The sequence below is a fragment of the Schistocerca serialis genome, chromosome 2, assembly GCF_023864345.2.
Source record: "Schistocerca serialis cubense isolate TAMUIC-IGC-003099 chromosome 2, iqSchSeri2.2, whole genome shotgun sequence".
Taxonomy (NCBI): Eukaryota; Metazoa; Arthropoda; class Insecta; order Orthoptera; family Acrididae; genus Schistocerca; species Schistocerca serialis.
The window spans coordinates 1,126,025,211-1,126,169,389 of record NC_064639.1 but is presented as its reverse complement, the minus strand read 5'-3'; the positions used below and the strand labels follow the sequence as shown (position 1 = coordinate 1,126,169,389).

General features: G+C 43.1%; 1 protein-coding gene across 1 annotated transcript; it reads right to left on the bottom strand.

Moving 5' to 3' along the window:
* Positions 1–32,780: 32,780 nt before the first annotated feature.
* Positions 32,781–114,862, bottom strand: LOC126458574 (protein yellow-like). Its single transcript, XM_050095706.1, has 6 exons — positions 114,793–114,862; positions 97,468–97,671; positions 90,569–90,744; positions 66,404–66,955; positions 59,686–59,945; positions 32,781–35,756 (listed from the first exon to the last, which is right to left on the bottom strand). The coding sequence occupies exons 2-6, from the start codon at positions 97,667–97,669 to the stop codon at positions 35,588–35,590; spliced, it is 1,359 nt and encodes a 452-aa protein (XP_049951663.1). The 5' UTR covers positions 97,670–97,671; positions 114,793–114,862; the 3' UTR covers positions 32,781–35,587.
* Positions 114,863–144,179: the final 29,317 nt, after the last annotated feature.

Sequence of the window (144,179 nt, the reverse complement as noted above, 5' to 3'; positions counted from 1 at the left end):
AAGTCATTCATCAGCAACCCATGCTTCCCATACCAAATACAGCCATTTGTGTTGTGTTATTAATGGCAGCCTACACATTGGACGGAAATTTCCTTGTCTGGCTACTGCTAATCCCAGACCAATGGTGTGAGATGACTCAGAATATTGCAGGGAGTCCATTACTTGTTCCTGGATGGCAGAGGCAAATGTGATGGGAATGTGATGTTCTCGGTGCCCAATACAGCGATCCTCTATTGTGGTGGTCAGACGTGACAGGCCGAAACATTGATGATGAATATACCTGCTCTCGCAGTCCCACGAAGTCTAACCTTGGGCCTATATAACATCTGAATCCAAAACAATCTGGATATGACACGTTTCGACTAGTATGCCAAATGCAGACCCACAGTGAAGTTTTCGCAAATTCTGTCAGGTGCTCAATGCTACCTCACACAAGTACACAGCATCCCTATGTCCTTGCAGTGTTCACCCAACATCTGACCCTGTGATGATGATGATGATGTTTGTTATGTGGGGCGTTCAACGACGCGGTCATCAGCGCCCCTACAAACTCCCAATTGAAACTTCCTGGCAGATTAAAACTGTGTGCCGGACCGAGACTCGAACTCGGGACCTTTGCCTTTCGCGGGCAAGTGCTCTACCGTCTCACCTACCCAAGCACGACTCACGACCCGTCCTCACAGCTTCAATTCCGCCAGTACCTCGACTCCTACCTTCCAAACTTCACAGAAGCTCTTCTGCGAACCTACGTGTTATCATTCTACACATTCAATACTACATCTGATACCCCCAACTACTATACCTTCAGCTACTGCGCTGCACCTTCGTGTGGATAAAAATGTTATCTATCTTCTTCTTCATTTAGTCATACAGCTGTGGAGTACTCTACCCAGTAACTGCGACTGATCCGAAATCACGAAACTTTCAAGATAAGGGTAAAGCTTTATCTGTTATCAACGGCTTAGGTACCCTTCGGGTTTATCACAGTTTCCTCCTTCAGACCAATAGCGTACCTGTATGTCTCTCATAGTGTCGATACTCTGGAAGCTTTTTCCATCTCTGGGCGTTACCTTTCTTTTTCTTCCACGCCTTTTCTTACTCTAATCCTATAACTTCTCACCTTTCATTCCAGACCATTTAATTTCTTCTCTAGATTTCCGGCCTTCTGTTCCGCTGCCAAACCTTCTTTTTAGTAAACACTATGTGATCAAAAGTATCCGGAGACTCCCAAAAAATACGTTTTTCATATTAGGTGCATTGTGTTGCGACCTACTGCCACACACTCCATATCAGCGACCTCAGTAGTCAGAAGAAATCGTGAAAGAGCAGAATGGGGCGCTCCGCGGAACTCACGGACTTCAAACGTGGTCAGGTGGTTGGGTGTCACTTTTGTCACACGTCTGTACGCGAGATTTCCGCACTCCTAAACATCCCTAGGTCCACTGTTTCCGATGTGATAGTGAAGTGGAAACGTGAAGGGACATGTACAGCACGAAAGCATACATGCCGACCTCATCCGTTTACTGACAGAGAAAGCCGACAGTTGAAGAGGGTCGTAATGTGTAATAGCAGACATCTATCCAGACCATCACACAGGAATTCCAAATTGCATCAGCATCCACTGCAAGTACTATGACAGTTAGGCAGGAGGTGGAAAAACTTGGATTTCACGTCGAGCGGCTGCTCATAAGCCACACATCGTGCCGGTAAAGTCCAAACTACGCCTCGCTTGGTGTAAGGATAGTAGACATGGGACGTTTGAACAGTGGGAAAACGTTGTGTGGAGTGAAGAATCACAGTACACACTGACGATCCAAGAACCTTCTTGCTTACCACTGTTGAAGAGCAATTCGGGGATGGCGATTGCATCTTTCAACACGATCGAGCAACTGTTCTTAATGCACGGCCTGTGGCGGAGTGGTTACACGACAATAAAATCCCTGCAATGGACTGACCTGCACAGAGTCCTGACTTGAGTGCTGTAGAACACCTTTCGGATGTTTTGGAACGCCGAATTCGTGCCAGGCCACACCAACCGACAGCGATACCTCTGCTCAGTGCAGCACTCCGTGAAGAATGGGCTGCCATTCCCCAATAAACCTTCCAGCACCTGATTGAACGTGTGCCTGCGAGGGTGGAAGCTGTCATCAAGGCTAAGGATGGGCCAACACCATATTGAATTCCAGCTTTACCGCTGGAGGTGCCACCAACTTGTAAGTCATTTTCAGCTAGGTGTCCGGATACTTTTGATCACATAGTGTATCACTACTCTATTTGTCGAATATATTAGTCGTATGTTGTGAGAATGTACTTAACACGTGTTAATAGAAGCGACTTCACTATAACAAATGTTCAGAATAATAATAATAACATATTAACCATTGCAATTTTAATTGCAAGCAGAATCTCTAAGGATGTTTGGTTAAATCTAATATTGTGAAAGAACATGACGGCCTTAATCTTGAAAGGTAAAATAAAAGTACATTCTAAAAAGGAGAAGGAGAAGAAGAAGAAAACAAAGAAATCAACGGCGCACCTCGAAGGAACTAGCCGAATAAGGCGGAAATCGGTAGATGCGATGTACACGTACAGACAAACAAATGATTACAATTTCAGAAAAAACTGTATTATTTATTCAAGAGAAAGAGTTTCACAAATTGAGCAAGTCAGTAACGTGTTGATACGCCTGTGGCCCTTATGCAAGCAATTATTCGGCTTGGCTTTGATCGACAAAGTTGTTGAATGTTCTCCGAGGGATGTGCGAAATTATGTTGCTCGTCCGTTGCTATGTCACGACGTTGAGGATATTATAAGAAATCTCTTATCGAGCAAGTTCATCTCCTTTTTGTCACCTGGGCTATATGGGCATATGCCCATTCACACTGAAAACCATTCACTCCTCTAGCAAAACCAAAGTGTGCTCAATATAAATTTCTGTTAATCCTTTCTTTCTTGTAATAAAGTACATTTATCTCATTTTTATGGTAAATGGCAAAATTCGCCTTAGGCCTTCAGCAGACACAGTACAACGCCTATTGAACACAGCGTTTCGGTCCTACGGAGCGCTAGGCTTCTTACTGCACAATGCAATGAGGTAGCAACTGATGTCAACAGAGTTATTTCCAAATACATGCAGGACTCATATATTTGATGTGGAGGTTCTGAGGCTTGAAATCTATTAACGATAAGTTGCATCGAAACAAGCCCTGGTGATAGAGGCTGGTAAGGGGAAGATGCTAATTGTAATCGAAGAAAAAGACTTTCGAAAAAGTGGAGCAGTTTTTTACGTTGAACAGTATTGTCAAATGCAGGTTCGTATAACAACTAAGTAGTAACTAGTTTGAATATTTTTTTAAAAGTCTATTGAACGTCTTTTCAGTGCATTTCAGAAAATGCGTCTATTTCCGATGCACCCAACTGTCCCTAGATCAAGCGCCAATCCAAACAAATCACCATCCTATCCGCCCCATCTTTAACGCTGGGGGGGGGGGGGGGGCAGCTGGATATCATGTTGAGAAGGCACTCGATAAGTACTTGGACAAATATTACAAGCACCCTAACGATTTTTACGTACATAGCTGGAGATAGGTTACTGACAAACTGCAAATTGCAGGAGTTAAATCGCACTTCCAGTGCAGGTATTTTGTCATTTGATGTCTGTAATATATATTCTAATACTCCCACAGAGCAAGCTTTGGACATCATTTCTAGCAGTCTGTCGACTTTGAGCGACAGACCAAAACAAGAAATCGATGAGCTTCTGGCAACAATGAGGACTGTATTGCATTTTAGGTATTTCAGGTTTGAGAACTACTATTACACACAAAAAAAGACGGACTGGCAATCCCTTGGATTTTCGTCTAGCAAATATTTGTATGACTAGTTTCGAGCCGGCCGGTGTGGCCGAGCGGTTCTAGGCGCTTCAATCTGGAACCGCGCGACCGCTACGGTCGCAGGTTCGAATCCTGCATCGGGCATGGATGCGTGTGATGTCCTTAGGTTAGTTGGGTTTAAGTAGGTCTAGGGGACGGATGAGCTCAGATGTTAAGTCCCATAGTGCTCAGAGCCATTTGAACCATTTTTGAACTAGTTTCTAACAAGATGTTATGGAAAATGAAGGCATTAGTGATGAGAGCGATCGGGTTTTGAACGATGTAAATAATCTCCACCCGACGATCCACTTCGTTATGCAGCAGAGTTTGCCAGGCTCACTTCCTTACCTAGATCTTATTATCAAATTGCAGGCTTCTGGCTTTATCTTTGTTTTTAACGAGAACCTACATGCACTCATTCAGTGATTCATTGTACCTCAAACCATCCTCATAAGTACAGTATGGCTGTTGTTATCGCATTCGGGAGGACGACGGTTCAATCCCGCGTCTGGCCATCCTGATTTAGGTTTTCCGTGATTTCCCTAAATCAGTTTAGGCAAATGCCAGGATGGTTCCTTTAATAGTACACGGCCGACTTCCTCTCCTAATCGGATGAGACCGATGACCTTGTTGTTTGGTTTCTTCCCCCAAATCAACAGAACGCAACGCTGCTATTAGAGCTATGGTGAGCAGAATGCATAACGCGGCCATATCCCGTGAAGCCTTTGTCAGAGAATATCAACTTACCCAGGTTATAGAGGTACACAATGGTTACGAGGCTAGCTTTGTTGGTGATATCAAGGGCATTTTAAAGAAGAGAGGTTCGAATCTGAGGCCGGGTAGTATCCATGGCATTACCTTGCAGCCTGTTCTTAAGACCCCCTTGCCCGGCCCATGTTTACCATAGGATCTCCCTTTATGGTAGGATTTTCGAGAGATGCTAGCCCTATAACAAAAAATATTTCTCCAGTATATTTTATTCCCCAGAAGATTGGCCAAAAGTACAGGAATAGGGATCGGTCTCCTGTTTGTAAGTTAAATACATCTGTTGTTTACAATGTTCGTTGTGGGGACTGCCAGAAGACATATTTTGGCCAGACTGGTAGATCTTTTAGTGTGCGTTTCCAAGGGCATGTTAAATTGGTCAGTTTGAAATCCAACATAATAATCACAGCTTCGTCAAGCGGGTCATACAGTTGGCAACCTACACTCCAGTTTATCTATTTTGATTGTCTAAAAGTGAATTTTAATTTCATATACTTCGTGATCTTATTTATTTTTACGCGTATTAATTTTTTCATCATTATATTTACCTTTTCCTCAATGAGAAATTATCTTTTTTTTTTACTATTCCATCTTTGGATACATTGTCTCACTGTTAGGGCGCTCCCCAGTCTTCCGTATTCAAAAATCTCGCTGCGTTTACTTTATGTCGTGGTCTTACCGTAGCTCACTAGCGCCTCCGATAGAATGTCATCTGTCCATGATGTTAGTACACACCCGTCTGCCCTCCACGCCGCACCATTGCAACCACGGCGGGGTGTGAACAAATTATCGGTTGATGTTCCTTCAAGTTATCTAAGTCATTTGCTGTCTCATGATATTAAATTTCTGTTGTGGTTAGGTGTCCCTTAACTTGATATATTTTGTCTGAAAATAATAATAATAATAATAACGTGTCATTAACTATTTAGTGTCCTCGGTTTCATGGATTCCATACGGATACACTTATCGGTTTGTTGTTCAACAAAATGTGTGTGAAATCTTATGGGACTTAACTGGTAAGGTCATCAGTCCCCAAGCTTACACACTACTTAACCTAAATTATCCTAAGGACGAACACACACACCCATGCCCGAGGGAGGACTCGAACCTCCGCCGGGACCGGCCGAAAGTCCAGGACTGCAGCGCCTTAGACCGCTCGGCTAATCCTGCGCGGCTGTTGTTCAACCAATCTTATGGTTTTGTCATTTTTTCACAACGGCGTGAGAGTAAGTGAAACGGGCACGGGAGGTTGATTATTTTGCTCGCTGGAGGCCCCAATTTTGATATTTCCTTATTTATGTCTTTCGATTTCACACATTTTACTTATACATGGTTTTTTATTCGTAGTGTATCACCGCTCTATTCAAACAGATTTCCTGTTTTATTCATTTTGACGACTGCACCTCTTCAGGGGTTTGATTTTTGATTACTAAAGTTAGGGGTGTCTTGCTACGCTGATGTGTTACTGCTGTAAGTACGTTTCAGTTTTGATGTTTCTGTCTGTTTGCATACTTCATATAAGATCTATAAAAATATTTAAAAAAAATGTTTTCTTAAAATTATCGATAATATTTAAATTTTTACAGAAATTTTAAAGGATTTTATAGTATTTTTTTCATATCTCTTACATTAAATCCTTTCCTTCTTATGTTCAAATGTTCAAATATGTGAATTCCTAAGGAGCCAAACTGCTTAGGTCATAGGTCCTTAGACTTACACACTACTTAAAGCAAGTTATGCTAAGAGCAACACACAAACCAATGGCCGAGAGAGGACTCGAACCTCCGGAGGGGGTTCACCTGAGATTGCTATTTAATGCAGCGAAACCGATTATGACAATGACGAAATCACCAATTAGTGCTTGCTTGGGGTTGATTTTACTTCAATTCATGATGAAATTTAACGGTCTTGGCTGTCCGCATTACAAAGTTCTCTCTGTTCAGTGACGAGCCCTTTCTCCAACTGAGCCCCAATGACCAGCCAAGACGAGTCTGGAGACTCCGCGGACAGCTTTTTGATACCAACCTGTATATCACCCGCCATAAGGCCCGGAAATCAGCAGTGATGGTATCTGGCGCCATTTCATCTCATTTCTGGTTGTCATCCGCGGCGTCCATACAGCAGAGCGGTACGTCAACAATATTCTACGCCCCGTTTTGCTGCCCCTCGTGGCACCCTCGGTTTACATTTCAGCAAGATAATGCCCACCCGCACACGGTGACAGTCTCTACTGCTTGTCTTCGTGCTCGCCAAATCCTACCTTGGCCAGCAAGATCGCCGAATCGTTTCCCAGTTGAGAATGTTTGGAGCATTGTGGGCAGGGGCCTCCAACCAGGTCGGGATTTTGACAATCTAAAGCATCAATTGGACAGAATTTCGCACGATATCCCTCGGAATGACATCCAGCAACTAAGTCAATCATTTTATGATAATGTAATCATTTGTTTGTCTGTACATGCACATCACATATACCGATTTCCTTCCCATCCGGATAATTCCTTAGAGTTGCGTAGTTTTTTGTCTTAGAGTGTACAAACAAAGACACGAACTGCGTTATGTTGGCTCTTTATTATCTTCACCTCCAGTAGGTAGCGACAGCGACCAGAGATGTTGCTCGTCGCTACGACAGATGCCGCCTCCAGCTGCCAGAGGTGGAACAGGTATGTAACGTGGGTCGCGCCTCTCGCATTGGTGAAAGGCTGTCCGAGCTGCCAGTAATTGCTTGTTCCGTGCTGTACGAAGTGCTGAGAATGTCGTAATACTAATGTGCGCACAAGAACTCTGTTTTGTTTCAGGACTCTCTGGTTTACGCTGTTGGTAAACTTGCAGCACGCAGCTTTGTTTACAGTTTACATTTTCGTACTGGAAGTGGTCACACAAGTGGTGACGAGGTGTTACTCTTATCATCAAATCTCACTATGCGCCAATACTATGGATTCGAAGTTTCTTGAACTTTGGCAACTAAAGCTGTCACCACAGCAACAGCAACAACATTAGGAACAAGAAAAACTGCGACAATAACAGTATGCTGCTATCCAATGATTCTGGTCCCAACAACTGCAGTATCAGTCGGCGGTCACAGTAACAACCCAGCACCGTTCGCCTGCTTTGACTACGCTTCGGAGAGCTGGGAGGTAAACCTTCGATTTTTTGAGCTGCTTTGTTTGCTTATAGCATTTGTGTTAGTCAAGGTAGTGTTTGGTCTTTTCTTCTAGCAGTCGTCTCTGCGAAGTGGTGCAAAACTTGCGACCACTCTCTGACCATGGCGATTTATATTTCACTAAATTATCCACTCTGGTAACAGAATACTATGGTCATTAGAAGCAGATTGTTGCAGTTAGACTACAGTTTAGTCAGTGTCCTACACAACAACACAGTCTTAAGCCAGATGGGCTCTAGCTTCTTCTACAGTTCCCTATGTTTCAGCTTTTGCACGCAAAAGGACATAACTTTTCTCTCGACCTCAATGCCCAATTCACTGCAAATATTTTACACTTTTATTTAATCTAAAAACTGTTTAAGCCTTTTACCAGCAAAGGCTGAAATTTGAAATTCGAAGTATGTCAATACTTCGGAATTCTCGAACTGTAAAGATGCCCTGTCCTACCTACCCATTGGTTCCAGTGTAGATCTCATTCGCCAGGAAATGATTTTCATTGCGCTAGATCAGAAACTTTAAGAAATGCTGGGTGAATTCTTGCTGAAAGGAAGTATGTTGCCCCATTGTTTTCCAACGAGCCGGTTCTGTGGTACGTTTTGTCAGGAGTGGAGCGATATTAACCTTGGCCACTGGCAACTGTCAATGCCGGTCAGTCATCCCCCCTCGCACTTCTGCCGTGCAGCCCACAGGCGCTCCATGCTTCACATTGAGGGATAACAACACGAATGAAGACGTCAGCACAGCGGCACATATACTGTCGCAGTAGTGACGCTGCGACTGGACTTGTATGAAACTCCCGTTGTGACAGTTCACTAAACCACATGGCCCCAGCACAACTTTTCTCTCGGTGGCAATTAGCAGACCACACACGAGAGTACACATTGATTTTTCTTTGGCATTTCAGGGAGCTATATGTCTGCTGGTGGTGAACGGTCTCTCCAACATCCCCTTTATGGCATAGATGTCGTCAAAGTCCATCCATGCTATCATATGTACCCTCTCTACCTTTTATGCCATGAGGGAGTGACATGCAGACATATGTCTAACAACAGTCCCCAGTTTACATCATCACAGTTTGAGGCCTCCTATCACCACACGACATTGAGCACCTGACCACTGCCTCCTTCTGTCCAACCTCCAACACAGAGAGCGAGTGAACTGTCAGGACATTTAGAGCTCAAATGTGTTAGGCTCTGCTGGCGACATTGAGCGAGGAAGCGTTCCACAGCTTCCTCTACGCACACTGGGACAGTCTTGCCAAAATGTTGCCTGGGTGCAGACATCGAACCATGCTAGACCTGCCTCAACTGCAGCGAGCGCAGTTTAAGTATCGGTCCGCCTACCTGCGGAGTGCTTGTTTCAGGGCGCACCCATTTGTACGGCACCTGGGGTGGACCCAGGAGGTCACTGCAAGCCACAGGGGCGTGAGCTGTTCGACGTCGCGGCCAGTTATGACGTCTTATGAGCTCCTCCACCAACACCAACTCGCACCGCAACTACGGCAGCACTGTCTCTCCGTTGCCACCTCCGACACTACGGCAGACACTCACCAAGCCACTTGCCATAACCCTGCGCCATACTCTCGCTGGTACACCCTGCATCCCTGTTACCCACTGCTAAATAGCCAAATTAATAAACCGCAGTCTGACAGCTGTTGAATGTGGACCCAGTCTTCTAGCTCCAGTTGTACTAAACAACAATATGTCTCCATCATGCTGCCAAATTCACTGACCCCGCAGTACCGGGCTATCAGAATTGGCCAATCCAGACAAAGCTATACTGCTGACCCTCTTGGTGGAGAACTCAGTCGTGCTTCCGCTTCCATGCCGGCAACAGCACAAACTTGGCCATTATCGGACCTACGTGCCGAGGGAGGAGGGATTTAGTATCCAGGCCAAACACTACGTTGACTGACACAAATGCTATAAGCAAACAAAGCAGCTCAAAAAATCGAAGGTTTACCTCCCAGCTCTCCGAAGCGGCTATCGATAGTGACTCAGAGACGCTACACCTCGCTATACACCCACTGTCTCCAGTAGCAAGAGGCGGAACTGGTGTGTCAGGTGGACTGCGTCTCCCGCACAAGTTCAGGCCGGCCCGAGGCCAATAAGGACTTGTTCCATGCTGTATGGGTGCTCAGTATCTCGTCATATCGCTATGCATTGAAACACGTATGTAACGTAGCAGCGATGGTGAGGCATGATAAAATCTTTGACCAGAGAGCCTTTTATCGTGGTTAGTCTGCGCTTGACCGCGCGAGTGTTACGAGCAGTACTCTGTCAGTAGTCGTTGCGTCTAGTAGTCGGTAGTAGTCGTGCGGTACAGTTGCGAGCAGTCTGTCAGTGGGCAGTCTGTGAGCAGTGCAGTATGTCGGTAGTAGCAGCCCAGTGCAGTTGTGTGTGAGGAGTCGGCGGGCGTCGACATGGCATTCTGGTCAAGATACAGGACGAGGTATATTATTTTTAAATGCGCTCAGCTAATAATGTAAATTAACTGTAACTAATTTGTGCAATAATCGCCCCAATAATAATTTTTGATTTCAAAGCAATTTTTACAAAAGAACCTTTTAATTGAATCAACGATCTCCTTCCATTTCGTTTAAAGAAAAGTTTCAGAAAAATTTCAAAAAAAAAAAAAATATATTATTTGCAATGCATTTCCTCCAAGCCGTGGCCAACAATAAGAGCAGAAACCTGACATGCAGTTATACTGAGGTAAGAAATTAATTCTGATTTTTGCACAGGGCCAAAGACCGATATTTCCGTTTAATTGAATTTTCATTGTCACTGAAGTTTCATCAGCATTGAATTGTCTCTCATTATTTTCGTGTGAGCTTACACCTTGAGTCAGATTGCGATTCTCATTTTCATTGTCATTGAATTCAATTGCTAGGGAGGTTACGTTTGGCTCCCATTTATTAGTTCTGTCTTTTAAATTTTTGTGGAAAGGTTACACTTAGCTCAATGATCATTAGCAGTCTTAAATAATATTCTTGTAAAATTTTTGTGTGGAGGTTACACTTGGCGACACCCAGTCCAGGATCGAATTTCGTTGAGAGTCTTTTGAAAAACAGTCAGATATCTGCTCTTATTTGCTTAAGTATAATTAGGATTTGGCGCTACGCTTTTACTAATCTTGTGACTTTCTTTCTACAGATCAACGGCAATTCTTTGCTCTGTTGTATTTGTGTTTGTTGCCTTTTGCATTTTTGCTTATTTGTTTTGTGAATAATTGTGACTATTGTAAAAATGCCGCGAAATACTGTGAATAGTGTATCGCGAGGTATTGTGAACGAAATTACCGACTTAAACAGCGTGACCGATAGTAATTGTGACACGCAGTGTAGTGATAACAATCCTGCGTTCACTGAGAATCAATGCATTCCAACCACTAGTGATGACTTTTACCTTAATAATGAACAAACGAACTCAATTGTCTCTTCTGTTAATTTGACGACAATTGATGACGCGGGGCGTTCTGTTGTAATGAGCGCTGGCCAGCTTAACACACCCGGTTTGGAAAATTCAAGTGACGAACAGACAAATTTTTCTAATGAAAATGAACAGGATACCCAAAGTAGGACGGATTTATTTAATTCCGAAATAGTGTCTGACAGTGTACATCCGACTGATAAACGTTTTTGTAAATTGCAGAATGACCAAATGGTCACACAAAGCGCGACAATTGCAGGTACACCACTAAACAGCACAGAGAATATAAACGCTAATTTTGACTTGGTACGAATTATGAGAAGTTTGCTACAACAGCAAAGTGAGAAAATGGACAACAATTACAAACAACTTAGTGTAGATATCAAACAACTAGATAACAATTCCAAACAACAGAGTGAAGATTTCAAACAACAATTTAGTGAACAGGATAAAAAATTTAATAAAATTAATGAGAAACTTGACAGTAATGACGAAAATCTCAAACAACTTAATGAACAGGTCAAACAAGATAACGAAAAACTCAAACAACACTTAAATGAAAAATTAGACGACAATTCCAGACAGCTTAGTGAACAAATTAGAGCCGTTGCCGCGCAGTGCCATGACACTAAGGAACAGTTGCGCGAGGAAATTGAGGCTTGTTCAAGGAAAAATAGCGAAGAAATTAAGTGTGTTGCGCAAGAATTAAGGGAAATGCAAACAGCCGCAACAGAAACACTTACAGCGGAAATTAGTACAGTCGCTAAACAATGCACTGAAAAAGCTACACAATTACGCGACGAGTTTAAAGCAATGACAGCAGAACTTTCGCGCACAATGGACGCAAAGATAGACGCGAAATTCGAACAGCAGAACACTCAGATTGACGAACGCTTTAATCTTCACATACAAAACAGTGATACGCGTTTCCGCAAATTTATTCAGGATCAAAACAAAGTAAAACGACAAGTCATGGAAACAATCACTGCACAAAGACAAGAAGACAAACGTAAATTGTTCGCGAAAGCGAAGACGTATGTAGACAATAATATTACTACAGTGTCCGACAAAATTAATACCATTGAACAGTTGAACGCGGAATTACGTAATGAAATTTCTGATCTTAAATCAAAAACAGATACACACACAGTAAATATTCAAACAGTGACCGACAGACTCGAACAATTAGAACTAACACAGGATTCAGATGTCGTCAAAACTGACGCTAAAAAACTGAATGAAACTACTCGTAAATTGCAAAAACAGATTAATGCCTCTGACACTAAAACCGATGAGCAGGTAAAAATACTGACTGAAAAATGTGATGAATTGGCCAGTCGTATTGACGTTATAGAAAGTAGTAGTGACAATAAGTCAGACGATACTGCACCGGTTTCATTTAATCAAACACCTGAATTTCAAAATTTACAGCAGACAATTAATGAAATCGATTCGTCCAATAACACGTTGCGTAGAAAATTGTCGAGTTTGCAACAAGAAGTAACAGAGATGAAAAGTATTTCAGTTAACAACACATCACAGCAGACGTCACTTTGCGAACATCTGTCAGACTCGCGCAACGCGTATAATTTGGGTAATCTACAGAGAGTACGGGACTTAGATTCCGAAAAACCACAGTTCAATAGATTCTCTTACAATCCTGAACCTGTTCCATCACACAGAGACGATAATTTTGATTACAAACATTTTCTGTCAGTGAGAAAGTTTAAAGTGTTTAAAAACGACAGAACACAGATTCACCCACTGGATTGGATACAACAGTTTAGCTTTGCTTTTCCACCGACTTGGCCTGTTACGCATAAACTTGAATTTATTTGCAGCTTTTTGGAAGGCGAACCGGCCACTCGTATGAGACCGATCGCGAGACAATGTTACTCGGTAGAGGAATTTCAGAATGCTTTTCTGTCAGCGTACTGGTCGAAGACGACACAGCGTGGAATTAAAGATCAGCTAATTAGTTTACCAAATTATGAGAACTCCAATTTTCCCAGTGTCACGCAATTTTTTGAGCATATGGTCCAACAGAACCAGTACCTAAGTGAACCGTACAGTGAATCCGCACTTATACAATTATGCATCTCTAAATTACCACGGTCATTACGAGTGTCACTTCTAACGGGACAGCAAAAGGAAAACATTTCAGCATTCAGAGATCTTTTACAGCTCTTGGAAGTACAACAATCTGATTATTCTTTTGTAAACAAAAATTTTTCTTATAATAACCAAGGTCAACAAAAGTACAGCAATTATGATCAGACACGTAATTTCAATAGGAAAGATAACAGACGCTTTAGAAACGACAACTACCAGAACTTTGGTAACAGACAAAATTCTAATTATCAATATCGTCAAAATTTTCAGCAACAGGAACCACACTTTAGTAACAATAGAGGTGTTTCACAACAATAACATCAAAACCAGCCGGTTAGCATACCTAACCAACAATGGAATGCACAAGGTCAACCCGGCTTTAATGTTCCACCGCGTACACGCATAGTCCCAGATCCAACAAATAATAACGCACGGCAGCAAGGAAACAACTAAGTACAAAGAAGACAGTATTTCAATTCCTATCGCAATGCACCATATAGGAATGACTTTCACGACAGACGTAAAAACGATGAGCACAATTATCAGCGTACATCTAACAACAGTCGGTCATACCAACAGCAGAATTATCCGCAAGAACCTATTCTCATGAATGAACCCGACAGTAGGTATCATCCAGAGCGTAACACGTCTGGAAGAAGTAATCGAACTGTTCAAATAGTAGAAATGCCACAGCATCCTCCTGATAATAATAACACGATAGAATCTGACTAGATACTGTACAGATCGCATCTTCCAATAACACAAGCACTACCTTTGACACGCAAAATGTTGTTCACGAAAATGTAATTACTTTTGACGATATCAGAGACACTCTTTTACAGGAAAGACCTGTCGTTCAGAAATCCATTTCACATCCTGTTATCGAAATTAAAATTGGTTCATCGAAATTCTCAGCAGTAATTGATTCCGGCTCACCGATATCAGTAATAAATGAAGAAACTTTTAACGAGTGTAACAAAGAGAATACTTATCCGACATTACCTTTAGGCAAAACCAAAGTGAAGGGAGCAGTATCGAGTAAAGGAGTAGACGTTAAATTACAGACGCATTTATCATTTTGTATCGCAGGTCACACATTTCACTCAAATTTTTGGATAGTTCCTTTATTGACGACAGACGTAATTTTAGGTACTAATTTTCTCGTACAACACGATGCAGTGGTTGATTTTCAAAATTCTTATTTAATGCTAAAGGACGAAAATGTACAATTGGCTTTAGAGTTTCAGTATCTATTGTCTGCGGAAAAACAAACAATTAACCGCACAGAGTTCATTTCCGCAACACGCAACATAGACTGTAATTCTGCATTGTTCACAGATACGTACGTACACAACTATAATACTCCAGACGAAGCTGACTACGACGTAATACAGATGATTTCTGATAAGGTTAAAGAGAGCAGTGCAAATACAGACGACGAACGCACGCAGTTACACAAAATTCTTTTACAGCAAGCTCCAGTTTTTGACAATGTTCCTGGTACTATGTCCGGCTTTATGTATGAATTTCAAGTCAAACAGCACGACACATTTAAAGCAAAGCATTATCCCATTCCATATATTCACAGAGAACAAGTTAAAAAAGAATTGCAGGATATGCTTGATCAAGGAATTATAGAACCGGCAGTTAGTCCGTACATAAACCCGCTACATATTGTTAAGAAAAAAGATGGCTCACTTCGCCTTGTACTTGATTCACGTCACATTAATGACATTATTATTAATGAAACAGATCGACCACAGACACTAGAGGAACTTTTACAGAAATTTCACGGTACAGCTATTTATTCTACACTAGATTTGAAATCGGGATTTTGGCAAATTCAACTTCATTCGAATTGTAGAAAATATACAGCTTTTCCTTGTTTTGGCGACTGCTATCAATTTTGCAAATTACCATTCGGCTTAACTATTTCTTCAGCAGCCTTTATTCGCGGTTTGAACACAATACTTCCGACAGAACTTAAGGACAGAATTACGACGTATGTAGACGACATTCTTATCGCAGAAGCTAACTGGTCTGAACACAATCTGATTCTTGAACAACTGTTACAAACTTTTCGTGCACAAGGACTTACAGTTAATCTTAGTAAATCGCACTTTGGCAAAACTTCTATAAAATTTCTTGGACACGTAATTTCAGCAGAAGGCATTGCACCTGATCCGGAAAAACTTCAAGCTCTACGTGACATTACTGTTCCTACGACAAAGAAGCAATTACGCAGTTTTTTGGGCTTAATTAACTTTTTTCGTAAATTTATTCATCACTCCGCTTTAGACACACCCAGGTTATGCCAATTAACAGGTAAAAACAGTATTTGGTCATGGGATAAGCAAGCACACTCTGAGTTCGTGAACCTGAAACATGCTTTGTTGAATGCTCCACTTTTATCGCACCCAGATCTTACTAGAAATTTTTCCACCGACAGTTCTAACACCGCTTTAGGCGTACATATTTTCCAGGAAATTGAAGAAGATGGTTCAACAGTAATTAAAAACATCGCATTTGCAAGTCGCATTCTGTCACCTGCTGAACGAAATTATTCCGTTACTGAATTGGAAACACTATGTGTTGTATGGGCTTTTACGAGATTTAGGCATTTTCTTTATGGCAGACATACCACAGTTTACACAGATCACAGAGCGATACAATTTTTACTTTCGGCTAAATTCACTCACGACAGGTTGAGTAGATGGAAACTATATTTACAGGAATTTAATTTTACAATAGTTCACATTCCCGGTACACAAAATGTTATAGCAGACGCACTATCGCGTTCTCTGAGCAACAATCAGCAAGACGTAGCAACCAACTTCTGCAAAGCAAATTTCAGCGTTATGTACATCCAACAAGTAGCATTTGAAAATTTTATTTCGTCGTCATTACAGGACATAGCACGAGAACAAAATAAAGACAACGTGTGGAAAGAAATTAAACACCTTTGGCAAGATAAGAATAATGTTACGATTAGAAACCATTACACTGTACGCAATGACATTCTGTTTCGCCGCTCTCATCCTGACAGCAACAATTGGTTATTATGCATTCCTGACGAACTGGTTAACAAACTAATCTGGTACACTCATTTAAGTTACGCACATTACGGAGCACGAAAATGTTTTCTTATACTGAGACAGAACTGTTATTTTACGAACATGGAAAAACGTATACGACGAGTTTTAGCGTCTTGTAAAATTTGCCAGAAAGCTAAATCAGACACCACTTCACATATTCCTCCTTTATATCCCATTGTACCTGTTAAATTAAAACATATTGCCGCAGTAGACATTTTTGGTCCGATTCCGAGAACTAACAGAGGTTTTTGCTACATCTTTGTCGCTGTTGAGCTCACTTCAAAATTTGTTACTTTCACTCCGTTACGCAAAGCTACTGCTAAAACTGTTTCGAAAGCATTTGTAAAACATTTTCTATTTCATGTAGGGCATGTGATGAAAGTAATTTCCGATAATGGATCTCAATTTCGTTCTGGCATATGGACACGCATGTTACGAGCTAGAAACATTTCTCCGATTTATATATCCAAGTACCATGCTTCTTCGAACCCTTGTGAACGGTTAATGAAAGAAATTGGTAAGCTGTGTCGAATATACTGCCACAAAAGACACATTAATTGGGATACACACATACTCTCATTCCAAGATGTAATTAATTCCATTCCAAATGAATCCACTATGCTATCTCCGTCTGTTATACTGAAAAACGTTGAACCACCAAACAAAATTAAAGAATTAGTAAACTTCCCTAAATGTCGTCGACTAAGACACCACGAAATAATTGACATTGCGCTGAACAACATCAAACGTGCCGCAGAGGGCCGGAGAAGACAGCAAAAACAGGTTTGTACACGCCGCGACTTTCACATTGGACAGAAAATATTAGTACGTACACACTATTTATCCAGCAAATTGAAAGGTAAGTGCAGTAAATTTGAACTTCTATACGCAGGTCCATATCGGATTCGCAGCATTCCTCATCCCAATGTTGTACACGTCGAAACTTTGAGAACCAGAAAATCGAAAGGCAACCACCATTGGTCAAATATTAAACCCTTTATTGAATGAAGACACTGTATGATTCAACACACTATGATGCCATTTACTTATGCAATTATATTCACATGACTAATTATTGATGATTATCGTATTTTTCTTAGCAAGTGCCCGACAAGGTAAGGTTAGCAGGTCGCTTTTCTTGTCGTTACACATCAGACCATGCACATTTTCCATTTTTTTGTGTATATGATTGTATTCCAGTTTTGTTTATATGCACTGTGAAATAGTTAAGATATAACACACACCAGTTGACTTTGACATTTTTGTTGCCCTATGATATCTCAACATCGTGACTGTTTTACATTTTTCTTTTTGCTGCTGCATTGTGATATTCTCTGTACATTTTGCCTCTGAACACTGTCAATGTCTTTGACATATTACGTTTTCTGTCATGTTATGCTGTATGGTTAATTATGTCACCATAAACCAGTCATTATTTAGTGGGTATATGATTTAAATGCAAGACAATCTTTGTTCATCAATTTCAGAAAGAAATGATGCGTGTAAGAAATAAATTCAACAGAAATGGGAATTTCACCTACGGAATAAACGAAAGAAGATGCAATAACTTTATGAGGAAGAGTAAATGGAGCAGGATTAACAAGCATTAACAAGAATATACTATACTCATCATAGAATAGCAGTCTTAACTAATTTTTCTTTCAGAATACAAGGCGACTGATGCACGCTGTCAGACAGAACTACACATCTTAGTTTTAGTGATGAAATATGCTAGAGATAAGGAATAGTTGTATAATGAGTAATGAAGTGATTTTTTTGCAGATGATAATGAATGCTGATGAATAATGATGAAGGATATGCTGTTATGAATAATGAAGTTTTTCTTTATAGGTGATGATAATAATGAAGTTATGATAATATGGATAATGAAGTGATTGATAATGAAGTTTTTTCTTTACAGATGAGGATAATGTTGAAGTTATGTATTTATGCTATGTAGTTATTTAAGTATTTGTTGCAGTTCGCTTTGACAGCAGGTGTTATATTGCATAGTAGGATGACGGAAAGTTTTGGAAAGGACAGCTATGGAACACATTTTTTATACACATTTCACTACCTGTTAATTCGAAGTTCACTACTTTTCAGCATAGTATGCGTTTCTTCTTTCAGCTCAATAATCCATTTTGTATTTTTTTTTCCAGGAGAAGCTTTGCATGATACTTACTAAACCTGTTACTTATTATACCTGTTCTAGTACTTGCATTTTTATTTTTTTTACCCATTTGTGTCTATCATTTATAAATGTGATCACATATACTGCCTTGTTACATAACCTTGCTACAGTTGACTCATGACAAATGACGTTACCTATCCTCATTTGCAGCAATAGATCAAAAGCAAATAGTGTTAGGCCTCAGCAAATAATTATCGATCCCAACGCAATGCATTGCTAACAAAAAAAATGTATTACCAGTCCCACATAATGTCACTAGTTTATGATAATTCTGAATAATACTGAATGAGGAACACTGTTTATTGTAATGAGACTACTTATAATGCCCGTGATTATTAGTGCTATGATTGTAATTAGCTGATTTTTAATAATGACTTCTTAATGATCTGAATAATACTGAATGAGGAACAATGTTTATTGTAATGAGACTACTTATAATGCCCGTGATTATTAATTTTATGACTGTAATTAACTGATTCTTAATAATGACTTCTTAATGATCTGAATAATACTGAATGAGGAACAATGTTTTATACTATTCGATACTTGATGGCCACTGAGTGCCAATAATTAGTGTCACTTAATGAATTATGTTATTAGTTATGCCATTAATTAGCTCTTGTTTTCAATGTTGACTTTTCATATTTTGGCAAATGGCCAATGAGTGCCAATAATTTGTATCACTCAATGTATTATGTTAATGCTAGGCCAATAATTGACTCTCCTTTTCAATTAAGACGTCTGATGAACATTATTCTGTCATACTAAATATGCTTTGTAACTGGCCAAGGACTGCCACTGTTTATTGTAATACGATTACCCATGATGCCAATAATTTAATTTTATGAACATTATTCTGTAATACTAAATACATGGTACAGAAATGTTCAATAACTAGGCTATGAATGCCGCAAACTACTACTGTAATTCTCAATATTATGTGACTTAATGTCCTTCATCTTATGAGCTAACTACCCTGAATTACTGCAATATCCATTTGTCCTGTCCATCCTCCTGATCATGGAGCACTATATTTGGTTTTTGCACCAATTCTACGTTGGTGTGCCTTGTAAGAGCGTGGTGTTGACACGACATGCTGTCCACCACCGTGAGCGATGAAGACGTTATTATGGTCGCAATGTTTGGTGTACCTAGTGTACTGCCCAAAATGAAAACATGGAACATTACTACGACAGTTCAGTGTCTTGGCTACGCTGATAAATTCTGATGGGAATAGAACTTCAAATTGTGTTACTTGGTGTTGTACTTCTGTGGAAAGATATGGACTTTCAGAACAGCTGTGTGCAATCTAAATTGCTACAACCATGATGCAATCCTTCCCTTTCCTATCCTAATTCTTGTCACATAGTGAAAATCATTTTTTGCTAACATCATTTATGTTCATGGGTTATACATTTTTTTGATTCGCTGAACGACATGATTTTTTGCCATTATGTTTATTTATTGCGAAAATGCTAAAGACATTTTTTCGATTTGTTCTGAAGTACAGTATATGTGCACTCTTGTCTTTTATATTGTATATACATTTTTATTTTGATGATATGTTCTGAACTACAGTGCATGTGCACTTATGTGTTAATATGTTTTCTACTGAACTTCAGTGCCTGTGCACTTTTCTCATTTTTCAATATGATTTGTACTCATTCTGTATACCTTTTATGATTGCCTGATATGTTCATTACTTCAGTGCATATGCACTTATGTCATTTGTTACTCATTGTATATACATTTCGTCATTTGCTGATATGCCCTCAACTGCAGTGCATGTGCACTCATATCACTTGTCAACATGATTTTTTGCCATTCTGTTTATTTGTTCCGAAAATGCTAAAGAAGTTTTTCAGTGCGTGTGCACTTTGTTATCTGTCAAATAATTTGTATATACATTTTTCTGATTTGCTACTATGTTTTGTACTCATATCTTGTCTTTGTCTGAAATGTTTTGTACTCAGTGCGTGTGCACCACATTTAACTTATGTACTACATTAGAATATTCTGTAAATTGTAAAAATTTCTTGCGATGGCAAGTCCAAATGACTCACCATCGCTGCCAAATTTTTGCCCCCCCCAGTGGAGGGTTATGAAACACGTATGTAACGTAGCAGCGATGGTGAGGCATGATAAACTCTTTGACCAGAGAGCCTTTTATCGTGGTTAGTCTGCGCTTGACCGCGCGAGTGTTACGAGCAGTACTCTGTCAGTAGTCGTTGCGTCTAGTAGTCGGTAGTAGTCGTGTGGTACAGTTGCGAGCAGTCTGTCAGTGGGCAGTCTGTGAGCAGTGCAGTATGTCAGTAGTAGCAGCCCAGTGCAGTTGTGTGTGAGGAGTCGGCGGGCGTCGACATGGCATTCTGGTCAAGATACAGGACGAGGTATATTATTTTTAAATGCGCTCAGCTAATAATGTAAATTAACTGTAACTAATTTGTGCAATAATCGCCCCAATAATAATTTTTGATTTCAAAGCAATTTTTACAAAAGAACCTTTTAATTGAATCAACGATCTCCTTCCATTTCGTTTAAAGAAAAGTTTCAGAAAAATTTCAAAAAAAAAAAATATATTATTTGCAATGCATTTCCTCCAAGCCGTGGCCAACAATAAGAGCAGAAACCTGACATGCAGTTATACTGAGGTAAGAAATTAATTCTGATTTTTGCACAGGGCCAAAGACCGATATTTCCGTTTAATTGAATTTTCATTGTCACTGAAGTTTCATCAGCATTGAATTGTCTCTCATTATTTTCGTGTGAGTTTACACCTTGAGTCAGATTGCGATTCTCATTTTCATTGTCATTGAATTCAATTGCTAGGGATGTTACGTTTGGCTCCCATTTATTATTTCTGTCTTTTAAATTTTTGTGGAAAGGTTACACTTAGCTCAATGATCATTAGCAGTCTTAAATAATATTCTTGTAAAATTTTTGTGGGGAGGTTACAGCATACAACGACTCTGCTGTGTTTCTGGACTCTCTAGTTTTCACCATTGATATATAATAACTGGAAGCTTACAACAACTCTTTCCCTGTTTACGATTTAGATTTCAATAACGGGGTTGGACAGAAAAGGATCAGATTTGGAAGTGACCAGAAAAAAATGATTGTATTTAATACAAAAAAATGACGTATGTCAGGTTGTTCTAAGTTACTTTTGCAGTTTCTATGGCATCTTTACTTGTTTAATTGTGTAAGTTACTGAGCCACGCCATCTCTTACCTATTGCGCGTTGCCCAGCAACTGCTTCGCGTGAGACTCCCGATAGGACTTGTGGGCGACTTCCGAGCCTTTTACAGGTACACCGGGCTCGCCGAAAGGGGTCTCTGTCTGGCAGTCAAGAAGGAAGGTTCCAGCTGGCAACAGGTGTGTAGAGTCCATTCCAAGCAGACAAGCTGAGTGGGCTCCTCCAGGGCAGTGCAGGGCACACCGTCGGGTCGCAGTGCGTGAAGCATTCACCGCCTGGAGCAGCCCCTGTTCGGAAACTTCCAAGAATGATTGCCTCTCGAAGTCGCGGGGTCCAAACGATACATATCGAACGTGCGATCCTCAATCGATCACGCGACTCTGGTGGCGGGCGTTATGATAAATTATTTGTGATCGTCATTTTTATCTGTTTTCCGTCGTTCCCTTAGTTGCTCTGAGTTACTCACCTCCGCGAATCAATGGCAAAAAGGGAACTGTTCCCATAGCGTACACACCACATGGACTTTCACATGATAACAACACCGACAACGAGTAAGGTAAGTCGTCTGCTTCGTAGTTACAAGTATTTTGGTAGCGCTCTTCTTTTGTCGTTGCTATAATGACCACCGTAAAGATACTCATAACGCCCGCCACCAGAATCGCTTGATAGATTTAGGATCGCATGGTCAATATGTGTCCTAGTTCATGAACCACGGGCAACGTATGAGTGGCCAAGTAAGTGGTCCCGACAGTCGGGATACCAGTTACTTAGGAATAAGGCTGGGCATCTCGGACATATTCTGAGTCGTGGTCACCTTTGTGCTCATACGGCAAGGACTACCAAATCCACCGGTTAGTCCCTCAGCCGTTAGGGGGAAAACTCAATGGATCTCGGGGCAAGTAAGGCTAGCAACCTGCTTCCCTAGTACTTTAAATATGATGCTGGCAACAATCAGAGCAAAATGCCTTGGACCTTTGGAGGTGACAGAATCCCACCTCTAACTGACAAACCAGGGACTCCTAAGATACGACTCGGCAAACAAATGGTAATGAGATGGGGAGCTGTTAATATCAATGGGGGCTACTCTGGGAAGAAGGTAGAGCTGGCAGAGGCTGCAAGTAAGATGGGGCTGGACGTTTTAGCTGTTAGTGACTTTCGGGTAAGGGGCGAGAAAGAAAAGGAAGTGGGAGAATACAAGGTCTACCTGTCAGGAGCCAAAGCAGGAATAGCACAATGGGGTGTAGGGCTTTACATCAGGAAAGAAATGGAACCCAGCGTAGTTGCAATAAGGTATGTAAACGAACGACTGATGTGGATAGATTTGACAGTGTCTAGCAAGAAAATTAGGATTGTGTCAGTATATTCGCATTGTGAAGGGACAGATCAAGATAAGATGGACAGTTTTTATGAGGCACTCAGTGATGTAGTTGTTAAAGGACAAGGACAGTGTTCTGCTCATGGGTGATTTTAACGACAAGATTGGAAATCGAACAGAAGGGTATGAATAGGTTATGGGTAAATTTGGAGAGGATATGGAGGCCAACAGGAACGGGAAACAACTCTTGGATTTCTGTGCCAGTATGGGCTTAGTAATCACAAACTCCTTTTTTAAACATAAGAACATTCACCGGTATACTTGGGAAGGCAGCGGAACCAGATCTGTCATTGACTATATAATAACAGATCAGGAATTCAGGAAGGCTGTGAGGGACACACGTTTATTCAGGGGATTCTTTGATGACACTGATCATTATTTAATCTGCAGTGAAATTGGGATTGTGAGGCCGAAAGTGCAGGAGGTCAGGTCCATATGTAGGAGGATAAGAGTGGAGAAACTTCAGGATAAGGAAATCAGGCGCAAGTACATAACAGCGATCTCAGAAAGGTACCAGTTAGTTGAATGTAGTCAATTACAGTCATTGGAAAAGGAATGGACAAGGTACAGGGACACAGTACTAGAAGTGGCTAAAGAATGTCTTGGAACAGTAGTGTGTAAAAGTAGAATGAAGCAAACAGCTTGGTGGAATGATACAGTCAAGGCAGCCTGTAAAAGGAAAAAGAAGGCGTATCAAAAATGGCTACATACCAGAACCCAGGTAGACAGAGAAAGTTATGTTGAAGAAAGAAACAAAGACAAACAGATAATTGCAGCATCCAAGACGAAATCGTGGGAAGACTTTGGAAACAGGTTGGAGACTATGGGTCAAGCTGCTGGAAAACCATTCTGGAGTGTAATTATCAGTCTTTGAAAGGGAGGTAAGAAGGAAATGACAAGTATTTTGGACAGGTCAGGAAAACTGCTGGTGAATCCTGTGGATGCCTTGGGCAGATGGAGGGAATATTTTGAAGAGTTGCTCAATGTAGGTGAAAATGCGATCAGTAATGTTTCAGATTTCGAGGTAGAATGGGATAGGAATGATGATGGAAATAGGATAACATTTGAGGAAGTGGAAAAAATGGTCAATAGATTGCAGTGCAATAAAGCGGCTGGGGTGGATGAAATTAAGTCGGAACTCATCAAATACAGTGGAATGTCAGGTCTTAAATGGCTACACATTAATTGAAATGGCCTGGGAGTTGGGACAGGTTCCATCAGACTGGACAAAAGCAGTAATCACACCAATCTTTAAACATGGAAACAGAAAAGATTGTAATAACTACAGAGGTATCTCTTTAATCAGCGTTGTGGGTAAAATCTTCTCACGTATTGTTGAAAGGAAAGTGCGAGTATTAGTTGAGGACCAATTGGATGAAAATCAGTGTGGGTTTAGGCCTCTTAGAGGTTGTCAGGACCAGATCTTTAGCTTACGGCAAATAATGGAGAAGTGTTATGAGTGGAACAGGGAATTGTATCTATGCTTTATAGATCTAGAAAAGGCAATTGACCGGGTTCCTAGGAGGAAGTTATTGTCTGTTCTACAAGATTATGGAATAGGAGGTAAACTTTTGCAAGCAATTAAAGGTCTTTACATGGATAGTCAGGCAGCAGTTAGAGTTGACGGTAAATTGAGTTCATGGTTCAGAGTAGTTTCAGCGGTAAGACAAGGCTGCAACCTGTCTCCACTGTTGTTCATATTATTTATGGATCATATGTTGAAAACAATAGACTGGCTGGGTGAGATTAAGATATGTGAACACAAAATAAGCAGTCTTGCATATGCGGATGACTTAGTTGTGACGGCAGATTCGATTGAAAGTTTGCAAAGTAATATTTCATAGCTAGATCAGAAATGTACCGACTATGGTATGAAGATTAGCATCTCCAAAACGAAAGTAATGTCAGTGGGAAAGAAATATAAACGGATTGAGTGCCAAATAGGAGGAACAAAGTTAGAACAGGTGGACGGTTTCAAGTACTTAGGATGCATATTCTCACAGGATGGCAACATAGTGAAAGAACTGGAAGCGAGGTGTAGCAAAGCTAATGCAGTGAGCGCTCAGCTACGATCTACTCTCTTCTGCAAGAAGGAAGTCAGTACCAAGACTAAGTTATCTGTGCACCGTTCAATCTTTCGACCAACTTTGTTGTATGGGAGCGAAAGCTGGGTGGATTCAGGTTACCTTATCAACAAGGTTGAGGTTACGGACATGAAAGTAGCTAGGATGATTGCAGGTACTAGTAGATGGGAACAATGGCAGGAGGGTGTCCACAATGAGGAAATCAAAGAAAAACTGGGAATGATGTAGCAGTCAGGGCGAACAGGCTTAGATGGTGGGGTCATGTTACACGCATGGGAGAAGCAAGGTTACCCAAGAGACTCATGGATTAGGCAGTAGAGGGTAGGAGGAGTCGGGGCAGACCGAGGAGAAGGTACCTGGATTCGGTTAAGAATGATTTTGAAGGAATAGGTTTAACATCAGAAGAGGCACCAATGTTAGCACTGAATAGGGGATCATGGAGGAACTGTATAAGGGGGGCTATGCTCCAGATTGAACGCTGAAAGGCATAATCAGTCTTAAATGATGATGATGATGATGATGGTCAATATGTATAGTTTGGACTCCGCGACTTCGAGAGGCAATCATTCTTGGAAGTTTCCCCCCGTTCAATCAAAAGGAACTGAACATGGTGAGCAGTTTACAGAAAATTTGCTGTTGCCATGCGCCGTGCGCTGCGGAGTCGAATTTATCGTGTAGTCTAGTGTGGTTTAGTGTTGCTTGTTAGAACTTCAGTCCTTATTGGTCTCCAGTCTGTTTCTTACTTGTTGTCTGTTATTGGCGCCGGCAGACTTGAAAGAGTTGATTATTTAATTGTTTGGTGTTAAACTGCATCCGCCAATTAATTTGTTCTTGTTATCGTGGGTCACAAATATTATTGTCGCTATACTTAAAATGGCCATTTATTTGAATACCGGGCTCTGTGGGCAGAACAGATCTGAGTGGCACAGCTGGTGTGAACTTGCTCGTTACGTGCGTCTACTTTTAAGATTTTTGTTAAGTGAGTATTGTAACGTATCCTAGTAGACGCTGCACCCTTTGCTTGATTCTATTCGATTATGGTTCCGTCATCAGCACCGTTTCTTGTAAGTTTCAACCTAGCTATATTACCCTTGAACCAGGTTTTAAAGGACTTACTGTTGTTTGTTTGTTATTCAAGGGTTAATAACTATTAACGTCGAATAAAGGCATTATTGCTTAGTTTATTTTTATTTTTGGGTTGAAGTTATTTGATGGTATTGTGAATGTTTATTGCCAAAATGTTTCTGGGCGTGGACAAACGCAATGTGTAATCCTGTGAAATTCTGTAGAGACGCCCGCTTCTGTGGACTGGTTATTGTGCGTTTGTTAAATGTGTTCTATTTATATGTTTTATAAGTACCAGTAACTGCGCTATTTGGCCAGCATCCTGTAGAACGGAGCGTCCAGTACTGTGAAATGGTGCCGGGTTGGAGTCCTGCCTACACATGATTGAAAGAGGACGTTATTAGGACACCTGCTGGAATTTATGGTTGCATTGTAAACTGTTGGGCAATCATTTGTATCCTGTTACTTAATGAGTGAAGTGGTGGTTTATTTTAATGAATTTGTTATTGTTCCAATGATGATTAGTTGACCGTCTAGCCATATCACTCCCCAAGCTCCTAGCGCTGGCCATTGCAGTTACTTACTTGATATTAGTATGTGTTAACGCGTTATACTGTTGAAGGTTCAACTTCTTGGCAGTCGAGTTAAAAATGGACGAGCAAGGGTGAAGACTATCAGTTCATTGTTTTCGTAACTGGCCCAGTGCACTACCTGTAGTAATAACTTTCTGTATTATCTACATTTACACTTACATCTACATCCATACTCCATAAGCCACCTGACGGTGTGTGGCGGAGGGTACCTTGAGTACCTCTATCGTTTCTCCCTTCTATTCCAGTCTCTTACTGATAGTGGAAAGAACGATTGTCGATATGCCTCTGTGTGGGCTCTAATCTCTCTGATTTTATCCTCATGGCCTCTTCGCGAGATATACGTACGAGGGAGCAATGTACTGCTTGACTTCTCGGTGAAGGTATGTTCTCGAAACTTCAACAAAAGCCCGTACCGAGATACTGAGCGTTTCTCCTGCAGAGTCTTCCACTGGAGTTTATCTATCATCTCCGAAATGCTTTCGCGATTACTAAATGATTCTGTAACGAAGCGCGCTGCTCTCCGTTGGATCTTCTCTATCTCTTCTGTCAACCCTATCTGGTACGGATCCCACACCGGTGAGCAGTATTCAAGCAGTGGGCGAATAAGTGTACCGTAACCTATTACCTTTGTTTTCGGACTGCATTTTCTTAGGATTTTTCCAATGAATCTTAGTCTGGCATCTGCTTTACCGACGAATAATTTTGTATGGTCATTCCATTTTAGATCACTCCTAATGCCTACTCACAGATAATTTATGGAATTAACTGCTGCCAGTTATATGGTTATTATGGTTATTGTAATGGTGCTGTGTGGATCTCAAATCTATTTTATTCAATTATTCTTTAATTATAAAACTGGTATGCAAAGAACAGCTTATTTTAGATAACAATGTGGCGGATGAATTTGTAAGGATAACAGTTTTAATACCTATTATCTCACCGGGAGAGACTTAAGACATCGTTAATGACGAATCGCCTGTGGCATCGGGACGTTATTTCATTAGGTGCATCTACATCCTCTGTGATCCGTTCCCTACATTTAGTAGAAAGTGTCTTCCAGAAGAGTACTAAACATGGTACCTTCGAGACTACGCTGAGCGAGGTGGATAACCATCGTTCCGAACTAGAAGCATATTTCAGAATGTTCGAATTTCTGACGGATGGGAAAGGATTCGTCTTCTTGACTGTTGACTGAATATTACAGATCATCTTATTAATGAAAGCGTTGTTTTAATGTCTGCATAATGCCAAAAATGTGAAGATAATCACAAATTGCTACCGACCTGGAACCTGGGTAGAGTGCAAGTAATCCCTAAAACGGAATTTCGAACAGTAAAAAGATATACTTCGCAAATCTTTATTCTGACACAGTACCTTGAAGGCCGTTTCCAAAATGTAAAATTACAGGTGTCATCGCCACCAGCTTGACTGCTGCGTATCATTCAGTCACCGTGCTCAGTGTGTGATCGATGACGAAGCAATTCAAGCTGATTAAATTTCTTCGATGTCGCCTTGGGAACACAATATTTTTCATAGAATTTCAAGATCAGCGTCTGACATAGAAACCATCAGAATGACCTAACCTGAGGCAGTCCACTTGCACTGCCTGATCAAAAGTATACGGACAGCACTTTGTGGACATTAAATTGGGATCTATCCACCCTTCGCTTTTATGATGGCGTGAACTTTGCTGGGGACGCTTTCAACGAGGTGTCTGAATGTCTGTGGAGGGGTGGCAGCCCATTCTTGCTCAATAGCGTTCTTCGCCAGGAGTTCGCCAAACCCAAACCCTTCTATCGGAGTGCCACGGGGTATGGCGTGATTCACCACCCACCGGAATGCTCGACGATTCCTGTTCGTCAGGACATAAGGTTTGCCAGGTCTTTTTGTTTAGTTGTGGCTGTTCCTTCGCTCTTCCACTTCACATTCAAATCATCTGAATTTGACTGATGGATTAGATACTGAGATGACATCAAATGACCAGTCCACTTTAGAAGGCACTGTTACTACTTCTCTACTAACAACACAACACTCCTCGCCTCCTTTTATATTGGTGTGCCCACCTCTGCTTACTTCTTGTGATCAGTTCCTCATGACGTAATTTTGCATTACACAGGGGTGTTCCGATAATATTAATCAAATAGTGTTCACAAACAACCAGACTTTCAAGGAATTTTATCTGAAATGAGGACTGCACAGAGTATTTTTAAACACTAGAATAATTTCTGTCTGCTGCCCAAGAGGAACTGAGCAGTTATGCACCACTGGCCGCTAAAATTGCTACACCACGAATATGACGCGAAATTTAACCGACCGAAGACGATGCTGTGACATGCAAATGATTAGCTATTCAGAGCATTCACACAAGGTTGGCGCCGGTGGCGACACCCACAATGTGCTGACATGAGGAACGTTTCCAACCGATTTCTCATACACAAACAGTAGCTGACGGGCGTTGCCTGGTGAAACGTTGTTGTGATGCCTTGTGCAAGGAGGGGGAAATGCGTACCATCACGTTTCCGACTTTAATAAAGGTCGGATTGTAGGCTATCGCGATTGCGGTTTATCGTATCGCGACACTGCTGCTCGCGTTGGTCGAGATCCAATGACTGTTAGCAGAATATGGAATCTATGGGTTCAGGAGGGTAATATGGAACGTCGTGCTGGATCCCAACGGCCTCGTATCACTAGCAGTCGAGATGACAGGCATCTTATCCGCATGACTGTAACGGATCGTGTAGCCACGTCTCGATCCCTGAGTCAACAGATGGGGACGTTAGCAAGACAACAACCATCCGCACGAACAGTTTGACGACGTTTGCAGCAGCATGCACTATCAGCTCGGAGACCATGGCTGCGGTTACCCTTGACGCTGCATCACAGACAGGAGCGCCTGCGATGGTGTACTCAACGACGAACCTGGGTGCACGAATGGCAAAACGTAATTTTTTCGGATGAATCCAGGTTCTGTTTGCAGCATCATGATGGTCGCATCCGTGTTTGGTGACATCGCGGTGAACGCACATTGGAAGCGTGTATTCGTCATCGCCATACTGGCGTATCACCCGGCGTGCCGTTGGTTGCACGTCTCGGTAACCTCTTGTTTGCATTGACGGCACTTTGAACAGCGGACGTTACATTTCAGATGTGTTACGACCCGTGGCTCTACCCTTCATTCGATCCCTGCGAAACCCTACATTTCAGCAGGATAACGCACGACCGCATGTTGCAGGTCCTGTACGGGCCTTTCTGGATACAGAAAATGTTCGACTGCTGCCCTGGCCAGTACATTCTCCAGATCTCTCAGTGGTGGCCGAGCAACTGGCTCGTCACAATACGCCAGTCACTACTCTTGATGAACTGTGGTATCGTGTTGAACCTGCATGGGCAGCAGTACCTGTACACGCCATCCAAGCTCTGTGTGACTCAATGCCAAGGCGTATCAAGGCCGTTATTACGGCCAGAGGTGGTTGTTCTGGGTACTGATTTCTCCGGATCTATGCACCCAAATTGCGTGAAAATATGATCACATGTCAGTTCTAGTATAATATATTTGTCCAATGAATACCCGTTTATCATCTGCATTTCTTCTTGGTGTAGCAATTTTGACGGCCAGTAGTGTAAACTGAATTCTGCTACTATCAGTGTCTGTGTGCCTTCCACGTAAAGAATAACAGTGTGTCTAAAAACGTTCATGTTGTCGGGGGAAAGCGTGTTTTTGGATCACTGTCTCACAAAGAATTAATGAAGTGTAACTCTGGACCGGATTATTACGAAGCAGAAGGAATGTACGAACGCTAAGTTTAATGTTTGTGCTAGTGTCAATATTCTTCGCAAACTTTCAGATAACAACCAGGAAATAAAAATGTGGAAATGGCGGTACAAAACCAAAGTGTTTCATGCTAACGCTGCGGAATATACGTGTGCTTTCCACTTCAAATAGGGCCATGACGAACAGACAGGGGTACTGAACGTGCCGTGTCCGCTTATTACAGGACGCTTCTCACCAACCAAGTCACTTCAACGCACATGTGACTGGTATGGAGGGGAGAGGCAGGATGCCTACTGAGATTTTTACCGGTTATGCGGGTAACACACTGCCGAGCAGCGGTTGACATTCTGGAGAACTTCCCTGTATTCTACAGAAGATGCGCTCGTCCGAAAGACAATATTCAGCTCTGTGCACTCAGGGGAGTTTCCACCTCATTCACTCACTGCAGATATCCAGATTCTTCGAAACCTTCAATAAAGAGGCCACGAGGAATATTAGTCCTCACGGAAATCGTTCAGAAGCTTGCGCTCTGTATTTAGATGACACAATAAAAACATAAAAAGTGGGGAATCTTCCGGAAATTTACTCGTTCCGAAGATGGGGACTGACAGAAGCAGACGTCGGATCAGCCGACGAGTTGTCCAGAATGTCCTATTAAGCATATACTGGAGGTCTTGGTAGGTCGCCTATAAACCAACGTCGATACGACGTCACGAAGAAACTAACGAGGAATGCCAAGGATATCCCAAAACTCGTTAGTATTTGTATAGCACACACCTGGTGAACAAGTTTTATGAAACAGGGTTGGTACGGAACAGATCTTTTAGAAGACCACTAAGAGGTGTTTGGGATGAAAACCCTAACTCTCTGTTTCGTAGGTTCGTCGTCAGTATTGAAAGCTCACCACAACGCCACTCAGACGAGAATGACTCTAATAATAGTATGCACCAGATCAAAGTGTTAATAACCAGCATCCACACTAACTTCTGTTGCGTATTTTAAGTGATCAACTAGATTCACCAAACAAGCATTTTTTCATGGAAGTAATTTGTTCATTGACTAACCATCATATTTTCGGGGATGCCGACTGTCTCAACACACATCACTGGCTGCCAGACAGTCCTCATTCACTTATTAGTTCATGTGAAGCCAACATGTCATGTCTATTTCTTTTCTCTCACAACGGAAAAATGCAGGATGCCACTTGCCTTAACGTACTGCAAGAGGGTTAATTTTCATGCTTCCTGACTGGGAAGGCACCTTTCCTACATGGTTTCTGTACGGACATCTCCTTCCGGTTAAAGCGCTGATGCGAGGCAGCACATAAGTAAAAGGTTTCCCGAACATTTGATTGAACAGCGAGTCTCAGCAGAGTGGCCTATGAGGAGCACTCAACAACCTCCACTCAAATGTTATTAAATGATTAGCAGTGTATGCATTATGCATATATGAAGGTGGCTTGTACTTTTTGATTTAGTGCTTAAATGTTGCATGAGAAACACACAAAATGTAACCCAAGGACTAAACTGTGGACCTTAAAAATTTGTCACGTTTTGCCAGTAAACTTATGTCACTACAATATTTTTGAGGGTGCAATGGCAATGAATGCCCAGTCAACGGCGAGAATCACTCTTGTCCTTTTTCAAGGGAAGTAGTCTGGTTTTTGGCTTTAGAGATTTAAGGAAACCAAGGAAATACTAAAACTTGTTGACCAACCGCGGATCGGAAAAGCCATCCTCCAGAATACGAATCCACTGTGGTCACTGCACCCGTTCTTTCGGTTTAAATGCTTTTGTAAGGCTGTAAAACATGTCATGAACTGTGTTTGTAAATGTCGACGAACAATTTGTTCCTCCGTTTTGTCTCTTTCGTCATCTACGGTTACGGGGTAACCTGCGTTACTATCTTATTATTTCCTTGTGTTAGACTTGGCTAATACCCTAGAAAGCGTACTTAAAAGGCGACTTCCTCTTATAGCCCTGGTGGGTAATGTGTCGCTGTACATGTTGTCAATAACTATTTCTTCTTATGCACAAAAATGGATTTTCATACACATGGACTGTAGGTATTTTTTCGAATATTAGATATTTATTGGTGATGACAACCAGACACATTATTATAAAATAAATAAATACTCAAATATTATTAAATGATTAGCAGTGTATGCATTATGCATATATAAAGGTGGCTTGTACTTTTTGATTTAGTGCTTAAATGTTGCATGAGAAACACAAAAAATGTAATGATACATAAATGGTAATTGATACATAAATATTACATTGATAAATTAATTCACTGTAAAAGGTATGAGAAAAATGTTAGTCTGACGAAATATTGAAGATGATGCACTTTGGTACTTGTCATGTCCTCCAACACACAGTTTTGTTACCCTGAGTACTGTTTTCATCAGAGGTACTAAGATCTGTTAACCAGTGAGGATGGTATGAATTGTATTATGAAGCAAAACTGCCTTTAAGTGTCGATATATAAAAATTCATGGTACACGAGATGTAAAAAATGAAAAAAACCTCATATCTGCAATGAGGAGTATTGGAAGGAATGGACAGAATCTGGGTCTATAGATGAGGTAAAGTACGTAATTTTTGGCTTCACACAAATCTCTCTACCCATTTAGAATAACTACTACGTTTTGGATATCTCGGATTGGTTTATTTTTAAACCCAATCACTGCTGTTGAAAAAGCTTATATACAAACTGGAAGATATATAAACCACTTTGGTGCTGATTATGGTTGCATGAAACCTACTGCAGCTTGACACCAACCCTCCAAGAAAAAAGTTTGACTACTTATTGATTAGTTACAGAAACAATATAAGGATATTCTCCAATAGTAGGGTTTATGATCTACCGTGCATCCACGGAAGTTTGTTAGACAGTGGGGATTTCTTTGAACATTCCCTTTTAACTTTCGGTGTATAGTACACCAGTGACATATGTTGTGGAAACAACTTACAGTACTGTTTCCGTACGTAAACTACATGTTATATTTTTTCGAAGGACTTTGAATCTTATAGTGTTACATTTTGTAACAGGTAGAGAAACACTGGATTGGATCACTGGTAGCTTATACACGTATCAATTATTATGCGATGGAACAGTGGACAACACTTTCTTCCATATCAGTAGCAAAATTATCGACAGAATGACAGCACATATACTGAACGGCATTCTAAGAGAAGTGTGGGCGCCATATTTAGCACCTTTTGCAACTGTTGCGTAATTTCTATTTTGTGAGGGTTGGTTATCGGTATGTAGGTCCATGAAGTTTGTGTTGTCAGAACTTAAATGAACGGTTGATTTATGTTTTGATGTCGAACTCCAGCTGTCGCAGTCATAAAGATATTATTTACCCAACGCCTAATGATGAAACCACTCGGCAAAATGTAAAGTCGTGTGATATTATTCCGGCAAACAGATCCTGACGGACAGTCTTACTCATCTGCTCGAGAAAGGTTTGCTTCTTCGAGTGAATGGCACTTGTTCTTCGTTAAAGTCTGGAGTGGTATGTCCTATGAATAGCCGTTTGAGTACTGATGAATGTTACAGGTGCATCTTCTAGCACTGTCAATGGCGATGATGAAGAGAAGAAGGAGGGGGAGGGGGAACGCAGAAGCGGAATATAGATACTGATCACACAAGGTGCGACATAGGCCTGAATAGAGCCAGTGATAGAGAAAGTACAGAATTCTTTTCATTCCACTCGACGTTCACAAAAATTTGTCATCTGACTATGGACTTCGGTCCATAATGACCGCCTTCAGATCTGATTAAAACAGAGAAGCTTTGTAATATCCTAAGGGGATAGTGCCGTTCACATTATGATTCTTCCGGCAGTGTAGTGTGGTTTATACTACACTATTGTATTTTCAATGGCGCCAAGCTAATTTTGCTTGTATCTTTTGACCGTGCCACTTCGGCTTAATCGTATTAGAATAATATGGTGATGTGGTAATCTGCTAGTCTCATCAGGTCTGAAGATGGTCATTCTGGACCAAAACCGATAATCTGACGACTATTTTTTGTGATCGTCGACTGGAATTAAAAAAAAATAAATATATAGCCTACTGCTCTGGAATTGGACTGTGGTGGTAGCGTAGCTTAACATCCTAATTCTGTGACGTTACACCATCAGTAGCGTGATGTGCTCTCAGTTCATGAGACACCGAGAAGATGTTCAGGAGTTACCATGGGGAGTGATGCATATTGTGGCGATGAGATACTGCACATCACCGACTCTTCACCGTGTGGCATATAGATACATGATATGAGAAGTTCTTCTGTCCGTCGTGCCGCTGGACTGAATACTGTCGTACAAATACCCTCGGAAAGAAAGAGGGTAAAGTAACATTAGAAAAGCCAGACTTCTCGTATCAAAACATTCAGCATACAGCCCTGAAAACACCACTCAAAGCTTGTCGGTAGACATTCCTTCCAAGTTGGGTACTGAGTAAACAGTGTGCTATAAACCGATGTAGTGATCTGTAGTGAAATTCTAGGGACGCTTTCGTCTTTTACGCTCTGTGTTAGGGAAATCTCTTTCTGAATGTTGCCCTGTTTTTAAAAGAAGGCAGACATTCGAGTTAATAACGCCGGTCCTTCTCGAACATACACGCTGAAAATGTAGTGGTTTTGTGTAAACGAAGCGATGAAATGAGAAGGTGGAGCTTCGAACTTTCACGGAAAGTCCTTGCGTCAGCTTCAACTGTGCGGGGCTGAGGCTGGTTTCTGTGAGTGAAATCACCGGGTAGCGCCTGTGGCTGACACTGTGGGCGCAGCGAGTACGGGTGTCGCGCCGCAGCCAGAGGGGATGGCGGTCAGTGTTTGTATGAGTAGCCAGCTGGCGCGCTGCCCGCTACTGGAAGAGCAGGCCTCCACTACCGTAGTAGCCGCCGCTGGGCCCGCCGTACGACGGCCGCTGCTGCGACTGCTGCTGCTGCTGCTGCTGGGGCCGCGGCGCCTGCTGGCGCTCCACCGCGCAGCTCGTCCCGCGCACCAGGTCGTCGACCGGCGACGCCAGGATCCTGCGGGCAGCCAACCGAGGTGACTCTCACACACCGCACACACACATCTTACAATTACATTTTCCTCGAGCCATTTGAGTCTCATCTTCATCTATCATACTGATAGAATCTGAAGAAATGGATTAAAATTTGTGCCACGGCCGGGACCTGAACCCAGGTCTCCTTGCTCACTAAGCAGGAATGTTAATTACACTACTGGCCATTAAAATTGCTACACAAAGAAGAAATGCAGATGATAAACGGGTATTCATTGGACAAAAATATTATACTAGAACTGACGTGTGATTACATTTTCACGCAACTTGGGTGCATAGATCCTGAGAAATCAGTACCCAGAACAACCACGTCTCGTCGTAATAACGGCCTCGATACGCCTGGGCATTGAGGCAAACAGAGCTTGGATGGCGTGTACAGGTACAGCTGCCCATGCGGCTTCAACACGATACCAATAGTTCATCAAGAGTAGTGACTGGCGTATTGTGACGAGCCAGTTGCTCGGCTACCATTGACCAGACGTTTTCAACTGGTGAGAGATCTGGAGAATGTGCTGGCCAAGGCAGCAGTCGAAGACTTTCTGTATCCAGAAAGGCCCGTACAGGACCTGCAACATGCGGTCGTGCATTATCCTGCTGAAATGTAGGGTTTCGCAGGGATCGAATGAAGGGTAGAGCCACGGGTCGTAACACCTCTGAAATGTAACGTCCACTGTTCAAAGTGTCGTCAATGCGAACAAGAAGTGACCGAGAAGTGTAGCCAATGGCACCCCATACCAGCACGCCGGGTGATTCGCCAGTATGGCGATGACGAATACACGCTTCCAATGTGCGGTCACCACGATGTCGCCAAACACGGATGTGACCATCGTGATGCTGTAAATAGAACCTCGATTCATCCGGAAAAATGACGTCTTGCCAATCGTGAACCCAGCTTCGTCGTTGAGCACACCATCGCTGGCGCTCCTGTCTGTGATGCAGCGTCAAGGGTAACCTCAGCCGTGGTCTCCGACCTGATAGTCCATGCTGCTGCAAACGTCGTCGAAATGTTCGTGCAGATGGTTGTTGTCTTGCAAACTTCCCCATCTGTTGACTGAGGGATCGAGACGTGGCTGCACGATCCGTTACAGCCATGCGGATAAGATGCCTGTCATCGCGAATGCTAGTGATACGAGGTCGTTGGGATCCAGCACGGCTTTCCGTATTACCCTCCTGAACCCACCGATTCCATATTCTGCTAACAGTCATTGGATCTCGACCAACGCGAGCAGCAATGTCGTGATACGACAAACCGCAATCGCGATACCTTACAATCCGACTTTTATCAAAGCCGGAAACGTGATGGTACGCATTTCTCCTCCTTACACGAGGCATCACAACAACGTTTCACCAGGCAACGCCGGTCTGCTGTTTGTGTATGACAAATCGGTAGGAAACTTTCCTATGTCAGCACGTTGTAGGTGTCGCCACCGGCGCCAACCTTGTGTGAATGCTCTCATAACCTAATCATTTGCATATCACAGCATCTTCTTCCTATCGGTTAAATTTCGCGTCTGTAGCACGTCATCTTTGTGGTGTAGCAATTTTAATGGCCATTAGTGTATTATTAGCAACACTGTGGCTAATATCGCTGCGCGAACTACACAAGTCCAGCGCCCTCTGCAACACAAACTTCTGTTCATATCTTCAGCTCATTTTCTCCTTCTTGGATCGTCACTTGATAACAGCGACGATCTAAGAAGGGGGAAATAAGCTGAAAACACCAATTGAAGTTTGTGCTGGGGAGGGGGCTGGACTTTTGTAATCCATGCAGCAATGTTAGCGATAGTTCTGTCGTGGTGTAAAGGCTAGCGTTCATGCCTAGTAACCTATGGTGACATCCACATTTGTCACATATGACACTACTTTTACAGTAAAGTGTAAAACACTGACTGACATTTAAACTGCAATAAAGTAAGAACTAGTGGGTAATTATCTTCCGATGAACTGAGCAGTTAACTTCTGGATGGCAGGCGGACATAAATATGAGAATGTAAACACCACACACAAATTCACTGAACTTAAGGTTTGCATTGCAGAAGACATGGAATGAATGAAAAATAAAAAGCACGATATTTTTTTAGCGACAATCTTAAAGAGACGCTAACAGAAAATTATGAGAATCACTGTCACGTATCCAAAATTAATGGGAGGACGTAAACACAGAGATGCAAGAACCCCATACACAATCACTGAACTCAGAAGACAAGAAACAAATGAAAACGGAAAAAGTGCGATTTTTTTAACAACAATATTAAGCCGAATCTTTCTGGAAGTTACGAAAAGCACTGTAATGCAAATAAATCAATATTCCATAGCATTCCTTATAGCTGGTACTGATGTCAGAACATGCCGATACTCTGATATGTCTCAAGTAACGGTGTTTCGGAAAGAATGACCTGATTTCAAAACTCCTTATTTATTGATAAAAGCATACTATAAACATGGGGTGGATTGCAAAATACCCACAAAATCTTAAAGTTTTATCTATTCTATTACAAATGCTTCATGTGCCCACCACCAGCAACATAAATAACATCTAGAGAATAGCTGAATTCGTCATAAACTTTACACTATGTATCTGCTTTTACAGCAGTTATGGTCGTTTTTATTCTGTTCTTCATCTCTTCTACCTCACGAGGTAAAAGAGGAGATGAACATACTTTCGTTCACATATTACCACAAGAAAAATTTGCATGGGGTCCTGCCTGGCGATGTTGGAGGCCAAGAATGAAGGGCAGAATCTCGGGATCCCAAGCGGGCTATCCAGCGTCGAGGCAAAGTGTCATTGAGAGCCTGACGTACGTTGTTGGAAAATGAAGTCATAGCAGTCCTCCTGAAGTGAAAAAAGCCAGTTCTTCAGCATTCGAAGGAAGGTCATTCCAGCCACTGTGTTTTCCTGTGCGAGGTCGATCTTCGCACAAGCACACTATCTCTTCAGATTGGCTATATCAACGACGAATGTTTTTGCGCGCTGGCGGATCAGTGGCAAAACACCGACGAAAAGCGCGCTGGACCGATCTCACTGACTCGCTTTTTGCAAACTGCAGCACACAAAACGTCTGCTGTTGAGCGGACGCCATCGTACTCTTGACTTACTGCAAAGTGAGAAGACGCATTGATTGACATCTAACGGCGATTTTCTGAAACTTTAGGCCACACCCATTCAAACAATACACATTTCCTTACCAGAACGTCCCGTGTTTCGTAATTCTTACTGTACAAATTCAGGTAATTCTTTTTGAAACACACTGTACTACGAAATTATCAAACCTTGGTGTCGATATCGATACTGTAGGTGTCGATAATCATTTGTGTCAATCATATCGGAACCTCTCTGCATCTCGATCTCATGATACTTCTGCCTTTCTGAGCTATGTTAGAGAACAGCTTACATTTTGCACCGCTCGCCAAGCGTTACGTTACATTAAACTTCCTCTTCAGTTCCGAAATTGATTCCTTGTACAGCATAAGTTTAACAATTTTAAGATTTAATATACCGGGTGATCAAAAAGTCATTATAAATTTGAAAACTTAATAAACAACGGAATAATGTAGACAGAGAGGTAAAAATGACACAAATGCTTGGAATGACATGGGGTTTTATTAGAACAAAAAAAAAAGTGTTGCTAGACGCGTGAAAGATCTCTTGCGCGCGTCGTTTGGTGATGATCGTGTGCTCTGCTACCACTTTCGTCATGCTTGGCCTCCCAGGTCCCCAGACCTCAATCCGTGCGATTATTGGCTTTGGGGTTACCTGAAAGTCGCAAGTGTATCGTGATCGACCGACATCTGTAGGGATGCTGAAAGACAACATCCGACGCCAATGCCTCACCATAACTCCGGACATGCTTTACAGTGCTGTTCACAACATTATTCCTCGACTACAGCTATTGTTGAGGAATGATGGTGGACATATTGAGCATTTGCTGTAAAGAACATCATCTTTGCTTTGTCTTACTTTGTTATGCTAATTATTGCTATTCTGATCAGATGAAGCGCCATCTGTAGGACGTTTTTTGAGCTTTTGTATTTTTTTGGTTCTAATAAAACCCCATGTCATTCCAAGCATGTTTGTCAATTTGTTCCTCTCTATCTACATTATTCCGTGATTTATTCAGTTTTCAAATTTACACTGACTTTTTGATCACCCGGTACTTTACGATTGATTCACACCAGCCGAAATTTTTCCGCCCGAATTTTTCGCCTTGCCACGACTGGTGTCGGACAGTGAATTGCGCAGCCGACAGGCTCGCGTCAGCCACGCAGGACAGAGGGTGACGTCACGACAGGAACGTCAGAGGTGCGCGCGTGCTGGAGAGATGCGCACGCACGCTGCCAGCTTTCGCCGCGGGCTGCCCTGAAGCAACGGCGGAATTCCCTCGCCCGCCGTCGCCCTTGGCGTGGCTCCTGCGAGGACGACGGACTCGTCCTCGGGGTCACCCAGGCCCATCTCTGCCCTCCCCCTCTCCACCCCCCCTCTCCGCGACTTACCGCCACATAATTGCGCGTTTTGTTGTTTTTGTCGACGAAACTGCTACTCGGACCTGAGATCAGTCACGCTGATTGCGTTTGCGTGCTAATCTCGAATCGTTACGGCATGTTTTTCCAGAAGAGGGCGTGCAGAAGCGTTAACACCCTCTCGGTGGAGAGATCACGAGAGCTGATTTAACTGAGCTTCGCGCAACAGAAGGTTTCATTTGGGTTTTAAAAATCGGCCTTCTGCACAGTACGACACTGGGTGAATCCCGATCCCACGGAGAATGTTAAAAAATATATCGGCTCAACCACTTATTTATAGTGTAAAACACTAAGACTGACGCGTTTCGGAAGTCAAGCTTCCATCATCAGAATAATAAAAAGTAAAAGAACCTGTTAAAACTCGCTAAAATGGAACATGCACCAGGCACAATAAAATTAAAACATCGTGGCTACTTCCCTTGTTGGAGCCGTGTCTTCCAAGGTGCATCTCCACATAGTCGTCAAAATATAAAAGCTCTAAGGTGGTGTCGCCTATGTTCAACATCTAACCAAATGGCTTTCTCCTTTATCGTGGTAAACCACCCGTGCATCTTCGTTGATACCACACACCACGTAGCCAAACACGACACTGAAACGCGAGTGAGCTCACGTGCAAGTAAACAAGGAAGTCACAGAGATATCTATACAAACAGAAAACGTATACATGTTCCAAGGACCTCATGAAATGATGGTATCCTCAAATTGCTAAATATGTGGTTACTAAAAGAAACCAGTGAAATGTTTGAAAAAGTTATTTGTATCACCAGTTAGCTGTTCATTCAGTGTGTTCTCATTATCCATGCTATGTATCGTAATTTCCAGCTGTTCTAGTAGATCCAGCTTTTTGCCTTTGTCCTGTCTATGTAAAATAACGAGATACTGATCTATTCCCAACATGGGGTGTCCCGTTTCCCAAGTATGCGTGGCTACAGCTGACTTTTCGAAATTATTAAGCCGGAAAGCATCGCTATGTACTTTGTAACGTACTTCAAAGGACTTACCAGTTTGGCCATTGCACGTGTTACACTGAATTTGATAGACCCTAGCTCTCTAATATTTACCGCTTTCCTGCTGCAAATTAGTTCTAAGTTTAAACCGCAGCGTATTATTGGTCCGAAAAGCGGTATCAACTTTAAAAGGTTTGAAAATGTTAGCCACTTTTTGCGAAATAACACCGAAGTATGGAATTGTGACTCTCGTAATGTTATTTGCGGTATTCTTCCTTGCATTCGCGCGCTGTTTCTGTCGTATTAATTTATTGACAACGTTTTGGTGATATCCGTTAGCTCTGGCTAGTTGTTTCACGATGTTCAGCTCAGTCATTCTGTCTTCTTCATTCATATGGACTCTAAAGGCTCTACCTATCAAAGATGTAAAAGCAGAAAGTTTCTGGCTATTAGGATGGCAGGAATTATTTTGTATCAACACATCGGTTGTGGTTGGTTTCCTAAATATTTTAAAAACATGCCTACCATTTTGTTTCCTAAGGTCGAGAAATTGCAGTTCACCATTTTTCTCTTCTTCCACTGTGAATTCATTTTACCGTGTAACTCGTTAAATTTATTTACTATTTCTGCGACTTTTTTATTATTCTGATGATGGAAGCTTGACTTCCGAAACGCGTCAATCTTAGTGTTTTACACAATAATCAAGTGGTTGAGCCGATATATTTTTTAACATTGACATTCACAACCATGATCTCCCATCCAGTATGGATGAAATCAAAGCCCACGGAGAATATTTCGGACGTTATTCAGGGGCGGGAACGAAGTCTTTCGCGACGGCACTTATCTGTAAAACATTCTCGGTTTTCTTGCCAGGCCAATTCGGGATAAAATCTCAAGCTTTCGACGATTACGTCCATCGTCATCGTTAGGAGCAACTGACTGTCTTCACTGTTGCTGTGGTAGCCTTTTTTATAGCCCATGGACGGCTTCTTATTGATCGGCGTGAGAACTGGAGAAATCGGCAATTGCAGAGCACAGCCTCACGAACAAACATAAAATATTGTTCGACGAAACAAAAATTCTGTCCCATGCCTCCACGCGCTGGAATTCTGTTAGTAAGGAGGCTGTTGAAATAAGAATGAGCGAAAAGAACTTTAACCGCGATAGCGGATACCATCTGAGCTGTGCATGGAAACGAGCGCTTGATGCAGAGAAGCAGCAGAGACGTTCCTTCCAAGGTTTACGTTCCAACGGAAGCGGTCACAAGCCTTCTACGGGCTATAAAAAAGGCTACATCAGCAGTGAAGACAGTCAGTTGCTCCTGACGATGACGATAAGGTAATCGTCGAAAGCTTGAGATTTTATCCCGAACTGACGCGACAAGAAAACCGAGAATGTTTTACATATGTTATGCAGGGGTATTTTACGAGTATTTTGCTGTAAGGCACCCGTTGACTCATGTGGCTCGTTACAGAGAAGTGACATACTTATCATACATTCGGTTTGTTACTATATTTAGCCTTGTATCTTATGAAAATACCTGCACGACGTTGTAAGACTCTGTAATATGCAATCACAAAACATACAATACGCAACACAGAGTAATGCAACAACCTTATGACAGATGCAAAAGTATTTCTACGTTGTTGCCGTTGCTGTAGGTATAGCTTCGTTGTACTGCTATTCTCTTGCATTCAGTGAATCTATCCATATACGAGGTGCATAAGGGCCAGCTCATCAATAATAAACTTAACCGTATTGATGTGTATGACTATTGACCCACGACGAAAACTGCCCGAAAAACAAACCTGAGGCAGAAATGAGCAGTATTGAACGCAAGCTTGATGGCAAAGAGTATAGTAGGCATTATTGTCGACAATAACTGCCCTAAGAGACTATAACAAGTTTGTTTCCAAAGACGATACGCAGAACATACAGTAGACATTTGCACTGCTGTGCAGATATTTTTAGTGTAGTATAGATAAATAGATAAATGGGGCAAGATATTAAACGAAACATACCGGAACATTCGGGAAATAACCCTCGAAACTTTATTCACGGAGATCTGGTTCTCCCTGAACATAATATCCGTATTTCGTTAGGTCGTACAGACAATGTTCATTGCCTCCATCCCTAACGGGAATTTATACATTTATTTCTGAAATTGTATTACAAATTTTACATGAATCAAACATTGTAATTTTAAGCCATAAACTAATACAAGTCATTTACTCGTATAATGATCATCATTTATACCTTAAGTTTACAGGGTGGAATTCATTTAACAGCACAGCACGAAAGCATTTAATCTACAAAGCAGTCGGACTTTTTTTTAACAAGTAAGTATTTTTAGCGAAATCTTTGCAAAAACATCGGCGCAGCCTAGGCTATAAGTTGGATTTGCCACATTTTCTCCTCATGCGTTGTGTACAGTTCTTTTGTGACCAGTTTTGTGTATCTTTTTCCCCTTCATTGTGAGGTAGATATCCGTGAATTTCCATTGTGAAATGACCGAAACAAATTGCGCAACGGAGTGAAACAGCACTGTTTTGCTGCTGCTACTGATTCTCAGCTGTTGAGTCACGTGGTTTATACTCGATCTGTGGCCATTTTTAAGTAATGGAATTGAGTGTGAAAAGCAGGATATCTCGTGCAACATTGTTAACTCTGTCTCATAATTATATTGATGATATACGCATCGACGTTGACACTCCATGTTTTCTATCGTCGTCGACTCGATCTGTTATTCTTTCTTGGGATAAAATCTGCCTGTTCGACCAAACAATGTCCACTTGGTTTTTATTGCAGTCATATTTTACCTCATCATTCCACTTTGCTCCCTATCCACTTATTTGTTCTCCTGTCTCCTCTAGCGGTTCCCAAGATGCACCACTCCATTTTGCGTTGAACAACCCTGACTCTTTAAATAGTTTCCGCGGAAATGGATAGGTTAAAGCTAGATATAGTGGGAACTAGTGAAGTTCAGTGGCAGGAGGAACAAGAGTTTTGGTCAGGTGAATACAGGGTTATAAATACAAAATCAAATAGGGGTAATGCACGAGTATGTTTAATAATGAATAAAAAAACAGGAGTGCAGGTAAGCTACTACAAAGCATAGTGAACGCATTATTGTGGCCAAGATAGACACGAAGCCCACGCCTACTACAGTAGTACAAGTTTATATGCCAACTAGCTCTGCAGATGATGAAGGAATTGATGAAATGTATGATGAGATAAAAGAAATTATTCAGGTAGTGAAGGGAGAAGAAAATTTAATACTTATGGGTGACTGGAATTCGACAGTAGGAAAAGGAAGAGAAGGAAACGTAGTAGGTGAATATGGATTGGGGGGAAGAAATGAAAGAGCAAGCCGCCTGGTAGAATTTTGCACAGAGCACAACTTAATCATAGCTAACACTTGGTTTAAGATACATGAAAGAAGGTTGTATATATGGAAGAACCCTGGAGATACTAAAAGGTTTAAGATAGATTATGTAATGGTAAGACCGAGATTTAGGAATCAGATTTTAAATTGTAAGAACTTTCCAGGGGCAGATGTGGACTCTGACCAAAATCTATTGGTTATGAACTATAGATTAAAACTGAAGAAACTGCAAAAAGGTGGGGATTTAAGGAGATGGGACCTGGATAAACTGAAAGAACCAGAGGTTGTACAGAGTTTCAGGGAGAGCATAAGGGAACAATTGACAGGAATTGGGGAAAGAAATACAGTAGAAGAAGAATGGGTAGCTTTGAAGGGTGAAATAGTGAAGGCAGCAGAGGATCAAGTAGATAAAAAGACGAGGGCTAGTAGAAATCCTTGGGTAAAAGAAGAGATGCTGAATTTAATTGGTGAAAGGAGAAAGTACATAACTGCAGTAAGTGAAGCAGGCAAAAAGGAATACAAGCGTCTCAAAAATGAGATCGACAGGAAGTGCAAAATGGCTAAGCAGGGATGGCTAGAGGGCAAATGTAAGGATGTAGAGGCTTATCTCAGTAGGGATAAGATAGATACTGCCTACAGGAAAATTAAAGAGACCTTTGGAGAAAAGAGAGCCACTTGTATGAATATCAAGATCTCAGATGGAAACCCAGTTCTAAGCAAAGAAGGGAAAGCAGAAAGGTGGAGGGAGTATATAGAGGGTCTACACAGGGGCGATGTTCTTGAGGTCAATATTATGGAAATGGAAGAGAAGGTAGATGAAGATGAAATGGGAGATATGATACTGCGTGAAGAGTTTGACAGAGCACTGAAAGACCTGAGTCGAAACAAGGCCCTGGGAGTAGACAACATTCCATTAGAACTACTGATGGCCTTGGGAGAGCCAGTCCTGACAAAACTCTAACATCTGGTGAACAAGATGTATGAGACAGGGAAAATTCCCTCAGACTTCAAGAAGAATATAATAATTCCAATCCCAAAGAAAGCAGGTGTTGGCAGATGTGAAAAATTACCGAACTATCAGTTTAATAAGTCACAGCTGCGACATACTAACGCGAATTCTTTACAGACTAATGGAAAAACTGGTAGAAGCCGACCTCGGGGAAGATCAGTTTGGATTCCGTAGAAATACTGGAACACGCGAGGCAATACTGACCTTACGACTTATCTTAGAAAAAAGATTAAGGAAAGGCAAACCTATGTTCCTAGCATTTGTAGACTTAGAGAAATCTTTTGACAATGTCGACTGGAATACTCTCTTTCAAATTCTAAAGGTGGCAGGGGTAAAATACAGGGAGCGAAAGGCTATTTACAATTTCTACAGAAAGCACATGGCAGTTATAAGAGTCGAGGCACATGAAAGGGAAGCAGTGGTTGGGAAAGGAGTGAGACAGGTTTGTAGCCTCTCCCCCATGCTATTCAATCTGTATATTGAGCAAGCAGTAAAAGAAACAACAGAAAAGTTTGGAGTAGGCATTAAAATCCAGGGAGAAGAAATAAAAACTTTGAGGTTCGCCGATGACATTGTAATTCTGTCAGAGACAGCAAAGGACTTGGAAAAGCAGTTGAACGGAATGGACAGTGTCTTGAAGGGAGGATATAAGATGAACATCAACAAAAGTAAAACGAGGATAATGGAATGTAGTTGAATTAAGTCGGGTGATGCTGAGGGATTTAGATTAGGAAATGAGACACTTAAATTGGTAGATGAGTTTTGCTATTTGGGGAGCAGAATAACTGATGATGGTCGAAGTAGAGAGGATATAAAATTTAGACTTTCAATGGCACGAATAGCGTTTCTGAAAAAGAGAAATTTGTTAACATCGAGTATATATTTAAGTGCCAGGAAGTCGTTTCTGAAAGTATTTGTATGGAGTGTAGCCATGTATGGAAGTGAAACATGGACGATAGATAGTTTGAACAAGAAGAGAATAGAAGCTTTCGAAATGTGGTGCTACGGAAGAATGCTGAAGATTAGATGGGTAGATCACATAACTAATGAGGAGGTATTGATGAGAATTGGGGAGAAGAGGAGTTTGTGGCACAACTTGACTAAAAGAAGGGATCGGTTGGTAGGACATGTTCTGAGGCATCAAGGGATCACCAATTTAGTACTGGAGGGCAGCGTGGAGGATAAAAATCGTAGAGGGAGACCAAGAGATGAATACACTAAGCAGATTCAGAAGGATGTAGGCTGCAGCAGGTACTGGGAGATGAAGAGGCTTGCACAGGATAGAGTAGCATGGAGAGCTGCATCAAACCAGTCTCAGGACTGAAGACCACAACAAGAACTGAAATTCTGTGGATTACTGGAGAAAGCCAGAAAGGTTAATTCACATTCACAGTAAACTTTCCTTTTGAGACACGTTCAGATCGAACAACGTTGAGGCAGGAAATCTCCCGTAGCTGTTTTGGCGGATCTGTTTTGGAACCTGGCTTAAGTCGTTTAGAAAACTGGAATATCTAAAACAGTATGACAGGGCGGAGATTAAAACAAAGTCTCTGCATCTATATCTATATCTACATTTACGTACGTACACCGCAAGCCAGCGTATGGTGTGTGGCGGAGGGTACTCTGTACCGCTAGCAGTCATTTCCTTTTCTGTTCCACTCGCAAATAAAGCGGAGGAAACATGACTATCTATATCCTTGTGGACGAGCCCTAATCTTGCTAATCTTATATTCACGGTCCTTACGCGAAATGTACGTTAACGGCAGCAGAATCGCTCAGCAGTCAGCCTCAAAAGCTGCTTCTCTACGTTTTCTAAACAGTACTCCTCGAAAAGAACGTCGCCATCTGTCCAGTGATTCCCATTTGAGGTGCCGAAGCATCTCCGTAACACTTGCGCGTTGCTCGAACCTACCGGCAACAAATCTAGCATCTCATGTCTGAAATGCTCCTTTAACCAGACTTGGTCCAGATCCCACATACTCGAAAAGTACTCAACAAAGGGTCGCAAACACACAGTCTCCTTACGGATGAACCACAACTCTCTAAAATGCTCCGAATAAACCTAAGTCGAACATTCGCCTTTCCCGCTACAATCCTTACATGTTCATTGTATTTCACACTGCTTTGCAACCTTACGCCTAGATATACAGGGTGGTCCATTGATCGTGACCGTGCCAAATATCTCACGAAATAAGCGTCAAACGAAAAAACTACAAAGAACGGAACTCGTCTGGCTTTAAGGGGGAACCAGATGGCGCCATGGTTGGCCCGCTAGATGGCGCTGCCGTAGGTCAAACGGATATCAACTGCGTTTTTTAAATAGGAAACCTCATTTTTTATTACATATTCGTGTAGTACGTAAAGAAATATGAATGTTTTAGCTGGACTACTTTTTTCGCTTTGTGATAGATGGCGCTGTAATAGTCACAAACGTATAAGTACGTGGTATCACGTAACATTCCGCCAGTGCGGACAGTATTTGCTCCGTGATACATTACCCCGTGTTAAAATGGACCGTTTACCAACTGCGGAAAAGGTCGATATCGTGTTGATGTATGGCTATTGTGATCAAAATGCCCAACGGGCGTGTGCTATGTATGCTGCTCAGTGTCCTGGACGACATCATCCAAGTGTCCGGACCGTTCGCCGGATAGTTACGTTATTTACGGAAACAGGAAGTGTTCAGCCACATGTGAAACATCAACCGCGACCTGCAACAAATGATGATGCCCAAGTAGGTGTTTTAGCTGCTGTCGCGGCTAATCCGCACATCAGTAGCAGACAAATTGCGCGATAATCGGGAATCTCAAAAACGTCGGTGTTGAGAATGCTACATCAACATCGATTGTACCCGTAACATATTTCTACGCACCAGGAATTGCATGGCGACGACTTTGAACGTCGTGTATAGTTCTGCCACTGGGCAGAAGAGAAGTTACGGTACGATGACAGATTTTTTGCACGCGTTCTATTTAGCGACGAAGCGTCATTCACCAACAGGGGTTACGTAAGCCGGCATAATATGCACTATCGGGCAAAGGAAAATCCACGATGACTGCGACAAGTGGAACATCAGCGACCTTGGCGGGTTAATGTATGGTGCGGCATTATGGGAAGAAGCATAATTGGCCCCCAATTTATCGATGGCAATCTAAATGGTGCAAAAAATAGTTTAAATGGCTCTGAGCACTATGGGACTTAACTGCTGTGGTCATCAGTTCAAAAAATGGTTCAAATGGCTCTGAGCACTATGGGACTTAACTTCTGAGGTCATCAGTCGCCTAGAACTTAGGTCTAATTAAACCTAACTAACCCAAGGACATCACACACATCCAAGCCAGGGGCAGGATTCGAACCTGCGACCGTAGCGGTCGCCCGGTTCCAGACTGTAGCGCCTAGAACCGCATAGCCACTCCGGGCGGCTAAATGGTGCAATGTATGCTGATTTCCTACGTAATGTTCTACCGATGTTACTACAAGATGTTTCACTGCATGACAGAATGGCGATGTACTTCCAACATGACGGATGTCGGGCACATATCACGCGTGCGGTTGAAGCGGTACTGAATAGCATATTTCATGACGGGTGGATTGGTCGTCGAAGCACGTTCACCGGATCTGACGCCCCCGGATTTCTTTCTGTGGGGAAAGTTGAAGGATATTTGCTATCGTGATCCACCGACAGCGCCTGACAACATGCGTCAGCTTACTGTCAATGCATGTGCGAACATTAGGGAAGGCGAACTACTCGCTGATGAGAGGAATGTCGTTACACGTATTGCCAAATGCATTGAGGTTGACGGACATCATTTTGAGCATTTATTGCATTAATGTGGTATTTACAGGTAATCACGCTGTAACAGCATGCGTTCTTAGAAATGATAAGTTCACAAAGGTACATGTATCACATAGGAACAACCGAAATAAAATGTTCAAACGTACCTACGTTCTGTATTTTAATTTTAAAAACCTACCTGTTACCAACTGTTCTTCTAAAATTGTGAGCCGTATGTTTGTGACTATTACAGTGCCATCCGTCACAAAGCGAAAAATGTGGTCCAACAAAAACATTCACATTTCTTTACGTACTACACGAAAATGTAATAAAAATGAGTGTTCCTACTTTTAAAAAAAACGCAGTTGATATCCGTTTGACCTATGGCAGCGCCATCTAGCGGGCCAACCGTAGCGCCATATGGTTTCCCCCTTCAAGCTAGACGAGTTTCCTTCTTCGTAGTTTTTGTGGTGTCACCGTCAGACACCACACTTGCTAGGTGGTAGCCTTTAAATCGGCCGTGGTCCGGTAGTATACGTCCCGCGTGTCGCCACTGTCAGTGATTGCAGACCGAGCGCCGCCACACGGCAGGTCTAGAGAGACTTCCTAGCACTCGCCCCAGTTGTACAGCCGACTTTGCTAGCGATGGTTCACTGACAAATTACGCTCTCATTTGCCGATACGATAGTTAGCATAGCCTTCAGCTACGTCATTTGCTACGACCTAGCAAGGCGCCATTATCATTTCCTATCGATCTTATAATTCATGTATCATCAAGAGCGATGTTCACCAATTATGGATTAAAGTTAAGTATTCCAGCAGCTACGTACTTTTCTTGATAGTATAATTACTTTACCTTCTTCCAGACCTCACGCCAGTCTGCGTGAGCTTAAACGCGTGCATTTCGGCCTCCTCTAGCAACACGGTGTTGGCTCTTCTGCCAACACAACAGTTTTTCCGTTTGACGCTTATTTCGTGAGATATTTGGCCCGGCCACGATCAATGGACCACCATGTATAATCGAGGTGATTGTGTGAAGCGGCACACTACTAATACTGTACTGGAACATTACAGGTTTGTTTTTCAGCGCCGAATAGCAGTCCATTGTCTTCCCACTGCCACGCTGCATGACAAAAGCGCGCTTGAGGGGACAACTCAAGGCTCTCCCGGTGTGTTTACGCGTGCCTCCACGTCGCACGTGCGGCCTTGCGTCTGCCTGACGAAAGCAGTGGAATTACGTCGAAGTAGTCAAGAAACCACATACTTCGCGTCTTTCTTTGTACGGAACTTTTCACGTCTTATTTTTATGAAAAATACCACAGTAACGAAAAATTCCACACTGACTGAAAAATACGGACACGAGGTGGTTGATTGCTGACGTGCAACCCGAATTGATCAAAGAAGCAATGTTCCAAATCTGCAGGACAGTTTCGGAAGAAAATGTTGAAGATGTATCAATGCTTGTAGCATGTTTCTATCTATTATTATTCCCATTCTGCCATATATTAATTGAGGAAGACTATTCACTTAGTGCATTCTGGAAGCGTGATGTTGATGGTTTGAGTAGCTAAAGGACAGAATATGACAGTAATGTGACAACGTTCGACCGAATAAAAGGTCCAGCCAAGTGGCAGACACTTTTCCTCGCTCATGAAGGAATATTTTTCTTTGGCTTCGCTCTGGACATTTGGGGACAAGTTGGGAAACGCTGTCATTGGTTCCGTGTAAAACTACACATTCTCTCAGCTATAAGTCGCACACAACGTAGAACGGCTGTGGTATACCGGCACTGGCACTTCAGGTAGTAAAATACTGCAAAACTAAATTCCCGGCGTTGACGATTGGTTTCTTCTAAAGCCTCTAAGACCATAAATGTATGGTCCCTTACTTTTTCATGTATTGCCCACATTAATGTACAGATTAATGGAGGGGGAATTTGGAGAATGACTTAATATTTTGCGGAGAGTGCTGTCGGGGCAGTCAAGTTGGGAAGATGGTGCACAGTCTTCTTCGTAATGAAAGAAGCCGTTCCTTCGGACGTAAACATGAGGAAAAATAAATAAATAAAATAGACGAATTAAAGTAAAAAGAAAGGCTCAGCTAGATTTGTCGGCTTAGGCGGTACCGTGGCTCTCCATTCGCAAAGGGTATTAAAGCTACTTGACGCAATGATAATTTCCCGTTTCATGTTAGAAGATAAAAAACAAGATGAACAGAGAAGTCACACGCCTGGAACAGTCACAAATGACAAAATACAGGTTTACACACTACACAAACCAAATTGCTATGCTTTTTTTTTTAAAGGGATCTTTGCTTTATGAGGTAATTTAAGAAAAACGTTACAAATGCTGGCTGTTAAGATGTCGCAACCGCACCGCTCGATAATGTGAGGCCTTGACATTCTGCCACGTCGTCCGGAGAGACACAGAACGCCGGCGGCAGATGCGGCCTCCGCGAATGAGGGGGAAACATATCTCCGTGTCTGCAGGCGGTCACAGGTCACGGTTCTCAGCCACGTTTTCTCAACACTAATCCAAACGTCTCAAAGTGTAGTTAAGTATACACCCACAACTCTTTCATTTCACAGTTAACTATGGAGAGAGGCTGAGTTTAGTTGAATCCGAAAGCCGCGACGTTCACGTTCCCCGTGGCAGGTGGAGAATCAGTCTGTATCTTTTGATCCGAGAAGTTTCTCTCACGTCATTGATACGAGGTACGTTTTCGGGAGTGCAGTCTTCTTGGCGACTGTTTACTTGCAACAGAACAGCAAGGGTCCGACGAGTAGAGAGCGAACCCACGAACAAAACCTGTTTAAACGAAACAGTGTTACACGAATCCATCTTTCCACAGCATCGACGACTTCCTAGAAGCCGCACGACTGGTGCGAGAAGTCGTACCTGCGCAAAAACTGACGGGAAGAAAAGAGAAATGAAGGGCCATTGCTCTACATTAGCAACCGGTAGCAGTTTCATGTTGCCGGGCGTCGTGGAAGTTGTTTTTGCAAGATGACAGCACCACAGTCGCTGAGACAAAATACGGAAGTAGCTTCTCATTTCAATATAAATCTTATCTAAGTCTACATCACTACTCTGCAGTTCGCACTTAAGTGCCTGGCAGAGGTTTCTTCGGACCATCTTCACATTATTTCTGTACCGTTCCACTCTTAGACAGAAGAAATGAACACTTGATTCTTTCTGTACGAGCTCTGATTTACCTAGTTTTATTATAATGATCATTTCTCTCTATGTAGGTTGGCGACAGTAAAATATTTTCACTCATTGGAGAATATTGGTGATTGAAATTTCATGAAAAGATCTCACCGCAACGAAAAACGCCTTTGTTTCAATTATTCTCATCCCGACTCGCTTATCATACCCGTAACACTCTCTTCCCTATTTCACGATAATACAAAATGAGCTGCTCTTTTTGAACCTTTTCAGTGTCTTCTGTCAATCCCATCTGGTAATGACGAACCAACGAAGTACAGGCAATCATTTCAGTAGACTTATTGCATCTTCTAAGCGGTCTGCCAACGAAACGCAGTCTTTTGTTTACCTTCCTCACAACATTATCTATGTGAACGTTTCAATGTTCGTAACTGCAATTCCTATGAATACACCTGAATAGACAACATTTAAATTTGTGTGATCTGTCGTGTGACCGGAATTTAATGGATTTCTTTTTGTACTTACGTGGATTACCTCATATTTTTCCTTCTTGAGAGACATTTACCACTCTTCTCTCCATAAAGATAACGTGTCTAAGTCATGCTGTAATTGGTTTTGATCTTCTGATGATTTTACTAGACGGTAAATGACAGCATCATCTACAAAAAAATCTAAGAGGCCTACTCACATTGTCTCGTAAATCGTTATATAAATTAGGAGCAGCAGAGGGCCAATGACACTTCCCTGGAGAGCGCCGGATATCACTTCCGTTTTGTTGTTGTTTTTGTTGTTGTTGTGGTTATCAGTCCGAAGACTGGTTTGATGCAGCTCTCCATGGTACTTTCTCCTGTGTAAGCCTCTTCATCTCCGAATAACTACTGCAGTCTACATCCCTCTGAATATGCTTACCGTATTCATCTCTTGGTCTCCCTCTACGATTTGTACCCCCAAGCGCTTCCCTCCAGTACTAAATTGGTGATCCCTCAATGTCTCAAAATGTGTCCTACCAACCGATCCCTTCTTTTGGTCAGGTTGTACTAGAAATTTCTCTTCTCCCCAATTCTGTTCGGTACGTCCTCATTAATTACGTGATCTACCAATCTAATCTTCAGCATTCTTCTGTAGCACCATATTTCGAAAGCTTCTATTCTCTTCTTGTCCAAACTACTTATCGTCCATGTTTCACTTCCATACATGGCTACACTCCATACAAATACTTTCAGAAACGACTTCCTAACACTTAAATCAATACTCGATGTTAACAAATTTCTCTTCTTCAGAAACGCTTTCCTTGCCATTGCCAGTCTACATTTTATATCCTCCCTACTTCGACCATCATCACTTATTTTGCTTCCCAAATAGCAAAACTCATTTACTGGTTTAAGTGTCTCATTTCCTAATCTAATTCCCTCAGAATCACCTGATGTAATTCGATTACATTCCATTATCCATGTTTTGCTTTTGTTGACTTTCATCTTATATCCTCCTTTCAAGAGACTGTCCATTCCGTTGAACTGCTCTTCCAAGTCCTTCGCTGTCTCTGCCAAAATTGCAATGTCATCGGCAAACTTCAAAGTTTTTATTTCTTCTCCTTGGACTTTAAGTCCTACTCCAAATTTTTCTTTTGTTTCCGTTTTACTCGATGATTTTCCATCGGTCACTACGTATGTGACCTTTCTGACAAGAAATCACGATTCCACTCTCACAACTGAAGCGATATTCTAAGGGCACGCAATTTGATTAAAAGACTTGTGACGAACCGTGTTAAAATCCTTCTAGCAATCTATATATATTGAATAGTTTGAGATCCCCTATCGAAAACAGTCATTACTTCGTGCGAATAAAGAGCTAACTGTGTTTCACTAGAACGATATTTTCTGAATCCGTGCTGATTGTGTGTCAATAGACCTAACCTTCGAGGTGATTCACAATGTTCGAACACAGTATATACTCCAAAATCATTCTCCAAATCAGTGTTAGTGATATGAGTCTGCAGTTCAGTGGGTTACTCCTGTTTTCTTTTGCAGCACTGTTGTGACCTGTCTAGCTCTCCAGTCTTTTGGTACGGATGTTTGCGTCGTACAAAAGGTTGGATATGACTGCTAAGAGAAAGGCTATTGTATCAGCACACTCTGAAAGTAACCTTATGGTATGCTATCTGGACGGGAAGGCTTGCCTTTATTAAATGCTTTAAGCTGCTTCGCTACACCGAAGATACGTATTGCTAAGTTGCTCATGTTGGAAATTGTTATTTATTCGAATTCCAGAATACTGATCTCGTCTTCTTTGGTGAAGGAATTTCGGAAAGCTGTGTTTAATAACTCCGCTTTAGGTGTGCTGTCATCGGTAATATGACCACCGTTAACGCGCAGTGGAGATGTTGATTCTGTGTTGCCGCTTTTGTACTTTACATACGAGGGTAATCTCCTAGGATTTTCTCTGGGATTTCGAGACAGAGTTTCGCTGTGGAAGCTATTAAAAGCATCTCTTATTGATGTCGACATTAAGCTTCAATCTTCAGTAGAACATCGCCAGTCTGGGAAAAACCACGAAATGAAAAATTACGGTTAGTGGAAACGTCCACTTCGCTATTAATTACGGAAGCAAAATATCTGATGAATGGACTTCATAGAATTTTCCATCTCTTAATCCTACTGAGCAACTGCTGTATTACTCCGCTCTATGGCTCCCATTGTTCGAGTTCAAGAACTCTGAAAGAGGTGCAAAGTACCTCGTGAAGTCTGAGAACTCGAATCAGGAATCATATCACGGTTAATCTATTTGCCAAGGATTCAAAATGGAATGCTCAAAGAAGAACAACTATTGCTCGGAAATGAGTGAGTCTTTATCTACGACTACAAATGTCTTCGAATTAGGACATTGGTTGCGAAACTTTTCTCTGTACACTCGTTTAGTTTTCTTGGCACTAAACTTCGGTACATCATACGAGTACATTAAATGCATGTCTCCAAGTTCTTGTAATGAGTAATGCTTCTTCTTCGACAAGCAATCAAGAATCGTAAGCAGTGGTAAACTCCAAAGTCGACGTATCACACACGATTTACTGTAGAAGGCCGCCAAGAGATCAGTCACAATCTGTAGTCTATACCAGTGGGCTGTTGGTAAGAGACAATGGCAGGGTCTGGCGTCAGTTGTTCACGAACTATCTTGTTGATGAACTTCGAATACCTCCCTTCGTCGGAAAGCGAATACACCATTGTGCAATTAACCTTTGGCGCCCTCAAAATGATATTTTCTATCTCATGCTGTGTCTGACGAGTCCCTCCTACCAGTGCATCAGCGTGAAACAAATGATGTAGTGCCTCATACTGGCAAATCGTGCGGAACCAACGCTTGCAGTGATTAGGAAAAAATCAGTGGTCACTGGTTATCCAAAACTGTGATTATACCTAAGGTTTCCTAACAAATGCCCCAGTTGACATCTACGCTCGTGTCTTATCTGTCTAGGTGAGTACGAAGATCTTTCACTCGTTTGCGTACTGATGATGATTAGTTGTTATTAAAGTATCCCCAGACAAAACGCTCTCCGCGTGACGTATCAGGACAGTCTGACTGCCGCGCGGGGTAGCCGCGCGGTCTCAGGCGTCTTGTCACGGTCCCCGCGGCTCCCCCCGTCGGAGGTTCGAGTCCTCCCTCGGGCATGGGTGTCTGTGTTGTCCATAGCGTAACTTAATTTAAGTTAGATTAAGTAGTGTGTAAGTTTAGGGACCAATGACCTAAGCAGTTTGGTCCGATAAGATCTTACCACAAATTATAGTTCAATCCTTTTATCTTGGCGGCTCGCGCATGCCCGCCCAGACGCGGGAGATTGCTGCGTTGCCAGTTGCACACGACGCACGCGCCAAGAGAAGCAGCGCCATAGTATAGTATAGTTCCCAAGCTTACGTTTAGGGGGGAGCGCGCAGTTCATGAAGTAAAGCCACCACGGCCGCATTAACCCTTTCGCTGCTACAGATACGTGCTCCCCGCATTCCGCGCTGTGCGCGATTTTGTCACTGCACTGCTCGCCTGTGCTGACACATGGTGTTTCCGACTGCTTTGACACACTTATCATTCGATTCCACAAAAACTATTTGCCCCAAAAATTAGATTTTTTCACATCTTCTTGACTGATACCTTCCCCCCCCCCCCCACTTCCTTTGACTGATTGAAGTGCTTTAAAATAAAGCCAATCGCGCCCGGTGTAAATAAAACTTTTATTACAGTCGCAAAAGACGGAATATTTCTCAATATCACATACGACACCTATGTGGTACTTAAATTAAATGAGATATTGTTATACAGTAAATTTTATATGAAATTTAGGTACCTTGTTCACATTTCATTCTCAACATTGTGGCAACTAAAATCGACCATACGGAAAGTATAACTGGGTTGAACATCGAAACAAAATTAAGTCATTTATGGGGGGAAGGTGTCAGTCAAGAAGATGTGTAAAAATCTAATTTTTGGGCCAAATAGTTTTTGTGAAATCGAATGATAAGTGTGTGAAAGCAGTGGGAACACCATGTGTCTGCACAGGCGAGCAGTGCAGTGATGACAAAATCGCGCACAGCGCGGAATGCGGGGAGCACGTGACTGCAGCAGCGAAAGGGTTAATGAAGAGACAAAGCACTAGAAATTTCAAAAAATTGCATTCAAACGAATAAAATTCGTGAAGTAAGACACTTCGACATTGTTTTTAAATAAAGAAAACATTTAACATCACACAAGGTTTGAACTCCCTACCTTTCACTTACTAACCCAACGCCTTAACCGTTACGCTAGTGCAACTCGTACGGCAACATCTCTCCATAAGGACTATAACAGGTCACGCAAAATTCTGACAAACACTGTTGGTATGCCTATGAATTACTCGTACTTCGTCGAAGTACAATAGGAAATAAACAATTACCGCTGTTCTTTATTGCGAAAAAGCGGTGCGTGAAATTGATACAAACACCTTTCCTTGCTATCGCCTGAATTAAGAGTCTTATTGCTTGTTTGGTTTAATTAATTAATAGAAAATGAAGCAATTGGTATAAATAATGGTTTTTCCAAACTTTCAAAAAACAAAGTCTGCTATCAAGACATTGCTTTTGTACTATTACTTTATTTATGGTTGAACGTTTCTAAAACTGAAGACACTCGTCCGTGCTCTGCTCTGCAGTCGAGATCTGGCAACGTCGTTCTCTGTTCATTGGCTGACTGTATTTTTTGACGTCAGATGCGCAGAACGAACCTAAACTCGGCCGCCAACATAAATGACGCGCACTTTAGTACAGTCGGGCTGATACTGTAATTGTTATTACCAGTATACTGCATATGTACACATGCTAGGTAAAAATTGCAGCTGAGTATACAGGATAGTGAGTGGAGGAGCTTCATAGGATGGTTGTTGTGTCTCTTTATTGTAACTTTGAGGGAACGGCGCAGTTAGTACGGCTGCGGTCGTAATCAGTTTCCACGAAATATTCGGTGCTGCAAAGCGCGTCATATTAAAAAATAATGAACCAATGACTTCCGCTAATGCAAGATGTGTTTATCAGGGTATGTAATAGATCTGAATTAATGAAACTTTGATATACTGTTTCCACTACCACCCCCTAATTTCTTGAAATGAGCTCAAATAAAATTCACCGCATGAAGATGGTATAAATTACATTGCCCCAGTAATATTATATAACCTGATGAAGACTAACTGAAAAAGTGGTCGAAACGTCGGTTTTTTAGTTTTCTTTATGATTCGATGTACAATTTAGAAGAATTTTATAGAAAAGGTAATTAGATGCTAGTGTCCTTTGTAACAGTGCACATAAATTCTTGAACCTTCTTTCGATTATTGCATTTTTGCATCGCAACCAGTATTTTGTGAAAAGGGAGGGGGTGTGGGGGTAAAAGCAAGATTGCTGTGGAGTGTGAGCGACGACACTTCCTCACTATCGTAACAGACACAGAGCTTTACCACAGAGTGAGTCGACAAAGTACGGCGAAGAAAAGCACCAAAGCCCAAGTGGGTTAGAAAGTGAGACACTCCAGTTTCTACTTACACTATGTTACCAACAGAAGATGGTTCGTAATGAAACATTGCGAGGTTGTACAGGGTGTCCGAAAAGTCTTTGCCTGATTACATAAACTGATAACTCAGGCTAGAAGTAAGATACAAATGTGAAACTGGTGTCTAATTGTTTACAGACTATCAAAGTTTATTTCAAACATAAGTAAACTTTCACATGAGCACCCTTGGTAGCACGTAGCACGACTAGGCGATATTCAATTTCCGTCCGCACATTGGCCAACATCACTGGAGGGATCGATTCAACGACTATGGTTATCCGTTGCCGTAGGGTTTCAAGGTCTGGTACACGTGTTCGGTAGACCTCGTCCTTGACATAACCCCATAAAAAGAAGTCTAATGGGGTTATGTCAGGAGAGCGTGGAGGCCAAACCGTTTGCCCATCACGACCAATCCATCGCCCAGGAAAGGTCATATCGAGATAGACACGGACGTCCAAACCCCAATGAGGCGGTGCACCGTCTTGCTGAAACAAGACATCGAGGTGATACTGAAGCAGCTGAGGAACAGCATACAGTTGCAACATGTCCAGATACACTGCAGATCTGATGGTAGCCTCAGCGAAGAAGAATGGCCCGATAATTCGATCGTCCAATAGCGCGCACCAGACATTCGCCTTTGGACTGCCTCTGGCGCACTCCATGACCTCGTCAGGGGGCTGTGAATCCCAAATGCGTACATTATGGCGATTCATTTCTCCACTGACAAAAAAGGTCGCTCCGTCGGAAAAGGCAATTCGTCTGAGATAACCATCATCGTCCTCAATACGTGATAGCATTTCGACCGCAAAGTCATATCGACGCGTACTGTCATTGGGCAACAATGGAAGTGGAAGGTTACTGATGTGTGAAAAAAACTTTGATAGTTTGTAAACAATTAGACACCAGTTTCATATTTGTATCTTACTTCTAGCCTGAGTTATCAATTTACGTAGTCAGGGAAAGACTTTTCGGACACCCTGTATAACATTGCAGATTCTCAGGAGGCAAGGATGGCGTTTTGCTGCGGGCGACGCACCTGTAGTTGATCTCCGAGTTGTCGATGGTGCCCGTCATGTGCTTCTGGAAGCGGCAGGTGAGCACCCAGAGGTGGCTGCGGCCCTTGCTGTCCTGGATGACCTTGACACCGCTGGCGAACTGCAGGTTGTCTGCGTCGCGGTCCAGCTCGACGATGTTCCGGCCGCCGTAGCTGGAGCGCGAGTTCCAGCAGTTGAGCGTGTTCCGCGGCAGCACGCTGAAGAACATGACGCCGTCCACGTCCATCGCCTCGGCCGCCGTCTGCCGACAAAGAGAGCGGTGTCCAGTGGGGCACGAGAAACGGACGCGGAACAGGTTTATCCACCGAACCAAACTGATTGGCTTCATCTTTAACCCTTTCGTGAGCTGTGGGAAACATGCTTCCCACTACAAAGAACTCGCTCCTAGTCTCGTGGGATTCACAGTTCCCACCTCTGTACGGTGCTACCACCTAGTGAACAGTATAGGGTACTATTTCCAAACGGAAGTTCCCGCCGTTTTTGCTGTACCTTCGCGCAGAGGCATTGTATAGCTGAGTGTTGCTCTGTAGAGGAGCCTTTCAGTGCTGTTTGCGTGACATTTTGCGATTTTTTTCCTCAAACATACAGTATAAGGTAAATACTTTTGATTTACCCAAATTTATGAAGGAAGACGTAAAATTGGAACGAGGAGAATTCCAGTTTGAAACAAAAGGAGCCATTTCTGCAGTAAAATGGATGGATAACCGTCCAGTCAATTTCCTGTCCTAAATTCATGACCCATGAGAAACAGCCACAGAGAAAAGGAAAAACAAGGATGGTACTAGTACAGAGATTTCTCGTTCTGAAGTTGTGGCAGAATACAACAAAATAATTGGTGGTGTCGATACGTTTGATCAATTATGAGAAAGGTATGCTGCTCGCAGACGTTCTGTAAAATGGTGGCACAGAATATTTTATTTCCTGGTGGACGTTGCTGCAGTGAACAGTTTTATCCTGTGGAAAATAAGGAAAAGAGAAAGTGGACAGCATGATCAGCTCACGTACAGGATCCATCTAGCCAGACAATTGATCGCTGGCTTCTCATCCCAAAAAGGCATGGACAAAAACCTGTCTTTCTGGCAAAAAGGGGTAAATTACCTGAAGATTTTCGTCATGTGGCTGTAGGGGAGCATCAACCCATTTTAGGAGAAACCTACTGGACGTGCCGTCATTGTAGTACCAAAGCTGCGGAAAAGAGCACTCGCTGTGTTTGTACATATTGTCAAATACCACTTTGCATAGACCCATGTTTCAGAAAATTTCATGGCACGTAATTGTAAACAATAATTGTAACAAGAGAAGTAAATTTATCAAATAAATATGACATATATTGAAAAAGTTGTTTTTGTCATTTAACTCCAAGGAAGGGCAGTGGGAAGAATACTTCCCACCTTGTTGTGTGACCTCACCTTCACAGTTGGAGCAAATGTCATATTCTGTATGATAAATATACCTATCTGTTAACTACTATCTGCTCTCCATTCATTAGAAAAAACTGTTCAATAATTTTGCCCACGAAAGGATTAAGAGTTTACTCTGTTGCTCCTAAATTATATCCTGCAACGCTTCTCACGAGAAACCAGTTCTGCTGAGAGCTTTCGGTACTTCCATGTTTCATGACCTAGTAAAATTTCTTATGTGCAGTGCTTCCCGGCTGGACTCATAACTGCAACGTGGAATCGAGTCCGGCGCCCGATGCGGTGTAGCGTATAGAATTCCTTCACAAATTGCACTCGTAAGGCTCCCTGGGCTCGGTAATGAGTCTGCAACAAAGTTACCTCTCCAGACGAGGCCCGGCCAACTAGAGCTCCGCTAGCGCGTACCAGTTGTATGAATAGGTGGTGTCTGTTCTTTTGGAAAAGTCCGAAAGAAGAGACAGCACGCATCAGTACAGGGTGATTTTTTCCACTGTGTACGAACTCTAGGGACTGGTCGATGAGAGGACACGGAACAAAAACGGTCTAATGAACTTACGTCCGGGAATGAATGGTTTTGGGACCAGTCTTCCTTCCACGTCGCCTAAAAGATCGAAACTATCGGCATTTCTTGCGGGTGACTTTCCCTCCCTTGCTGGAAGACTTGCCGTTGATGTTTCGAAGCATATTAGACCGCAGTCTCTGTAACAATGTGTGTTTGAATAAATGGTTCATAGACTTTACCAAAGCCTTTGACCTACTAGAAAGGGATCTCATAGTCCGAAAACTGGAAAGCACAATGGGAGAAGATAGCGTATGGGCAAGAATAATCAAGTCAGTCCTCGAATACAACTTAATCATAGTATCAGACAACCTCTCTTTTTCGAACCCCGTTCTGCAATCCCACGGAGTCTTACAGGGTGACCCAATGAGCCCTTTGCTGTACCTTCTTGCCACTGAAGAAGTACTGCGAATTGGAGAAAATGAAGATGATGTATACATATATGCATACGCTGACGACGTAGCCGTAGATTCAACAGATATACAGAAGCTGCAGAAAATCATTGAGAAAATACACACATGGTGCAGTGAACACAAATTACACACAAACATAACAAAGACAGAAATAGTGATTTTCAGAAAAGGAGGCAAAACACCCAAGAATGCGGAAATCAACATCAAAGAACAAAATGTAAAAATCTCATCAGACTTTAAATACCTAGGGGTGACTTTGCAACCAACAGCCAAATGCTTCACGAAACATACAACAGAACGTGCAGCCCATGCAATAATAGCAATACAGGACATCAAAAACATCCGCCTACTCAGTCTAGAAACGGCCATGAGATTATTCAACGCAAAAATCTTGCCTATCCTGTCCTATGGGATGGAGGTTAAATGGGACCACCTGAGAGAAAAAAATCTACAAACACTAGAAAAGGTAAAATCGACTTATCTAAAAAGATCAATGCGTCTCTCAAAGACAACAAGACCTAGGCTAGTGTACCTGCTAGCGAGAGAGACATTTCTAATTGAAGACATCAAACTTTGATATATGATGCCACACACCAGGGCTTCCAGAAATCAACCGAAGATCATGGAGGACAAACGAGAAAAAATATGGCCGGAGTTCTATGACACCGAAGCAAAGACGAACTACTCATGGACAGCAGCGAACTGCGAACGGCGACATGTCGTAACTAGATTTTCTATTCACGACTTTCATCATCTAATCTGCAAAAACAAAACTTATCACGATCCTACCACAAAATGTGTGTGTGAACTGTGTAACGAAGCCTGTGAACAATATCACATAGAACTGTGCAGTAAAAGAGTGAAGTAAAATGTTAAGCAAAGTAACTTATGTGGCTATTTGGCTGCAATTTTATTAAATAAATTGAATAAATGGTCTGTAACATGGAAACATGCATTTTCGGGCACAGGAACATTAAACCTCTTTTGTTCAGTATCCTCTCATCGATCAGCTCCTATAGTTTACACACGGTCGAAAAAGTCACCGTGTATAACTGATTCACCTCGACAGGCAATGAATCCACAACCTTCAGTTGTCAGTCAGATGCACATGAACATAAAATGGGCCATTTTGGAGGAAATGCATGCTGATTGCAGGTCGGGAGCGTGCCGAGGTAGTCCTCGAATTTGCGTTAAAAATTGTGTCAAGGTGCCACAATGCTTCACGCAAGTGTCTAGTAAGTTGGAGATCACGAGTTCGAGTCCCAGCCTGGCACGCATTTTCGCTCGTCGCCCCCAGTTCCACATAAAGTCTTGATGCAGCTGATATCACTAATTCCTTTCCTTTTCTGTCTCGCCTCTCCATCTTCAGTTTGCACAATAAACACCCACTGTGTTAAATTTTATTTATTTATTTATTTTTTAATCTTCCACATCTAGTTCTGCAGGAACAAACTGACCAGCTGCGTGGTCATGGAACGTGTCAGTGCATGAAATTACAAAAGAAAAGTAATAAGAGATAAAATAAAACGTTTATGAATCCTAAGAAGACGACAAGCTGTAAGTTTATATAAATGCAGTCAACAATATAACACAGGATTCAGCTTAATTTTTCAAGAAACTCATTGGAAGAATAGAAGGAGAAACCCATGAGCAAATTCTTCAGTTTCGATTTGAAAGCACGTGTGGATTACTGACAAGATTTTTGAATTCTGGTGGTAGCTTACTGAAAATGGATGCAGCAGAATACTGCGCGCGTTTCTACACAAGAGTCAAGGAGGCGCGATCCAAATGCAGATTGGATTTCTACCGAATATTAACTGAGAGAAATCTGCTAATTCTTGGTAAGCAGATGAAATTCTTAACAAGAAAAGACTTACTAGCGCGAGCGATGTCAGAATACCCAGACTAATCAGCGGGGGTTGACAAAAGGTTTGCGAACTTACATCACTTACTGCCCGAACCGCCTGTTTGTCAGCCAAAAATACCCTTCAATAATAGGGAGAGTTACCACAAAATATAACACAATACATCATAAGCGAATGAAAAAAGCAAAGTAGACCACCTTTCGTGTCCAACTATCATTTTCTTCAGATACTGTTCTAATAGTAAAAATGATAGCATTAAGATTCTCAACAAGATCCTGAACATGAGCTTTCCACGTCACTTTACTCTCTATCTGAACGACTAGAAATTAGAACTGTTCAGTCTCGTTAATCATATGCCCATTGGTGTAATTAAAACGCCAGGTTTTGTTAAATTGTATGTTGAAACTGTAAAACTTAGTCTTACTGTGATTTTACCCAACAGATACGCTCAAAGCACTATACGAGCACACCGTGTTTTCCACGTGCGGTGAAAACTTCGCTTCAAGGGGCCTTCAAGGCATTCTAAACCAAACACACCCATGGACCAAAAATTAAGAATTACACTAATCAGCGTTAAGGTGCAAGCTATAATGTTCACTTGGGAGCTAAGGAAACGAGCGCCCTTGCATCGCCTGCCACAACTGTTAGGACGAGATTTACGGTGGAGGCTAACCGTTAAATATCTTGTAGTGACAAAGCACAGACACTTTACACGACGAAGGCACACTGAGGATCTAAGAAAGAAAGTCGGTCGAAGACGCAATGAATTCTAACTCGTACTAAACAGTAATACTGGACTACCATCAAGCGTCGGGGTGGGAGTATATTGCAGCATTTATTCAACCAATCTTCGAATACGTCTACCCTTTTTGCGTGTACACACAAAAAACCACTGTACAGAATGGTACTCTACATAGAGAGCCGAAGCTGACCTACACGCTACCACTGCCGTTGAAGGAATGGACACAATTTTTTACATGATAGCTAGAGTCTTCTGTGTCCGCTCAAATGACTCCCCAAATAAACTTATAAATACAACAACAGCCCTACACTATTTAAAAATACGAGCCCAAAGGCTTAAATCACGGGTTGGAGACAATAGTCATTAGTTTATATATATATATATATATATATATATAAATATATATATATATATACTTGTACTAAAGGCTGCTTTATTCCGAGTGGTATATTATGAAACTTGTGACAGGCTACCTCTCACTTATGTGTCCATTTCTGGATAGACTGTACTGACTGTAGTTAGTCTGTGGCTTCCCTGCTGCCCCTTCAATCAGTTCTGTACCAGGCACGAAACACCCGCTGTAACAAACGAAGTCTGATGCCTAGGACGGAAGTTCTGCAGGTGAGTCATCTGCTAGGGGACAACGATAGTTGATACGTCTTCGAAGAGCATTTCTTCCATCTTTCACGAACTGTATTAATTCAGACTCGTAACGGAAGAGATGAGAAAGAACCCAGCAACAGATACAGCTATTCACCCAACCAAAACACACTACTGTCCTCTCCCTCCTATACTTATCATCATCGTCATCATCATGATACAACACAAACACGAAATTACACTATAAATGCATCCATTACACTCGCCTACACTCTATGAATAATCATAGAACACAAGTCACATATCCGCAGGGAGGATGCCTGAACACCCTTTCCGATTAGGCAGATGAATCCGCCCTGTGGGATATTCCAGTCAACGATATGACATTTAATTTTTTTCAGATGCAATCTTTCGACCAACTTTGTTGTATGGGAGCGAAAGCTGGGTGGATTCAGGTTACCTTATCAACAAGGTTGAGGTTACGGATATGAAAGTAGCTAGGATGATCGCAGGTACTAGTAGATGGGAACAATGGCAGGAGGGTGTCCACAATGAGGAAATCAAAGAAAAACTGGGAATGAGCTCTATAGATGTAGCAGTCAGGGCGAACAGGCTTAGATGGTGGGGTCATGTTACACGCATGGGAGAAGCAAGGTTACCCAAGAGACTCATGGGTTCTGCAGTAGAGGGTAGGAGGAGTCGGGGCAGACCAAGGAGAAGGTAGCTGGATTCGGTTAAGAATGATTTTGAAGTAATAGGTTTAACATCAAAAGAGGCAGCAATGTTAGCACTGAATAGGGGGTCATGGAGGAATTTTATAAGGGGGCTATGCTCCAGACTGAACGCTGAAAGGCATAATCAATCTTAAATGATGATGATGATGATGACGATGATGATGGGATAACCCTTCCTGTGACTTTTGGACACTCTATTCATTACGCCCATCTGACTAATAGTGACCTGAGCACCTGTGTACCAATTTCTTGTACCGAAATACTCAGCAGATACTCCTGATCAACCAGCAGAGTTTTACCGAAAGAGTTCTGTCTAATCCTGTGGTATGGGCGGAGACTTTTCGAGTGTGCTCCGAGCCGGCGCTCACCTGTCCGGGCCGCGGCTCGCCCAGCAGGAGGAACTCGCGGCTGGCGTGGTTGACGCCGTCCTCGAAGAGCGAGTGGTTGCGCAGCACGGACGTGGCCACGGCGGACTCGCGGTCGGAGGCCATGCTGTGGAAGTAGAGGCGGCGGTCGCCGTCCGCCCCGGGCGGCCCCAGAGCCAGCCCCAGCACGCCGTCCATCAGGTCGAACGAGTCGCCGTTGAGGTCGAAGTGCCCCCACTGCGGGTACGGGAAGAAGTAGTTGGCCGTGACGCGCCACGACCGGCGCCGCTGCTCGTCCAGCACGACCAGCCCGAAGCCCGTCACGTCGGCGGCGTACGCGAAGTTGCTGGTGCACGCCGCGTCGCGCGACTCCACGGCAATGGTGACCAGCAGCGACGAGGCCGTCAGCACGTCGTGCGGGTACTCGTAGCTCAGCGTCTTCTCGCCGCGGTTGTTGAACACCACCACCTTGGTCGGACATATCCGCCTGAAGTCGTTCGTCAAAATGTCGACGAAGCCGGTGTCCAGAATCCACAACCGGCCGCAAGAGTCAACCTGCAACAGCAAGTTACCGTACGCTGTAAAAAGTACCCCATCAAAGAAATCTACCACTGCCGGTAGCACATTTCCACCCGTCCAAATCTACGTCTACATTTATACTCCGCAAGCCACCCAACGGTGTGTGGCGGAGGGCACTTTACGTGCCGCTGTCATTACCTCCCTTTCCTGTTCCAGTCGCGTATGGTTCGCGGGAAGAACGACTGCCGGAATGCCTCCGTGCGCGCTCGAATCTCTCTAATTTTACATCCGTGATCTCCTCGGGAGATATAAGTTGTAAGTAGGCTGTTTAGGTTCTTATAGTGGTAACGCCACCGCCACGTAGCGCTCTGTATGAAAATTACTGGCTGTGCTGTGTGCAGTTCTGTGGCTGGGTGGCATTGTTGTAATGTTCGCTATTGTAGTGTTGGACAGTTGGCTGTTAACAGCGCGTAGCGTTGCGCAGTTGGAGGTGAGCCGCCAGCAGTGGTGGATGTGGGGAGAGAGATGGCGGAATTTTGAGAGCGGATGATATGGACGTGTGTCCATCAGAAACAGTACATTTGTAAGAATGGATGTCATGAACTGCTATATATATTATGACTTTTGAACACTATTAAGGTAAATACATTGTTTGTTCTCTATCAAAATAGTTCAAATGGCTCTGAGCACTATGGGACTTAACTTCTTAGGTCATCAGTCCCCTAGAACTTAGAACTACTTAAACCTAGCTAACCCAAGGACATCACACACATCCATGCTCGAGGCAGGATTCGAACCTACGACCGTAGCGGTCACGCGGTTCCAAACTGAAGCGCTTAGAACCGCACGGCCACACCGGCCGGCTCTGTTCTCTATCAAAATCTTTCATTTGCTAACTACGCCTATAAGTAGTTAGTGCCTTCAGTAGTTTGAATCTTTCATTTAGCTGGTAGTAATGGCGCTCGCCGTATTGCAGTAGTTCGAGTAACGAAGATTTTTGTGAGGTAAGTGATTTGTGAAAGGTATAGGTTAATGTTAGTTAGGGCCATTCTTTTGTAGGGATTATTGAAAGTCAGATTGCGTTGCGCTAAAAATATTGTGTGTCATTTTAAGCACAGTCATTTATAATTTTTCTAAGGGGACGTTTCAAAGTAGGGGGAAGCAATATATTCGATACCTCATCCAGAAACGCACCCTCTCGAAACCTGGACAGCAAGCTACACCGCGATGCAGAGCGCCTCTATTGAAGAGTCTGCCACTTGAGTTTGCTAAACATCTCCGTAACGCTATCGCGCTTACCAAATAGCTCTGTGACGAAACGCGCCGCTCTTCTTTGGATCTTTTCTATCTCCTCTGTCAACCCGACCTGCTACGGATCCCACACTGATGAGCAATACTCAAGTATAGGCCGAACGAGTGTTTTGTAAGCCACCTCCTTTGTTGATGGACTACATTTCCTAAGGACTCTACCAATTAATCTCAACCTGGCACACGCCTTACCGACAATTAGTTTTATATGATCATTCCACTTCAAATCGTTCCGCACGCATACTCCCAGATATTTTGCAGAAGTAACTGCTACCAGTGTTTGTTCCGCTATCATATAATCATACAATAAAGGATCCTTCTTTCTATCTCGAGCCACGAACTAAAGAAACTAAGAATTTTTTTATAATAACATACGCGTAACGCAGCAAGTTATTACGACATAACATTCGTTGCAGTAAGGCACACCGCCGTCTAGTACGGTGGCTGCAGGATAGCTATTTTTTTTATTTTTTTTCGCTTTGCTCGCAACACGGCTGACGCTGCCTGCCGTGAGAACTGCATAGCGTAACATTCAGTCAACACGAAGATTCATACACTCTACGAATCTAAATAATCCATATTAGTTATTATTCGATTTTGTTCAAATTTGGTACACAGCCTTCTATAATTAATGGAATGATTCTGTCAAAAATTCAGATTTTTTTTATTATAGCTCTGGAGATAAAGAGAATTACCTAAAACTCATAAAACCTACCCTTGTCGTTAAAAACCAACTTAGGAACAATAACAGATTAACTTTCATTATCATTTCAAGCCATTCCAACGTCATCAGTGCATAAAAATCAATTAATTAGAATTTTCTTTTTAAAACGTTGAACACTGTGCATTACGTAATACAAAAGTGAGTCAAAAATGTTATTTGATTACATTTTGCCATGTGGGGGCTTAATCATTGAGAGAGTGTACTATCAAATTAATGATTGGATAAGGCAAGATTTGCCGCGAGAATGATCTGGAACGAACGTTCTGATTGGACGTTTAGATCAACAGCGAATCAGAATTAAGCTGTTCCCGCGCAAAAAGAGGAGTTGGCACATAGGAGAATACCTCGAAAGAGTCGCTTGCTAGCCGGTCTACGGATAACACGATGTTAGATCGCTCCTTAAAAACAGTCTGTAAGATGAGTAAATAGTAAGCTCCGCGTGGTGTGTTTCGTGCTCTGTGCGGAATATTTTGGCGAGCACCTCTTATGAAGAAGACTACTGACACGACCGAATGTTTAACTCGCGAGTAGTTGTCGGTCTGTCACTGGTAAAGCGTGAAAATTAGTCCGGTCGGACTTGCTACAATTATGGCTGCTTTTCGAGTGAAAATTTGTTGTATAGACAGTGAAATTTCAAGGATAATGTTTCACCATATTAAATACGGACTTGGTAGCCATTGCATGTGTTTCAATATGAACAAAATGCAGAGTTAATCCTTAAACGCTTTTCTGCAAGTAGACTGAAGATCCCGAACGCCCGATTTTTTAATCATGGCCGGTCGGGGTGGCCGAGCGGTTCTAGGCGCTACAGTCTGGAACCGCGCGACCGCTACGGTCGCAGGTTCGAATCCTGCCTGAGGCATGGATGTGTGTGATGTCCTTAGGTTAGTTAGGTTTAAGTAGTTCTAAGTTCTAGGGGACTGATGACCTCAGAAGTTAAGTCCCATAGTATTCAGAGCTATTTTTTAAATCATGAACTTTCAGGAACTGACCTTCAACTAGAGTTATGGGCCTCTGTGTGGTAGGTATTAGGTGGTGGTTTCATCAACGCTGCTTTACACTGTCTAGCACGTATCTGCTACCAGAGAGTGAAGGGACATCGGCAAGAAGCCTATCGAGGTAGGTGGACTAAACGACTATAGCGTTAAGCGTTAACAAAAACGCGTACGACCGACCAGTCGCCCCTCCCCCCTCCCCGCCGCAGACACTATGCGAAATCCGCAGCTGTGATACACATTATATAAAATGAAGGTGGATGGGGAGAAAGGAAAGGAAAGAGAAGGGACTATTGATATCAGCTGTTAACCATTGCGCCACCCGGACAGAGTGTTTACCTGCCTCTAAATGACTGGGTGTTTGTGTTGTCCACATCTACACCTACATCTACATGATTACTCTGCAATTCACATTTAAGTGCTTGGCAGAGGGTTCATCGAACCACAATCATACTATCTCTCTACCATTCCACTCCCAAACAGCGCGCGGGAAAACGAACACGTAAACCTTTCTGTTCGAGCTCTGATTTCTCTTATTTTATTTTGATGATCATTCCTACCTATGTAGGTTGGCCTCAACAAAATATTTTCGCATTCGGAAGAGAAAGTTGGTGACTGAAATTTCGTAAATAGATCTCGCCGCGACGAAAAACGTCTTTGCTTTAATGACTTCCATCCCAACTCGCGTATCACATCTGTCACACTCTCTCCCCTATTACGTGATAATAGAAACCGAGCTGCCCTTTTTTGCACCCTTTCGATGTCCTCCGTCAGTCCCACCTGGTAAGGATCCCACACCGCGCAGCAATATTCTAACAGAGGACGAACGACTGTAGTGTAAGCTGTCTCTTTAGTGAACTTGTTGCATCTTCTAAGTGTCCTGCCAATGAAACGCAACCTTTGGCTCACCTTCCCCACAATATTATCTATGTGGTCTTTCCAACTGAAGTTGTTCGTAATTTTAACACCCAAGGCACTTAGTTGAATTGACAGCCTTGAGAATTGTACTATTTATCGAGTAATGGAATTCCAACGGATTTCTTTTGAAACTCATGTGGATCACCTCACACTTTTCGTGATTTAGCGTCAACTGCCACCTGCCACACCATACAGCAATCTTTTCTAAATCGCTTTGCAACTGATACTGGTCTTCGGATGACCTTACTAGACGGTAAATTACAGCATCATCTGCGAACAACCTAAGAGAACTGCTCAGATAGTCACCCAGGTCATTTATATAGATCAGGAACAGCAGAGGTCCCAGGACGCTTCCCTGGGGAACACCTGATATCACTTCAGTTTTACTCGATGATTTGCCGTCTATTATTACGAACTGCGACCTTCCTGACAGGAAGATCATCGTCATTCGTGAAAGTGGCGGGGTTGGACTGAGCAAAGGTTAGGAATTTGTACGGCCGCTGATAACCTCGCAGTTGAGCGCCCTCAAACGAAACATCTTCATCACAGTGTTTATCGCAACTGCACGGACGCCTTCGGCACGCCTCGGTGAGCAATGAATCATCCACTTACAGTGCGGATGCATAATTGCGTCCGACTGTCTGCGTCAATCTCAAAGTAGTGGGCATGGAGGACACGAACAGGAACTGCAGATAAGTTGCGCTGGGGGTGAGTGCGTGTCGGCAGACAGGCGTGCAGAGATAGTGCGCGCGAGTGTCGTAAACACTGTGTAGCGATGACGCAGCTGCTTAGCAAGCAGGCGACCCCGCTTCTGAATCACGGTCCGTCACACATTTTCATTCGTTGCCGCTGTTGCCGCACAAAGTCCCAACGCAGCTGACATCAATAATCCCTTCCCCTTCATTTCCTGCCCTCCGTCCATCTCCAAATTACATAATTTTTTCTGTAAAGATGCGCAGGATGTTCAAAACTTCCAGGTACGAACTTATGTGACTTGTAGAGAAGAGAGAGTACATAACATTTTGAATAAGAAGCCATGTCCGGAAACATACCATTCCGTGCTACAGCCATTTGAAAAGATGTTTGCTAGGGTACTTACGGTGAAAGCTGCCCACGTCGAAATGATTATGTAATAGAACCCAGTACGTTGTCCTCGATGGTGAGTGTTCATCGGAGGTGAAGGTATAATCTGGAGTGCCCCAGGGAAGTGTGGTAGGTCCGCTGTTGTTTTCTATCTACATAAATGATCTTTTGGATAGGGTAGATAACAATGTGCGGCTGTTTGCTGATGATGCTGTGGTGTACGGGAAGGTGTCGTCGTTAAGTGACTGTAAGAGGATACGAGATGACTTGGACAGGATTTCTGATTGGTGTAAAGAATGGCAGCTAACTGTAAATATAGATAAATGTAAATTGCCGGCCTGAGTGGCCGAGCGGCTCTAGGCGCTACAGTCTGGAACCGCGCGACCGCTACGGTCGCAGGTTCGAATCCTACCTCGGGCATGGATGTGTGTGATGTCTTTAGGTTAGCTAGGTTTAAGTAGTTCTAAGTTCTAGGGGACTGATGACCTCAGAAGCTGAGTCCCATAGTGCTCACAGCCATTTGAACCATTTTTAAATGTAAATTAATGCAGATGAATAGGAAAAAGAATCCCGTAATGTTTGAATACTCCATTAGTAGTGTAGCGCTTGACACAGTCACGTCGATTAAATATTTGGGCGTAGCATTGCAGAGCGATATGAAGTGGGACAAGCATGTAATGACAGTTGTGGGGAAGGCGTATAGTCGTCTTCGGTTCATTGGTACAATTTTGCGAGGATGTGGTTCATCTGTAAATGAGACCGCTTTGTTGTTGTTGTTGTCTTCAGTCCTGAGACTGGTTTGATGCAGCTCTCCATGCTACTCTATCCTGTGCAAGCTTCTTCATCTCCAAGTACTTACTACAACCTACATCCTCCTGAATCTGCTTAGTGTATTCATCTCTTGGTCTCCCTCTACGATTTTTACCCTCCACGCTGCCCTCCAGTACCAAATTGATGATTCCATGATGCCTCAGAACGTGTCCTACCAATCGGTCCCTTCATCTTGTCACGTTGTGCCACAAACTCCTCTTCTCCCCAATTCTGTTCAATACCTCCTCATTAGTTATGTGGTCTACCCATCTAATCTTCAGCATTCTTCTGTAGCACCACATTTCAAAAGCTTCTATTCTCTTCTTGTCCAAACTATTTATCGTCCATGTTTCACTTCCATACATGGCTACACTCCATACAAATACTTTCAGAAACGACTTCCTGACACTTAAATCGATACTCGATGTTAACAAATTCCTCTTCTTCAGAAACGCTTTCCTTGCCATTGCCAGTCTACATTTTATATCCTCTCTACTTCGACCATCATCAGTTATTTTGCTCCCCAAATAGCAAAACTTCTTTACCACTTATAAAACACTGATACGACCTATCCTTGAGTACTGATCGAGCGTATGGGGTCCCCATCAGGTTGGATTGAGGAATGGCATAGAAGCAATTCAGAGACGGCTGCTTCATTTGTTACTGGTAGATTTGATCACCACGCGAGTGTTACGGAAATGCTTCAAGAACTCGGGTGGGAGACTCTGGAGGAAAGGAGGCGTTCCTTTCGTGAATCGCTACTGAGGAAATTTAGAGAACAGCATTTGAGGCTGATTGCAGTACAATTTTACTGCCGCCAACTTATATTTCGCCGAAAGACCACAAAGATAAGATAAGAGAGAGCAGAGGAATATAGGCAGTCATTTTTCCCTCGTTCTATTTGGGAGTGGAACAGGGAGAGAAGATGCTAGTTGTGGTACGAGGTACCCTCCACCACGCACCGTATGGTGGATTGCGGAATATGTATTTAGATGTAGACGTAATGTCATTTGACGTCTATCCTACTTCTCTGACCAGGTTCGAGCCTCACTCACGTGTCTGTGAGTGTTGGAGCAACATGGTAGAGTACACGTTTGCAGAATTCACCGACAAGATCTTCTGTATGTCGAAGCTCACGGTAATTTAAGAGCTGCTCGTCGCCTTTATCAAGATCGTTATGCACAACGTCCGCATACCCTTTTCGCCACAATTACGCAACGACTTCGAGGAAGGGGTACTTTCAACGTCGGCACGCGTGACTGTGGAGTCCAAGGAGACAAAAATGGTTCAAATGGCTCTGAGCACTATGGGACTTAACATCTGAGGTCATCAGTCCCCTGGAACTTAGAACTACTTAAACGTAACTAACCTAAGGACATCACACACATCCATGCCCGAGGCAGGATTCGAACCTGCGACCGTAGCGGTCGCGCGGTTCCAAACTGTAGCGCCTAGAACCGCTAGATCCCAAGGAGACACCGCACACCCCAATTGGAAGAGGCCGCACTGGACCCTGTTGAAGAGAAACCGTCAACAAGTATACGAGCAATTGCGAGTGCAATGTATGCTGCTCGCAGTACCGTCTGGTTTGTTGTGGATGACCAACAACTACATCCATACCACCTTCAACAACACACACCACCTCTAACACTCACAGACACGTGACTGAGGCTCCAGCGAGGTGAGAGAGAGTTAGGATAGACGTCAAATGACATCAGCCAGTCCGACGTGACAACCATCCACCGTGGCTACCCTACTGCAAACCTACCTAGCGAACATGCTTCAAACGGCTGTAGCACGGAGACGGATACAGGCTAGAAGGCAACATTTGAATAGGGAAAATGACTGTTTGTTTGGAGGCGTAAAAAATGCCAGAGATATCTAGAATTTACCATGTCTTTTTATTGTATTCCTTTCGAGTAACTTGGCTAGAACATAGGAAGATCGTAAGACTTCTAAGATTTTGTTTTATGACTCAACACCACAGCAACCGGTGTATTCATTAAGAAGAATAAAACGACAAGGATCCTAAATCTATGTGTTACTTTTGTATCTGAATTTCAGAGTAATGAATTGATAATGGACATTAATCAGTATAGAAACAACAGAAATCTGATCAGTTTAAGACTTAATTACATCATAAAAAATGAGCTTCATTTATATTGTTAGGCTCAACCAAAAAATATGTATTTGTAGCATCAGTACACTTTAAACATCGAAACATTTTTGTTGTTGTTGTAGTTGTTGTGGTCTTCAGTCCAGAGACTGGTTTGACGCAGCTCTCCATGCTACTCTATCCTGTGCAAGCTTCTTCATCTCAGAGTAACTACTGCAACCTACATCCTTTTGAATCTGCTTAGTGTATTCGTCTCTTGCTCTCCCTCTACGATTTTTACCCTCCACGCTTCCCTCCATCACTAAACTGGTGATCTCTTGATGCCGTAGAACGTGTCATACTAACCGATCCCATCTTCTAGTCAAGTTGTGTCACAAATTCCTCTTCTCCCCGACCCTAATCAGTACCTCGTCATTAGTTATGTGATCCACCCATCTAATCTTCAGCATTCTTCTGTAGCACCACATTTCGAAACCGTCTACTCTCTTCTTGTCTAAACTATTTATCGTCCATGTTCCACATCCATACACGGCTACAGTCCATACAAATACTTTTAGAAAAGACTTCCTAACACTTAAATGTATGCTCGATGTTAACAAATTTCTCTTCTTCAGAAACGCTTTTCTTACCATTGTCAGTCTACATTTTATATCCTCTCTACTTCGACTATCATCAGTTATTTTGCTCCCCAAATAGCAGAACTCATCTACCACTTTAAGTGTCTCATTTCCTAATCTAATTGCCTTAGCATCACCTGATTTAATTAGACTAAATTCCATTATCCTCGTTTTGGTTTTGTTGATGTTCATCTTATATCCTCCTTTCAAGACACTGTCCATTCCGTTCAACTGCTCTTCCAGGTCCTTTGCTGTCTCTGAGAGAATTAAAATGTCATCAGCAAACCTCAAAGTTTTTATTTCCTCTCCATGGATTTTAATTCCTACTACAAATTTTTGTTTTGGACCCTTTACTGCTTGCTGTACATGTCGAATAACACCGGGGATGGGCTACAACCCTGTCTCGCTCCCTTCCCAACCACTGCTTCCCTTTCATGCCCCTCGATTCTTATAACTGCCATCTGGTTCTTGTACAAATTGTGAATAGCCTTTCGCTCCCTTTATTTGAGCACTGCCACCTTCAGAATTTGAACGAGAGTTTTTTTGTACATGGAAAAAATTTAAGCTGATATATGGTCAAGCGACATCCGTAGTTCAGAGTAGTTAGACGAGAATTAGTTTTGAAGTATGCATTAAAAAAATATTGACAGTGAAATAATAATAGTTATTCCTTTTTGTGTGAACAATAACGCTGCGATAAGTCTAACTAGCTATTGAAAAATGGAAATGAAGTCCCATGCTTCTTTACAGAGCGTAGGGGAACGATGCGGCCTTACTAGGCAAGGTCCTAATGGAGGTGGTTTGCCGTGCCTTCCTCCGACCGTAATGGGGATGAATGATGATGATGAAGACGACACAACAACACCCTGTCATCTCGAGGCAGGAAAAATCCCTGACCCCGCCGGGAATCGAACCCGAGACCCCGTGCTCGGGAAGCGAGACCACGAGGGGGGACAACTAGCTGTTACTTAACGATAAATTGAATAGAGCTCTTATAATAAAAATAAACTATGTCCACACACAATGTCAACCTGCGACCTCACACCGTACGGTAGTTCCCGCAGTATAGATGTAGAGGTACTTCGGTAATTACCTCGATCAGACCACTTGCGTTATTTAGTATAAACTAATAGCCGCCGGGCAAAGGCGTTATTATTTCCCACCTAATATGGTCAAAATAAAATAGTCTTCTTGTGACTGTTGTGGGATATGCTTCCCATGTAAGGGTCAAAAGGTTCCCTTTAGTCAATCCTTCCGCAGCAGTGAAGCAGTGATATGAATGAGGTGGTACGTAATGATGAGATGTAATGGAGAATGTTCTGCAACACGGACAGATGGTCTGCTAGCTGTAATTGGAGTGCGTCCATTGGACTTTGTAACGGAACCTATTAAAGGCCTTACTTTACCGAAATATGCGATACCCTCCAAATTCAACCAGTTTAACGAGTATTTGTGATTATAGAAAAGTTATTGTGTATGTTAACAATGATTGCATAACATGTCTCCATAAACAGTCAACCCATTAAATTATACTGAATAACTGACCCACACAAAATTTTATATCACTTGATCACTGATACAGCAAATGTCATCATGTAAAAACACTGAGTTCATCTTAAATAATTAATATGAAGTACGAAAAATAGTGACCAACTGACGTATTCTGGATCTCCTTAAATAAAAATCACCCAGTGAAACCTATTTGTTCACTAGGAGCGTTTTCACTCAGTATTCACGTAATAAATCCTATTTTAGACGAAAACCAATGTAATTCTTAATGATTCATGTTATTTAGTTATTTATGCAAATTAGAGAAGTCAATTGACAAACTTCTAAAAAACGGCCTTTTTGTAACAAAGAATTATTCTGTCAAGTCAGCAAATCTGTCTGTCATTTTAATAACATGTTAAATTATGTCACTCGATGCAAATTAATAACTTTTCTGCACAAATTATGATAACAGATGTACATGTGACTTATAAACTATATCTCTTTTTAGTAGTTCTTTGACGATGTTATAAATACAAGCAGCAAGAAGGGTTGTGGGCCCCAGTCGGAATGTCACTTTGGTAAAGTGTGTTTGTGTGTTATTGTTTGAGGTGGATAAACAATGCAAAGAACATGTAAAGGAAGTACTACTTTGTGTTGTGTCATGGTCATTGGTGGACAGTGGAATTAAGATGGCCACCAGAGTAATAAATATTTGAAGTTTACGTATTTGTTGGCTTCGCCCGTTCTTTATCATCAAAAGCACATAAAAAACACGGGACTTCATGTTTTTAACCCTAGACAACCAGATTTAGAGCCAGCATCAGCATCGAGACACAGCAGCGATCCAGCAAGCAGCAGCGATTACCACAGTGCATTTAGTGGTGCCAACCTAACATCAAGTGCTAACAAGCTCCGTAAGTGGGAGTGAAATAGTGCGATTATAGTAATTAGCAATATCTACGACTAGGCGACCATTACAACTTCATTGCCCGCCAAAGGAGATAATGGGTAGCATTTGTCAGAAAATCGTTTAAATAAAGAACACGAAGGAAGGGAATTGACAATTTAACTGGGAAACATACGAGTCAGGAAGACTAATCTCTCATTTTTTAGCAAACTAAAAAAAGAGGCTGAAGTTGAAATATCTGTAATCAACATGTGAATCAACATATCTTCCCCACTGGTCGTGGGCAGCACCCGTGTAGTTGCAACAGACAGGACTACGGCATTGAACTGATTACCGGATGTGGCTGTGAAGAAAGGGAGGGAACATCTGAATTCGTGGTCTTTGAGTATCTAACATTTGAACAAGTTGGCTGGCTCATGTGTCAGGTATCTGTTAACCACTCAGAATATAAATGACATAGTAGCACACCATGACAGGCATAAATATTAGCTAAATTATTTGAGACCACAACTGCCATGGTTCAGCAACTGGTCTTTCAGTACCTAACATTTGTATAAGTTCGCTGGCTCATGTGTCAGGCATCTGTTAACCTCCCAGAATATAAATGACATACTTAGCACACCATGCCACGCATGAATATATGCTAAATTATTAGAGTCCACAACTGCCATGGTTCAGCATCAGTATCCTAGAACTCAATACAACGATTTCAAAAGTAAGTTCGAAAACGCAGTGTTCTTAGGCATTGTGCATTCCGGGAGGGATTACTGCAAAAATTCCGAGACTATAAATTTTAAGAAGGCCGAGGTAACATAGCAATTCTTCAGACATATGTGTCGTCAAATTACCACGACAAGAAAATAAAAGAAATTACAACTCATCAGAATGCTAACCTGCCTTCGTTTTTCGCAGCCGGCCACTGTGACCGAGCGGTTCTAGGCGCTTCAGTCTGGAACCGCGCGACTGCTACGGTCGCAGGTTCGAATCCTGCCTCGGGCATGGATGTGAGTGATGTCCTTAGGTTAGTTAGGTTTAAGTAGTTCGAAGTTCTAGGGGACTGATGACCCCAGATGTTAAGTCCCATAGTGCTCAGAGCCATTTGAACCTTCGTTTTTCGTACGTTCCATTTGTGAATGGAACAGAAAAGATGGAAAATGGTGTTGGTACCCAAAATTCCATATGCCATACACCACAATGTGTCTTGAGTAACACTAATGTAGTTGTAGAATACCTAGGGATATTTTATGTTTGGTCTTGGAGTGTGTCCAAACGATGTTAATTGTTACGGAATACGTTTTGTACATTGATCAGACAAAACATTATGAACACCTGCTTAATAGCTTGTTTGACCGTCTTTGGAACGAAATACATCACTGACATTGCGTATCAGGTATCCGACTTTTGTTGGTAGATTCGTGGAGGCATGTGGCGTTAGATATCTATGCACAGGTAATGTAATTCGCCTAAATAATGGGCCGCTGATCTGCGTATGCGGTGATGGTGCCCAATAGCGACCCAGATAGGTTCCACAGGATTTACATAAGGCGAATTTCACCGCCGGGACATCGACGTGAGTTTACTACAATGCTCCTCAAACCACTATATCACGGTTCTGACTCCGAGACACGGACACTTGTACTGGCGAAAGATAAAATCGCCGTTGGGGAAGACATCCAGTATAAAGAGATGTAGATGGTTAGCAGCTATCGGCGTGTCTTCAGTTACTACAACAGGTCCCACGAAAGCGCAGGAGAGTGTTTCCCACAGCATAATACTGCACGCTTGGAGCCGCCGTTCACCTCGATGACAGCGTTTGTGGAGACGACCATCGACCTGGTGTAGCAAAAATGTGATCCAGCCGAAGAGCCGACACGTTTCCATTGATCGACGGTCGAATCTCGATGGGCCCGTGCCATCACATCCCTGCAACTGGTGTACCTAGCCCTCTTTATTGCGCTCAAGTCTAATTCTTGTGGTTGGTAAATACAATTACATAAATCAGTTTTTCTTGCTGGAACGTGTAGTAAAGCTGTCACCATGTAAATGAGTGTGACAATTTTACCACTACAAGTTTTGGGTGAAAGACTTTATTGTTTTTTTTAGATGTAAAAAACATAAATAAATAAATAACTCGCAACTTCTACGTGGAAAGATGACGGACACTTCTCTCATAGTAGAAACAGATACTTATGTATCCAAACACTATGTCTTTCCCCGTAAAACGTCTTCGTTAATAATTCTAGAGCACTACTGGATAGAAAAATCTAAGGAAGAGAAAGTTTATATTTGTGAGAACATCGTCTTGGAGTTCCGTATTATTCATCTGTAACGTCACCGTTGGTTACAACTCAAGCCAACTATTCTGTGGCTGTTACATCTACTGATATTTTCATAGGCTCAGTTTGCATGAAATCTGTTGTAAATACAGTATTGATCTGTTTTTGTTACTGATGCTGCGGCATAGAAGAGACAATCACTCCGGATATCATGCGTGTTCGTTGCCCTATCTTAGGTGACAAATGAAATTAAATCTCATTTTTATGCTACCAGCTCCGCATTCTGCACCTAATAGTATGAAATATAGTGTCGTTACATTGAGAAAAAATCTCTGAAGAGGCTGTACCATGAAAAATTTCAGAATTCTGCTGAGAAACTACATCTCTGTTGTGAAATAATATGGAACAAATAATTTCATTTATAAATATGAAGTGAATTCTTTTATTTTAAATTGTCAAAAATTTCATACTTTCAATTCAGTACAGTAAATTTGATGCTTGGAGAAAGATAACAGTGGAAACAAGATTTAGGAACGGAAACAGTGTCACATCTAAAGTGTGGAAATATTTTTATTTTGATGCTGCATTTGAATCTCAAATTATACGAGAAGAAACCGATTTAAATTTTAAAATAACGGTTATGGAAACAAGAAGATGGTGGAAATATAATGCTGCTGGTGAACTTAAAGCATAATTTTGATTCTTCTTATAAGCATTGAGTTGTAATCTAGAAACAAGCTCAATCAATCCTGAACCAAACAGTTCAACGTTAAAGCGCAATATCTATCGCAACTGGCTGATAGTAAAAATGAATACTCCCATATTGTGCGCATAAAAATCTAGCTATTTGAATGTTAATGCTGTATAAATACCTTTTTTTCAGTTGTGACAGCAGTTAGCGAAACAGACAGGGAGACGCTCCCACTCACCCAGACACCTATTACTATGTCGCACATCCCATAACTCTGAGTTATGCCCTCTACACGTTTCGTTCTGTGATGTGCTATAATACGGTGACCAGGCAGGATACATTGCTTCTGATTTAGTTGTAAGGAACGCTTTGCTCACATGCAGAGCGGTCTATGATGACAGCTTCTCTCGCCTGATCTCCCCGATTCCGTCGAATAGGAATAAAAATAGCGCAGTAGGCAGATACTCCAGATCTAAGATTAATCCATCGCTGAGTGGATTTACTTAAATGTATTTGCTGAAGATTACATAACGTCACCAAACGCTTCTTGCACTGCCTCACAAACCTTCCGTGGCGTCAACCAACGAGCTTATGAAAGCTATCGGCCTTTATGTCCGCTTACGTGTCTAAATTTGCGCATTCCTTCACGTAGCGCACGCACTCCGCAAGGTCGTTTCGCCGCAGCTTATACTAACTGCATATCCAGCCGTAGTTACACCACAGTTAAACTCGTAACTGATGAGATTTGCCCTTATGAAAACGAGAGTGTTTAATAGACTAAACGTACGAGATGTCGTACTGAGACTGGTTCTGAAGAAAGTACTTTAAAAAGTCGAAACAAAATAAATCCATAGGTTTTTTTTTATCCTGGAGTCCACAGCCATCTATAATTTCTTCTACGAAGTCACTTTTGGTGAATCTTGCTGTGCTTGTGATTGAGATGCTTTGTTTCACGAGCAACTGGCTAATTGCAGCCTGGTGCTTTGAGTGTTTGCTTACGGTCTAGTAGGAAGGAGCTGTAGTCGGGTTACGGGCGGCGTTTTGATTTGCACACCTTCAGGGTGACTGTCATTACGTAAAAAAATGTGGTACGTATTATCTTCTTCTTCTTTTTCTTCTGCCTTTCACAGATGAGTCTTATCACCAGTTCGGGGCTCGGGTTCGGTTTTACCTATTAACTTGCCGTCCTATGCCACTGCTTCTTTTGGGCTTGTATTGTAAAGCCATTTTTGGCCTGCGTTCCAGATGTTCCTTCCAGTTTTCTTTACGTTATTTTATTTTGCCATTTACTGCAAAAATATTCAGTTCTTGTCTGATGTTTCAAAAGGAATCCTGTCCAAGTCGGTACAATCTTCGAAACTTCGTAAAAATTATTATTTCAGCGCCGCGCGGGATTGGCTGAGCGGTCTAAGCGCTGCAGTCATGGACTGTGCAGCTGGTCCCGGCGGAGGTTCGAATCCACCCTCAGGCATGGGTGTCTGTGTGTTTGTCCTTAGGATAATTTAGGTTAAGTAGTGTGTAAGCTTAGGGACTGATGGCCGTAGTAGTTAAGTCCCATAAGATTTCACACACATTTGAACATTTTTTTTTATTCCAGCCGCCAGTACGGTAGAAAAGGTACACCCATCACCTTATATAATTTCATTTTTTGTATCTCTCTGTATTTTAATGTTCTGTTTTATAGTGAAACATATTTCTGTAATTTAATGTCTACATCCTTATCTTCATTAAAAGTAATTCAGCTCCCTAGGTAAATTAAAAAAAAAATGGCTCTGAGCACTATGGGACTTAACTTTTGAGGTCATCAGCCCCCTAGAACTTAGAACTACTTAAACCTAACACAAGGACATCACACACATCCATGCCTGAGGCAGGATTCTAACCTGCAGCCGTAGCGGTCGCTCGGTTCCAGAATGTAGCGCCTAGAACCGCTCGGCCACCCCGGCCGGCTCCCTAGGTAACTGAAGTGCTGAACTCGTTCCAAAACCTGATCTTCAGTTCAATTTTGTTTCACACTTGATTTTTCCCATGGATGGTGTGGTCTATATGAACAGTAAGAAGGGTAGGCGATAAAGAGCACTCTTGTTTTACACTGTAGTTTATTAAAATATTTCCCCCTGTTTAATTGCGGACATAAAGTTTAATGTAACTTCAATTATACAGTCTCTTGATGCTGTTTATTGAGTGATTATCATGTTAGTATATTCCACACTGCTATGAGGACAATCCACACCTACGTGACTACTCCGCTATTCACAATAGAGTGCCTGGCAGAGGGTTCAATGAACCAACTTCGAGCTGCCTCTCTACCGTTCCACTCTCGAACGGCGCCCGGGAAAAATGAGCACTTAAATTTTTCCGTACGAGCCCTCATTTCTCTTATTTCATCGTGATGATCATTTCTCCCAATGTAAGTGGGTGCCAACAGAATCCTTTCGCAATTGGAGGAGAAAACCGGCGATTGAAATTTCATGAGAAGATCCCGTCGCATCGAGAAACGCCTTTGTTTCAATGATTGCCACTCCAATTCACGTATCTTGTCTGAGGCACTATCCCCACTACTTCGCGATAATACAAAACCAGCTGCCCTTCTTTGTACTTTTTCGATGTCATCCGTCAGTCCCACCAGATGTGGATCCCACACCGCCCAGCAGTACTCCAGAATAGGGCGGACAAGCGTGGTGTAAGCAGTCTCTTTAGTAGACCTGTTGCACCTTCTAAGTGTTCTGCCAATTACTCGCAGTCTTTGGTTTGCTCTACCCACAATATTATCTACGTGATCGTTCCAATTTAGGTTATTTATAATTGTAATCTCTAAGAATTTACTTGAATTTACAGCCTTCAGATTAATCTGACTTATCGCGTAATCGAAATTTAGCTGATTTATTTTAGTACTCATGTGAATAACTTCACACTTTTCTTTATTCAGGGTCAATTGCCACTTTTCGCACCATACAGATATCTTACCTAAATCATTTTTCAATTCGTTTTGGTCCTCTGACAACCTTACAAGACCGTAAATGACAGCATCATCTGCAAACAATCTAAGACGGCTACTCAGGTTGTCTCCTATGTCGTTAATATAGATCAGGAACAACAGAGGGCCTACAACACTTCCTTAGGGAACGCCGGATATTACTTCTGTTTCACTAGATGACTTTCTTCTATTACAACGAACTGTGACCTTTCTGACAGGAAATCACGAATCCAGTCGTACAACTGAGGCGCTATTCCATAGGCACGCAGTTTGGTTAGACGACGCTTGTGAGGAACGGTGTCGAAAGCCTTCTGGAAATCTAAAAACATGGAATCAATTTGACATCCTCTGTCGATAGCACTTATCACTTCATGGGTATAAAGAGCTGGTTGTGTTTCACAAGAACGGTGTTTTCTGATCCGTGCTGACTCTGTGTCAATAAATCGTTTTCTTCGAGGTAATTCATAATGCTCGAACCAAGTATATGCTCCAAAATCCTACTGCAAATCGACGTTAGTGGTAGGGGCCTGCAATTCAGTGGATTACTCCTATTTCCCTTTTTGGGTATTCGTGTGACTTGAGCAATTTTCCAGTCTGTAGGTACGGATCTTTCTGTGAGCAAGCAGTTGTATATAATAGCTAAATACGGAGCTATTGTATCAGCATACTCTGAAAGGAATCTGACTGGTATACAGTCTGGACCGGAGACCTTGCCCTTATTAAGTTATTTAAGCTGTTTTGCTACACCGAGGATATCTACTTCTATGTTTCTCATCTTGCCAGTTGTTCTTGATTGGAATTTAAGTTATTTAAGCTGTTTTGCTACACCGAGGATATCTACTTCTATGTTTCTCATCTTGCCAGTTGTTCTTGATTGGAATTCAGTAATATTTACTTTGTCTTCTTTGGTGAAGGAGTTTCGGAAAATCGTGTTTAATAACTCTGCTTTAGTGGCACTGTCATAAGTGACTTCACCGTTGTAATGAGCTGTGTCTGACAAAGAAACTGTTGCACATTTGTGTAACGTTGGTTCTTGTTTTAAGGTGTGATAGTCGCTTCCTGGACTTGGTAATGCTGTCCATTGCTTTTGTTGCTCTTCTCTTCCACCGGATTGCACAGGGAGCACTAGAGGGCGGGACGAAATTTGCCGATTGCGCATGAAATGGGGTGTATCCGGTGGAAGTACTGTGTGTTGCGGGAAAAATATCTTCAGCCGAGAGATAAAGCAACGCTTGAACTGAGTGCTTAAGACATATCATTGACAAATGTCTCACAGGTGGGTTGAGACAGTCACTACTCCTTTTGTAAAATTAGATGCACTCATACATTGAAACAAAATATTGCACTGAATGTTACAACGGTTGTAAAATCACTTCCGTACCTGTGGGTAAGCGCAATCATGGGAGTAAATTACACGATGCGTATCCTAAATTTGCTGTCTGTTTAGTCAATCAGTACGAGAGAAGTATTACTACTTTGAACACACACACGTATTTTTAACTAAGATGTAAAACCGGAGAATTTTTTATTTATACAGAGGGTGTAGAGGCACATTCTTCCGGGACAGGGAAGAATGGCGGAGCGGGGTAATCTTCTGCGGTACTTAGCGTCCACAACACAGCACCTGTGGAGGAAAAATATCGGCGTAGTAGAGAAGGCGAATGGAAACATTGCCACCTTCAAAATACTCCACTCTGCGATTGACACTGAAACACAAAATTCTTTTTTTTTTTTTTTTTACTTTGGTTGTGTTACATCGTATGGGATTATTCTGAAATGGCTATTACGAATTCTCAGAAGGTATTTATAGCGCACAAGAGGATTACCAGAACAATTTCCAGTATCAGTTTACAAATTTCTTGTAGGCCACTGTTCCAGCATCTGCAGATTGTAACCCTGTAATGATGTATTTGATCTCCCTCAAGATGGTTGCAATCAATACTGATCGGTGATTCGTTAAAGACTTGTCACGAAATTTGTACGTTCCTCTCACAGGGCACTGTGAAACATTTGACTAGCCAGTGTGAAGAGGAACAATGTGCTGGAATACGTAGGGCCGAGGACATTTTTTAAGATGAGTCTTATTACATTAACCAGTCGTCTTTTCACCCGATGCAGTATTCTAGTGACTGGTTTCGTCAGCTAATGAAGTCGTTATCTTAGGTTAGACCACAGGTGAAGATTACTGATTTTTCTTTGAAACGTGACACAGTCGACGTCTTGCGGCCAAAAGATAAGTTGCTGGAATCATTTATAAACGACATAGAAACACCGGCTGCCCAAATCATAGCCCGCATCTCGTGGTCGTGCGGTAGCGTTCTCGCTTCCCACGCCCGGGTTCCCGGGTTCGATTCCCGGCGGGGTCAGGGATTTTCTCTGCCTCGTGATGGCTGGGTGTTGTGTGATGTCCATAGGTTAGTTAGGTTTAAGTAGTTCTAAGTTCTAGGGGACTGATGACCATAGATGTTAAGTCCCATAGTGCTCAGAGCCATTTGAACCATTTGAACCCAAATCATATCACGTAGAAATTTGAGAGGGCTTACATGTAAACTATAATTTAACATATATTTTCCATGCCAATGTGGATACATTACCTCAGAAGTAGTTTTTTGATCTGTTTTTAAATCCGCAGATTAATTTTACGTTCTTTAATTGCAAAGTGACAGACCGCCGTAGGTGCTGAGAAGGGATTAGCTAAATTTTCGGCAGGCATCTGAAATTTCTCGTGAACTGGGGCACTCTTTTTGCCAGAAGCACGAGGGGGTATGGTATTCTTCCCAGACCATTTGGGATGTTCTCACTGAGTTTTTGGCTGTGTTTCCCGATGAATCATGGGGATTTCTCTAAACGCTCGTTTGCCAAACAGTCACGAGTGATGTACTGTTAGGTGCTGAAAGGGTTGAACCAACAATAATGTCCGTGGGCGAGGAACAAATCATGCATCCTGCAACGACAGCACAGGCCAAACACATTTGACAATTTGCAGAGTTTTTTTTATGAAGTGGTTAAACGTGGGAGTACGTCGGAGGCCTTCATGGAGGGAAGAAGACAGGCTTAGAGAGAGTTGCACGCGTAGTTCTCGATGTGGTAGAGTGGTAGGACGCCTTCGTCGTTTAGCAGGGCACGGTCTTGCACGGCCGTAGCGAAAGCTGAACGGTAGTTGTGACTTCCAATTAAGTAGGCAAAGATTTAGCCAAAGCTAGGTTTGTCACTCGATGAGAGCTATGTGTTTCGTTAAGGGACCGTTGTTATCTGATACTGAATGGCGATATACAGTACAATAAGCCGCATTGTCTCAGTGGACCCTGACTTGCTCCATTCTTGTATGTCTTTATGATCATATTTTTAATCTGATATCTCGGGATATTTCACTTTTCTGAAATTGCCGAGAACGTGATAAGCAAGTAGTTTAGAGATCAAGATGAGAATGCAGGCATTATATGTTTCCAGTACAGTGGTCGAATCTCTGAATTCATCTGACTATAATGAGATTGCTGCAGGGCAGTTATTAGATGAGTCAGAGTCGTGAATTTTTAACCTCGACTCGCGGATTAAAGCGAGGTTGACAACATTCATCGCAAAGTGTTTCACTATGTGGTGGAGGAGTGAGTTGATGCGGGTCCGCCGATTAACCATTACTTCGCCGACAGTAGTCCAAGTACGTCTTGCAGCGGCTGGCTTGGAGATTCCCTCCGCTCAGACACTGGATGCTGTGTTGTCCTCATCATCATTTAATCCTCATCACCGGCGCGCAAGTCGCCCAATGTGGCGCCGAATGAAATAAGACTTGCGTTTAGCGGCCGAACTTCCCCGAACAGGGGCCTCCCGGCACATCTACATCTACATCCATACTCCGCAAGCCACCTGACGCTGTGTGGCGGAGGGTACCCTGAGTACCTCTATCAGTTCTCCCTTCTATTCCAGACTGGCATTGTTTGTGGAAAGAAGGATTGTCGGTATGCCTCTGTGTGGGCTCTAATCTCTCTGATTTTATCCTCATGGTCTCTTCGCGAGATATACGTTGGAGGGAGCAATATACGGCTTGACTCCTCGGTCGAGGTATGTTCTCGAAACTTCAATAAAAGCCCGTACCGAGTTACTGAGCGTCTCTCTTGCAGAGTCTTCCACTGGAGTTTATCTATCATCTCCGTAACGCTTTCGGGATTACTAAATGATCCTGTAACGAAGCGCGCTGCTCTCCGTTGGATCTTCTCTATTTCTTCTATCAACCCTACCTGGTACGGATCCCACACTGCTGAGCAGTATTCAAGCAGTGGGCGAACAAGCGTACTGTAACCTACTTCCTTTGCTTTCGGATTGCATTTCCTTAGGATTCTTCCAATGAATCTCAGTCTGGCACCTGCTTTACCAACGATCAACTTTATATGATCATTCCATTTTAAATCACTCCTAATCCCTACTCCCAGATAATTTATGGAATTAACTGCTTCCAGTTGCTGACCTGCTATATTGGAGCTAAATGATAAGGGATCTTTCTTTCTATGTATTCGTATCACATTACACATGTCTACATCGAGATCCAATTGCCATTCGCTGCACCATGCGTCAATTCGCTGCAAATCCTCCTGCATTTCAGTACAATTTTCCATTGTTACAACCTCTCGATATACCACAGCATCATCCGCAAAAAGCCTCAGTGAACTTCCGATGTCATCCACCAGGTCATTTATGTATATTGTCAATAGCAACGGTCCTACGACACTCCCATGCGGCACACCTGAAATCACTCTTACTTCGGAAGACTTCTCTCCATTGAGAATGATATGCTGCGTTCTGTTATCTAGGAACTCTTCAATCCAATCACACTATTGGTCTGATAGTCCATATGCTCTTACTTTGTTCATTAAACGGCTGTGGGGAACTGTATCGAACGCCTTGCGGAAGTCAAGAAACACGGCATCTACCTGGGCACCCGTGTCTATGGCCATCTGAGTCTCGTGGACGAATAGCGCGAGGTGGGTTTCACACGATCGTCTTTTTCGAAACGCATGCTGATTCCTACAGAGTAGATTTCTAGTCTCCAGAAAAGTCATTATACTCGAACATAATACGTGTTCCAAAATTCTACAACTGATCGACGTTAGAGATATAGGTCAATATGCCAAACGCTCATTTACATTTTTTGTCTTGCAGCGGGATCGCCGATTCGCAGATACCTGGAGCGGGCGGATAAAGAGACTGACGTGAATTCGTGACATCGCGCAGTTATGAAGAGGAGAAGCAGATTATTATATCTTCCTCCGTCGAAGGGATTACATCCAACATGACTGTCTTGACTTAATTCCTTTGGCCCCTATTGGTGCATAGGGCATGCAGGAGAACTCGCCATCCGTCTCTGTCTTTGGCCATTTGCCTCGATTCTGCCCAGGTCTTGCTAACTCTTTTTGCTTCCCCTTCCACTGTCCTCTTCCATGTGCCCCTTGGTCTTCCTCTCTTCCTTGTTCCCTGGGGATTCCATTCCAATGCTTTTTTCTCGATGGCTCCATCTGGTTTCCTTAAGGTGTGCCCCAACCAGCCCCACTTTCTCTCTCGTATCTGGTTTCTATAGGCTCCTCATTACATACTTTTTCTGGCCACCAGATATTCATGATGTGTCGAAGACATCTGTTTATGAAGCTTTGTAACTGGGATGTTATCTTTTTATCCATTTTCCAGCTTTCACTGGCGTACAGAAGGACAGCCTTCACATTTGTATTAAAAATACGGATTTTTGTTTTGTACGTGATAATTCTATTTTTCCATATTGTATACAATTGTATGAAGGCAGCATTTGCCTTTTTAATGCGGTTTTTCACGTCATCTCCAGCTCCACCATCTTCCGCCACTATACTACCCAGATACAGGAATGAGTTGACAGTCTCCACCCGCTGCTCACCTATTAACAATGGCACCTCCATGTTCCCTGAATTTACTCTCATTTCCTTTGTTTTGCCTATATTTATCTTGATGCCAGCAGTCTCTGCTTCTTCTTTCAGCAAGTTTAATTTAGCTTGCATATCTGTCAGCCTTGGAGCTAGTAAAACTATGTCGTCTGCAAAATCCAAATCCTCCAGACGTTCGTGGATCCCCCACTGGATTCCTCGTCTCCTGCCTGCTGTGACTCTTCTCATAACAGAGTCTAGAACGAGTAGAAAAAGTGTTGGTGACAAAATGCAACCCTGACTGACTGCAGTTGTTACTTTTATGGACTCTGTCATATTTCCCTTGTGGAGTACACAGCATTTGTAGCCATCATATAGATCTTTTATGATGTTTAAGATCTTCTGTGGTATGCCATACTTCCGCAATACCAGCCGGAGCACTTTATGTTTCACGGAATCGAAGGCCTTTTGAAAATCAATGAATGCCAGGTGCATGGTTGCTTGGAGTTCTTTGCTTTGGTCTAAAATGATCCTAAGAGTGTTAATAAGATCAAGACAACTGCGTTGTGCCCTAAAACCAGCCTGTTCTTTACGCAGTCGCTTTTCAAGGGATTCTTTAATTCCGTTTAAAATAATTGTGGTGAGGACCTTACTGGGCACTGACAACAATGTAATACCACGCCAGTTGTTACAGTGAGACAAATTTTCCTTGCTGCTTGATAAACAGTTTTTACCATAACAAAATTTTTGAATGTTACTGAAAAAGTCTTTGGATGTGTGACACATAAGTTCCAAACATGCAGATTTGCTACGCTACGAGGAGACTGCACAGAGGTGGCGGAGGCTGCTCTTACCTGCACCCTGAAGACGGAGGTGAAGCCGTCGCAGTTTCCCTGCAGGTTGGAGCGCCAGTCCGGGAAGGGCAGCAGCGGCGTGCTGGTGTCTCCCTTGGGCGGCACCACGGCCAGCGTGGCGGGTACGCCCTTCTTGAAGCGCGGAATCGTCACCAGCATGCTCCACAGGCCGCGCTCTTCAGCACGCGGAAACACGAGTGTGACTCCATGCTGTGGGACCCTTCCCGCGTACCTCACCTCCCGCCACTCTTTCTCTTAACACACTCCTATTGAGTTGTATACCTGGAAGAATCCTGGAGATACTAAAAGGTTTCAGATAGATTATATAATGGTAGGACAGAGATTTAGGAACTAGGTTATAAATTGTAAGACATTTCCAGGGGCAGATGTGGACTCTGACCACAATCTATTGGTTATGAACTGTAGATTAAAACTGGAAAAACTGCAAAAAGGTGGGAATTGAAGGAGATGGGACCTGGATAAACTGACTAAACCAGAGGTTGTACAGAGTTTCAGTGACAGCATAAGGGAACAATTGACAAGAATGGGGGAAAGAAATACCGCAGAAGTAGAATGGCTAGCTTTGAGGGATGAAGTAGTGAAGGCAGTGAATTTAATTGATGAAAGGAAAAATACAAAAATGCAGTAAATGAAGCAGGCAAAAAGGAATACAAACGTCTCAAAAATGAGATCGACAGGAAGTGCAAAATGGATAAGCAGGGAAGGCTAGAGAACAAATGTAAGGATGTAGAGGTTTATCTCACTAGGGGCAAGATAGATACTGCCTATAGGAAAATTAAAGGCACATTTGGAGAAAAGAGAACCACTTGTATGAATATCAAGAGCTCAGATGGAAACCCAGTTCTAAGCAAAGAAGGGAAAGCAGAAAGGTGGGAGGACTATATAGAGGGTCTATACAAGGGCGATGTCCTTGAGGACAAAATTATAGACATGGAAGAGAATGTAGATGAAGATGAAATGGGAGTGTAGACATTTATGGAAGTGAAACATGGACGATAAATACTTTGGACAAGAAAAGAATAGAAGCTTTCGACATGTGGTGCTACAGAAGAATGCTGAAGATTAGATGGGTAGAGCACATAACTAATGAGGAGGTATTGAATAGAATTGTGGAGAAGAGGAGTTTGTGGCACAACTTGGCAAGAAGAAGGGACCGGTTTGTAGGACATGTTCTGAGGCATCAGGGGATCACAAATTTAGCATTGGAGGGCAGCATGGAGGGTAAAAATCGTAGAGGGAGACCAAGAGATGAATACACTAAGCAGATTCAGAAGGATGTAGGTTGCAGTAGGTACTGGGAGATGAAGAAGCTTGCACAGGATAGAGTAGCATGGAGAGCTGCATCAAACCAGTCTCAGGACTGAAGACCACAAGAACAACAACAACAACATTGAGTTACTCTCTTGTCTGTCTGCTTGTCTGATACAAAATTTGCAATTAATTTTAAACTAACTTCCTGTCGAGTTAGAAACTTGAAATTTGAAACATAGCTCAGAACTGGACGACAATGCAATATTAACTCGTTTTCTTGTTCGTCTGTTCGGTAGGGGCGTGGTTAGTAGTGAGGAAGGTCGGTAATGTCTGACATCTCGGCTGCCCTGCAGGATCTGCATGTTGTGCAGGAAGTACTAGAATGCGTTCCAGGGGGTATATGAGTGGACGAGGATGGCTGAGCAGAGGCAGGGTGGAGGAATACGTGCAACATATATGACATATGATTACGCAGGTGAAGCCATGGGCAAAAAGCAAGTATGTACACTATTGTTGTAGTTGTTGTTGTGGTCTTCAGTCCTGAGACTGGTTTGATGCAGCTCTCCATGCTACTCAATCCTGTGCAAGCTTCTTCATCTCCCAGAACTTACTGCAGCCTACATCCTTCTGAATCTGCTTAGTGTATTCATCTCTTGGTCTCCCTCCATGCTGCCCTCCAGTGCTAAATTTGTGATCCCTTGATGCCTCAGAACATGTCCTACCAACCGGTCCCTCCTTCTTGTCAAGTTGTGCCACAAACTCCTCTTCTCCCCAATTCTATTCAATAGCTCCTCATTAGTTATGTCATCTACCCATCGAATCTTCAGTATTCTTCTGTAGCACCACATTTCGAAAGCTTCTATTCTCTTCTTGTCTAAACTATTTATCGTCCATGTTTCACTTCCATACATGGCTACACTCCATGCAAATACTTTCAATAACGACTTCCTGACACTTATATCAATACTCGATGTTAACAAATTTCTCTTCTTCAGAAACGCTTTCCTTGTCATTGCCAGTCTACATCATATATCCTTTCTACTTCGACCATCATCAGTTATTTTGCTCCCCAAATAGGAAAACTTCTTTACTACTTTAAGTGTCTCATTTCCTAATCTAATTCCCTCAGCATCACCCGACTTAATTTTACTACATTCCATTATCCTCGTTTTGCTTTTGTTGATGTTCATCTTATACCCTCCTTTCAAGACTCTGTCCATTCCGTTCAACTGCTCTTCCAAGTCCTTTGCTGTCTCTGATAGAATTACAATGTCGTCTTCTCCATGGATTTTAATACCTACTCCGAACTTTTCTTTTGTTTCCTTTATTGCTTGCTCAATATACAGATTGAATAACATCGGGGAGAGGCTACAGCCCTCTCTCACTCCCTTCCCAACCACTGCGTCCCTTTCATGCACCTCGACTCTTATAACTGCCATCTGGTTTCTGTACAAATTGTAAATAGCCTTTCGCTCCCTGTATTTTACCCCTGCCAACTTCAGAATTTGTAAGAGTGTATTCCAATCAACATTGTCAAAAGCTTTCTCTAAGTCTACAAATGCTAGAAACGTATGATTGCCTTTCCTTAATCTTTCTTCTAAGATAAGTCGTAGGGTCAGTATTGCCTCACGTGTTCCAACATTTCTACATATTCCAAACTGATCTTCCCCGAGGTCGGCTTCTACCAGTTTTTCCATTCGTCTGTAAAAAATTCGCGTTAGTATTTTACAGCTGTGACTTATTAAACTGATAGTTCGGTAATTTTCACATCTGTCAACACCTGCTTTCTTTGGGATTGGAATTATTATATTTTTGTTGAAGTCTGAGGGTATTTCACCTGTCACATACATCTTGCTCACCAGATGGTAGAGTTTTGTCAGGACTGGCTCTCCCAAGGCTGTCACTAGTTCTAATGGAATGTTGTCTACTCCGGGGGCCCTTGTTTCGACTCAGGTCTTTGAGTGCTCTGTCAAACTCTTCACGCAGTATCGTATCTCCCATTTCATCTTCATCTACATCCTCTTCCATTTCCATAATATTGTCCTCAAGTATATCGCCCTTGTGTAGACTCTCTATATATTCCGTCCCCCTTTCTGATTTCCCTTCTCTGCTTAGAACTGGGTTTCCATCAAAGCTCTTGATATTCATGCAAGTGGTTCTCCTTTCTCCAAAGGTCTCTTTAATTTTCCTGTTGGCAGTATCTATCTTACCCCAGTGAGATAAGCCTCTACATCCTTACATTTGTCCTCTAGCCATCCCTGCTTAGCCATCTTGCACTTCCTGTCGATCTCATTTTTAAGACGTTTGTATTCCTTCTTTCCTGCTTCATTTACTGCATTTTTATATTTTCTCCTTTCATCAATTAAATTCAATATTTCTTCTGTTACCCAAGGATTTCTACTGGTCCTCGTCTTTTTACCTGTTTGATCCTCTGCTGCCTTCACTATTTCATCCCTCAAAGCTACCCTTTCTTCTTCTACTGTATTTCTTTCCCCCATTCCTGTCAATTGTTCCCTTATGCTCTCCCTGAAACTTTGTACAACCTCTGGTTCTTTTAGTTTATCCAGGTCCCATATCCTTAAATTCCCACCTTTTTGCAGTTTCTTCAGTTTTAATCTACAGTTCATAACCAACAGATTGTGGTCAGAGTCCACATCGGCCCCTGGAAACGTTTTACAATTTAAAATCTGGTTCCTAAATCTCTGGCTTACCATTATATAATCTGTCTGAAACGTTCTAGTATCTCCAGGGTTCTTCCATGTATACAACCTTCCTTCATGATTATGAACCAAGTGTTAGCTATGATTAAGTTATGCTCTGTGCAACATTCTACCAGGCGGCTTCCTCTTTCATTTCTTAGCCCCAATCCATATTCACCTACTACGTTTCCTTCTCTTCCTTTTCCTACTGTCGAATTCCAGTCACCCATGACTATTAAATTTTCGTCTCCCTTCACTACCTGAATAATTTCTTTTATCTCATCATACGTTTCATCAATTTCTTCGTCATCTGCAGAGCTGGTTGGCATATAAACTTGTACTACTCCAGTAGGCGAGGGTTTCGTGTGTATCTTGGCCACAATAATGCGTTCACTATGCTGTTTGTAGTAGCTTACCCGCATTCCTATTTTCCTATCCATTATTAAAGCTACTCCTGCAGTACCCCTATTTGATTTTGTATTTATAACCCTGTACTCACGTGACCAAAAGTCTTGTTCCTCTTGCCACCGAACTTCACCAATTCCCACTATATCTAACTTTAACCTATGCATTTCCCTTTTTAAATTTTCTAACCTACCTGCCCGATTAAGGGATCTGACATTCCACGCTCCGATCCGTAGAACGCCAGTGTCTTTCTCCTGATAATGACATCCTCTAGAGTAGTCCCCGCCCGGAGATCCGAATGGGGGACTATTTTACCTCCGGAATATTTTACCCAAGAGGACGCCATCATCATTTATCCATGCAGTAAAGCTGCATGCCCTCGGGAAAAATTACGGCTGTAGTTTCCCCTTGTTTTCAGCCGTTCGCCGTACCAGAACAGCAAGGCCATTTTCGTTAGTGTTACAAGGCCAGATCAGTCAATCATCCAGACTGTTGCCCCTGCAACTACTGAAAAGGCTGCTGCCACTCTTCAGGAACCACATGTTTGTCTGGCCTCTCAACAGATACTCCTCTGTTGTGATTGCACCTACGGTACGGCTATTTGTATCGTTGAGGCACGCAAGCCTCCCCACCAACGGCAAGGTCCATGGTTCATGGGGGGGTGTCAGTACCTATAAGATGAAAAACGAAATCCTGGGGTGCATGCAACAGATAATAGAAAATGATCTATTCATGCATCTGTCATGTATTTCTCGAGCTTCACGTTTTTCGTTATAAATCTTACAAGTATTGCCATAGCTATTAAAAATTCACAAGCACAAATTATCAGGACTATCCCTAAGGAGCCAGGAATCCGTATGGAACTAGAAGAAATTATTCTATATTTTAATCCAATTTAAAATGTGTTATATTAAAAATTTAATTTTGACTTGCATTATTGTTTTTAAAAACGTTTCATTCTCCACCGTGAGGGGTGGCAGGGATGTTCGAAATGTGACCCACTGTCACTGAACAAGTTTGACGTATTTTATCGCATGATAGTCTACATCGATGGTAGATCGCTAGATAAGCGAATGATCTCCCTGTTGTTTGGGTGCAAAATGTGAAAAAATGGGAAGTGTGGGCCACAGATGCTGTGCTTCGGCGTCCTGTGTTGAAAACGACAGAGGAAACTTCATGACAGACTTGCGGCCAAACCAATGATGAGAGGCGTCATGAGGGATAAGCTCAAGTACTGTGGTGTGAATGGGACAGTGCTCAGATGGTTTAAATCATACCTAACTGGAAGAGTGCCGAAAGTTGAAATAAGCAGTTCACATAATATGCAAAAAAATGGTGATTTCTTAAACTGGGGAACAATCAAGTATGGGGTGCCGCAAGGTTTGGTCTTGGGTCCTCTGCTCTTCTTAATATATAATAATGACTTGCCATTCTATATTCACGAAGATGCAAACGTGGTACTTTTTTCCGATGATACAAGTATAGCTATCACACCCGACAGACAAGAATTAACTGGTGAAATTGTAAGCGATGTTTTTCAGAAAATGATTAAGTGGTTCTCTGCAAATAGGCTCTCGTTAAACTTTGACAAAACACAGTATATACAGTTCCACACAGTAAATGGAATGACCCCATTAATAAATATAGACTTCGATAAGAAATCTGTAGCTAAGGTAGAATATTCAAAATTTCTAGGTGAATGCACTGATGAGGGGTTGAACTGGAAAAAACACACTGAAGATCTGCTGAAACGTTTGAGTTCAGCTACTTATGCTATTAGGGTCATTGCAAATTTTGGCGATATACATCTGAGTAAATTAGCTTACCACGCCTATTTTCATTCTCTGCTTTCGTATGGCATCATATTCTAGGGCGACTCATCATTGAGTAAAAGAGTGTTCATTGCACAAAAGCGTGTAATCAGAATCATTGCTGGAGCTCATCCAAGATCATTCTGCAGACACTTATTTAAAGAGCTAGAAATCTTCACTGTAGCCTCACTTTATATATATTCACTTATGAAATTTGTTATTAAGAATCCGAAAGAATTCAAAAGTAATAGCAGTTTACATGGCTACAACACTAGGAGAAAGGATGATCTTCACTACTCAAGGTAAAATCTAACTTTGGCTCAGAAGGGGGTAAATTATGCTGCCACAAAAGTCTTTGGTCACTTACCTAATAGCATCAAAAGTCTGACAGATAGCCGTATAGCATTTAAAAGGAAATTAAAAGAATTTCTTAATGGCAACTCCTTCTACTCATTAGATGAATTTTTGGATGTAGTAAGTGGGTAATTTCCCAACCTCCACAAAAAAAAAAAAAAAAAAAAAATGAGTGTCATGTAATATTTTGTGTAATGTAATATCTTGTATAGACACCTTTTATTAACCTGACACGTTCCACATCATTACGAAGTGTCGTATTCATGATCTATGGAATAAGTACTAATCTAATTTGATGTAATCTAATGGAGACTCTATTGTAGATTAATTGTGCACGCCGAGGATGAGGACGACTTACCGCTCTGCCAAGGCTGTACGTCAATAGGGATGGAGTTCCCTGGAACGTAGGAGCCGTTGCGTATCATGGCCTGGCGCGTGAGCTCCGACGGGAAGGCGAAGTCGAGCGTCCGCCAGGCGTTGAGGATGCGCATCTTGCCGGCCGCGCCCACACCCGCCGTCAGGGCTGCCAACAGCAGCATCGCGGCGCCCAGCCGAGTCATCCCTGTCAACAAACCACGTTTAGGTGCGTCCGACGCCTCTGTAGGGAGGTGCTGTCAGTCTAGGACGTGGAAGCCCAGTGCCAGAGTTACTACACTGGCGGAAGCCTTTGTACAGGCAGACGTTGACGTCTAGCAGGGGCAAATACACTAAATGTCAAAGTCCCCGTGAGAAATCGTTGATGGCCCAGCAAACGAAGCAGGCGGAAATGGCGTTAATGCAGGAGAAAAAGATAGTGCGAAGGACTAGCATACATTTATGGAGGTCGTGGGAAGCACATACACTACTTTCTATTAAAATTGCTACACCACGAAGATGACGTGCTACAGACGCGTAATTTAACCGACAGGAAGAAGTTGCTGTGATACGCAAATGATCAGCTTTTCAGAGCATTCACACAAAGTTGGCGCCGGTGGCGACACCTACAACGCGCTGCCATGAGGAAATTTTCCAACCGATTTCTCAAGAAACGGCTCTGAACACTATGGGACTTAACTGCTGAGGTCATCAGTCCCCTAGAACTTAGAACTACTTAAACCTAACTAACATTAGGATCACACACATCCATCCCCGATGCAGGATTCGAGACAGCGACCGTAGCGGTTGCGCGGTTCCAGAATGTAGCGCCTAGAACCGCTTGGCCACTTCGCCGATTTCTCATACACAAGGAGCAGTTGACCGGCGTTGCTTGGTGAAACGTTATTGTGATGCCTCGTGTAAGGAGCAGAAATGCGTACCATCACGTTTCCGACTTTGATAAAGGTCGGTTTGTAGCCTATTGCGATTGCGGTTTATCGTATCGCTACATTGCTGCTCGCGTTGGTCGAGATCCAATGACTGTTAGCAGAATATGGAATCGGTGCGTTCAGGAGGGTAATACGGAACGCCGTGCTGGATCCCAACGGCCTCGGATCACTAACAGTCGAGATGACAGGCATCTTATCCGCATGGCTGTAACCGATCGTGCAGCCACATCTCGATCCCTAAGTCAACAGATGGGGACTTTGCATGACAACAACCATCTGCACGAACATTTCGACGACGTTTGCAGCAGCATCGACTATCAGCTCGGAGACGGTAGCTGCGGTTACCCTTGACGCTGCATCACAGACAGAAGTGCCTGCGATGGTGTACTCAACGAGAACCTGGGTGCACGAATGCCAAAACGTCATTTTTTCGGATGAATCCAGGTTCTGTTTACAGCATCATGATGGTCGCATCCGTGTTTGGCGACATCGCGGTGAACGCACATTGGAAGCGTGTATTCGTCATGGCCATACTGGCGTATCACCCGACGTGATGGTATGGGGTGCCACTGGTTACACGTCTCGGTCACCTCTTGTTCGCCGGCCGAAGTGGCCGTGCGGTTAAAGGCGCTGCAGTCTGGAACCGCAAGACCGCTACGGTCGCAGGTTCGAATCCTGCCTCGGGCATGGATGTTTGTGATGTCCTTAGGTTAGTTAGGTTTAACTAGTTCTAAGTTCTAGGGGACTAATGACCTCAGCAGTTGAGTCCCATAGTGCTCAGAGCCATTTGAACCATTTGAACCTCTTGTTCGTATTGACGACACTTTGAACAGTGGACGTTACATTTCGTATGTGTTACGACCCGTAGCTCTACCCTTCATTCGATCCCTGCGAAACCCTACATTTCAGCAGGATAATGCACGACTGCATCTTGCAGGTCCTGTGCGGGCCTTTCTGGATACAGAAAATGTTCGACTGCCGCCCTGGTCTGCACATTCTCCAGATCTCTCACCAATTGAAAACGTCTGGTCAATGGCGGCCGAGCAACTGGCTCGTCACAATACGCCAGTCACTACTCTTGAACTGTGGTACCGTGTTGAAGCTGCATGGGCAGCTGTACCTGTACACGCCACCCAAGCTCTGTTTGACTCAATGCCCAGGCGTATCAAGGGCGTTATTACGGCCAGACGTGGCTGTTCTGGGTATTGATTTCTCAGGATCTATGCACCAAAATTGCGTGAAAATGTATTTGTGCAATGAATACCCGTTTATCATCTGCATTTCTTCTTGGTGTAGCAATTTTAATGGCCAGTAGTGTACTAACGTCCAATTTTCTGCGGTCATAGGCCTACAGTTACACAGTTGTAAGTGATTCACGGAAACGAAACTCAATTTTTATAAGCGAAAGCATATAAATCACTTCTTGAGGGTTGTTATATTGATGTACAAAAACAGATGTTAATTTAGAACAGTGGCAATCAAATATAAGAAAACTGAGTGTGTTGTTCGAATCGCCGCTGTCGATTTTTCGTAAAAACTTCGGGATATAATCGTAACTAATGTTTCGTATTAATGCGTAATTTAAGTATCAGACTCTTCACTACAGTGATTACAGAGTGTTGCGTAACAGGTGAATCCCAAGTGTGGACTGTCACTGGACGCTGTGTGCACGATGGGTCAGTGGAAAAGCTACATAATCGATATGCGCCGTTTATTCATTTCCCTTTCGACGCTGCCTTACTCGCGTTCGCTCGGCACTGCGCTTATTGGGCATTTTGAATTCCTTTCGACAAGAGCTTTCCTCTGATTTTCTCTGACTGAATTTCGAGCATATTTTCATTTGATATGGACTATCTTTCTTTATTCCGTGATTTTCAGTTTAATACTGATTTTCACATTTATTTCGAAGAATAGTTTTATTGTATCGCTGTGTTTACTAGTAAAACTCGGCACGCTTTTCACAATGAGACTAGAATCAATGGCCCAGCTGCATACGTCTCAACGCTACAGCAATTTGTAGCCTTATACAAAGATATCTGTTTACAATCTCGTGGACGCACATACTCTGGTACGATGACGCTATGGACCAAATAGATTTTTGGCGACAAAAACGTACAGACATGATGAATCTGTTGTGGCATCAAGCCGGCCAGAGTAGCCGAGCGGTTCTAGGCGCTACAGTCTGGAACCGCGCGATCGCTACGGTCGCAGGTTCGAATCCTGCCTCGGGCATGGATGTGTGTGATGTCCTTAGGTTAGTTAGGTTTAAGTAGTTCTAAGTTCTAGGGGACTGATGACCTTTGCAGTTAAGTCCTATAGCGCTCAGAGCCATTTTTTTGTGGCATCAACTTTTGTTTATCCACTATCAGTCTCGTAGTTATTAGCAATTCGAAAGAGAAGAGAATGGGGTTTCAAGTCAAAAGTCTTGTTATCGACTGCTGTGTAATTTTCACCTCATTCCACAAAATTGTGCCTTGCTTCTTTGGAGAACATCGTGGCAACATTTACGGTGCACCACTGGTCATAATCCGAACTGATGACTTGTGTTCACTTTCTGGCTGTAGACTTCGCGTTTTATGCATCAGAACAGACAAGAATCTAATGGGTTGTGGTTCTGCGACCTTGATGGGCCATGACATCGTCGAGCGCTGTCAGTGTATCCGTCAGGGAATGTGACATGATGTTTCCTCTGATGGGTAGAATCCGCAATACATTAATCTCGCTGGAAGAACATATCTAGTCTTGTTGCGATAGAAACCTCTCCAAGTTCCAATATAAACTGATATTATATGCAGTCTTCATGCCTTGTGCTTACGATGAGACACCAGGGCCAAGTAATCGATTTTCAAATACACTCCACCACACAGTTAAGGCAAGCGATGTTTAAAACGTTTCTCTATTTACCAACTTTCTCTCACCAACAATGTGAGTTACGCATGTCGTTGATCCTACCGGGATTCGAAGCAGCCCATCAGTGAATCGAATTAATGACCAGTTATCTGTCTCTATGTTGTTCGATTGTGGTCAGTGAATTACTGCCCATACAAGAAGTATGGCAGCCTTAGCTTTTTTTTTTTTTTTTTTTTTTTTTTTTTTTTTTTTTTTTTTTTTTTTTTTTTTTTTTTAAATTGGCTTACTGGACTCGGTACTCGGGAGAGATGGGCGCTTGCAATACCTGTCCGGCCATCCATTTCTAGGTTTTCCGTGATTTTCCTAAATCGCTTAAGGAGAGAACTGGGACGGTGTCTTTGATAGGACACGGTCGATTCGTTCCGCATCTTTTCCGAATCTGAGATTGTTCGCTGTCTCTAGAAGACTGTAGCGAAATGCAGGAAGACCCGAAGACGACTGACGACTGGTACAGGTACTGGCAGTTGACTCTGAACATAAATAAATGTAGAGCATTGCGCATAAATAGCCGGAGAGATCAGCTACTGGTCGACTAGACTATTGGACACAGTTTACTGGAAACGATAAGAAACACTAACACGCTGAACAATCTCCAGTGGTAGAGTTACAAGGGAGGCCAACTGTGTATCACGGAGAGGTTTACTACTAAAATTTCGAGACAGTATTTTCCGATAAGAGTCGGACAACATACTATTTCTTGACACATACGTCTTGCGAAAAGACCACAACGAGAAAATTCGAGACATTGGAGCTAATACAGAGGTTTATGCAATAATTCTTCCAGGTGCCATTCGCGAATGGAACAGGGAAGGGGGGATCAGTTTAGGGTATCAGAAGTACCCTCCACTACACACCATCAAGTGTGTATTGATATAGTTCTACATCTACATCAATATTCTGCAAATCACACTCAAATGCCTGGCAGAGGGTTCATCGAACCACCTTCACAATAATTCCCTGTTATTCCACTATCGAACAGTCCGTGGAGAAAACGAACACCTATATATATTCGTGCGAACTCTGATTTCCCTTATTTTATTGTGACGATCGTTTCTCCCTACGTAGGACGGCGTCAACCAAATATTTTTGCATTCTGAGGAGAAAGTTGTTGATTGAAATTTCGTGAGAAGACTGGCCGCAGCGAGAACCGCCCTCATTTCAATGATGTCCATCCCAAATCTTGCATCATGTCCATGACACTCTCTCCCCTATTTCTCGATAATACAAAAAGTGTAGCAGATTCAGAAGGATGTAGGTTGCAGTAGGTACTGGGAGATGAAAAAGCTTGCACAGGATAGAATAGCATGGAGAGCTGCATCAAACCAGTCTCAGAACTGAAGACCACAACAACAACAACAAAAAGTGTTGCTGTTCTTTGAACTTTCTCGATGTACTGCGTTAATCCTCTCTGGTAAGGAACCCAGACCGCGCAGCAGTACTTCAAAAGAGGACGGACGAGCCTAGAGTAGGCAGTCTCTTTAGAAGATCTCTTGCATCTTCTAAGTGTTCAGGCAATAAATCGCGCTCAATGGTTCGCCTTCCCCACAACATTTTCTATGTGTTGCTTCCAATTCAAGTTGTTCATAATTATAATTTCTAGGTATTTAGTTGAATTTACGGCCTTTAGATTTGATTGATTTATCGTCTAACCGAAGTTTAGCGGATTTCTTTTGGCATTCATGTGGATGACCTCACACTTTTCATTATTTAATGTCAGTTGCCAACTTTAGCACCAAACAGATGTCTTTGTTTTGGTTCAAATGGTTCAAATGGCTCTGAGCACTATGGGACTTAACATCTATGGTCATCAGTCCCCTAGAACTTAGAACTACTTAAACCTAATTAACCTAAGGACGTCACACAACACCCAGTCATCACGAGGCAGAGAAATCTTTGTTTTGATCTTCTGATGACTTTATTACGCAGTAAATGAGGGCATCATCTGCAAACAATCTAAGACGGCTGTTCAGATTTCTGCTAAAGCGTTTATGTAGATAATAGATAAGGTACAGCAGGGGAACACCAGAGATCACCTCTGTTTTTTGCATGACTTTCCGTCAACTGCTATGAACTGTAACGTCCCTGACAGGAAATCACGAATCCACTCGCATAACTGAGAGGATATTCCATAAGCACTCAATTTGATTACAAGCCGCTTGTGAGGTTGTGTCAAAAGCCTTATGGAAATGTAGAAACACGGAATTCACCGCTTCGTGTGAGTAAAGAGATAGTTTTCTTCACAAGAACGATGCAATCTAAATCCGTGTTGACTACCGTAAGATACCAAGGAGTAACCATCCGGAGCGGCGTAAGGCGTAATGACTACATAAAGCAGCGCGCAGGAAAAGCAGATGACAGATCGATATCAACCGATGTCTGAACATTGTTCCTCAGTATGGGACTCTTACCAAGCAGGATTTATAGAGGAGATAGAGAAGATCCAAACAAGAGCGGCACGTTTCGTCACGGGGTGTTTTCGTCGGCGGGAGAGCTATACGCGTTACTGAGCTGTTTAACAAACTCTAATCGCAGATTTTACAAAAGAGGTATTGTTTATGACGCAAAGGTTTGCTGTTGAAGAGTCAGGCAACGCATTAATTTCTCCCACAGAAGTCTCTCGAAGTGATCATAACGGGAAAATTAGAGAACTTGTATATCATACGGACCTTTACCTACGTACAAGCATTTTCTGCATGTGCCATTCGTGGTGGGACAGGAAAGGGGGACTTAGTGGTGCTCGGCGTACACTCCGCCACACACCGTAAGATGGCTTTCAGAGTTTAGATGTAGATGCAGATGCAGATGCAGTAATCTTGTCGTCAATGGGGTGTCAAACTCTAATCTTGCTTCTTCCTGTCAATCTATGTGACAGTGTTCAGTAATATCGGCTTCAGTGGCGTCTAAAAGTCCCCCGAGCTATGTCCCTATTTTGTTGTTCATTTTCTGTGTGTTTCGTAATTTTAATAATGCAGGTTAACGTCGCTTACGGCGGTATAGGCAGGTCGTTTGATCTGTGTTTCTCGTGGTCTACATGCTGTTTCTCAGTTTGTGTCTAACTTCGGTGTTTAGTACAGCATTTTCGTGTTTTATATGATTGTGCATAATAGGAAATTGATAGGGATTGTGCTGTTTGTGTGTAGACACAACGGGAACTGACAGCTGTTTGGCTCTGTAGCTCAGTTTGCTTTTAAGGCCATGATATGCAATAATCTGCTTCCGTCTTATCAAATAACTGCTGATCTGGATTCAGAAACATCTACAGTTTATAGCCGATCGCGACCAAAATACTAACTGTCGACCAAGCGGGTGGAGAAGTGAAAGTCAAGACAAGCCTCAGGTAAAATGGCAAATGGGTATCCAATAAGTGATACGTAGCTTGAGACTTACCCACAGAGACTCTTTTGAACATACGTGTCCTTAGGTAGTTCTAACGATCCTTTATCGTTTACACCATGTGTATTGGGTCGGTGCAGAAGCCCGAGCCGTTTTTAATTAGGTTGGCACCAGTGCATTGTGAAACATTCGTTTTAGTCATTCATTTGTTTTTTCTTCAGTTCGAAGTTTGGTTGTTGCGAACAGGAGCTTGTATGTTGTTAACAGATTCGTTTGGCCATTTTCAGGGCTAATCAGTGTCAGCAGATTAAAACGAGCACTTTCGACACAGTTCACTCTCCAAGTTTAATAGAGGAAGCATATTCCAAGAGGACGGCACGGAAATGGTTTTTTCGTTTCCCGGAAGGAAAATTCGACTTGTGTAATGATCACGTTCCGGAAGACCTTCGGTTTTCAATACAAAGGCCCAAATTTGTTGGTTGGTTGTTTTTGGGGAAGGAGACCAGAAAGCGAGGTCATCGGTCTCATCGGATGGGGAAGGAAGTCGGCCGTGCCCTTTCAGAGGAACCATCCTGGCATTTGCCTGACGTGATTTAGGGAAATCACCCAAATTTGCTGGTTCACGATAATCTTCGCCAGACAACGCAACAGTTAATGCAAATTATAGAACGCGAGCACACAATCACTGTGCGCCATTTATATCCATTGAATAAGGTGCAAAAATTGGGTACGTGGGTAGCACATGTGTTAAGCGATACCAATAAATATCAGCGAATAGGTTTGTCTTCGCTGGCTCGTTATCGTTTGGTGTGCCGTAGGCACAAAGCATTCCTTGGGAATATTGTCACAGTGACGAGAAGTGGTATCTGTATATGAACTTAGACAAGACGAAAGAACGGCTCATCCTATCGAAAAATGCAGCACCCGCGTGCGAAGAATCGTGCACACCCTCAAAGGAATCATATTGAGCGTTTGGTAGAACCAACCTGGCTTCTACATCTACATCCATACTCCACAAGCCACCTGACGGTGCGTGGCGGAGGGTACCCTGAGTACCTCTATCGGTTCTTCCTTCTATTCCAGTCTCGTATTGTTCGTGGAAAGAAGGATTGTTGGTATGCTTCTGTGTGGGCTCTAATCTCTCTGATTTTATCCTCATGGTCTCTTCGCGAGATATACGTAGGAGGGAGCAATATACTGCTTGACTCTCCGGTGAAGGTATGTTCTCGAAACTTTAACAAAAGCCCGTACCGAGCTACTGAGCGTCTCTCCTGCAGAGTCTTCCACTGGAGTTTATCTATCATCTCCGTAACGCTTTCGCGATTACTAAATGATCCTGTAACGAAGCGCGCTGCTCTCCGTTGGATCTTCTCTATCTCTTCTATCAACCCTATCTGGTACGGATCCCACACCGCTGAGCAGTATTCATCATGAATTGCTATCAAAAAATGAAACGATAGAAAGTGCTGCGTATACTAAACAGCTTACTCACTGTTGCTACTGAGAACAAATCACTCAGTAAACCTGTGTCGTTACGCCCGAATACGGCCAGAATCACCCATATCGATGGCTGAACTTGGTTGGGAACCACTTCCCCAACTTCTACCAGACTTATCTGTTCCTGTTTATCATCTTTACCGGTCTCTCCCTGACGACGTTCGGGGATAATTGTCTCATGATGAAGCTTCTCTCAGCAGATTTCTTCAACTCGAAATGATAACAGATCTACGGAAGAGCCATAGAACTACCTGAACGCTGATCGGCTTCATTGACAATGATGGTGAGTACGTCACTCAGTAGTGTATCTCTATTGTTATAGCGCATTGTATTGTAAACTAATACGGTGTAACGAATCTGTGCACCGACCGGTACAAGGATAGTCACTAAATGGTGTAAATGAAAGATAGAGCAGGAGAACACGTGGGAAGGAAAAGAAATAAAAAAGTATTGAAAGCTTAGCTTCCCATAGAAGGCTGCTGACGTTGAAGGAACTGATTGGCGACAGAATAACATTTGTGTCTCTTACAAACGTATTGGCCTTTAGACATGGGAAATGCGTCAGAAATGCACTGACAGTCATATTGTGAGCCATACGTGTTTGGGTGACTCATTTGACGGAATCGAAGACCCAGCTTTGCCTCAGGTTCCGTCTCCAAACTGAGTGAATGGTTTCGTGTATTTAACAGTAAGGCACGCTGATTACTTGAATATTATTCACAACGACCTCAATTTTGTTGACACTTTTAACTCGTGCGCATACTGTTTGCGAACTCGTCCCGCAGAAATTTGAAACTTGTTCATTTAGAAAAGTTCACCGCATTTTTGTAAAAACGCTGTTCTTAATACGAGACGTCTGTTGTAACTAATCGTTGCATTAACTGGCCGAATCTCATAGGCGACTACCGTTTAAATTCCCTCCACATTCACACAAACACTGTCCACCACTGTTCACAACTACATGAAACCGCTCTATTTGTAAACAAGTACCTTTTATTGACGCGTGGTCCAAAATACCAGCAACACCGTATTGTTGTCAGATTTTCAAAGCATAACATACATTCTGAATATTTTGTTGTATCACGAATTGCTGTACTAACCCGTGAAAGGCATTAAATGTTCTTTCGAAGTCATGACGAAATCTCGCAAAACTCTCGGAGCTACTGACTGGTAACTGATATGAGTAACAGCGAGAATCTGGAACCCTGGAAAGGCATGCTTTCGTGTCCATAATCGGCTTACTTTACTTCTAGATGGCCACCGTTTTATTACAACGTCTGCTGTAGCCTAAAAGCTCAAGAATCTAATGTAGGTGCCCATTAAGGTATACATTTAAATTATAAGGTGCTTTCCTGAAATTAATTGACCTATGCACAGTTGATTTTCGCTGCTGATCTGAGAAATGTTCCTTATCACTATTGGCGTGCAGAGTTGTAGTTACCTTACTGCTGGATGTGTATTGATCTACATTATGAACAACTCAACAATGTTACACATGGACTGAGGCATGTCTGATGGAGGAAGGATCCTTTGGATGGGGATGCTATGCCCCAGCGTTTCGGCAAGAACTTTCATTCTCATCCTTCCTTTAATTTATATAATAATTCACAGCAGTAGCAGCAGCAGCAGCAACAACAACAACAACACAGTACAGTGCACTACAAGACCACTGATTGATATTTACACTATGCAGATAGTCTTCTGACACAATAACAGGTCAGAAGGACACCACCTCCATTAGTATATACACCCATTAAACCGTCATTCCTTTGGTTGTCCATCATTTGCCTGAATGACTTCATGCGAGATGCAGCATGATTTCTACTACAAAGGTGTGTCTACCCTGGTCCGACCTAACCAGTGCTTGTCCTATAATAACCATGGTGTGAACTGAATGCAACCGCAAACTTAACGGTCCTCGCTCCACAACTGTTTTCCCATGAGCATATGGCTGATTATACGACTTTTTAAACAGCCTCAGTCATTCAGGACGTGGATTCGTATGAGATAGCTATTTTCGCGGTTCGAGGGAAAATACAATTTGAAGCAGTACTGAGACAACCATGAAAGGTTATCGGTCACACGTATTTTAATTTCTTGTTTTCTGTTGTTTGAGAATTATTTGTTATTAGATGCACGATTGTCACAACTGCCCGGAAAATCCTGCAGCTTTCTGGAGATAAGCGCTCTAGCCGCCGTATCCCGGGTTGCACACCTCTTGTGTGGTTTCCGCAAGCCGCTTCCTGGCTGTGGTCGCCACACGCAGCTGCAGGCCGCCATCAGCACACACTGCCGCCGCCGCCGACACGCCGGAAAGTGACGGCACAACCCCAAGAGCGAGCAGAGGAGTTTTTGCTTTTGCGGGGTCGTCAAGCTGTCCGCGATGTTATCCGGGCACACCGTACTGCACCTGAGAACTCTACAGCTTCATGAAGCTCTGCAGCAAAACAAACGCTTTCCAGATATTCCAAGTCTCCGCAGCCGCCCTCCGACTGTTGACTTTATTCAGAACATCAGAAACTATTCAGTTTAGGCCAATAAAACTAGAGTGCTGTAGACACATGTCAAATGTATTCGCATATATAGCGGATTAGTTTGGATCAGAGAAAATCACAACGGATCTGCATTGACGATCTACTCTTTTTCGGTTCTTACATCTATCTTTACCAGTCATGAGCTTTTCCTACTTTAGAAAAAAAATGTTTACTTCAAAAAAACCGCAGTAAATTGGTTTTATTGAAACAAGGAACATAGGACCGAAAATATTTTTTTCTCTACCGCTATTTCACCGGCAGGCTTGCTGATCAGTTATCACCAGGGAGAACGACCAGCAACCAATTGTCACAGGTCTGAATTCCCCAAAGCTACTGATCTCAATTTTTAACCAATTTCATCTACTTGTGTAGCGTCTTGTGTTATCTTCAGAAGGAAGTACGTGTAAGACCAGCCACTTACCACAAAGTTCCTGCTAGAGTAGTAATTTCTGGAAAAGAAGGGTAAGAAGAAAGGAAAGAAGATTTCCAGCGTCCCGTCTACGGCGTGATCATTATAGATTAGTTCCGATTGGGTTGACAGAGACGGGCAGTATACATTTCAAACAAACCATATGTTGACTGGCAAAAGCGATTAAGGCAGAGCGCGAAAACATAAGTCAGAATGGTTTAACGGAGGCTTCAGTCACGTCCCTACCTCTTCCCGCCTCCCTCCCCCTCCCCTCTCGGCTATCACCACTAAATGTGGACCCAGAGTGTTATTCACTGCACCGCCTCGCAGTAGATGAGTAAGAAAAGAGAAATAATGACTAAGTTGTTTTGAGGTACCTCAGTTTAACTAGGAATCCGAAACATTGTGTGACTTGACACTTTTCACAGTCACAAAGTAAGACATATGCCACGTCACAGTGCCAGCTAAAATGTAATATCATCAACCGATAATATGTATTTGTGACACTATTCATATCCACTGAGTCATATTAAGCGAATTCCATCAACATTATTTCTGAGAAAAGGGCTTCTTCGCACGATGCAGTCGCCTGTCTTTTTAGAGTGAATTCCATCCACATAATTTCTGAGAAAAGGGCTTCTTCTCACAATGCAATCGCCTAGCGTGTTACCAGCTTTATTATTAAGTCAGTTGTATTTGGTATTCATCTCCTACTGATGTGAGATCGTGGTAAGCACAATTTATGAGCTGTCTTTCATCGACCGACGGCCTTGGCTCAACCGACGGCCTTGGCTGAAGCTAATTCTGACCTTTTATAACGGGTAAACTTGCGCTTAGTACGCTTCACACGTTGACTAAAACCATGCTTTTGGAGAGATTCGTCCAATATGACCAACACTCCCACATACATATTCCCCGATAATACTCCAATGCCGCACAGGAATGAGTCACTCCGATCGAGTGTACACAGATCAGCCAGAACATTAACAGTCGGTATGTCCACCTTCGGATAACAACGCCGTCGCATCGTGTCATGGTAGCAATGAGGCGTTGGTAGGTCACTGGAGGAAGTTGGTATCACATCTGCACACACAAGTGACCTAATTACTATAAATTCCGGGGAGCAGGGTATAACACTACCGTCTGCTACTGCTATACCATTACCTTAAAGTAGGAGGCAGGTCGTGAAATATAATTATCTAGTAAAAACAATTATGGTATAAAGCAACAGAGCAGTGTTACCCTCTGAGAGGAATTTTGCTAGGTTGACCGTGCTGTACCTAACGGGAATGGCTTATAGAAAATGAAAGTCATAATTACGTAAATATTTGAACAGTACGAACAAAATTTTGCCTATCTGTACTGTTCAACTGATAAAGAAAACGGTCGCCAGCCTAACTAGGCAAGAGAATGATTAACATCGTTTAAGGAAATAGTTATTAGTAATTTTAACGAATAAACACAACCTATACTTTGTCACACGCAAGTGCAATGAACTCTGGCACATACATATGTTTACGGTAAGATTGAAACTAACAGTTAGAGCAGCAGAAACTATTTGCAAAATTATAAGAGATACCGAAACACCCTATTACTTTCAGGCTTTAAAGAAATTATGGTTTTTTATAATTAGTGGTCTTTCCGTTACTAATTACCCAGCATTAATACAATAGACAAACTGTGGATCCTTTTATGTTATTAATATGCACTTCCTATACACAAGAGAAACATACACTTAGCAAACATAGGTATATAACGTTTCACAACTGCAGTTTTCCATTTTTACTACAGTGAAACACAAAATTAACATATACGTAAGATACTGACTCATCCTCTGCGATTTACAACAGGCAGTAATGTGATCATTCACTAAGCAAAACTTTATAAGCCTCAATCTTAAGAACTTTTAATTTTGAAGTAGGCAACAACACATTAATAAGCAGTTTTACTAGGAAAATTATTTTCAGCAAGCATCATTAACTTTAACCCACTCTCTTGCCACATTAACTTTAACTTTCTTTTTAGTATGTTCAAGAGACATCAATTACCAAAACTCTAGGCTTTAATTTCTTTCAGTAAGGGCACTCGGAAATCACTTTAGTTCAAACGGAGAGGAACCTGAGAGGTGTTATGATGAGGAGAAAAATCAAGGTTGGTATATAAATTTAGATATAAATTAACTTATATTTGAACACACTAACACATCCATTAAGCCGATCCTTCACTGTACATCATTATAGCATTCCGATGCAATGATTGCGCAATGTGGTGGCAACTGCATGTTGGTAGGTGGAATTGCAGGCAGAATTGCTGGACTCTTGTCATTTCTTGGTGGCGATGATAGATACAAATTCCAGAATGGTTCCAGCTATTTATCCATCCATCCGAGGCATTGGAAAGAAGCAGAAAAAGCCTCTCTCGGAACCAGCACAATATGCATCTTTTACATGGCAGTTCACGGTTTGGTAGCTCGTGCTCGTCCCAGACTGACTCTTATTCCACCTTTTCCACCTAGGCCAACCACAATTTGCGCGCGCTACACAGTTCCGTTCCCGAGGGAAACCACTACACCTTTTACATACAAACTAACTAAGAACCCAAGTGAGGATCAGCAGTTTACATAACAGTAACCAAATTCATTCAATAAAACAGAACATTTGCACATATTGACATTTCTAAAAAAAATTATTCAGACAGAAATTACAATTACGTACAGTAAGTTTTGTTCTCTCCAAATGGGACAAAGAATTTAAATGGCAGATACACTACTTTGCATTGAACCAAAACATGACGTCAAAGTTTGTACAAAGAATGGAGTATACAATTTTGTGTTATCTATTCAATCAAACACATTTACAGAAGCACAGCAATGTAACATTAACTGAAACAAAAGCAAAATAAATCAGTACAGCATTAGAACTATGGTTTTACAAGGGCCGTGAGCACTGACGCCACGTTCAATCACATCCATTATGTGAGCGATCGGATTCATACCTGGTGAGTTGGGAGTCCAGCACATCAATTGGAATTCGCCACTGTGTTCCTCGAACAACCCCGTCACACATCTGGCCTTGTGACATGGCGCAGTATCTTGTTGAGAAACACCACTACCGTTGGGGAACATGATCATCATGAAGGGGTGTACATGATCTGCAACCAGTGTACGATACTTCTCGCCAGTCACGGTGCCCTGCTCGAGCTCCACTGGACCTATGGATGCCCAAGTGACTGTTCTCCAGAGCATAATGGAGCTTGTCTCCGTCCCGCAGCACAGATGAAGAAGGTATCGGGATTCAGCAGACCGTGCATCACTGTGCCGACGCGCCAACGTTGATGTTAGTTCCGCAGCAGTTTGCCGCCTGTCCTGATTTACCATTCTGCGCAGCCAACGACGTCCGACATGTGTAATTAGGGGTGGCCGACCAACTTCACAACATCTGGACGTCGTCTCGTCTTGGTTTCACCACGTGTTGAAGACACTCAGCACAGCACTCCTCGAACAACCAACAAGTCGTGCAGTTTCTGAAATGCTCGTGCCATGCCTCCGGGCCATCACAATTTGCCCTCGATCAAATTTAGATCACGCGCCTTCGCCATTCTAAACACGGACAGCACGCTCACTACATGCACCGTACCTGTGTCTGACTAGCTGTCATTCCTCGCCAGGTGACGCTGCTATCGGCTGGACGGTTTTATATCTGTAGTAGGTCGGTGGTCATAATTTTCTGGCTGACCAGTGTAATTGTTTTCTGAAAGGTTTGTTTAGGCAATATGGCGAAAACAGTGGCATATATAGATGATGAAAACCGTTTTACAACAAGCTTGTACCCACAAGATATCTCACGTAGCTACCCTCGTGTGACATATTAGCCTATTGTTAAGGCAGGAATGTAGTTTGATCTCATAGGTAGCTCACGAACGTCGCACGTCCCAACGGCAGAAATATTTTATATTTACAGCAGTTGAAATGGCTGTATACACCTTTGATCTATGAAAGCACTATGGCGAACGTAGATTTCGTGTTATTGATATTGCATTTATGTTACGCTCGTCTGGAGTCGCTAGTGGTAAGAAAGGTTACGATTCGAACTGATCAACTATTCTTGAGTTCGTAGACTTCCACGGCGGGTGTCATTTCAGCTGAAATAATTTTGGGTATTGGTCCGCGTCATTGTCGGTCGGAACATCGGCAATTTAATTGTTTTAGTACCTTTCAACGACACTCCAATTCTGAAAATTATTTTACTCAAAACCCTTCTCAAGATTCCTGTAGCGCAAGTAGGAAGCTGAAGGAAGGTCGTTTGATTATAATTGACGATCAGTCACTGAAATCAGCCCTAGCCTTCAAGTAACTAGGAATAAATATTCAGAGTGGTGTAAGGTGGAACGCCCACAAAACCTAGCCATGGGGAACCAAATGCCAGACATTGACTTTTTGGAACAGTCATGACGAAGTGTAGTTCTCGCAGATGAGAAGCTGCTCGCCTTACCAAGTATCGTTCACGGAAGAGGTAGAGCAGAGTTAAAGAGGGACTGTTTCAGAGCGAAAGCCGCGCAGAGATGACCAACAAATCTGGGGGAGAGACTTTTAAGAAAGACTTTGCGTGTCACGTAGAAGTTTACCGTTGAAATTCCGAGGGTCGACGTTCAAAAAAATCAGCCAAGAAATAGAGTGCTTCCTGCAACACGCGTCTCGCGTAATGACTGCGACGATAAAAATGAATGATTTATTAGGTAGCTGCACTACGAAATTGTTCACTGTCGATGGCGTTACCTATAGTGAACTATCGTCAAAGAAAGTGCTGCAAGACTCGACAAAAATTCCACTAGAAATCGAAGGCTTTTTTTTAATGTGAATAAATTTAAGATAATACCTGTAGCGAAGAGAAAAAAAAAAAACAGATAGTATCAGATTACGTTAGTGGTGAATCACACCGCGTAAACATTTAGGAGTAATAGTAAGAAGCGAGATGAAATGAGAGGATCATATATAACCAGCTTTATGAAAGGTCAATGGAGGGCTTCGATTTGTTGGAAGGGTTCTGGGAAAATTGCCGTGTTGTTGCCGTCGTTCGTGGGGCGCCTCAGACAGCGTGGCTATTACGTTCTTCAAATTGCACCACTGAAGACCTATCCGCAATGCTTTGTATCACAGTTAATGTTCCTCTAACACTCCCGGGGAAGAAAAAACGAGACAGAACCGAGGGAAGAAGTTTGTTTTCAAACAATACACACCGCATGCTGTCGATGTTTGCACTGTTGTGCAAATATTGTAAAGTGGAATACAGACAGATTTTTTTTTTTTTTTAAAGAAGATGTCGTAACTGTGTAACGAGCCAACGGAAACCCTGGGAACATTATACGCTCAGAAAATATCTCTGAATAGCCTCCGAAATTTTGTCGGTGCAGGTAAGGAACCAGAAAATTACGGCAAAATTCATATAGAGGGGAACCGACAGGCATTCCCGCGTAGCGTTCGCTTATGGAACGGAAAATGGTTGAAGGAGGGAGGGGGGGAGGCGGTGATAGTGATACACTACGAGTAAGTACCATCTGCTAGATAACCGTGAAGTAATAACTCAGTGCCGTGCAATTGATGGCCGTCGCTCGAAGAGAGGTCAGCAGAGAATTTCGCGGAATTCAGCCAGTTGCAGCAGACTGTAGGTCTCGGAGCCAGCACTGTGGCGCGTACTCACCGGAGGCGCTGTGGTGTGTGGACGAGGAGAGCAGCGGCCGCTTCTGTCTGGTGTAGCGTCCGCCAGCAGGGTCCCCGCCGGAGTGTAGCGCTCCGCCGGCCTGGCCCGCGCTATATACCGACGCGGCGAACCGGTCGCTTCTCCGCGGGCAGCGCCCATGACGCACGCCAGCCCCCGCTGACCTCACGCCCTCGATGCGCCTTCCACACCGCCGCGCACACCCCAAATTTCACCGCGGCGGAACATACGTCGAGTCAATCACGTCGTACACACTTATTGTGCAACACAGTTCGTATCGTTACGGCGCGGAAGAGCTATAGCAAATGTGGATGAAAATGCCGCGCGCAGAATCACTGTTTGAGAGAGGGAGGGTCTTGGTGCTCGGTTCCTAATTGATCCGGGGTAAAAAATTTTCAGCTAGACCAGCGGCCATTTGTATTACCATTCAAACAACTGTCTTACTATACCTATAACTACGGGGTGGTCCACTGATCGTGGCCGGGCCAAATATCTGACGAAATAAGCGTCAAACGGAAAAACTACAAAGACGAAACTTGTCTAACTTGAAGAGGGAAACCAGATGGCGCTATGGTTGGCCCGCTAGATGGCGCTGCCATAGGTCAAACGGATATCAACTGCGTCTTTTTAAATAGGAGCCCCCATTTTTTATTACATATTCGTGTAGTACATAAAGAAATACGAATGTTTAGTTGGACCACTTTTTTCGCTTTGTGATAGATGGCGCTGTAATAGCCACAAACGTATGGCTCACAATTTTAGACGAACAGTTGGTAACAGGTAGGTTTTTTAATTTAAAAATACAGAACGTAGGTACGTTTGAACATTTTATTTCGGTTGTTCCAATGTGATACACGTACCTCTGTCAACTTAGCATTTCTGAGACCGAATGCTGTTAGACCGTGATTACGTGTAAATTCCAGATTAATGCAATAAATGCTCAAAATGATGTCCGTCAACTTCAGTGCATTTTGCAATACGTGTAACGACATTCCTCTCAACAGCGAGTAGTTCGCCTTCCGTAATGTTCGCACATCCATTGACAATGCGCTGACGCATGTTGTCAGGCGTTGTCGGTGGATCACGATAGCAAATATCCTTCGACTTTCCCCACAGAAAGAAATTCGGGGACGTCAGATCCGGTGAATGTGCGGGCCATGGTATGGTGCTTCGACGACCAATACACCTGTCATGAAATATGGTGTTCAATACCGCTTCAACCGCACGCGAGCTATGTGCCGGACATCCATCACGTTGGAAGTACACTTCCATACTGTCATGCAGTGAAACATCTTGTAGTAACATCGGTAGAACATTACGTAGGAAATCAGCATAGATTGCACCATTTAGATTGCCATCGATAAAATGGGGGCCAATTATCCTTCCTCCCATAATGCCGCACCATACATTAACCCACCAACGTCGCTGATGTTCCACTTGTCGCAGCCATCGTGGATTTTCCGTTGTCCAATAGTGCATATTAGGCCGATTTCCGTTACCGCTGTTGGTGAATGACGCTTCGTCGCTAAATAGAACGCGTGCAAAAAATCTGTCATCGTCCCATAATTTCTCTTGGGTCCAGTGGCAGAACTGTACACGACGTTCAAAGTTGGCAGAACTGTACACGACGTTCAAAGTCGTCGCCATGCAATTCCTGGTGCAATGAAATATGGTGCGGGTGCAATCGCTGTTGATGTAGCATTCTCAACACCGACGTTTTTGAGATTCCCGATTCTCGCAGAATTTGTCTGCTACTGTTGTGCGGATTAGCCGCGACAGCAGCTAAAACACCTACTCGGGCACCATCATTTGTTGCAGGTCTTGGTTGACGTTTCACATGTGGCTGAACACTTCCTGTTTCCTTAAATAACGTAACTACCCGGCGAACGGTCCGGACACTTGGATGGTGTCGTCCAGGATACCGAGCAGCATACATAGCACACGACATTTGGGCATTTTGATCACAATAGCCAGACATCAACACGATATCGACCTTTTCCGCAATTGCTAAACGGTCCATTTTAACACGGGTAATGTATCACGAAGCAAATACCGTCCACACTGGCGGAATGTTACGTGATACCACGTACTTATACGTTTGTGACTATTACAGCGCCATCTGTCACAAAGCGAAAAAAGTGGTCCAACTAAAACATTCATATTTCTTTACGTACTACACGAATATGTAATAAAATGGGGGTTCCTATTTTAAAAAACGCAGTTGACATCCGTTTGACCTACGGCAGCGCCATCTAGCGGGCCAGCCATAGCGCCATCTGGTTTTCCCCTTCAAGCTAGACGAGTTTCGTTCTTTGTATTTTTTCGTTTAATGCTTATTTCGCGAGACATTTGGTCCGGTCATTATCAATGGACGACCCTGTATATTAAGCATGGCTTCAACGACGAACCGGAACTAATGCCCAGGCAAATTATCCAAATCGATTGATTCTCTTTGGAAAAGACTTCAATTGTGCTGAAATTAATGCTCAACTAAGGGCACTATTTGTACGTGCACCGTTCGGATTGTACGTGCAAAGACAGTCATCCTTAAGTAACCCCGGAACTTGAGCAAGACTGATGGTTCAAATTTGGTCCAGCAGTATATAGGATCTTTGTCTCAGGTACGTTTTGACCATCTGAAAAAAAGTTTTACTTCTTTAGGATGCAAAAAATACATTTTCTGGGACGTTTTTGAAGTGCGCCGCTTCTAAACTTTAAATTTGTAGGAATCGGTTCAAACTTTGCACGGAGGTAGATAAACGAATAGAGTGAAAACGATTTTCTTTTTACCCGGTTATCTTTATCTGTTGTCGAGATACGATGGTCTAAAATCGAGCTAAATGTAGGACATAAAATTCGTTCTTACGTAAACTTAATGTGCGGAAACAGTGTGAACCGAGTCAAATAAATAAAAAATTGATTCTTACGATAAAACTGAAAACTCCCTTTAAAAAATGAAACTTCATTCTGATTTTACGTGCAAAAACACCTTTTTGTGAGGTTTTTTTATTTTTTTGGCGCGTGCCACTTCTGTGTTTCAGACTTGTGTGCATAGGTTCAAATTTTGTAAGGTGGTAGACAAATAGCTGTAATTAATGGTAATCCCGCTATTTTGTCAAAACTTTATCCGTCGCCACGATATAAGCAACATGGTTCGAAACACAATAAATAGGCCTATCCCGGATCATTCGTCGACATGATTCGAAAGATAATAAACAAGCCCATCCCGCATTATTCGTCGCCCGAGTCAACAAAAATCTGCATCGATTGCCGGGCTATGGTGGCCTAATATCAAAATTATGGCAAAGTGGAAATTGGGAACCAGATTGTAAAATACTCGTATCGCAGCGCAAAAAAGGTGAATATGTGACGGGAAGAGGAAGGGAACTAGCTTTTCGGCTTACCTGGCACGTTCAGATACATCTAAATCAAAACGTCTTGACATATTTGCGCATTCTTACGAATTAATCTTACTTCCCCAACACCGTGAATTCTCTTATCTGCAATGTGTTTACAATGTGCATCTTGTAATTTACAGTGGGGATGTGTGCAACCTAAACTTTAATGACGCGTTGTGTCATATTGCACATTTTGGAATTTCTGTTTCGAATGTTTGTACAATCGGTATCGTTCAGTGGAATGTACAAATCTTCCTGAAGAGTAAACATAAGAATAAAATATAAGAATTAAGAATTGGTATTACACTCCTGGAAATGGAAAAAAGAACACATTGACACCGGTGTGTCAGACCCACCATACTTGCTCCGGACACTGCGAGAGGGCTGTACAAGCAATGATCACACGCACGGCACAGCGGACACACCAGGAATCGCGGTGTTGGTCGTCGAATGGCGCTAGCTGCGCAGCATTTGTGCACCGCCGCCGTCAGTGTCAGCCAGTTTGCCGTGGCATACGGAGCTCCATCGCAGTCTTTAACACTGGTAGCATGCCGCGACAGCGTGGACGTGAACCGTATGTGCAGTTGACGGACTTTGAGCGAGGGCGTATAGTGGGCATGCGGGAGGCCGGGTGGACGTACCGCCGAATTGCTCAACACGTGGGGCGTGAGGTCTCCACAGTACATCGATGTTGTCGCCAGTGGTCGGCGGAAGGTGCACGTGCCCGTCGACCTGGGACCGGACCGCAGCGACGCACGGATGCACGGCAAGACCGTAGGATCCTACGCAGTGCCGTAGGGGACCGCACCGCCACTTCCCAGCAAATTAGGGACACTGTTGCTCCTGGGGTATCGGCGAGGACCATTCGCAACCGTCTCCATGAAGCTGGGCTACGGTCTCGCACACCGTTAGGCCGGCTTCCGCTCACGCCCCAACATCGTGCAGCCCGCCTCCAGTGGTGTCGCGACAGGCGTGAATGGAGGGACGAATGGAGACGTGTCGTCTTCAGCGGTGAGAGTCGCTTCTGCCTTGGTGCCAATGATGGTCGTATGCGTGTTTGGCGCCGTGCAGGTGAGCGCCACAATCAGGACTGCATACGACCGAGGCACACAGGGCCAACACCCGGCATCATGGTGTGGGGAGCGATCTCCTACACTGGCCGTACACCACTGGTGATCGTCGAGGGGACACTGAATAGTTCACGGTACATCCAAACCGTCATCGAACCCATCGTTCTACCATTCCTAGACCGGCAAGGGAACTTGCTGTTCCAACAGGACAATGCACGCCCGCATGTATCCCGTGCCACCCAACGTGCTCTAGAAGGTGTAAGTCAACTACCCTGGCCAGCAAGATCTCCGGATCTGTCCCCCATTGAGCATGTTTGGGACTGGATGAAGCGTCGTCTCACGCGGTCTGCACGTCCAGTACGAACGCTGGTCCAACTGAGGCGCCAGGTGGAAATGGCATGGCAAGCCGTTCCACAGGACTACATCCAGCATCTCTACTATCGTCTCCATGGGAGAATAGCAGCCTGCATTGCTGCGAAAGGGTGATATACACTGTACTAGTGCCGACATTGTGCATGCTCTGTTGCCTGTGTCTATGTGCCTGTGGTTCTGTCAGTGTGATCATGTGATGTATCTGACCCCAGGAATGTGTCAATAAAGTTTCCCCTTCCTGGGACAATGAATTCACGGTGTTCTTATTTCAATTTCCAGGAGTGTAGAATGAAATACGAGGGTTGTCCAGAAAGTAAGTTACGATCGGTCGCGCAATGGACACCCCAGTGAAAATCCGATGAAGCTTTGCACGGATGTGTTGGGTAGTAACTGTAGTGTGACCCTCGATCGCATCAAGACGCTCTTTTCAGTTGTGAGCGCACTGTGAGCGAGTAAAGGTGCCCAGAACACCGATGTCTCCCGCCAAGTAGGAGGGCCCACTGAGATGCTTCGCCTTAATGAATGCAGCCCACCTAACACAACAGCCACGCACTTCCTTCTTCATCGCAATTCTCAGCCGCACTCTGCAGGGGCAAGGAAGACGCCCCAGCAGTCTTTTCGCTGGGGAGTGTCCGATCACTCACAACACAGTGCTAATTGGTTCTTCCTGAGTATCATCTCTGTTCAGATTAAACGCTGGATACGAAGACAGCACTTGGGAGCAGGCTACACGCTATAGACCAGCGTAGAGAATTATCGGAAAGCACAGGCAGTTGCCTTCTATGACGATAGTGTTGGAAATTTGATATAACGCTACGACAGATGTCTAAGTCGGAGCGGTGACTACGTAGAGAAGTATCTGGAAAGTGTAGCTAACTGTTGCAAATAAAGTGTTTCTGAGTTTCACTGTGGTTTCCATTAAGCACCGATCGGAACTTACTTTCTGTACAACTCTCGTAAAAGAATATGAAAATTTTTGTAACCTCTGAAAATACCACACGCACATATAATACATGTATTAAACTTATTGTGAAACCTAGCTGCAATTATAAAATTAATACAATGTCCTTGTATCCCCGAACGAACTTGATAAGGAACATTCGTGTAGTAACCTAGGTACACGGGTGGATAAAAGAAAACAATAAAAACAGTAATCGGTTTTCGAACATGGGACGCAGAAGTGAGAGGCTGCGACCTAGCCACTGTGCCCCAGGTAGGTTGATATCAGCGCAAGCTATAGGGCATCTAAATTTTGACGACAACTTTGACAGTCGTTTTCTCAGAAACGGATAAGCCGAGAGGCGTGTTTGCTTATTTTCACTCCCCTTCTACTGAACGAAGTTTCTGGGAAGTAAGGTTATGCCACTTGCCGTGTTCTCTTCTTGAGACACAGCGAATTCGGAACCAAGACAACGATGAGTAGCGATATCAGTACAACAGTACAGAGAAATCATGACTGACTGTCGAGCTAGGCAAGCATCGTCCCAAGCGGAAATTGCGATGTACTGACGGTGCAATGTTTCCCGAGTGGTTATTGCCTACTATTTAGTGTGATTTTGTTTATTCATCCGCCTCGTGTCTGAATGTGTCAACATGGTGTCAGGAATTAGGTTTGACTGGGAGGTGAGCTTCTTGTGGCCGCACTGCCTGTCAAGCAGGGCCAAGGGCCGCTTGTAACGGTCGGTAATGTCGTTGCGCGTTCCGAGGCGACGGATAAAAGGGTTTTTGGAACTTCTCATCTTCTTGTAAAATTTCATTGCGTGATATTTAAATCTACAAAGCACGAGTTTCTCATCAACTGCGTCACATAAGAACGCCGCTGGGAATTCCTCGGGACATGTTATATCCGTTATACTTGTTTTGGGGGCGTTGGAGTTTGTTGAGATGAGTTTTCGCAGTTGTTCCCCAGACGGGGCAGGCGTAGTCCTTTATCGGCCGGAAGTAAGTCCTATAAATCTGAAGGCCACATGTGATGATGAGAGCTGAACGCTGATTGATGAGGGGATAAAGAGCGCCCAGTGTGCTGGTCATCATCAAAAATGGTTCAAATGGGTCTGAGCACAATGGGACTTAACATCTGAGGTCATCAGTCCCCTAGAACGTAGAACTACTTACACCTAACTAACGTAAGGACATCACACACATCCATGCCCGAGGCAGGATTCGAACCTGCGACCGTAGCAGTCGCGCGGTTCCAGACTGAAGCGCCTAGAACCGCTCGGCCACATCGGCCGCCTTGGTCATCATATTTTTGACTTCATCAACGTGGTCTTTCCATGGGAGTTAGTAGTCCAAAGCCATATGCAGATAGCTCGCAGACGGTGTCAATGGAATAGGCCATTTGAAGCGTAATGTGGGGAAGTTTCGGCGGTCGCCTCCTAGTTAGTAGTAGAGCTTCACTTTTTGTAGCACTGAAACACATGGACAGTTTGTTGCCCATCGTTCGATGTCAGAAGAGGCAGTTTGTAATATTTGCTTGACAGCTACCGGCCACCGTAGCCGTTTCTGGTGACACGTGGCGACGCAGGGAGGTCGGCGGTATAGGCGTTATACAAGACAGGGGCTCTTACCGCACCGTGTTGTACTCCTGCACGTACAGGGCTATTACAAATGATTGAAGCGATTTCATAAATTCACTGTAGCTCCATTCATTGACATATGGTCACGACACACTACAGATACGTTGAAAAACTCATAAAGTTTTGTTCGGCTGAAGCCGCACTTCAGGTTTCTGCCACCAGAGCGCTCGAGAACGCAGTGAGACAAAATGGCGACAGGAGCCGAGAAAGCGTATGTCGTGCTTGAAATGCACTCACATCAGTCAGTCATAACAGTGCAACGACACTTGAGGACGAAGTTCAACAAAGATCCACCAACTGCTAACTCCATTCGGCGATGGTATGCGTAGTTTAAAGCTTCTGGATGCCTCTGTAAGGGGAAATCGACGGGTCCTCCTGCAGTGAGCGAAGAAACGGTTGAACGCGTGCGGGCAAGTTTCACGCGTAGCCCGCGGAAGTCGACGAATAAAGCAAGCAGGGAGCTAAACGTACCACAGGATGGTGCTCCACCGCACTTCCATCATGATGTTCGGCATTTCTTAAACAGGAGATTGGAAAACCGATGGATCGGTCGTGGTGGAGATCATGATCAGCAATTCATGTCATGGCCTCCACGCTCTCCCGACTTAACTCCATACGATTTCTTTCTGTGGGGTTATGTGAAAGATTCAGTGTTTAAACCTCCTCTACCAAGAAACGTGCCAGAACTGCGAGCTCGCATCAACGATGCTTTCGAACTCATTGATGGGGACATGCTGCGCCGAGTGTGGGAGGAACTTGATTATCGGCTTGATGTCTGCCGAATCGCTAAAGGGGCACATGTCGAACATTTGTGAATGCCTAAATAAACTTTTTGAGTTTTTGTATGTGTGTGCAAAGCATTGTGAAAATATCTCAAATAATAAAGCTATTGTAGAGCTGTGAAATCGCTTCAATCATTTGTAATAACCCTGTACTTCTCGGGGCGTTGTTTCACCGTGAGAAGTTCTGACGACAAAGGTCCTGCCTTCGAGGCAATCAGAGAGTAATTTCACCAATCATCCACTCATTCCTTGTACAAGAGCCCACAGTGCCAAAGAATCGTGCGCGTGACATCGAAGGATATCATGGCAAGTATTCGTTGCTGTTGAAGGCTTGTATGGCTTTTTATACTACCCACAGTAGCTGTACCGATGTAGAATTTCCAGGTCTGAAACCAAACTGCTCTGCAGGTAGGACGTCGTCTTGGCTAAGGCTGCGATTCAGTCGGTGAAAGAGAATGCTCTCAAAGGCTTTGCTCAATGTTGGCAGTAAACTTGTTGGCCCGTAGCTTTTTGGATCTGCCCGATTTTTGCCGGGTGTGGGAAGTGCAACAACGTCCGCTCGCTTCCACGTCGTGGGGTAGACTCTTTGCCTCATTATGTTGGAGAAGGTGTAGGCGAGATAGTAGATGGCTTCTGGAGACAATTCTTTTAGTATCATGGCTTCGATATCACCATGCCTCTGATACATCTTGCCGGGGAGCGCCTACATGCATTGCAATACTTCAGGTGCCGTGGTGGCTTCCTGTTCTTATGCATTTCCTCCATCAGCAGAAAGAAAAGCTTGAGGTCGTTGTTTAACCATTTGCACGTGAGTCTGCACGTGAGCGTGGTTGACTGAGTCCTGCAGAAGTCGGACTGACTGCCGAGTGTTTTTCTTTTGTTTATTGTAATTTTAAAACTTTTACAGAAAGGTAGGCCGGCAGCGGCCTATCTATGCCACTCTTCGGCCACAGAAAAAAATACATAAAACAGGAAAACAAATAAACAAACTTACATTGAGAATAAAAACAGGAGACATACATATTAAAATAAACGAAGGCGTTCACGGACGCACTTTTTGTATAAAAACACTCAGCACTGTACACAACGGAGACAGAGTTTCACACGTGAACGGAAGAGCACTGAAGGAGAGACACTGAGTAACTGACGGGAAGACAAACACTAGCACAGTGGTGACAATCTCCGGCGCACTAAAAACGTACTGTGCAGACGAAAAAGCCGAGGGCCTGCCAGAGGGAAGACGTAAGGGTAGGATGGAGGGGGGGGGGGAGATGCCAGTGGGAGAGAAGATGGGAGGGGGAGGGGAGAGGGTAGAGGGTGTGTGGAAGCGCGGGGAGGGGAAGAGGGAGGGAGGGAGGAAGGGTCAGGAAGTGAGAAGGGAGAGAAGGGAAACAGGATGGCCTGGAGGAAAAACACAGGAGGTGGAAGGGAGGATCAAAGTTGGTAGGAGGGGTAGATGGAGGGGACGAGGGCATCATCAGAGAGGGGGAGTTCGCAGAAGCCACCTTGGGCAAGGGTATGGAGTTTGGTAACATGGAGAGCAGGTGGGATGCAGGTGTAAAGGCGCAGCAGCTGATGGGGGTGGGAAAGGATGGGAGAGACAAGTGGGTGAGGGGGATCAAGTTTACGGGAGGTGTAAAGGATCCGTATCCGTTGAAGGAAGAGGAGGAGGTGTGGGAAAGGAATTAAGTCATAGAGGATCCGTGTGGGGGAAGGGAGGCGGATGCGATAGGCGAGATGGAGTGCATGGCGTTCCAAGATTGGAAGGGACTTGTAGAAGGTAGGTGGGCCAGAGATTCAGGTGGGGTGGTCATAACAGAGGATGGGGCAGATGAGGGATTTATAGGTGTGGAGGATTGTGGAGTGGCCCAGACCCCACGTGCGGCCAGAAAGGAGCTTGAGGAGACAGAATCGAGAGCGTGTCTTGGCTTGGATCGTCCGGAGATGGGGGGGGGGGGGGGGGGTCCAGGAGAGGCGACGGTCGAGGGTGACGCCAAAGTACTTGAGGGTGGGGGTGAGGGCGATAGGACGGCCATAGATGGTGATATGAAAATCAGGGAGGCAGAAGGAAGGGGTGGTTTTGCCTACAATCATCGCCTAGGTTTTGGAAGGATTGAACTGTCGAGGTGCTGGGCTGCTAGCTTTAAAGGTCGGCCGCGAACGCCGATAGGCCGGCACGGCGCCCATCTCATTGCGGAGGCGGTGGCAGCGGCGACAGCATCGCTCCCAGTGCCGTCTAGAGGCTGTCACCAAACACCATACCTTCCGGCGGGCTTTCAAACTCTCCGGACTGAGATCCCAGATTAACTTCTCTGTTCAGTCACCTTAATGTGACCACGTGTCAGAAGCCTGAATAACCACATTTTGCAGTGCGGACTGATGCGAGTTGTGCCGGAAGGGAGTCAGTGAGGCTCTGGGAGTCATCGACAGGGACGTGGGGCCGTGCTGACTTTAGTGCCGTGGGCAGCTGCGCTAGGTTTCGCGGCTGAGGATCCATGGCGCGAACAGATCGATTCAGATGGTCCACGAGATTCTCGACTGAGCTTCAATCTGGGAAGTTTGTCGGCGAGGGGAATACAGTAAACTAATCGTGGCGCTCTTCGAAAAACGCAAGCACACTGCGAGCTGTGTGAGACGCTGCATTGTCCTGCTGGTAGATGCCATCGCGCAGAGGAAAAAACAAAGTGCGTACAAGAGTACACGTGGTTCCCGAGGACAAAATGGTTCAAATGAATCCAAGCACTATGGGACTTAACATCTGAGGTCATCAGTAACCTTGATTGCATTAGATGAGTATGTGCCAAGCAAGATCGTAAGAGATGGAAAAGAGCCACTGTGGTACAACAACCGATTCAGAAAACTGCTATGGAAGCAAAGCGAACTTCACAGTAAACATTAACATAGCCAAAGCCTTGCAGACAAACAAAAATTACACGAAGCGAAATGTAGTGTGAGGAGGGCTATGCGAGAGGCGTTGAACGATTTGAAAGTAAAGTTCTATGTACTGACATGGCAGAAAATTCTAAGAAATTTTGATCTTATTTCAAAGCGGTAGGTGGATCAAAACAAAACGTCCAGACACTCTGTGACCAAAATGGTACTGAAACAGAGGATGACAGACTAAAGGCCGAAATAATAAATGTCTTTTTCCAAAGTTGTTTCACAGAGGAAGACTGTACTGTAGTTCCTTCTCTAGATTTTCGCACAGATGACAAAATGGTAGATACCGAAATAGATGACAGAAGGGTAGAAAAACAATTAAAATCGCTCAAAAGAGGAAAGGCCGCTGCACCTGGTGGGATTCCAGTTAGATTTTACCCAGAGTACGCGAAGGAACTTCCCCCCTTCTTGCAGCGGTATACCGTAGGTCTTTAGAAGACCGTAGCGTTCCAAAAGATTCGAAAAGGGCACAGGTCATCCCTGTTTTCAAGAAGGGATGTCGAACAGATGTGGAGAACCATAGACCTATATCTCTAACGTCGATCAGTTGTAGAATTTTGGAACACGTATTACGTTCGAGTATAATGACTTTTCTGGAGACTAGAAATCTACTCTGTAGGAATCAGCATGGGTTTCGAAAAAGACGATCGTGTGAAACCCACCTCGCGCTATTCGTCGACGAGACTAAGAGGGCCATAGAGACGGGATCCCAGGTAGATCCCGTGGTTCTTGACTTCCGCAAGGCGTTCGATACAGTTCCCCACAATCGTTTAATCAACAAAGTAAGAGCATATGGACTATCAGACCAATTGTGGGATTGGATTGAAGAGCTCCTAGATAACAGAACGCAGCATGTCATTGTTAATGGAGAGAGGTCTTCCGAAGTAAGAGTGATTTCAGGTGTGCCGCAGGGGAGTGTCATAGGACCGTCGCTATTCACAATATACATAAATGACCTTGTGGATGACATCGGAAGTTCACTGAGACTTTTTGTGGATGATGCTGTAGTATATCGAGAAGTTGTAACAATGGAAAATTGTACTGAAATGCAGGAGGATCTGCAGCGAACTGACGTATGGTGCAGGCAATGGCAATTGAATCTCAATGTAGACAAGTGTAATGCGCTGCGAATACACAGAAAGAAAGATCCTTTATTATTTAGCGACAATATAGCAGGTCAGCAACTGGAAGCAGTTAATTCCATAAATTATCTGGGAGTAGGCATTAGGAGTGATTTAAAATGGAATGATGATATAAAGTTGATCGTCGGTAAAGCAGATGCCAGACTGAGATTCATTGGAAGAATCCTCAGGAAATGCAATCCGAAAACAAAGGAAGTAGGTTACAGTAGACTTGTTCGCCCACTGCTTGAATACTGCTCACCAGTGTGGGATCCGTACCAGATATGGTTGAGAGAAGAGATAGAGAAGATCCAACGGCGAGCAACGCGCTTCGTTACAGGACCATTTAGTTATCGCGAAAGCGTTACAGAGATGATAGATAAACTCCAGTGAAAGACTCTGCAAGAGAGACGCTCAGTAGCTCGGTGATGGCTATTGTTGAAGTTTCGAGAACATACCTTCACCGAGGAGTCAAGCAGTATATTGCTCCCTCCTACGTATATCTCCCGAAGAGACCATGAGGATAAAATCAGAGAGATTAGAGCCTACACAGAGGCATACCGACAATCTTTCTTTCCACGAACAATACGAGACTGGAATAGAAGGGAGAACCGATAGAGGTACTCAAAGTACCCTCTGCCACACATCGTCAGGTGGCTTGCGGAGTATGGATGTAGATGTAGATCTTTTTATTAAATTCTTTATTCACAAATAATTTTAAATATACAATATAACCCCCCATCTTATATGATTAGTGGGTCCTTTTATGAACCAAATTACTATAATCGCAGCTAGTTTACAAGTTAACAACTGAACTACAGTCAGCACAGATTTATTATGGGCAGCTATATTTCTATTAATACTCTACTTTATGATAGCTGCTAAGGTCTAATCCCTACTGCCTGCAGCGTCACAGGTGTGTCAGCAAGATTATAAATCTACTACACAGCCTTGCTCACCGAGCTAACCCCGATGAGCGTGGCCCTGACACTAGGCAGACCAAGGATGTTTAACAGCTGCAGGAACCTATTTTAATTTCCTAATTCTAAGTTCTAGAAACTAAGTTCTAGTCTATATCATCTTTAGTGCATGTCACGATTCTGTGCTATTGTACCCCGCTCTCCCGGTCCTGCACGTGGCGGATTCCAACTTGGAACTACTTAAGCCTAACTAACCTTAGGACATCACACACATCCATGCCCGAGGAAGGATTTGAACCTGCGACCGTAGCAGCAGCGCGGTTCCGGACTGAAGCACCTAGAACCGTTCGGCCACAGTGGCCGGTTCCCCGAGGACAACGCGTACTGGTGTGTATCCGTTGTGACTTCGCGAACCACCAAATCACCCAGGGTATGTTAAGAAAACATTGACCCGACTATAAACTCCCGCCTGGCTGCAGGATGTTTGCTTTCACACGTTTCGCGCCGTTCACGCCAATGGCCATTGTCCGATAGAGGATAAAACATGGCTTGTCTGAAAAGACCACCTGTTGCCTCTCAGTGGGCGCCCAATTGCGTTACTGGCGTGCAAATTCCACCCTTTGTCGCCGACGAACAACAGTTGGAGCGATGCATGAACCAGACGCGAGTTGCGAAGGCCCATAGACAGCAGTGTTTGCTGGACAGTCTTTAGGGAGACGCTGTCGATAGCCCCTTCGTTCACCTGGGCGATCCACTTCTCAGCAGTTTCACGTGTATTCGCCGGTACACATCTCTGCAGCCGTCGCTCACCCCTGTCATCTATGGGTCGTGGTGCACAACAATTGCTTCGGCGCCGTTTTTGGATAGCGCCATTTTACAAGGCACGGAGTACTTTGACTATGGCAGAAGCGAACAGTTTACAAATTTCGCCGTGTCGGAAATTATTTCACCCTTGGCTCGAAAGCCAATGGTCATGCCTGTTCTGGGGTAACCACAAGCAGTGGAACAAAGAGGAAGAACGCGAGACAAGAGAAGGCTGCGAGACGACGTCAGGCAGTAGCCTGCTGGCAAGGACCGCGCCGCGCCAGGAGCGACCTATGCAAGAAGTGAATATAAGCGCCGCTCCTGTCAGCCTGGGCCAGACATTAGTGGACAGTAATCGCAAAGTATTAGCACGGCCTAGCAGAGAGTGATACGAGAACAGTTGTTAGTAATCCATATCTATTGCTTGTTTGGACTTTGTGTATAGCGAAGAACATTACTGCATGTTGCCCATCACTTGCAACACTTGTTCTAAATACAAAATTAGGTATTGTCAATCTGCTTTATTGAAATACGAGGGTTATTGGGAAAGTAAGGAACGACCGGTCACGAAATGGAAAATACAGTGAAAATCTGATGAAGCTTTGCACAGATGCGTTGGGCACTGTGTCTAGTGGGCCCCTGGATCGCAACATGTCTCTCTTTTCAGTTCTGAGCTCACAGTGAGAACGTAAAGATGGCTAGAAATTAGCATCTCCCGCCAAGTATGAGAGCCTGCCGAAAGATTTCGCCTGAAGCTATGCAATCCACATAACATAACTGTCATGCGGTTCGTTCTACACGGCAATTCTCGGCCGCACTCTGCAGGGGCAATGAAGATGCTCCTGCAGCATTTTCTATGGGAAGTGTTTGATCACCTACAATACAGCCCGTAATTGGCTACCCCTGAGATTCGTCTCTGCTCATATGAACCGCTGGGTATGAAGACAATATTTTGACACAGAGTAGAAAATTGACGAAAAGCACTGGCGGCTGTCTTCTATAACGATGGAATTGAAAAGTTGGTACAAGTCTGAGCGGCGACTGTGTAGAAAAGTAGCTGGAAGTTGTAGCTAACCGTTGCAAATAAAACAGTTTTCATTTTCACTGTGGTTTCCATTTCGAGACCCATCGTTCCTTATTTTCCGAATAGCACTTGTAAAACTACAAATTTTATTTGCTTGAGTTGTTATATAGCAATCCGGGAATGCAGGATCCTTTAGGCACCCTATACAAGACTAGTGGGCAGGAATCCACATTTGGCGATAAAGACTCAACATTTTAGTGACGAGTTTCCTCCAAACCCAGTGCCCGTCGGCCACGAATTTTTCGTATATTGTGCTGGCGCCTTAATTTTTTTTTTTTTAGTTTACTTTGCAGGGGCGCTTATTGCTTTACCACTTTCTTGTCGTTTTTGCTAATCAGTGTTTTCTTTGTACATATTTTTTGCCTGTTTTTTTGCATTTGTTTCTTCCAACATGTCCACCCCTCCTTTCCCAGCCCCTGCTTAGGCCTCACAACCGCGAGCGTTAGATGCCTCACGTCTAATGCAGATGTTTCAGTTCCATACGCAGCAGATTTCGGCACTACTCACAAGGAAACCTCCCCATCGCATCCCCCTCAGATTTAGTTATAAATTGACACAGTGGATAGGTCTTGAAAAACTGAACACAGATCAATCGAGAAAACAGGAAGAAGTTGTGTGGAACTATGAAAAAATAAGCAAAATATATTAACTGAGTAGTCCATGTGTAAGATAGGCAACAGAAAGGACAATGATAGCTGATGAGCGCCGTGGTCTCGTGGTTAGGGTGAGCAACTGCGGAACGAAAGGTCCGTGGTTCGACTCCTCCCTCGAGCGAAAATCTTACTTTCTTTATTTTCGCAGAGTTACGATTAGTCCGTCCATTCATTGACGTCTCTGTTCACTGTAATAAGTTTAGTGTCTGTGTTTTGCGACCGCACCGCAAAACCGTGCGATTAGTAGACGAAAGGACGTGCCTGTCCAATAGGAACCGAAAACATTTGATCGCAAGGTCATAGGTCAACCGAGTCCTCCACAGGAAAACACGTCTGATGTATTCTTTACGACACTGGTGACGGCATGTGCGTCACATGACAGGAATATGTTGTCGACCCACCTAACTTGCACACTTGACGAATGGGTAAAAAGATTCATCTACCTTGCCCGATTTAGGTTTTCTTGTGGATGTGATAATCACTCTAAAAAAAGTAATGAAAACATAAGAGTTTGTCACATAAACTGCATCAAATGAATGCAACAGTTCCAGAGTCGCACAGTTTTCCCTGTGCTCTGTCAAAACATATGTTTTTTTACGTTTTCAAATGTTTCCGTGCGTAGACCGTCAAATTCTGTATATGTCCAAGCAAATCTGAACATGTTGCGGAATTTTGGAGAGCGAAGTTGATTATGTGTGAGTGCCTGAACTTTGATAATTATCTGAAAATAAAAAATTAAAATTTTCATCCGATAGAAGATTTGAACCAAGGACCTGTCGTTCCACAGCTGCTCACGCTAACCACGCGACCACGGCGCTCGTAAGCTAACACTCTCCTTGATGTTGCCTACGTTGCGCATGCACTACTCAGTTTGTATATTTTGCTTATTTTTTTCATAGTTCCACGCAACTTCTTCCTGTTTTCTCGATTTATCCGTGTTCAGTTTTTCAAGGCCTATCCCTGTGCCAACTTATAACTAAATGTGAGGGGGGTGCGATGGGGAGGTTCCCTTGTCAGCACGGTGCAGCAGCTATCGCCAAACACTGCGCGCCCGACAGAACAAGCACCGCCTACTACAGCTGCTATACCACCTTTTCGTCAATTTTGTGACCAAGAAGAGGAATGGCTCGAGTGGTTATCATAATTCGAAACACACTTATTAGCTCACAATATACCAGGTACCGTGAAACTTCCTCATCTATTTTCAACGGTAGGATGTGCGGTGTTCCGCCTAACCACAAAACTTTATCCTAACGCCTCTCTGAGTGAACTTAATTATGTCCAAGTAATCGCTTCGCTAAATAACTATTATGACCAACAAGAGTATGTGTTAGCAGCTAGGTTTTAATTCTTTACTTGCAAAAAACGATCTGAACAAACTTATCAAGAGTGGGTAACAGATTTGCAGGGTATGGTAAGGAAATGCAAATTCAAATGTGCTTTCGGTGCTCTATATTCAGATATTATGTTGTGTGACACAGTGTGCCTGATGTGAAACTCAGAGAACAGATTTTGAAACAGTCTGATCCATCATTCCAGCAGATAGTGCAAATACTAGATCAGTACGAGTCCGGTGCCTTGTCGGCTCATACATTTGAGCAGTCAGCTATTTCTCGGGTTGAGCCCCTTGCTTGCGATCGCCCCCAACGGATTGCGCTAGCTACGCAGAGTAAACAACACCTCTCCATGCCGCGTAAGCAGATCGCTAAACATGCGGCTAGACAGGCGAACAGAATTAAGTCTTGCCCTCGGTGTTATTCACGGCACAATCGACAAGACTGCCCCTCCAGACAAGCTCAGTGTTACGCTTGTGGTAGGAAAGGACATGTGCAATCTGTATGTCTGCAATGAAACGAACATAAGAAATCGGTCTACTGTAGTTACAAGACCAGTGTCATTAATGCTGTGTATTCCAAGTATGCAACTAGCAAGCGTTCAGTTTCGTCCATGATACGTCAGTCAAACAAACTTTTTGTTCGTGTACTTCTTTATGGGGAACGTGTGAAATGTCAGTTGGACAGAGGTGCCTCTGTCACATTACTAAATCGTCACACATATGAACTGTTACCTCTCCATGTCTAATACTAGCAAGCAAATGATGGCTTATAATGGACAAGGCATTCCTGTTCTCGGAATATGTACTTTGACTGCCATGTATCGCCCGCATACGTCAACAGTGATTTTCACAGTGCTACAATCGCGTGAGATCGAGAACACATTTGGTCTTGATTCTTTTGATTTGTTTGGCTTTAACATTCAGGACAACGTGTTGTCAGTATCTGCATTCCATGCAAAATACTGCCGCTAGATTGCGAAAAGAATTCCCAGAACTCTTTCCAGAAGGTTTAGACAAGGCTAATAATTTTGTTGCACATAATACTCAGCCGAAATTTTGCCGGGCCAGAACTGTTCCAAATGCAAAAAGGGACAAAGTCGCTGCTGCTATTGCGCCCGTGCAGGGTAGTCAATGGGCGAGTCCACTGGTTTTGCTCCCCAAACCTTAAGGTCGCATTCGCCTCTGTGTTGACTTTAAGTCTATAGTCATCCCAGAAACTGTGACTGACGCTTGTACACTGCCACGCCCAGAGGCTCTCAAGGACAAATTAGGCGCTGGTCGCTACTTCTTACGCAACAAGTAGCGCATCGACACTGTACTTGGCAGGGTATGGACGCCCAAGTAGAACAGATGACGTCACAGTGTCACGCCTATGAGGAAAATCGGTCCTCTCCGTCACAAAAAATCTCTGCTTGGCCTCGCAATCGCCATGGCAACGCGTGCACGTTGACTTTGCGGGACCTTTTTGAAACACCCAGTGGTTGATCGTGGTTGATTCATATAGCAGGTCCCGTTTGGCTGTACCAGTGACCTCGGCAACGACACGTAGCACAGTTCAGGTGTTCGCATCTTACCTGAAGTAATAGTGTCAGACAACGGACCTCTGTTCACGTCAAATGAATTTGAAACATTCCACGAACGCAACGGCATACAGCATCTAACTGGCGCACCGTTCCATCCACAGTCAAACGGCGAAGCGGAACGTTTTGTCAGAGCTTTCAAGCACCAGGTGGCCAAACTTCGCTCCGCACACTCCAGGGATCAAACATTGCAACTGTTTCTCGCCTCATATCGTTGGCACCCACGAGATGGACCGTCGCCGGAGTAACTCCTTCACGGCCGCCGCCATGGCGCACCGCTCCATCTGCTCCACTCTCCTCAGCATCCGCCACCGGAGGAAGGCCGCAAATATCGCTTCGCGCCACACGATATTGTGTTCTACAGGGTTTTTAGCGGCAGCAGATGGTGGGCGCGAGGCGAGATCGTCCGTAGACTTGGCGCTTGCACGTATCTTCTTTCACGTCCACCTGGTTTGCAGCGCCACCATGAAAATCAGCTTCGCCTCTGTCATGTACACTATGATCTTTCAATCTCTCTTCCCCCAGATTCAAGGGTCCGGATGACATCGCGGCCACAGCAGCCGCCAGAGGGTACCATCACGACACCACAGGGCGACCCCATGGAGACCGGAGCCTTCGCCTCCTCCGCGTCCTCTTACCGACGGAGCTGGACACGCACACAACGCAGCAGTCGCCGCTTTCTTCATCTAGCTCATGGCAGCAGGAGGTGGGCGCGTACCGTTCTGGTCGTTTTCCGGGGGACGTTTCCGCCAGATGTTGGATGGCGGCGTACGGCTGGAAACTTGACTTCCCCTGCAGCTACAGCTTCCGGCCCGACGTTGCGCCCACATTCCTGGATCCTCCGTCGTGGTTGCACTCCCTACATGACGACGGTCCGTCCGAAATGTTCTGGCGTAACCACAAGGGCCAAAACGAAGACGAAGAACGCAAGACCAGAGAAGGTTGTGAGGCGACGTCACCCAGTATCCTGCTGACAAGGACAGCGACTTCTAGAAGTGCCGCTCCTGCCAGCCTCGGCTGGACATTAGTGGACTGCGTCAGCCCCACCTAGCACAGTGCTACGAGAGCAGTTATCAGTGATCCATATCCATTGTTTGTTTGGACTTGGTCTATAGCCAAGATCATTACTGTTTGCAAGTCGCCCATTGTTTGCGACACTTGCTGTACATTCAAGTTAAGTACTGTCAAATCTGATTTATTGAAATAAAACTACTAATGTTACTTGCTTGAATTGTTGTGCAGCATTGCAGCGCCGCAGCATTCCTCAGGCATCCTACACGAGACGAGTGCGCAAAACCCCACAATGCGCGTCAGGACAACAAATAAATTGTTCCGTTTCCACTTTACGACAACGACTGTACTGTTTTCCGCGTCCCCCTGACACGGTCTCTATACCCTCCACTGTTACCGCTGCCACCTGCCATCTGTGAGTGGTTACTGCACACTGAAGTCGAATGTTAAGTGGTGGATTTCAGAAGAGTTGCTCTATTAAGAATGCCATTTAGATGTTCACCCACCAAATTTTACAAGCGTTAAGTAATAAAATAGCGCCAGATGGTATTTTCAGCGACATATCTAAGGCATTTGACTGTGCGCACCACAGTATTTTCCTAGATAAATTGAAATTTTATGGTGTTACAGTACAGCCAACCAATGGATGATGTCATATCAAAACAAAAGAATGGAGAAAGCTGTACTTAACAATTCATACAAAGTAGTCCAGGGACTTTAGTCTGACTGGGGAGAAATTACGTATGGGGTTCCTCAAGGCTCAATCTTAGGTCCACTACTGCTCCTTATATATGAATATGTAAACGACCTTCAGTCTAATACACGACAAGCAGAATTAGTTATTTTTACAGATGACACAAGTATTGTAATCTGTCCAACAATAGATACAGAAACAGAATAAATGGTAAACAATGTCCTTAATCTATCATTGACTGGTTTTCTGAAAATGGTCTCACCCTCTGTTTTAAAAAGATAGGACATATACAGTTCTGCAAATCTAGGGGATAAGAGTAACACACGGCGAGGAAAGAATAAATACGGTGGAAACTTCAAAATTCGTAGATGTTCATACTGATGATGATTTAGAGTGAAAAAAGTACATTTGGAACTCTTAAAAGACTTTAGTTCAGACACATTCACAATTAGCACCTTTGCAAATCTTGAGGAAAGACAAATCAGTAAGCTGAGATATTTTGCATATTTTCATTCAATAATGACATATGGAATAATCTTATGGGGTAGCTCATAGTTAAGGAAGAAAAACTTCATTTCTCAAAAACGTTCTGTAAGAGTAATATATGGTGCTCACCCACAATCATCTTGTAGACATCTGTTTAAGGAGTTGGGCATTCTGACTCCCGTTTCAGTTATGTTTGCCGCTTCATGAAATTTGTTCGCGCGCGCGCACACACACACACACACACACACACACACACACACACTCCACTCGTGAATGGTTGTGTGTGTGCGTGTGTGTGTGTGTGTATGTGTATGTGTGTTCCACATCTCCTCCTAAATCAGTGGACCGGCTTCAACCAAAATTGGCACACATGTACCTTACGGTCAAGCAATAAAAGTCGCGGTCTTCAGAACAACCTGTCCATCAAGTAGGTGGGGTTGGCGGTGAAAAAGAAGCATAGCCTGCGACTTTATCCACCCAGTATCTCTGAATGAGAGCACTTAGCTACATGCAACCGACTTTACACAAGATTTTAAACCTGAACGAAATTTTTTCTCGCTGTCAACCGCTGAAAAATGATAACAGAAGAAATGCTTATGGCTTACTATTCTTCCGCTGTTCATGCAGTAACAGTACTGCATGACGCATGGCGTTATAATTTATTACATCTTTACTACTAATTTCATTCGCGACAGATTTTACAGACAGTATTCACGTTGTTGTTGTTGTTGTTGTTGTGGTCTTCAGTCCAGAGACTGGTTTGATGCAGCTCTCAATGCCATACAGTAAAGCTGCACACCCTCGGGAAAAATTACGGCTGTAGTTTACCCTTGCTTTCAGCCGTTCGCAGTACCAGCACAGCAAGGCCGTTTTGGTTAGTGTCACAAGGCCAGATCAGTCAATCATCCAGACTGTTGCCCCTGCAACTACTGAAAAGGCTGCTGCCCCTCTTCAGGAACCACACGTTTGTCTGGCCTCTCAACAGATACCCCTCCGTTGTGGTTGCACCTATGGTACGGCTGTCTGTATCGTCGAGGCATGCAAGCCTCCCCCCAACGGCAAGGTCCATGATTCATGGGGCGGGGGGAGTATTCACGTATGCCACTGAATCTAAGTGCAAAATTATATCATTGTACGACATATAGTTCAAGAGATGATGTGGCATAAACAATGAGATGAGTGACACACTGACGCTTCAACCATAATATTTAAATTTATTACTTCGTTGGTATTTGTTCTACTCGCAACACATTTTGCGGACATTATCCACAGATGCCACTGAATTTACGTATAAAATTATATCATTCTACGACAGATCAGGAGATACGACGTCATAAACATTAAGCGCAAGGCCAGACGTTGTGTGGTACGGGCGTGAACGCAAAGCTACAAGTAAGTACCTAGGTAGGGTCTGGTTTCTTCGCTAATGTATTTAAAACCTAGTTTACACGACGAGACTAGGCGGTGTGCAACTGCAGTACCGACCACTGCGCATGTGCGCTGAAACTGAAAATATTCATCTTGGTCCAGCTTTGGCGAACCTAGTAGTTACACTTGTTTTGAGGTTAGGTGTCATATCGGCACTGTGTAAAAAAAAAAAAAAAAAAAAAAAAAAAAAAAAAATGAAGTTGGGAACGGGGAAAATTGTTCGCATTTTGGATATCTATGATACATATAGGTGTTCGTGGGATGTTAACGATGTGGATTATAAAAAAAAAAAAAATAGTTGGAGCGTGGTGCTGCGCTTGAGGCTTCCCTGCGCACGAATAGGTTGACGATATCGTTCGCTTATGAGTTCGCTTATGAGTTCGTACACAAAAGAATTAAGAAAAATGCAGACAAGTCAAACACTGTTCATGGGACGAATATGAATTCCCACTTGCCAGGAAAGGCAGTGTGATTTGTGGTTCCAGTTCTGGCGACAATGCTTCACGCATTACGGTATCTTCCTTCCTTACTGCGATATTAAATCTGGTTAGAGGAAACGTAAACTGTTCTGATTATTCTAGCACTTCATCTGGAATATAAAAGTATTTTATGGTAAATTAATTAATAGTGATGGTTATTTTCAGGCGACTGAAATAACTTGACGGGTCTTCCATAACAGTTTATTTCAGCAAGGTTGCTGAGCGTCCGTGCTGACGTCTTTTCTTTACGCAGTCGTGAATCCAGACACGTGTCTTGTTTATTTTCTTAAGCAGTGATTTCATGCAGACAAGCATTAACTCCGCCGCGACTCGTGCGGCTGCCAAAACTTCCATTTCGGAGGCGACTCCGGCATTCACAAAACGACGAAACTGAAGTGTACACTTCTGTCTCTGTGTCTACAGTCGTACACGAAACCATTTGCTGGAAACCCATTTCACTAAACGAGTTGCGCAAACTAATGTGTCGTGTAAACTAGCCTTAAGTTTGCCCGCTATACAGTCGCTTGTGTGCTTCAGGAAACAGAACAGGTCCTGGTAATGCGGAACGTCCATGGTCAGGGGTTCTATACAAAGTTGTCAATGTTATTACACGGTCATTAACTGACTCTGTTGGTTGGTAACGCCTTGTTATGAGTTTCATGATTGAAATTATTTCGTACAGTCCTTGCAAAAATACAGGCTGATGTAAATTTGTATTTTGAATTTATAAAGCACTTGCATCTGGAATTAAGACTGTTTTGTGGTAAATTAATTAATAGTGATGGTTATGGTCTCCATTTCATTGTTCATTTCTGGGGTTTGAGCAAGAGAAATTACAGCCGCATTATTCTGTGCATTGTGTGGATTTACTTCTAAGTGTAATTTATACTCCCGTTTTTGTGCTACCGTTAATATTGGCTTTTCCCTCATAAGTTTTTGTTTTGTTCACTGTGGATTTATTAAGAAAATCTCAACTATTGGACAGGAATCACATATATTCATTGTCACTCAGACTATGCGTACTATTCAGTGTGTATTCATTAACAAATTTTAATTGTTGTTATTCACTGTGTATTTATTTGACAAGCTTTTATCTTTCTCTGAATCATAGTCGTAGTTTTCTCCCTCTAGAGGTTGTTCTACTCATCGTGAAATTATTTAACAGGTTGCCCGTAATGTTCTGTCATTACTCCGTATATTTTGACAGCTTTGCTTGTTTAGAATCATTTGCGGTATTTATGTTACCATAAATTGTGTATTATGACAAGAAAAGTGAATGCCTCCCCACCCTTCCAACCCACAGTCACTTCCGCTTCTCAGCCTAAGCTGCTGCTAAAACTGAAGTAACATTATGGGTATTCGACACTATTTACTTACGTTTAACATCAGCTGTAAGTCGGTGCAACAACCATTTCCTGAAAGTATTTTGGAGGAAGGAAGATTATAATTCAACGTACTGTCGACGCAATGTAATTGGAGATGGAATAGAGTATCGAACTAGTTGGATGCGGTAGGGAATAAGACTTGTCCTTGTTCAGAGCAAGCGTCCTACTTCCTAGCGTGTTCCATGACCGATTCTGAGAAACTACTGAAAACCGAAAACCAGGATGTTCAGACGGGCCAGCGCTAGAGCACCACAGAAATAGTTAATGACCTCCAGTGAGAGACGTAACGATAAAGGCGATGTGCACCACAGAAATTCTTGTTCTTCAAAAACCGAGTAAATTCGTCGATAGCCGAATCTGGTTATTTGAGCATCATCAAAGTCACCAAGATAAGTTGCCGGTTGTACAAAGAATTTACCGTTGTGCGCATGATTTGTAAGAAGCCCCAACTGCCCACAATTTGTGACGAATTTCTTAGCAGTGATAACATGTGATCTATTGTCGACTGTTCTGGTTATAATAGAACCCCACACACTACGTTTTATCATTAACAATATCTTAGCAGTGATAACATGCCGGCCGAAGTGGCCGTGCGGTTAAAGGCGCTGCAGTCTGGAACCGCGAGACCGCTACGGTCACAGGTTCGAATCCTGCCTCGGGCATGGATGTTTGTGATGTCATTAGGTTACTTAGGTTTAACTAGTTCTAAGTTCTAGGGGACTAATGACCTCAGCAGTTGAGTCCCATAGTGCTCAGAGCCATTTGAACCATTTTTGTGATAACATGTGATCTATTGTCGACTGTTCTGGTTATAATAGAATCCCACACAGTACGTTTTATTATTAACAATAGAGGGTGAATCATTTAAAACTTACACCGCAAGTATTGCGGAAATAGAAAAGTGCTGTTTATGTGCGGTTTTCACAGGATGGGTTGGTAGTCAGAGGCTCGTATTGTTAGCCAATACACATATTGTAATAATACTGAGTGTACTTCTTGTGAAAACATACACTTTTCTAAATGGAACAACGCCTATTAAAATTCGCAGACTGAAAGCGGGGTAAGTTAGAATGTCAGTGAAGTCTGTTGCAGGACTGTAGTGCGAGTCGTTTACGAGATATCGTATTTTGAAAAGTTTCCCCGCTGACACTTGTACTATAATAGCGGTAGTACACACAAAAGAACAACGAAAGTGCATACAATAGTTAGTGTGATTCTGACCAGTAACGAGACAACTGACCATCACTGGTTATGTTCGAAATGAACTCCCGCAGCGGCATTACACGCTTCCAGTGTGATATGGAACGACTGCTGCACATGTGCTACCGCTTCAGCGGAGATGGTTCAAATGGTTCAAATGGCTCTGAGCACTATGGGACTTAACATCGGAGGTCATCAGTCCCCTAGGACTTAGAACTACTTAAACCTAACTAACGTGAGGACATCACACACGTCCATGCCCGAGGCAGGATTCGAATCTGCGAGCACAGCGGTCGCGCGGTTCCAGCTTGAAGCGCCTAGAACCTTTCGACCACTCCGGCCGGCGTTCAGCGGAGATGTCCAAGCAGGCTATAATAATACGTCTTTGCATACCATCGGGCGTAGTTGGTATGTCCTTTTAGGCAGCGTCTTTCAACTTTCCGCTCAGAAAAAGTCTAAAGACGTCAAATCCGGGGAACGAGGCGGTCAAGGTACAGTTCCTCTGCATCCAATCCAACAATTTGGAAACAATTCATGAAGACATACTGTAGTACGTGCGATATGGGCTGGACAGCCACCATTTTGGTACCACAGGTTCCTTCTAGTCTGCAGAGGAACGTCTTCTACGATGGAAGATGGTTCTTAGGAGGCTGTGATACTGGTGCTCGTTCAGTGTTCCGTCTGTGAAACACAGGCCTAGGAGCTGATGGTTTACTGTCGCGCGCCACACCTATTGCTTGGACTTTCACCCATTAACTGACTATCAAGTCACAAAGCACTCAAAGAACATAAACACACGCTGTATGCAAATGTAATAACATCGTACCTACCAGCTACGCAGGTTGAATGGCACAAACGTGTCGGTGCGGAAACGTTTCAAAATACGCTATCTGGTAAGTGACTCGCATTATAGTCCTACAACAAACTCCAGTGACATTCTAATTTACCCAAATTTTAGTTTGCGTGATTCAATAAGCATTATTTCACTAAAAAGTGTATGTTTGCACAAAAAATGCTCTTTGCAAGCATTATTACCATCTGTTTATTCGCTAAAATACCAGTCCATTCCGTGAAAACTGCACACCAATAGCGCTTCCCATTTCCACAGTATCTGCGGTACGAGGTTTAGGTGATTCACTCTGTATAACATTTAAATATTTCAAGTATTTGCAGCAGACATTTTATAATATGTGGTTATGACGTGTGCGTCGAAACTACGTAAATAAATTGTTGTGTACATAATTTTTAAATGGAAGAGGAATATCAGATGGAGAGTAAACGACAGTGAGAATATCACGTGTTCTACCTGATAAATCGTTCGGCAGCTTGTTAAGAAAAAATATGAGCGTTGGTTGGAACATCTGCTATGGGATGTACTCCTCTGCGTCCAGAATGTTGGCGACACAGTGCGTTACCTGTGACTCCAAACTAAAGAGGGCACATCTGGTCGAAACGATACATTTGTTTGTCCTGTTTGGACGCACAGAATTACAAGTTACAGCAACAAAGCAGAATACTTGGAAATCTGTAAACATAGATGGAACAAACGTGGAGGTATCTAAAGTGGTAAGAGAAAGAATGTTTTCTGGTGATCACAGTACACCGAAATAGGAGGATGTCAAAATAATAATGTCATTATCAAAGGAGAGAATCCGATGAGAAAAAGTCTTAAAGGACAATATTGCAAGAGCAACTTAAAGAAACATAGATGTAGCAACTGCTTCCCACTTAGACACTATGATGTACCCTTTTAACAGTTAGGTTAACTGTAATAATATCGAACGAAGACGCTGCAAATGTGTCACAAAGTTTGTTCGGCATTAGCACGGACACTATGTTATCGTGTAAATCGAGAAACAGCCGGAGCTTTTGTTAATCTTTGGGGGCCTCTATTATTCCCTATAAAGAGGTAACCAGTGCCCCAGATGACCTGTATTTAAGTGCCCAAGATTAGTGCTAAGAGAGGTCGAACTGATTTGTCCCTTGATGAACAGCAGAAAGCATAATAGACATACATCCGAAGAACCCTACTTTCGGTATAAAAAAATGGTTCAAATGACTCTGAGCACTATGCGATTTAACTTCTCAGGTCGTCAGTCGCCTACAACTTAGAACTAATTAAACCTAACTAACCTAAGGACATCACACACATCCATTCCCGATGCAGGATTCGAACCTGCGACCGTAGCGGTCGCTCGGTTCCAGACTGTAGCGTCTAGAACCGCACGGCCACTCCGGCCGGCCCTTTCGGGATAGATCTTTGGTGTAAATACCTCTAAATCCTACCATTAAATACTGTGCACACAATTTTATTAGTGAGAGCATTGTTTCCATAACCCTATGATACGATGTCGGAGACAGCCTCGGCCTCTACAGTATAATGTGGCAAGAGAATAGTTTGAGTGTTACGTCAGAGAGAAACATGGCCGAAAATAACTGCAGCTTACAGATTCATTGAGAGATGTTATGGAGCATGCACATTCATAAACAAATTTTACGTAAACATGATGAAGAATATGTCACCAGGTTCTGAATATAATGAGCAAAAAACGCAAACGGGACACGCTAGGTTTCATCTGGTCTCATAGCAAATGTGTTACACGATGAAACGTTATTGGATCTGGAGAAGCTAATAAATCCCTGTTATGCGCTCGTACACTAGTACTAACCATAGTTGGACAAGCTGCAAGCATATTGGCGAATTTTTGTCCAGATTATCTGGTGCATACAAGCGCACTTCATCGCAATACCTCGTACTGATATTATGAATGTTACCCATACATCTTCAAACAATATACAAGCGCGCTGAATTTTGGTTATGAAAACAGGCCATGAAGAATAAAGGGAATAATACGGCAAAATCAAATTCCTAGGAAGTATTTGGGCGTGGGTAGAACCGAAATAGACATGTAGCAGTTATTACACATGTATAGACAATTAAAAGTGGGAGTGGTACATAATGTGGAACCACTCTTCCAAAACTAAAACGGGTAAATAAACAGAAGTTTAAAGTCAAGTAGTATGTGATAGGAGAAGGGGGAAACCTGTGTGGCTATGTTATCAACATGCTTGCTATTTTCGAAGCCGCCGCCTTGGATGCAGCTCGTGTTTTTCAAATTGGAAGGGGACATTCGACACTTCCAGACAGAGAATTACACGAGGAAATAAATGGTGTCTTTCATTTGAGCATAGCTTTATTCATTCTAGAGTTATGTCACGTTTTATACAGAACAAGTCAAATGCTCATGATGACATATACAGCCTATATGATACTGTCGACATGCTGTCCAGCACGTTGTAACATTGTTGCCATTCGCTTCATTCATTCCTCATGGTCCTTAACCAATGAGCCAGAATTCTCATTATTTGTGCACCACTAGCAACAGTTTCCTTCGAGGTACGGCGAAACCTGCGCCCTGTGCTCTTGCTGACCGATGCCAGAGCAGCGGTTAACGTTTATTCATCCATAGCCGTTTTCAGTCGTCTAACTTTCGGTTTGTCTGCGACAGAGCCAGTTTCACGGAATTTCGCGAGAGGTTTCACCACCGCACTGTGGGCAATGGGTGGTCTGTCCAGGAGCTGTTCGTTGAAATCTTCCGCGTAAGACGGGTGCTCCTCTCTCCTCATATCAGATCGACCTCAAAGCATTCAGTTTGTATTAACGCCATCAGCTTTCACATCACTTGTAAGTAATAAATACGCAATAACTGACAGAACCACTAAAAGCTGTGCTCACATGAGAGCCACCGTTGTTTCTCTCGTGTAATTATCAGTCTGTCCGAAAGGTCACACCACCCCTGTTTCCATTTGAAAATAAAGCCTTGCATCGAAGATGGAGACTTCCGAAATGGTCGACATATTGGTAACATAGTGTCAAAGATTTTCGCCCCTCTCCCGTCTGATATTACTCGACTTTGCTGCCGGCCGCTGTGGCCGAGCGGTTCTAGGTTTTTCAGTCCGGAATCGCCCTGCTGCTACGGTCGCAGGTTCGAATCCTGCTTCGGTCATGGATGTGTGTGATGTCCTTAGGGCAGTTAGGTTTAAGTA

Excerpts from the sequence above, each read along its gene's own strand:
- LOC126458574 (XM_050095706.1), bottom strand. The coding sequence starts at position 97,669 with ATGACTCGGCTGGGCGCCGCGATGCTGCTGTTGGCAGCCCTGACGGCG. Across the intron at positions 90,745-97,467 it reads CGTACAGCCTTGGCAGAGCG|AGCGCGGCCTGTGGAGCATG; the intron begins GTAAGTCGTCCT and ends CGCGTGCTGAAG. Across the intron at positions 35,757-59,685 it reads AACTCGGAGATCAACTACAG|GATCCTGGCGTCGCCGGTCG; the intron begins GTGCGTCGCCCG and ends GGCTGCCCGCAG.